At 45.4% G+C, this 142,850-nt stretch overlaps 6 protein-coding genes and 1 pseudogene across 11 annotated transcripts; 5 read left to right on the top strand and 2 right to left on the bottom strand.

Annotated features, from left to right (window-relative positions):
• Positions 1-26,401: 26,401 nt before the first annotated feature.
• On the top strand, positions 26,402-30,186 carry LOC606450 (thioredoxin h1 protein). The gene is given in 3 exon segments (NM_001112318.1): positions 26,402-26,530; positions 29,673-29,795; positions 29,890-30,186. Coding segments are annotated over 3 exon segments (387 nt in total). The 3' UTR covers positions 30,025-30,186.
• Positions 30,187-55,942: 25,756 nt separating this feature from the next.
• LOC100381713 (uncharacterized) lies at positions 55,943-70,393 on the top strand. 2 transcript variants are annotated; one of them, XM_008649807.3, is made up of 13 exons: positions 55,943-56,332; positions 56,915-57,132; positions 60,232-60,343; positions 61,719-61,807; positions 61,891-61,959; positions 62,052-62,181; positions 62,534-62,692; positions 62,806-63,169; positions 63,752-63,861; positions 65,021-65,177; positions 65,778-65,971; positions 66,125-66,245; positions 68,125-70,393. In XM_008649807.3, the coding sequence occupies exons 2-13, from the start codon at positions 56,955-56,957 to the stop codon at positions 70,213-70,215; spliced, it is 3,774 nt and encodes a 1,257-aa protein (XP_008648029.1). In that variant the 5' UTR covers positions 55,943-56,332; positions 56,915-56,954; the 3' UTR covers positions 70,216-70,393. The 2 variants fall into 2 exon arrangements, with proteins under 2 accessions (XP_008648029.1, XP_008648028.1); XM_008649806.4 differs by having other exon boundaries at positions 55,998-56,332; positions 66,050-66,245.
• Positions 70,394-72,108: 1,715 nt separating this feature from the next.
• Positions 72,109-77,435, top strand: LOC100304390 (uncharacterized). Of its 5 annotated transcripts, XM_035959653.1 has the most exons (9): positions 72,109-72,729; positions 72,888-73,017; positions 73,381-73,604; positions 73,714-73,775; positions 75,112-75,333; positions 75,617-75,746; positions 76,042-76,367; positions 76,539-76,680; positions 76,892-77,435. In XM_035959653.1, the coding sequence occupies exons 3-9, from the start codon at positions 73,500-73,502 to the stop codon at positions 77,141-77,143; spliced, it is 1,239 nt and encodes a 412-aa protein (XP_035815546.1). In that variant the 5' UTR covers positions 72,109-72,729; positions 72,888-73,017; positions 73,381-73,499; the 3' UTR covers positions 77,144-77,435. The 5 variants fall into 5 exon arrangements, with proteins under 5 accessions (XP_035815546.1, XP_008648000.1, XP_023156069.1 ...); XM_008649778.4 differs by lacking the exon at positions 72,888-73,017; XM_023300301.2 differs by lacking the exon at positions 72,888-73,017 and having other exon boundaries at positions 73,385-73,604.
• Positions 77,436-80,089: 2,654 nt separating this feature from the next.
• Positions 80,090-85,097, top strand: LOC100272681 (NADH dehydrogenase [ubiquinone] flavoprotein 2 mitochondrial). The gene is made up of 10 exons (NM_001147137.1): positions 80,090-80,346; positions 80,437-80,517; positions 80,612-80,677; positions 81,246-81,362; positions 83,598-83,675; positions 83,780-83,885; positions 84,026-84,072; positions 84,300-84,377; positions 84,596-84,661; positions 84,777-85,097. Exons 1-10 carry the CDS (start codon positions 80,119-80,121, stop codon positions 84,882-84,884), a joined length of 975 nt encoding a protein of 324 aa, NP_001140609.1. The 5' UTR covers positions 80,090-80,118; the 3' UTR covers positions 84,885-85,097.
• An 821-nt stretch (positions 85,098-85,918) lies between these two features.
• LOC103630575 (uncharacterized) lies at positions 85,919-86,828 on the top strand (annotated as a pseudogene).
• Positions 86,829-102,161: 15,333 nt separating this feature from the next.
• LOC100284420 (uncharacterized) lies at positions 102,162-105,397 on the bottom strand. The gene is made up of 6 exons (NM_001157315.2): positions 105,165-105,397; positions 104,984-105,058; positions 103,376-103,553; positions 103,192-103,287; positions 103,050-103,113; positions 102,162-102,920 (listed from the first exon to the last, which is right to left on the bottom strand). The coding sequence occupies exons 1-6, from the start codon at positions 105,323-105,325 to the stop codon at positions 102,415-102,417; spliced, it is 1,080 nt and encodes a 359-aa protein (NP_001150787.1). The 5' UTR covers positions 105,326-105,397; the 3' UTR covers positions 102,162-102,414.
• Positions 105,398-107,436: 2,039 nt separating this feature from the next.
• Positions 107,437-111,778, bottom strand: LOC103630576 (signal recognition particle 54 kDa protein 2). Its single transcript, XM_008651622.3, has 9 exons — positions 111,339-111,778; positions 111,125-111,224; positions 109,439-109,592; positions 109,211-109,361; positions 108,970-109,118; positions 108,501-108,601; positions 108,263-108,420; positions 108,065-108,179; positions 107,437-107,980 (listed from the first exon to the last, which is right to left on the bottom strand). Exons 1-9 carry the CDS (start codon positions 111,567-111,569, stop codon positions 107,691-107,693), a joined length of 1,449 nt encoding a protein of 482 aa, XP_008649844.1. The 5' UTR covers positions 111,570-111,778; the 3' UTR covers positions 107,437-107,690.
• Positions 111,779-142,850: the final 31,072 nt, after the last annotated feature.

Raw genomic sequence — 142,850 nt, forward strand, 5'->3', positions numbered from 1 at the left:
ACAGACAGGGGTCCCTGCTTCAGAGCCAGAAACTCCTCCTTCTTCACGATCATCAGTCCCTCCGGCACATGGTACCTGCGGAAACTCTCGCTGAATTCTTCCCAGGTGATGGCTTTGGGGTCAGCATGTGTGGCGAGGTAGGACTCCCACCAGGACTGGGCTGCTCCCCTCAGCTGGCGGGGACCATACAGAACCTTCTCCCTGTCGTCACATTGGGCGGTGCGCAGTTCCCTTTCCACCGCGCGCAGCCAGTCTTCTGCATCCATGGGGTCAGCAGAATGGGCGAAGGTAGGAGGGTGCCCTCTCATGAACTCACCACGCTTATCCCGTGGCATCTGGGGCATCTGCACTTGCAATTGGGGTTGGGGTTGCTGTTGAGCCTGCTGCATGGCTGCCAGAGTCTGCCCAATGGCCTGCACTGCCTGAGTCTGCATCAAGAACATCTGCTCCACTGACATCGGGGGTGGTGGGGGAGGCTGCCTCTGTTGTTCCTCCTGCTGGTCATGCTGCTCTTGCTGAGCACGCCTGTTGCATCGGCGCCTGTTGTCAGACATCTGTGGAATACATTCATACATCAGCATTGATCTTACAACCCTTCAGCATAAGAAAAGAGAATACAGAATTCTTCATGACACCGAGTGAACAAAGAGCTTCACTGATCCTCATTATGATTCAACACAGCTTCTCAGATAAGAAGGAAGGTAGAAGTAAATGGTTTCCCAACTAAGCAACTGACTTCATTAACATTACTAGCTAGGCCAAACTGCAGGGGAAACCCACAGGTTGGCAACAGTCATTACAAAGATTCGAATCCAGCACAAGTTCATCATAACAAGCATGAAAGCAACTGATAAGCAAACTAAACTAAATGGAAGCAACTGATAAGCAAACTAAACTGACTACCTAAGACTGAGACATCTGACTTAAGAATTATTACAAACTCCGACGCTAACGATCTAAGGATCCAGATCTATCCTGGTCTTACAGGCAGGGGAACCATAAGTGTGGTGACCACGTGGCGGCGAGCGGTATGGGTGCTGAGTCCCAACAGGAGCGGGGGAACCACCCTCCTGGTGATGGCGCTCTGCCAGCTCAGCACGCAACTCCGCAATCTCCGTTCGAGCCCTGCTTAGCTTGTCCAGAGAGTGATCCAGCTCAGTGTTAAGCACTGCGACTAGGTTGACTGTGCTGCTCAACCTAGGGTTAGCCTCACCAACAGGTGAGACAACCACACTCTCTGTGCTGCCAGTAGGGCGGCGGGGGTAGTACCGAAGGTTAAGACCGTCGGCCACCCCACCGAACAAAGAACAGTACTGGGAGAGTGCACGCCGTGCTGCATCCTGCATAGCCGCCTCTGCAGTGTCCCTCTCGGAGATGGAGTAGTGCTCCGAAACGGCCTCTGCTCCCCAGAGATCATCCTCCGGACGGCGAACTAGGCAGGTAGCCTCCCAGCGGTCCGGGTACCTCCCGCGACTGTGCTGGTAGACTACACAATGATACTCGATCAACCAGGTGTGCCGGTCGAAAGCCTGGCGCAGCAAGGTGTCGAGTGCGTCGTGGAAGTGACAACCGCGAGCGGCATCACGGGTGATGGGTCGGGCGACCCATCCTTCCGCCTCCTACGGCTCAGAGGACTTCGTGCTGTGGTCTGAGTCGTCGTCGTCGGGGTCTCCTCCAGGACCTCCTCCAGTAGCTCCTCCAACAACCGGGACGTCCCGCGGTGGTGCAGGGGGCGCCTCCAGCTGGGCAACAAAGGAACGGGGCCTCACGGACTCCACCTCTTGCTGGGGTGGGGAGGAAGAGCCCTGCTGCTCTCTGTGCTGGCGCCGGCGTTCCTGCTCCTCACGCAGGCGGTGGTGTAGTCTCTCCAGGTGACTCGACTGACCGGACACGGTGCGGCGCAGAGGACGCTCCGCAAGTCGAGACGGCAGGAAAGGAATCACCGACTTACGTGCAGTGTGTCTAAGACGAGCCATCTACAAAAGACACCGTAAGCATAAGAGTAAGAGCAGGACTAATATGACAAGTGAGTAAACCATAGACATAATAAGATAAAGTTTTTAACAAGGTATAATATAGTATATATATATATGTAGTAAAACATAGGGTTGGTCGAGGTGACCGACTTTTGAAGTAACATCAGAGGTCAAGGTGAGAGGGAAGGTCAATAGTCCTTAGTACGACCAGTGCTACTCTAGGTCAGCGGTCCTACAGTCAGCACGGCTTTGATACCACTTATGTCACACCCGGTTTTGGAAGGCAAACCGAATGCGAACTATGTACGTGCCAGGATCAGAACTCACGTACACATCGATTACATAAATGAACATCATCGCACAAATGCTCGAATAATAACATAAAAGAGTATTAACTTATTACATCACAGAGTCATAGACATCCACATAGTCATCAACTTAACAGTTAAATCAAAGTGCTAGCGAAACGCAGTAAAGATAAGGCCTTCACAGGCAGCTGACTGGGGGTTGCCGCCAACCCACACCTAAAACTCGTCGTAGTCTTGGAACTCCTGGAAGTCTCCTTCCACGGCTTCGCCTTCTCCTGAGCAGTGGTTACAATGCGGACAACCTGGTGTTTTGTGGTAAAGCAAGGATGAGTACACATCAACGTACTCAGCAAATGTCCCGTTTGGCTGAAGTGGACTAGCTTTATGTGGGTTTAGGCTCAAGCAGTTGCTTTTAGTTGGTCAGGTATTTATCATTAGTAGAAACCAGATTTTAGCATTAACCAACCCGTAAACCATTTCCTCATCGAGGAACATCATCATCATAGTCGAACCAAAACCATAACATAATCCTTGTATCTCGAACCATCTGTATCCCTAATCAAAGAGGATCCCAAGGCTGCTCTTAACCATGAGCACGGCTGATATATCAGTTTCACTACCCTCTGCAGAGGTTGCACACTTTACCCATGAGTCATGATTCCCTTTCTACCCGGGGAGAGCTAATCCCCATTGACCACTACCTAGGTGATCCGGCAGGGCATCACTACGTAGCTTTTACAAAGATTCCCTAGAGATCATAGCTGCCCGTTAGGTTTCTCCAGTTTGATAAACACAGTACCCCTCCCCGCAGGAGAGTGACTAACAAAGAGCAAAACGAAAGAACCTCGGCACTCAGCCTCGGCAGAGCAAGCACTGTGCCTGGACCCCATTGACGGCACGGCGGCTAAGCAACTACACCTCTAGTTCATCTAATTAATCAGCTAAGGGCATCCCATTTCACCCTCATGGTTGCACTGTTATCCCGGGTGGTCTCTCAACGAACAGGTCCTTACGGAGAGATACTCAGGGAACAGCCTGAGCCCCCTAGAGTATCACAAGATCATCAACATCATCAGGATAACAGTATCATAAATAGTCACATCATGTTCATTGATTAAGTTAAGGCAATAGTAGAATGCTAACCATAACAGCCCATAAGGTCATCAAGGATAAAGTAAAGTGTAGAGCTAGTCAATCCTTAAGTTTCAAGTAAGTAATGCGGGGTAGTAAGTTATGAATGAATAGGACATAATGGGTCAGAGGACAGTTGCCTTCACCAAACTGCTGATCAGGGACTTCCTCTGCAACTTCCTCAGGAAACACAGACTGCTCGTTGTCTACGTAAAGTAATCATTCACACTATGCACTTGGGAAAATAACAAACAAAAGCAATATACCAAACATATGCGGCAGAGAGATCACAAGTTCATAATAGAAAAGGGATAGACACTCTGGTGTTCCCTAGGTCTAAGGTAGAGGACTATACAAAGTGATTCATTATCCACTAATCAGGTTTAAGTCAGTGGTGGGATTAAATCATTACATGGTTTTAAGTTCCTGAACTTGGGTGTTTAAGTCCATAAACTTAGGTGCTCCAACTTTTATTAAAGTCTACCATCTCCTAATTATCTCAAATAGGGTTTCAATAACCTTAATCCTATCCTAATGATCAACTATTAATTGGGACATGGAAACAGCAGGGAAACATTGTTTAAATAGATAGACAAAAATACTATGAGCATTTTGCAATTTGAAGCACCTAATTTGGAGTTCATATGACAAAGTTATGAATTTTACAAGATTAGGGGTTAAAAATCTACCCTAAATACTTATTTTGAATTAAATAAAAGGTCCGAGGACCTAACTGTGAGAATCCAGGGACGGCGGGTTAAATTTCAGAAAACTGGGGGTCTCTTTAAGAAAACGCGCGGGCGAAGGGGTATCGGGCTCCTACGGTCGTTGGATCTCGGATCAACGCCCGAGATTAGATCCGCGGGCGGGCGCGCGAGCGCGCGGCAGCCTGAGCGGCTGACAGGCGGGGCCAGGCGGGCAGCGCGGGCGCGGGCGGGCTGACATGCGGGGCCAGGCGGGCAGCGCGGGCGCGGGCGGGCTGACAGGCGGGGCCAGGCGGGCAGCGCGGGCGCAGGCGGGGCCAGGCGGGCAGCGCGGGCGAGGGCGGGCTGACAGGCGGGGCCAGGTGGGCAGAGTGGGCGCGGGGTGTGGGGGAAGCGGCCCTGGGCCGTTGGATCTCCGGTAGGCGGCCAGGATTGGGCTCGGGCTATTTAAATCAGGGCCGCCCGATCTGGGATGGACGGCGGGGATCGGGTGGCCGGCCTCTGTCCCCTTCTCCAGCCAGCAGAGACGGCGGCGGCCGCACCCGCGGCGGAGAAGCTCGTCGGAGACGAGGGCGCGGGGGCTCTGCGGGTCCTTAGGGCGACGTGAGCGGCCGGGAAGGTTGGGGAGGGCGCGGGGAATCGTCCGGTGGGGACTGGGTCGGGGCAGGGGCACCGGAGGGGGGCGGTCCACGGCAAAGCGGCTCGGCGGCGGCGTTAATCAACTCCAACGAGGAATTAAGCGCAGCAGAGAGCAATAGAGAGGAAGGGAGAGGGCAGGGGAGGTTCCTTACCTCAAGGCGGACTCCGGGGACTCCTCGGTGGCGGCAATGGCGCGACGACGGCCCGGGTCGGCGGTGGCGAACCTCCACGGCTGCACGGAGGACGGTGGGTGAGCGCGGGCAAAGAGAAATAGGGAGGGGGAGGGGAAATTGGGGCGCGTCCCAGGTTGCGGACGTCGAGGCGAAGCTCACCGTGGCAGAGAGCACGGCGGAGCTCCAACGGCGACGGGGAAACGGGCTCGGGCGGCGATGGTTAGGGGCGGCGGCGCTCTGGCGTGCGCGCAGCGAGGGGGAGGTGAGAGAGGGGTCTGTTGGTGCGCAAATGAGGGAGGGGGAGAGGGCGAGTGCGGTTCTGGGCTCAAGTGGCCGGGGGCGGGGCGGTTGCGAGCTCCACGCGCGACGTGGGCGCGGAGTCCGCGGCAGCGCGCAACTCGGGCGGCGGTTACGCGGGGAAGACGGGGCTGACAGCCCCGGCCCGCGAGCAGAGAGAGAAAGGAAAGCGGGTGCGGGCGTGGGGAAGGCGGCCGCTGTCACACCCGGTTTTAGAAGGCAAACCGAATGCGAACTATGTACGTGCCAGGATCAGAACTCACGTACACAGCGATTACATAAATGAACATCATCACACAATGCTCGAATAATAACATAAAAGAGTGCTTATTACATCATAGAGTCATAGACGTCCACATAGTCATCAACTTAACAGATAAATCAAAGTGCTAAACGAAACGCAGTAAAGATAAGGCCTTCACAGGCAGCTGACTGGGGGTTGCCGCCAACCCACACCTAGAATTCATCGTAGTCTTGGAACTCCTGGAAGTCTCCTTCCACGGCTTCGCCTTCTCCTGAGCAGTGGTTACAATGCGGACAACCTGGTGTTTTGTGGTAAAGCAAGGATGAGTACACATCAACGTACTCAGCAAATGTCCCGTTTGGCTGAGGTGGACTAGCTTTATGTGGGGTTAGGCTCCAGCAGTTGCTTTTAGTTGGTCAAGTATTTATCATTAGTAGAAGCCAGATTTTAGCATTAACCAATCCGTAAACCATCTCCTCATCGAGGAACATCATCATCATAGTCGAACCAAAACCATATCATAACCATTGTATCTCGAACCATCTGTATCTCTAATCAAAGAGGATCCCAAGGCTGCTCTTAACCGTGAGCACGGCTGATATACCAGTTTCACTACCCTCTGCAGAGGTTGCACACTTTACCCATGAGTCATGATTCCCTTTCTACCCGGGGAGAGCTAATCCCCATTGACCACTACCTAGGTGGTCCGGCAGGGCATCACTACGTAGCTTTTACAAAGATTCCCTAGAGATCGTAGCTGCCCGTTAGGTTTCTCCAGTTTGATAAACACAGTACCCCTCCCCGCAGGAGAGTGACTAACAAAGAGCAAAACGAAAGAACCTCGGCACTCAGCCTCGGCAGAGCAAGCACTGTGCCTGGACCCCATTGACGGCACGACGGCTAAGCAGCTACACCCCTAGTTCATCTAATTAATCAGCTAAGGGCATCCCATTTCACCCTCATGGTTGCACTGTTATCCCGGGTGGTCTCTCAACGAACCAGTCCTTACGGAGAGGTACTCAGGAAACAGCCTGAGCCCCCTAGAGTATCACAAGATCATCAACATCAACAGGATAACAGTATCATAAATAGCCACATCATGTTCATTGATTATGTTAAAGCAATAGCAAAGTGCTAACCATAATAGCCCATAAGGTCATCAAGGACAAAGTAAAGTGCGAAGCTAGTCAATCCTTAGGTTTCAAGTAAGTAATGCGAGGTAGTAAATTATAAATGAATAGGACATAATGGGACAGAGGACACTTGCCTTCACCAAACTGCTGCTCAGGGACTTCCTCTGCAACTGCCTCGGGAAACACAGACTGCTCGTTGTCTACGCAAAGCAATCATTCACACTATGCACTTGGGAAAATAACAAACAAAAACAATATACCAAACATATGCAGCAGAGAGGGGTCACAAGTTCATAACAGAAAAGGGATAGGCACTCTAGTGTTCCCTAGGTCTGGGGTAGAGGACTACACAAGGTGATTCACTATCTACTAATCAGGTCTAAGTCAATGGTGGGATTAAATAATTATCTGGTTTAAGTTCCTAAGCTTAAGTGTTTAAGTCCATAAACTTAAGTAATCCAACTTTTATTAAAGTCTACTCATTTCCAATTATCTTAAATAAGGTTTCAATGGTCTTAATCCTATCCTAGTGATTAGCTATTAATTAGCACATGGAAACAGCAGGGAAACATTGCATAAACAGATGGATAATAATATTATGAACATTTTGCAATTTGAAGCACCTAATTTGGAGTTCATATGACAAAGTTATGAATTTTACAAGTTTAGGGGTTAACATTATACCCTAAGGACTTATTTTGAATTAAATAGAAGGGCCAGGGACTTAACTGCGAGAAACCAGGGACGGCGGGCGCAATTTCCAGAAAACAGGGGGGCTCTTTAAGAAAATGTGCGGGCGAAGGGGTATCGGGCGTCTACAGCCGTTGGATCTCAGATCGACGGCTAGGATTAGATCCTGCGGGCGGGCGGCGGCGTGAGCGGCTGACAGGCGGGGCCGGGCGGACAGCGCGGGCGCGGGGCTGACAGGCGGGGCCGGGCGGACAGCGCGGGCGCGGGCGACTGGCAGGCGGGACCGGGCGGGCAGCGCGCGCGGGCGGACTGACAAGTGGGGCCTAGCGGGCAGAGAGATGGGGCGAGGGGGTAGTGGGTCTGGGCCGCTGGATCGCTGGCGGACGGCCAGGATTAGGTCCGGGCGAGTTGAATCAGGGCCGCCCGATCTGGGTTGAACGGCGGAGATCGGATGGGCGGCCTGGGTCTTCCCTACGGCTAGCTGGGGCGGCGGCGCTCGTCCCCGCGGCGGAGGGCTCGCCGGAGACGAGGGGCACGGACGACTGGCGGGGCTCTGGGGCAATCCGAGTGGTCGGGGAGGTCGGGGAGGGCACGGGGACTCCATTGGTGGGGTCTGGGTCGGGGCAGAGGCACCGGAGGGGGGCGGTTCACGGCGGGGCGGCTCGTCGGCGGGGTTACTCTACTCCGGCGAGCAATCAAACGCAACAGAGAGTAAAACAAAGGGCGATAGGGGCGGGAGAGGTCCCTTACCTCAAGGCGGGCTCCGGGGACTCCTCGGCGGCGACAGAGACGCGACGGGGACCCGGGTCGACGGTGGCGGCTGCACGGCGGACGACGGGTGAGCGCGGGCAGAGAGAAATAGGGAGGGGGAGAGGGAATTGGGGCGCGTTCCGGGTTGCGGACGTCGGGGCGGAGCTCACCGGGGCTAAGGGCGCGGCGGAGCTCCAACGGCGACGAGGAACCGAGCTCGGGACGGCGGGGTTATGGCGGCGGCGCTCTGCGTGCGCGCAGCGAGGGGGAAAGAGGGTCTACTGGGGCGCAAATGGGGGGAGAGGGTGAGGGCGAGTGGGGCTCGGGGCACAAGTGGCCGAGGGCGAGGTGGGGCGAGTCCCACGCGCGACGTGGGCGCGGGGAAGGGGGCGCGAGCAGCTCGGCGGCGGTTACGCGGGGACGACGGGGCTGACAAGCCGGGCCCGCAACGCAGAGAGAGAGAAGAAAGCGGGTGCGGGCGCGAGAGAAGCGGGGCTGACGGGTTGGGCCCACGGGCAGAGAGAGAGAGCGAGGGAGCGGGCGCGCGCGGGGAAGCGGCAGCGCCGACAGGCCGGGCCCGCTGCGCAGAGAGAGAAGGGGGGGAGGCGCGCGCGCGGGAATGGGCCGGCTGGGCCGAAAGGCCGAGGGGCGGCTGGGTTGGGCCTCTTTGCCTTTTTCTTTTATTCTGAATTGTTTTTCCCTTTTCTTTTTACTTATCCTATTTGATTCAAATTCAAATGAGCCCCAAATCCAAATTAGACTTTTTGAGAATTATGCACCAACAAAAGTGAAATCTAGGGTTCAACATGATGCAACAATTCATACTCCCTTAGGGTTTAACATAATAGACTATAATTACAAGTAAAATAAGCACTTAGCTCCTATAGAAATGAGAGAGAAAAGAATTAGGAAGGATGAGAAAAGGAAGTAACACCTGAATTTGTGAATATGAGCAAAGAAATTTTATACCCCCAAATTCAGGGTGTTACAAACCTATCCCCCTTAAAAGAATCTCGCCCCCGAGATTCAGGGTTGGTCAGCAAAGAGTTCAGGGTATTTGGCTTTCAGATCATCTTCTCGTTCCCAGGTTGCTTCATCCTCCGAGTGGCGACCCCATCTGACTTTGCACATTCTGATGGTGTTCCTCCGGGTGACTCTGTCTGCAAACTCCACGCTTGGCTTGAATCTGATATGGGCCGACGTACCGGGGTGCTAGCTTGCCTTTGACTCCGAACCTTCTGACTCCCCTGATAGGTGACACCTTCAGATAAACGTAGTCTCCCACTTCAAAACTCAGTTCTCTTCTCCTTCGGTCCGCATAGCTTCGCTGCCTTGACTGGGCTGTCTTCAGGTTCTCCCGAACCATTTTGATATTCTCTTCGGCTTCAAGCAAGACGTCGGGGCCAAACACCTGTCTCTCTCCAGGCTGGTCCCAGTGCAGTGGAGTCCTACAACTCCGTCCGTAGAGTGCCTGAAACGGTGACATCTTCAAGCTGGCCTGGTAACTATTGTTGTAGGAGAATTCTGCATAAGGTAACCTTTTGTCCCATCCTGACTTGTCTTGCAACGCACAGGCTCTCAACATATCTTCTAGGATCTGGTTAGTTCTTTCAGTCTGGCCGTCTGTCTGCGGGTGATAAGCTGAGCTGAAGTTCAAATGTGTGCCCAAAGCTTCTTGTAACTGCTGCCAAAAATGAGATGTGAACTGCGTTCCTCGATCTGACACTATCTTCTTCGGCACACCATGAAGGCAGACTATTCGTGACATGTATAACTCAGCTAACGTTGCTCCGGTGTATGTCGTCTTCACAGGTATGAAGTGGGCCACCTTTGTTAAGCGGTCCACAACCACCCAGATGGAATCGTAGCCGGCCCGGGTACGAGGTAGGCCAACTATGAAATCCATCCCGATCTCATCCCACTTCCACTGAGGAATCCGCAATGGCTGCAACAATCCGGCGGGCCTCTGATGCTCTGCTTTGGTTCTCTGACAGCTATCACAGATGGCGACATATTCTGCGATCTCTCTTTTCATGCCATACCACCAAAACCTTCTTTTTAAATCCTGGTACATCTTCTCACTTCCCGGGTGTATGGAGTAGGCTGTCTCATGAGCTTCCTTGAGGATCAATTCCCGAATAGGTTTGAGGTCGGGAACACACAATCGGTCCTTGAACCAGATTACTCCTTCTTCATCCTCTCGAAAGTCTTTGCCTCTTCCTTCTAGGATCAGCTGCCGGATCTTGTTGATGTTTTCATCCTCCTTCTGCCCTTCTTTGATCTCCCGCTCTAGGGTGGGCTCTAATTCCACTGTCACTCCTTGCGTACTATTCAGGAAACCGAGGCTCAGTCTGTCAAACTCCTTGGCTAACTCATACGGCATTGGGTGCGAGGCCAACATATTGACTTGACTTTTCCTGCTCAGAGCATCTGCAACAACATTGGCTTTGCCCGGATGGTAATGTATCTCCAACTCGTAGTCTTTGATCAGTTCCAACCATCTTCGCTGTCTCATGTTTAACTCTGACTGGGTGAATATGTACTTCAGACTCTTATGATCTGTGTAGATGTCGCACTTCTGCCCATACAGGTAATGTCTCCAGGTCTTCAAAGCATGAACCACTGCTGCCAATTCCAGATCATGTGTGGGGTAATTCTTCTCATGGATCTTCAGCTGTCGAGATGAGTATGCTACAACTCTCCCTTCTTGCATCAGTACACATCCCAATCCGGTGTACGAAGCGTCGCAATACACTGAGAATGACTTGTGAACATCAGGCAGGACTAACACAGGAGCTGTAGTCAATCTATTCTTCAGTTCTTCAAATGCTTCCTGACACTTTTGGGTCCACTTAAACTCAACCTTCTTCGCTAGCAACGTTGTCATTGGTCTAGCAATCTTCGAGAAACCTTCAATGAAACGCCTATAATACCCAGCCATTCCAATGAAGCTCTTGATCCCACGAACATCTTTCGGTGCTTTCCAGTTCAGGATATCTGCTACTTTCTTTGGATCCACTGCTAACCCATCTTGGTTTATGATGTGACCCAGAAATAAGACTTCATGAATCCAGAACTCGCATTTGCCCAGTTTGGCATACAACTGATGCTCTCGAAGTCTTTGCAATACCATTTTCAAATGCTCTACATGATCTTCCTCACTTTGAGAGTATATGAGAATGTCATCGATGAACACTACCACAAACTTGTCTAGATAATCCATGAACACACTGTTCATCAGGTACATAAAGAAGGCGGGTGCATTTGTCAAACCAAAGGACATAACTGTGAACTCATATAACCCGTACTTGGTGATGAATGTTGTCTTCGGTACGTCCGAGGGTCGGATTCTGAGTTGATGGTAACCTGATCTCAGATCTATCTTCGAGAATACGCTGGCACCTCTGAGCTGGTCGAACAAATCTTCTATCCTTGGCAGGGGGTACTTGTTCTTAATAGTGACTTCATTCAGGGCTCTGTAGTCTATGCACATCCTTTTGGTACCATCCTTCTTCTCTACAAACAACACTGGAGCGGCCCAAGGCGAGGTGCTTGGCCTGATGTAACCCTTCTCTAGCATCTCATCTATCTGCTTCTTGAGTTCCACCAATTCTGGTCCAGACACTCGATAGGCTCTCTTTGAAATGGGGGCGGTACCAGGGATAAGCTCTATGGCAAATTCGACTTTCCTTTCGGGTGGCATGCCCGTTAGCTCCTCGGGGAACACATCCGGAAAGTCCGACACAACCTTGATAGTCTCGAGCGGGTTGGGCTCCTTACTATCAACTGAAATCTGATGACAGACTCCTTCTTCTGACTTAGGCATCCTTAGCTCGGCCACTACCTCTTCTCCTGACGGGGATTTCAATGTTATGGTCCTCTTGTCACAACTAACATTTGCTTCATACTTCATCAACCAGTTCATCCCTAGAATGACATCTATCCCAGGGGTGCCTATTACTATTAAGTCACTGGGGAATCCTATCCCCCTTATTTCCACCATTATGTTTGAACATATTTTATCTGTTTGCACCTTGCCACCAACCGAATTAATCCTCATGGGTGGCATCATTGCCTCTACTGAGATGTTATGCAATTCTACCCATGTTGCAGTGACAAAAGAATGAGTTGCACTAGTATCAAATAGCACTTTCGCGGGATGAGATTCGACTGAGAACATACCTACTGCCACATCTGGTGCATCCTGGATTGCTTCGGCCTCCAAGTGGTTCACCTTTCCACGGTTGTACGCTTGGTTACGATTGCCTGCTGCCGGCTGCAGTACACCTTGCCTTGCTGGAGCATTGGGGTTGGTCTGCTGCTGAGCCGTCTTCTTTGGGCACTGCATCGCCCAGTGGCCTTGATCTCCACAGTGGAAACATCCTCTGCCTCCTCCTTGTGCTGGGGCTGCTTGGTTGCTCTGATTCGCTGCTGGGGCAGGAAGGCGAGGTGCCTGGTTGTTCTGCTTCTGATACTGATTACCTCCCTGCTGGCTGTGCTGACGATACTGCTGCTGCTGCTGCGGGTACTGCCTCTGAAACTGCTGCTGATGCGGACGCTGATTCTGATTCTGATATCCCTGTGGGTAACCAGGTCTGCCTTGCTGAGATGAACTGCCTGAGAAACGCGGACGGCAGATCCCTCCGGACTGGGGTCCACTCATCTTTCGCTTTCGATCTTCCATATCCTTACGCTTCTTCTCAGTCATAACTGCCCTATCGATCAGGTGCTGGAAGGTGGGGAAGGTGTGATTCATCAGCTGGTAATGCAGGGGATCCACCAAACCTCTCATGAACCTGTACTGCCTCTTGGCATCAGTGTTGACATCCTCGGGTGCATAACGAGACAGCTGCAGAAACTTGTCTCTGTACTCACTAACAAACAGGGGTCCCTGCTTCAGAGCCAGAAACTCCTCCTTCTTCACGATCATCAGTCCCTCTGGCACATGGTACCGACGGAAACTCTCGCTGAACTCTTCCCAGGTGATGGCTTCGGGGTCAGCATGGGTGGCGAGGTAGGACTCCCACCAGGACTGGGCTGCTCCCCTCAGCTGGCGGGGACCATACAGAACCTTCTCCCTGTCGTCGCATTGGGCGGTGCGCAGCTCCCTCTCCACTGCGCGCAGCCAGTCTTCTGCATCCATGGGGTCAGCAGAATGGGCGAAGGTAGGAGGGTGCCCTCTCATGAACTCACCACGCTTATCTCGTGGCATCTGGGGCATCTGCACTTGCAATTGGGGTTGGGGTTGCTGTTGAGCCTGCTGCATGGCTGCCAGAGTCTGCCCGATGGCCTGCACTGCCTGGGTCTGCATCAAGAACATCTGCTCCACTGACATCGGGGGTGGCGGGGGAGGCTGCCTCTGATTTTCCTCCTGTTGGTCATGCTGCTCCAGCTGAGCACGCCTGTTGCATCGGCGCCTGTTGTCAGACATCTGTGGAAGACATTCATACATCAGCATTGATCTTACAACCCTTCAGCATAAGAAAAGAGAATACAGAATTCTTCATGACACTGAGTGAACAAAAGAGCTTCACTGATCCTCATTATGATTCAACACAGCTTCTCAGATAAGAAAGGAAAGTAAGAGTAAATGGCTTCCCAACTAAACAACTGACTTCATTAATATTACTAGCTAAGCCAAACTGCAGGGGAAACCCACATGTTGGCTACAGTCATTACAAAGATCCAAATCCAACACAGGTTCATCATAACAAGCATGCAAACAACTGATAAGCAAACTAAACTAAATGGAAGCAACTGATAAGCAAACTAAACTGACTACCTAAGACTGAGACATCTGACTTAAGAATTATTACAACCTTCGACGCTAACGACCTAAGGATCCAAATCTATCCTGGTCTTACAGACAGGGGAACCATAAGTGTGGTGACCACGTGGCGGTGAGCGGTATGGGTGCTGAGTCCCAACAGGAGCGGGAGAACCACCCTCCTGGTGATGGCGCTCTGCCAACTCAGCACGCAACTCCGCTATCTCCGTTCGAGCCCTGCTTAGCTCATCCAGAGAGTGATCCAGCTCCGTGTTAAGCACTGCGACTAGGTTGACTGTGCTGCTCAACCTAGGGTTAGCCTCACCAACAGGTGAAACAACCACACTCTCTGTGCTGCCAGTAGGGCGGCGGGGGTAGTACCGAAGGTTAAGACCGTCGGCCACGCCACCGAACAAAGAACAGTACTGAGAGAGTGCACGTCGTGCTGCATCCTGCATAGCCGCCTCTGCAGTGTCCCTCTCGGAGATGGAATAGTGCTCCGAAACGGCCTCCGCACCCCGGAGGTCATCCTCCGGACGGCGAACTAGGCAGGTAGCCTCCCAGCGGTCCGGGTACCTCCCGCGACTGTGCTGGTAGACCACACAACGATACTCGATCGACCAGGTGTGCCGGTCGAAAGCCTGGCGCAGCAAGGTGTCGAGTGCGTCGTGGAAGTGACAACCGCGAGCGGCGTCACGGGTGATGGGTCGGGCGACCCATCCTTCCGCCTCCTGCGGCTCAGAAGACTCCGTGCTGTGGTCTGAGTCGTTGTCGTCGGGGTCTCCTCCAGTAGCTCCTCCAACAGCCGGGACGTCCCGCGGTGGAACAAGGGGCGCCTCCAGCTGGGCAACAGAGGAACGGGGCCTCACGGTCTCCACCTCCTGCTGGGGTGAGGAGGAAGAGCCCTGCTGCTCTCCGTGCTGGCGCCGGCGTTCCTGCTCCTCACGCAGGCGGTGGTGCAGTCTCTCCAGGTGACTCGACTGTCCGGACACGGTGCGGTGCAGAGGACGCTCCGCAAGTCGAGACGGCAGGAAAGGAATCACCGACTTACGTGCAGTGTGTCTAAGACGAGCCATCTACAAAAGACACCGTAAGCATAAGAGTAAGAGCAGAACTAATATGACAAGTGAATAAACCAAAGACAGAATAAGATAAAAATTTTAACAAGGTATAGTATAGATAGATAGTAAAACATAGGGTTGGTCGAGGTGACCGACTTTTTGAAGTAACATCAGATGTCAAGGTGAGGGGAAGGGTCAATAGTCCTTAGTACGACCAGTGCTACTCTAGGTCAGCGGTCCTACAGTCAGCATGGGCTTTGATACCACTTATGTCACACCCGGTTTTAGAAGGCAAACCGAATGCGAACTATGTACGTGCCAGGATCAGAACTCACGTACACAGCGATTACATAAATGAACATCATCACACAATGCTCGAATAATAACATAAAAGAGTGCTTATTACATCATAGAGTCATAGACGTCCACATAGTCATCAACTTAACAGATAAATCAAAGTGCTAAACGAAACGCAGTAAAGATAAGGCCTTCACAGGCAGCTGACTGGGGGTTGCCGCCAACCCACACCTAGAATTCATCGTAGTCTTGGAACTCCTGGAAGTCTCCTTCCACGGCTTCGCCTTCTCCTGAGCAGTGGTTACAATGCGGACAACCTGGTGTTTTGTGGTAAAGCAAGGATGAGTACACATCAACGTACTCAGCAAATGTCCCGTTTGGCTGAGGTGGACTAGCTTTATGTGGGGTTAGGCTCCAGCAGTTGCTTTTAGTTGGTCAAGTATTTATCATTAGTAGAAGCCAGATTTTAGCATTAACCAATCCGTAAACCATCTCCTCATCGAGGAACATCATCATCATAGTCGAACCAAAACCATATCATAACCATTGTATCTCGAACCATCTGTATCTCTAATCAAAGAGGATCCCAAGGCTGCTCTTAACCGTGAGCACGGCTGATATACCAGTTTCACTACCCTCTGCAGAGGTTGCACACTTTACCCATGAGTCATGATTCCCTTTCTACCCGGGGAGAGCTAATCCCCATTGACCACTACCTAGGTGGTCCGGCAGGGCATCACTACGTAGCTTTTATAAAGATTCCCTAGAGATCGTAGCTGCCCGTTAGGTTTCTCCAGTTTGATAAACACAGTACCCCTCCCCGCAGGAGAGTGACTAACAAAGAGCAAAACGAAAGAACCTCGGCACTCAGCCTCGGCAGAGCAAGCACTGTGCCTGGACCCCATTGACGGCACGACGGCTAAGCAGCTACACCCCTAGTTCATCTAATTAATCAGCTAAGGGCATCCCATTTCACCCTCATGGTTGCACTGTTATCCCGGGTGGTCTCTCAACGAACCAGTCCTTACGGAGAGGTACTCAGGAAACAGCCTGAGCCCCCTAGAGTATCACAAGATCATCAACATCAACAGGATAACAGTATCATAAATAGCCACATCATGTTCATTGATTATGTTAAAGCAATAGCAAAGTGCTAACCATAATAGCCCATAAGGTCATCAAGGACAAAGTAAAGTGCGAAGCTAGTCAATCCTTAGGTTTCAAGTAAGTAATGCGGGGTAGTAAATTATAAATGAATAGGACATAATGGGACAGAGGACACTTGCCTTCACCAAACTGCTGCTCAGGGACTTCCTCTGCAACTGCCTCGGGAAACACAGACTGCTCGTTGTCTACGCAAAGCAATCATTCACACTATGCACTTGGGAAAATAACAAACAAAAACAATATACCAAACATATGCAGCAGAGAGGGGTCACAAGTTCATAACAGAAAAGGGATAGGCACTCTAGTGTTCCCTAGGTCTGGGGTAGAGGACTACACAAGGTGATTCACTATCTACTAATCAGGTCTAAGTCAATGGTGGGATTAAATAATTATCTGGTTTAAGTTCCTAAACTTAAGTGTTTAAGTCCATAAACTTAAGTAATCCAACTTTTATTAAAGTCTACTCATTTCCAATTATCTTAAATAAGGTTTCAATGGTCTTAATCCTATCCTAGTGATTAGCTATTAATTAGCACATGGAAACAGCAGGGAAACATTGCATAAACAGATAGATAATAATATTATGAACATTTTGCAATTTGAAGCACCTAATTTGGAGTTCATATGACAAAGTTATGAATTTTACAAGTTTAGGGGTTAAAATTATACCCTAAGGACTTATTTTGAATTAAATAGAAGGGCCAGGGACTTAACTGCGAGAAACCAGGGACGGCGGGCGCAATTTCCAGAAAACAGGGGGCTCTTTAAGAAAATGTGCGGGCGAAGGGGTATCGGGCGTCTACAGCCGTTGGATCTCAGATCGACGGCTAGGATTAGATCCTGCGGGCGGGCGCGCGGCGGCGTGAGCGGCTGACAGGCGGGGCCGGGCGGACAGCGCGGGCGCGGGGCTGACAGGCGGGGCCGGGCGGACAGCGCGGGCGCGGGCGACTGGCAGGCGGGACCGGGCGGGCAGCGCGCGCGGGCGAACTGACAAGTGGGGCCTAGCGGGCAGAGAGATGGGGCGAGGGGGTAGTGGGTCTGGGCCGCTGGATCGCTGGCGGACGGCCAGGATTAGGTCCGGGCGAGTTGAATCAGGGCCGCCCGATCTGGGTTGAACGGCGGAGATCGGATGGGCGGCCTGGGTCTTCCCTACGGCTAGCTGGGGCGGCGGCGCTCGTCCCCGCGGCGGAGGGCTCGCCGGAGACGAGGGGCACGGACGACTGGCGGGGCTCTGGGGCAATCCGAGTGGTCGGGGAGGTCGGGGAGGGCACGGGGACTCCATTGGTGGGGTCTGGGTCGGGGCAGAGGCACCGGAGGGGGGCGGTTCACGGCGGGGCGGCTCGTCGGCGGGGTTACTCTACTCCGGCGAGCAATCAAACGCAACAGAGAGTAAAACAAAGGGCGATAGGGGCGGGAGAGGTCCCTTACCTCAAGGCGGGCTCCGGGGACTCCTCGGCGGCGACAGAGACGCGACGGGGACCCGGGTCGACGGTGGCGGCTGCACGGCGGACGACGGGTGAGCGCGGGCAGAGAGAAATAGGGAGGGGGAGAGGGAATTGGGGCGCGTTCCGGGTTGCGGACGTCGGGGCGGAGCTCACCGGGGCTAAGGGCGCGGCGGAGCTCCAACGGCGACGAGGAACCGAGCTCGGGACGGCGGGGTTATGGCGGCGGCGCTCTGCGTGCGCGCAGCGAGGGGGAAAGAGGGTCTACTAGGGCGCAAATGGGGGGAGAGGGTGAGGGCGAGTGGGGCTCGGGGCACAAGTGGCCGAGGCCGAGGTGGGGCGAGTCCCACGCGCGACGTGGGCGCGGGGAAGGCGGGCGCGAGCAGCTCGGCGGCGGTTACGCGGGGACGACGGGGCTGACAAGCCGGGCCCGCAACGCAGAGAGAGAGAAGAAAGCGGGTGCGGGCGCGAGAGAAGCGGGGCTGACGGGTTGGGCCCACGGGCAGAGAGAGAGCGAGGGAGCGGGCGCGCGCGGGGAAGCGGCAGCGCCGACAGGCCGGGCCCGCTGCGCAGAGAGAGAAGGGGGGGGGAGGCGCGCGCGCGGGAATGGGCCGGCTGGGCCGAAAGGCCGAGGGGGCGGCTGGGTTGGGCCTCTTTGCCTTTTTCTTTTATTCTGAATTGTTTTTCCCTTTTCTTTTTACTTATCCTATTTGATTCAAATTCAAATGAGCCCCAAATCCAAATTAGACTTTTTGAGAATTATGCACCAACAAAAGTGAAATCTAGGGTTCAACATGATGCAACAATTCATACTCCCTTAGGGTTTAACATAATAGACTATAATTACAAGTAAAATAAGCACTTAGCTCCTATAGAAATGAGAGAGAAAAGAATTAGGAAGGATGAGAAAAGGAAGTAACACCTGAATTTGTGAATATGAGCAAAGAAATTTTATACCCCCAAATTCAGGGTGTTACAGCCGCGCTGACGGGCGGGCCCGCCAGGGCAGAGAGAGCGGGGGGGGAAGAGGCGCGCGCGCGGGATGGGCCTAGCTGGGCCGAAAGACTGAGGGGGGCGGGGGAGTGGGCTTCTTTCCTTTTTCTTTTATTCTGGAATTTGTTTTCCCTTTTCTTTTTATTTTCTCTATTTGATTCAAATCCAAATAAGCCACAAATTCAAATTAGACTTTCCAAGAATTATGCACCAAACAAAAGTGAAATCTAGGGTTCAACATGATGCAACAATTCATACTCCCTTGGAGTTTGAGCTAATAGACTATAATTACAAATAAAATAACCACTTTTCTCCTATAGAAATGAGAAAGAGAAGATTGGGGAAGGATGAGAAAAGGGAAGTAACACCTGAATTTGTGAATATGAGCAAAGAAATTTTATACCCCCAAATTCAGGGTGTTACAGGGTCTTGCGACCCAACTTACTCACCAGGTCACGGCAGGTGGTGCCGGCAAGGAACGCGCCGATGACATCCGAGTCGGTGATGTTGGGCAGCTCGGTGCGCTGCTTCGAGAATCGCCGGATGTAGTCCCGGAGTGACTCTCCCGGCTGTTGCCGGCAGCTCCGGAGGTCCCAGGAATTCCCGGGGCGCACGTACGTGCCCTGGAAATTGCCGGCGAAGGCTTGGACCAAGTCATCCCAGTTGGAGATCTGCCCCGGAGGCAGGTGCTCCAACCAGGCGCGAGCAGTGTCGGAGAGGAACAGGGGGAGGTTGCGGATGATGAGGTTGTCGTCGTTCGTTCCACCCAGTTGGCAGGCCAGGCGGTAGTCTGCGAGCCACAGTTCCGGTCTCGTTTCCCCCGAGTACTTTGTGATAGTAGTCGGGGGTCGGAACCGGGTCGGGAACGGCGCCCGTCGGATGGCCCGACTGAAGGCCTGCGGACCGGGTGGTTCGGGCGAGGGACTCCGATCCTCCCCGCTGTCATAGCGTCCCCCACGCCTGGGGTGGTAGCCTCGGTGCACCCTCTCATCGAGGTGGGCCCGACGGTCGCGACGATGGTGCTCGTTGCCGAGGTGGCCCGGGGCCGCAGGCGCGGTGTTGCGCGTGCGCCCGGTGTAGATCGAGGCTTCCCGCATGAATCGGGAAGTCGCGGCGTGAGGTTCTGAGGGGTATCCCTGCCTTCGGGAGGCAGAGCTCTCGGCCCGTCGGACCGCAGCGCCTTCCAGGAGATTCTTGAGCTCTCCCTGGATTCGCCGACCCTCGGTGGTTGATGGCTCCGGCATCGCGCGGAGGAGCATCGCTGCGGCTGCCAGGTTCTGACCGACCCCACTGGATGCGGGTGGCGGTCTGACCCTGACGTCGTTGGCGACGCGGTGCTGGAAACCCTGGGGCAGGTGGCGTATTTCTCCGGCCGAGGGTTGGCCCGCCCATACCTGCCCGATGTCCCGGCGGATCGTCTCAAGCGCTCCTGCTCCCTCGTCGAGCCTGGCCTGCGCCCCGCGGACTTGCTCGAGCTGTGGGTCGTGACCCCCCGCCGGAACGGGGACCACAGCTAGCTCCCGCGGGATGTCGGCGCGAGGCACCGGCCTAGGAAGATCACCGTCCTCCGGCATGCCAAGATGGTTGCCTTCGGAGGGATCCCCTAGCTTGACGTGGAAACATTCGCGGCTTGGGCCGCAGTCCTCGTCGTCAAGGCTGCGGCTACCGTCGGAACAGTCGGAGAGGCAGTAGTCACATGCGGTCATGAAGTCCCGCATGGCACTGGGGTTGCCAAATCTAGAGAAATCCCAACAGATGCTGGGATCGTCATCTTCCTCGGACCCAGAGGGCCCGTAGGTCGAGATGTTCGTCAATCGGTCCCAAGGCGACCGCATACGAAACCCCAGTGGGGTGGCACTCGCCTCAACGAGAGCGCCCGCCAAAGCAAGGTCGTTAGGCGGGTTGAGGCCGAGTCGAAATGACGTAAGATGGGAATCAGTCAGTACCTTTTGGTCGACGAGGAGCGACATAGTCACGTCGGGGACTGGTTGCACCGTCGTCTCAGGTACGAGGGCGACGTCCTGCAAGCTTTCCGCGAGCGCGCTGGCGTCGTCTTCTTGCTCGGGATCGGTGTGTCGCGGGGGGACGGCGCTTGCCTTCGTCTCGAACGCGAGGTCGACGCCCGGCGTGCCTTCCGTTGGGGCGCTGGGGACGTCGATTCGCTCGACGGCCGACGAAGCGCGGCCTCCTGCTTGGCCTTGGTTGCCCCGCCTCCTCCTCCGTTGGCGGGGGAGAGGACGGGGCGAGCTCGAATGTTGTTCTTCCACCATGCGGGGAAGATGTCGTCGATTCCGCCGCCGGCGGGCGGGTTGTCGGCCGCCATTGTCGTTGTCGCGCGGCGGTGGAAGGAGTATCATGTCGTAGCTGCCGTCGAAGGACATGAACTCAAGACTCCCGAAACGGAGCACCGTCCCGGGCCGGAGAGGTTGCTGGAGACTGCCCATCTGGAGCTTGACGGGAAGTTGTTCGTCAGCACGCAGCAGGCCCCTACCTGGCGCGCCAACTGTCGGCGTTTCGAGACCGGGGGTCCCTAAGACGACGAGTGAGTGTGCCGCGTGCCCCAGCCCAGATGGGTCGAGCGCGTGGGCGAGCGCGAAGGGGGGAAAGCGAGGCGGCCGGAGACGGGCGTGAGAGAGGTGGAAATCCCGCGGCCTTCGTGTTCGTCCCGCGCCCAGGTCGGGTGCGCTTGCAGTAGGGGGTTACAAGCGTCCACGCGGGTGAGGGAAGCGAGCAGCCCCAAGAGAGCGCCTGTCCCGCCCTCGTCCCCGCGCGGCCAACCTTCTCTAAGAAGGCCCTGGTCCTTCCTTTTATAGGCGTAAGGAGAGGATCCAGGTGTACAATGGGGTTGTAGCAGAGTGCTACGTGTCTAGCGGAGGGAGAGCTAGCGCCCTAAGTACATGCCAATGTGGCAGCCGGAGAGATCTTGGCACCCTGCTGGCGTGATGTCGTGGCTGTCGGAGGAGCAACGGAGCCTGGCGGTGAGACAGCTGTCGGAGCGGTTGAGTCCTTGCTGACGTCCCCCTGCTTCCGTAAGGGAGCTGAGAGCCGCCGTCGTCACAGGGCTAGCGGGGCGCCATCATTGCCTATCTGGCGGAGCTAGCCAGATGGGACACCGGTCTTGTTTTCTGCGGCCCGAGTCGGCTCGGGGTAGGGTGATGATGGCTCTTCCTGTTGACGTGGCGGGCCTGTGCCCTAGGTCGGGCGACGTGGAGGCTCCTCCGAAGCCGAGGTCGAGTCTGTCTTCCATGGCCGAGGCCGAGCCCAAGCCCCTGGGTCGGGCAAGGCGGAGGTTGTTCAGCAGAGGCCAGGGCGGAGTCCGAGCCCTGGGGTCGGGCGAAGCGGAGTTCGTCGTCTTCTGGGGCTGAGCCCGAGTCCGAGCCCTGGGTCGGGCGGAGCGGAGTTCGCCGTCTTCCGGGGCCTAGCCCGAGTCCGAGCCCTGGGTCGGGCGGAGCAGAGTTCGCCGTCTTCTGGGGCTTAGCCCGAGTCCGAGCCCTGGGTCGGGCGGAGCGGAGTTCATCGTCTTCTGGGGCTGAGCCCGAGTCCGAGCCCTGGGTCGGGCGGAGCGGAGTTCGCCGTCTTCCGGGGCGTAGCCCGAGTCCGAGCCCTGGGTCGGGCGGAGCGGAGTTCGCCGTCTTTCGGGGCCTAGCCCGAGTCCGAGCCCTGGGTCGGGCGGAGCGGAGTTCGCCGTCATCCGGGGCTTAGCCTGAGTCCGAGCCCTGGGTCGGGCGGAGCGGAGTTCGCCGTCTTCCGGGGCTTAGCCCGAGTCCGAGCCCTGGGTCGGGCGGAGCGGAGTTCGCCGTCTTCCGTGGCCTAGCCCGAGTCCGAGCCCTGGGTCGGGCGGAGCGGAGTTCGTCGTCTTCCGGGGCTTAGCCCGAGTCCGAGCCCTGGGTCGGGCGGAGCAGAGTTCGCCGTCTTCCGGGGCTTAGCCCGAGTCCGAGCCCTAGGTCGGGCGGAGCGGAGTTTCCTATGGCGCCTTCGGCAAGGCCTGACTGCCTGTCAGTCTCACTCTGTCAAGTGGCACTGCAGTCGGAGTGGCGCAGGCGGCGCTGTCCTTCTGTCAGACCGGTCAGTGGAGCGGCGAAGTGACGGCGGTCACTTCGGCTCTGCCGGGGGGCACGCGTCAGGATAAAGGTGTCAGGCCACCTTTGCGTTAAATGCTCCTGCGACTCGGTCAGTCGGTGCGGCGATTTAGTCAGGGTTGCTTCTCAGCGAAGGCAAGGCCTCGGGCGAGCCGGAGATATGTCCGCCGTTAAAGGGGGCCTCGGGCGAGACGGAAATCCCTCGGGGTCGGCTGCCCTTGTCCGAGGCTAGGCTCGGGCGAGGCATGATCGAGTCGCTCGTATGGACTGATCCCTGACTTAATCGCACCCATCAGGCCTCTGCAGCTTTATGCTGATGGGGGTTACCAGCTGAGAATTAGGCGTCTTGAGGGTACCCCTAATTATGGTCCCCGACAAACGCGAGGTCGACGCCCGACGCGCCCCCCGTTGGAGCGCTGGGGACGTCGACTCGCTCGACAGCCGATGAGGCGCAGCCTCCCGCTTGGCCTTGGTTGCCCCGCCTCCTCCTCCTTTGGCGGGGAGAGGACGAGACGAGCTCGAATGTTGTTCTTCCACCATGCGGGGGAGACGTCGTCGATTCCGCCGCCGGCGGGCGGGCTGTCGGCCGCCATCGTCGTTGTCGCACGGCGGTGGAAGGAGTATCATGTCGTAGCTGCCGTCGAAGGACATGAACTCAAGACTCCCGAAACGGAGCACCGTCCCGGGTCGGAGAGGTTGCTGGAGACTGCCCATCTGGAGCTTGACGGGAAGCTGTTCGTCAACACGCAGCAGGCCCCTACCTGGCGCGCCAACTGTCAGCGTTTCGAGACCGGGGGGTCCCTAAGCCGACGAGTGAATGTCGCCACGTGCCCCAGCCCAGATGGGTCGACGCGAGGCCGAGCGCGAAGGGGGGAAGTGAGGCGGCCGGAGATGGGCGTGAGAGAGGTGGAAATCCCGCGGCCTTCGTGTTCGTCTCGCGCCCAGGTCGGGTGCGCTTGCAGTAGGGGGTTACAAGCGTCCACGCGGGAGAGGGAAGCGAGCGGCCCCAAGAGAGCGCCTGTCCCGTCCTCGTCCCCGCGCGGCCAACCCTCTCTAAGAGGGCCCTGGTCCTTCCTTTTATAGGCGTAAGGAGAGGATCCAGGTGTACAATGGGGGTGTAGCAGAGTGCTACGTGTCTAGCGGGGGAGAGCTAGCGCCCTAAGTACATGCCGACGTGGCATTCGGAGAGATCTTGGCACCCAGCTGGTGTGATGTCGTGGCCGTCGGAGGAGCGACAGAGTCTGGCGGAGGGACAGCTGTCGGAGCGGTTGAGTCCTTGCTGACGTCCTCCTGTTTCCGTAAGAGAGCTGAGAGCCGCCGTCGTCACAGAGCATGCGGGGCGCCATCATTGCCTATCTGGCGGAGCTAGCCAGATGGGACTCCGGTCTTGTTCTCTGCGGCCCGAGTCAGCTCGGGGTAGGGTGATGATGGCGCTTCCTGTTGACGTGGCTGGCCTGCGCCCTAGGTTGGGCGACGTGGAGGCTCCTCCGAAGTCGAGGTCGAGTCTGTCTTCCGTGGCCGAGGCCGAGTCCGAGCCCCTGAGTCGGGCGAGGCGGAGGTCGTTCGGCAGAGGTCAGGGCGGAGTCCGAGCCCTGGGGTCGGGCGAAGCGGAGTTCGTCGTCTTCTGGGGCTGAGCCCGAGTCTGAGCCCTGGGGTCGGGCGGAGCGGAGTTCGTCGTCTTCCGGGACTTAGCCCGAGTCCGAGCCCTGGGTCGGGCGGAGCGGAGTTCGCCGTCTTCCGGGACTTAGCCCGAGTCCGAGGCCTGGGTCGGGCGGAGCGGAGTTCGCCGTCTTCCGGGACTTAGCCCGAGTCCGAGCCCTAGGTCGGGCGGAGCGGAGTTCGCCGTCTTCCGGGACTTAGCCCGAGTCCGAGCCCTGGGTCGGGCGGAGCGGAGTTCGCCGTCTTCCGGGACTTAGCCCGAGTCCGAGCCCTGGGTCGGGCGGAGCGGAGCTTCCTATGGTGCCTTTGGCAGGGCCTGACTGCCTGTCAGTCTCACTCTGTCAAGTGGCACTGCAGTCGGAGTGGCGCAGGCGGCGCTGTCCTTTTGACAGGCCGGTCAGTGGAGCGGCGAAGTGACGACGGTCACTTCGGCTCTGTCGGGGGGGCGTGCGTCAGGATAAAGGTGTCAGGCCACCTTTGCGTTAAATGCTCCTGCGATTCGGTCGGTCGGTGTGGCGATTTAGTCAGGGTTGCTTCTTAGCGAAGGCAGGGCCTCGGGCGAGCCGGAGATGTGTCCGCCGTTGGAGGGGGGCCTCGGGCGAGACGGAAATCCTCCGGGGTCGGCTGCCCCTGTCCGAGGCTAGGCTCGGGCGAGGCATGATCGAGTCGCTCGAATGGACTGATCCCTGACTTAATCGCACCCATCAGGCCTTTGCAGCTTCATGCTGATGGAGGTTACCAGCTGAGAATTATGAGTCTTGAGGATACCCCTAATTATGGTCCCTGACACACATAATTACGTAAGATAGAGAAAAACAAAAGTAAAAAAAAGCTTAACAAATTGGAAAAACATATAAGTATGCTGGAGAAAAATAAAAGCAAAAAATTGTTGCAAATCATAAACCATGCACTCTCCTGTCCCTCCAAGGATTGTTTGACAGAAGGGAATTGAAACAACTAATTTTTTTACTATTTAGTTTTAAATAGTAAGAAGAGTTTAGCCTCTTCAATTCACTACTCTTAAACATGTCCTAAGCGTCGTTCTAATTTAATTTTTAAACTTTGGCTATATATAAGAAATTATTAATATTTATAATACTATTTTTAACAAATTTATTTAGAGATCTAAATATCGCTAAATATTTTCCAGAATCCAATCGCATTTAGAAATAGGGAAATTTAGATCCATACCATTAAAAGATCACCACTTTGGATCCATACCATTACTATCTCACTTACATGTGGGTCCACATGAGTCAATGACACGTGGGGTCCATGGTATATATCTAAAGTTTGGATCTTTTAATGGTATAGATCCAATTGTTCCTTAGAAATATTTGATTTTTTCCGGCTAAAGTTCACTCCGTCATTCAGAGGCACGTGCGTGTGAGTCTAATGGGCCGGACGAGCCAGGGACCGGAGTTAAAAGATATGGGGCAGTTTGGTCTTCTCCTTTGTTTTTAGTGATTTTGTTTTTAAAATTTTATTTGATACCCATCCGACGGACATCAAATTCAGCAGCAAACGAAAATCATTTTTTTAATATAAAATTACAATTAGGCTACTGAATAGGGGACGATAAATATTTTTTATTTTATTATTTTGAGCATGAGACTATGGGAACAGGGCCGTTGCCAGTTGGGCAGGTTCAGACTCGCTGCGCCGGAGCCCCTGATCGTAATTTTCCGTGGGCGCTAGGGCATATTCGTAATGTGGTCCCATGGGATAAATTCGATTCCCCTCGAACGGCAAATATCTACCGGAGCGCGTCTCGGGGAGGAGAGAGAAAGTCAGATCCGTGTTCCGTGTCCGCGTCCAGTGTGTCCGCTACTCCGCTCCCCCTCAGTCCTCAGTTCCTCACCTAGCGGTAGCGTGCGCGCGGGAGACGTAGATGGCGGCTTCGGAGGCGGCAGCGGCGGCGGCAACACCGGTGACGCCGACAGAGGGGACGGTGATCGCGATCCACAGCCTGGAGGAGTGGAGCATCCAGATCGAGGAGGCCAACAGCGCCAAGAAGCTGGTTTGTTTCTCTGTCCTTGTATTGGCAACGTATCTGGTGCTCAAAGGGTACGGTGCTCACGTGCGAGAAATTTGGAGAGATCAGTCCATGCCTACGCTCATCTTAGAATCTGCCGGATAGATGGTGTGTTGGTTTGCCTGTATGGATTGTATTGGTCTGTGCCGATTTGTAGAATTTCGAACCGTTTGGTATGATTGATATTACCTGGTATATAATATGTTTTCGTTTGCACTTTGGAATACTTGTGGGCTTGACGCTGAGTGCCTTGAGTCTGTTTTTAATCAAGTCGAATTGGGATTTCCGGTTAGTTGGCATGATTTGGGAAATGGGAAGCGCCCCCTTTTGTTGGTGCGTTAGGGAATTTTTATAATTATTGAAAGGGTTTATGTTTATCTCGAGACTTCAGAATTCTGCCGGTAGGTGAAATATGATCACAACTGATATCTAGGAGTTTAGCAGCAGATTTGAAAAATGTAACATCCTTTGTGGAATCCAGTCGTGATAAAATGTGTGTAGCGCTGCATTGAAGGTTGGTCACAGGGGGTGTTTGGTTCCACCCAACTAAAGTTTACCTGTCAAATCAAATGTTTGAATGATAATTATGGGAATACAGTATTAAATATAGTATAATTACAAAACTAATTACACATATGAAGATTAAAAGGCGAGACAAACTTACTAAACCTAATTATGTCTATTTTTAATACTCATAATTGATATTTAAACATTTGATGTGATACAAACTAAACTTGGGAACCAAACACCCCTTCAGTTTCAGCCTAGTGATTCGTTCTTTTTAACTAAAAATCATTTGTTTTATTGGGAAACATGCTCGTGCGTTGCAATAGAACCCAATATATATTAGAACAGATTCGGACTCTACAGACGCGAGTTCTTTTTTAGCTTGTATATTCATGAGTCCTAATCATATATACGAGATACATAAGGCGTGACCCGGTATGTCTTGGAATCGGACTCCTTATCAATTGATACGAGTTGTTTTAGCCTTAATGAGTACATGTCACATACGAGATATACTAAATGCAGTTTGAGAAGTAAAAAAACAAGACAGTTGAAACTCTCCACTGTCCGGTAGCTAGGAGGAGGTGGAAAAGCAAGGATAAAAAATGTTAGTTCTTTAACATCATGTGTGGCGCAGTGGTGAGAAGCCTTTCTAGTTTCCACTGAGCCAAAGGTCCTAGGTTCGGTGCAATCTCTGTAAAAGTGGAGACATAAGACATGTCTCGGTTATTTCTTCTCTAAATCTTACTTCTGTTTAAGCCGCTAGCATTAGATCTGTTTTATATATTAAAAAGGACAGGAAACAAACGCCTTGATATTTATTATGCTCCAAATTAATTTAGTCTAGAGCTTCTCTTTAATTTAATTCGGAGCCTCGCTTCTACGAGCAACAATATTGGGCCTCAGAGAGGGGTGCATGTTAGTAGAATAGGTTGTGGAGCGTATTGTAACGACTTCTTCTAAGATTTATTTACTGTTCTCGTCTTACATTTCAATTTGTCTTAGATAGAATTGCATTTTGTACCATGATTGCACGTGTGTTGCTCCAACTCATATGGACTGTAAAAAAGCTTTATCCAATGATCACATTATGTGTTCCAATTTATCTTGTGACCGCACTTCGGCAAACAAAAACATAAAAGAAACACTGCATGCTATAGTTCAAATGGGTATACAAATATGAAACATAACCCATTAGTCTTCAACTCTTTACCGTGTGTGCACATAATAAAATTTATAAAAATGGCATTCAGCGGTTGATGGCTGGCCTATTTGCGTGCTGTACTGGTGGTTACTCCTTACCCTCCATGTGCGTGGGGCACATTGGGAGTGTTTGGCTTCTGGCTACATTGGCAGTATTTTAATATTTTGTTAAAGTGCATCCGGACACTCCCATTGACTGCTAGTGCTAGCCCTTCACGTTTTGTCCATAGTCACAAAGTTTCCGGGTCGATAGGGTCGAGGAACGGGTTCAAGGAACGTGGTACGCTACTTATGAGAGGTTTTTACACGGTGGGAACGAAAATGACCCTGCGTACCTGGGTCGGGGACGACGTTTCCGGGTCGAGGGTCGCTACCACTATACCCGTTTCTTGTGACTATGGTTTTGGCCTTTCGGAATTCGGACTATATATGTAAAGGAAAAAGGGACAGTACACAGTAGGTAGCAACACATCATCTCTGTTTCAAACTCCTCATACGTTAGTAGAGAGGCAGAGTTAGACACGCAAGATTGTAGCGACAGACGGAAAAATGTGTGGAAAGAGATTTTACTCCTTTAATATTACATATAGTGTAATGTAGTATGGTTGATTTGCCGGTGGCATATCTCCTTTTGCAACTGCTGCAGCTTTATTATGTGTAGTGTGCCTATCCTAAGTCCCAACACCCTTGGGATCGGAAGTCTTTGTTGGGTTGCTCTAGAAGTTCAGATTGGTATTTTTAGAGCAGGCCTAATCATAGAGCCAAATGTTTGGCCACAAGTCAAATTATAAGCCTAGCTATGCAATAGCTGCTTCTTTTTATCTACAAAAGTTTTTTTATTATTATGTGATACTTTTTTTAACCATTTCCACATTCTATTCCATATTCATTCTCACATACACTTGCTATTTAGGCCAACTACTACGTAGGCTCCTGTGCCAGCTTGTTGCTTGCATGAGAGCCAAGCTCTCCTTTCTATCCTCCCTTCTCTTCTCTACATCAGCAAAAATACCGATTAGTTTGGCTATAAAACAATTATTTTACCTGCTCTTTAATTTTCTAATGTGCAGAGAATACTTTTGTTGTCACCTATTTTGATGAATGGATGCTCCTATGGCATATCATCCCCTGTTTTTGTAATGCCAAAATACTGTTCCAGTTGAATTGTCTACACTCGTTAATATTGAGTGCAAAGGGGCATCACTACGATTTGTATGCTAAAACCAAGCATGTTAACTAGACCGTAAACGGTGATATTGTTTGAGTTGGTGTGCTGTTGAGGATTTTGTTGTTTTTGTAATTTTGATGTGACAAAATCATCACGATTTATAATGCATGATCAGATAGGCTTATTTTTCAACGCATTTCACATGTTTCTGCTCTACGCGAGCTTATATACTTTTCGGTGTAATAATAGGTGGTGATTGACTTCACTGCAACATGGTGTCCTCCGTGCCGCGCCATGGCTCCAATTTTTGCTGATATGGCCAAGAAGTCCCCAAATGTTGTTTTCCTGAAAGTTGATGTGGATGAAATGAAGGTCGTCGAACTTTCTAACTCTCTTTGCAGATTGTCATGATATATTATACTTGTTAATTGCATTGTCTGTGTTCTGATATCTATTTTCTGAGCAGACCATTGCTGAGCAATTCAGCGTAGAGGCCATGCCAACATTCCTGTTCATGAGGGAGGGCGACGTCAAGGACAGGGTCGTTGGCGCAGCAAAGGAAGAGCTAGCAAGGAAGCTTGAACTACACATGGCCTCGTAGATCAGTGATGCCGTAATGTAGTATTCGCCTAAATAAGAGGACGCCTCGCCTCAACTCTGAGAAAACTAGTGCTTCTGTGATGGTAATTCGTATGAGAGAGTGCCCCCTTTGGTGGTACTTCTTCGTATGTAGTATTAACTCCTGTCTTAATATGTTGCCCTGCTTGTGCTTTTCATACCATGTTTGCTCTTTCAGCTGAGGTGTTATACGGTAAATCGGAGTCAATATCTTTGAAATTGATTAACTGTAGTCACCTAGCTTTTTTCCCTAACAGCCAGCTTGTTTAGCCGCGATGCGTGGGTTATTTCGGACAGCCATGTCTTCTCAGGCCAGTATGCTTTCTCTTCCTGAACACTCAAGTTTCCAGAATTACGGTCTTGTCTGGTATTGAGAACCGATATTTGCATGTTCATTTCCAAATCAATGTTGAATGGGACATTTTTTTCTCATCTGGTATTCTGGTGGCATTTTTGCAAGAAATGCTACTGTTAATTTCAATTCCGTTATTTGTACCCCTATAAAAACCACAACTTCAAACATTGCTAGAGTCATCCAACCAAATGTCCATCACAATCTACAGTTCTTCTAAATGAACCAAACAAACTACGCTTAGATTCATCTCAAATCGATCATACTTTTGAAATCAAGAAATGAGATCAGTTTAAACTTCTCCTTTCTCTTATCTAACGACCAATCTTATTTGAATCATTCTACCTCATCATTAATCATCAACCATGTATATCTATATTTATATCACTATAAATCTTTATAAAACCCACCACTTCAAACATTGCTAGAGCCACCCAACCAAATATCCATCACAGTTTACACCTCTACTAAATGCACCAAATAAACTGCACCTAGATTCATCTCACCTCTCATTTCTCTTACTCAAATCTAAAAATCAATCTTAATTGGATCATTCAACCTCATCATCAATCATCAATCACAAAAAAACAAAAATGTCACGCTATCGCCGACTCCTCATCTCCCCTTCCCATTCAAATCTGGCAACGGACGATGGCGAGGGTGGCGTCGATGTAGACCTCCTTGACCGGCTCACCCTCGAGGGAGCGGCGCACCATCCAGGCTAACACCAGGCAGAGGATCAATGAGACCACAACGATGTCAGCCATGGTGAGCAGCACCCACAATGAGACGATGGGCGAGTCGAAGCCGGAGAGGGTGATGGCGACCACAGAAGGATCCAGGCAGCGACGTCGTTGACCATCGCGGCGGACACGACCATTTGGTTGAGGTCCGTGGTCAGGAGCTTAAACTCGGTGAGGATGTGGGCTAGGACTAGGAACACGGTGATGGAAACCAAAACACGAACGACGTGTCGATGCCGATCGCGAACGACACGTTGATGTTGGCCAACTCGAACGCCGCGAGAGGGTCTTCTTGCCGGTGCGACGGATGTCGGAGATGTGTAGCTCGAGGCCGATGTTGGTCAGCCTGTCCAACACTGTCATGATTTGAGTTGGGGAACATGGCGTGCTGGAACATGTGGCTCCACTTGTCACACTTGGTTTTATAAAGTAAATTGAATGCGAATCATGTACATAGTGATTATATAAACGATTCATCATTGTATAGTGCTCGAATAATATAATAACATAAAGAGTATTTAAGCTTATTATAGACTGATGTCGAAGACATTCATGTAGCCATAGATTACGACATAGCTAATTAAAAAGGACTTCCACAGACCACAGGCATCTGACTAGGGATAACGCTAGCCTAATTACCGTTTGTTGCTGGGTTTTCCTTCACGCCCCGTTTGGATCACTGGAATTGAATTCCATTCTAATAATAGTAATTTAGGCATATATCAATTAAGCTAATTCACTTTTATACAAAATATATTTGTATACTATTATTAGTAAGATGTCTTAGATATTTATGTGCTACATTTTTATTATAGAGGAGTAGAACGAAGAGTGTCATGTAAGTTACAGATTAGAAACAAATTCTAATCATGTATAAAATCATTTCCTATCTCCCACCTTATGAATTTGAGATAGGCTTATATCTGAACTTTGGAAAGTGGTGGAATGCCAAATTCCAAACTAAATAAGTTACTTTATTGAGTGAATTCCAATTCCTTTAAAATGAAGGGATCCAAACGCCCCGTCAAATGAAAGTGGATACCCGAATGTGAGTGCATATCTGAATTGTTAAAATAAACTTACTATTTTAAAATAGGTGTGTATGAATTTTGATGTTGATCTTTTCTTACATTACAATATTATAAATAGGACTACAAATAAAAATAAAAATTTGCATAAAATTTTTATGCATTATTTGCCCTTTACAACAAAAAAAATGAAAAAGTGTATGAATCCGTACCTATACCAATTTTACATCTATCATTTGAGAATATATATGACAAATTTGAAATTTATTGTTTATGAATAGTTACAAATTTAATGCTAAAAGCAACAATATGAATTTGTATATAAGATTTTATCTCTTATTTATTCACAATAAAGAAAAATGCTAAAATTTGATATCCAAATGAGTATCTATTTTCATCCCTAATCAATGTGTTGGCTTTCCATAATCTGCTCCTGCTGCTTCAAGAGCCTCTCCTGGTCGGTGGATCTAGTCAGGTGAGCTCGCTATGGCGCTATGTATGGTGCAAAGCAGCCTGCTGATGCTCGTTAAGCGCGCTCATCCTCACCGCCCTGGTGCTCTACGACTCCGCGAACCGCCGGAGCGCCATGTGGATGGCCTACTCCATGTCCTACGTGGTGGTCTTCTACGCCGTGGGCATCATCCAGGACGTGCCCTTCCGCGGTGAGACGTTCGTGCTCTGGATGGCCGCGCTGCTCCTCATCCAGGCTAGTGCGTACTCGGCGCCCGTGCACAGCAGCCGCGGCGTGGACCAGCGGAAGCTGTTGCTGCTGCCTCGTGCTCAAGACGGTGGCCAAGATCGCCACCGGCCGCAACGCCAGCTACCAGGACGCTATCTGGGCGTTCGATCTGGGCACTCAACGTGCTCAAGGCGGTGTGGCCAGGATCGCCGAGATGATCGAGGCCACCGGCCACCCACCCCGACCTGTCCGTCAGGGTGGTCGCGGAGTACATGGCCGACGGCGACCAGCAGTCGCTGACCCCGCCACCATGCAAGGGTACACGTACATCTTCGTTCCATTCCATGGCGAGGAGGCGATGGAGCCAGTCATCCACAGCAGCGACCACCGCTCGGGGAAAACATGCTCTCGCAGTCGCACAGCGCCGCCAAATCGGTCGTCACGATCGACCAAGTTTACCAGTGGATCGACCAGCAGCCGGACAGAGATGTCGACAGGACATGGGCTTCTACCTCGCGTTCGCGCTGTTCAAGGTGCTGAAGCGCCGGTTCTACGGGTACGTCCCGGCGGAGGCCCGGCTCGGATAAGCAGCACATCCTCGTCCTGAATGGGCTCATCCACATGGGCACCATCGTCCATCGGCCCTGCCACTGCCTTCCTGAGATATTTTATTAAAAATCTAATGTGGGTACGGTTTTACTCTTCGCGCGTAATGCTCTCTCAACTACTACCATATGGATCCCACAGCACTCGCGCAGCTACTACGCATCTACGCATTTCTAGCATCCAACCCCATATGTACCTTAATGTTTAGAAATAAATAATAATTATATAAAAAATAGTGCAGAACGATCACTCGAACACACGTCTCCTGCTCCAGAAATTTAAGACTAATAATTATATTTGAATAAATATCTGAATACATATTTATATGATATATAAAAATTGTAGCAAAGCATGGGAAACTGGCTAGTATTTACTTACGAGTGCCCCGAGATAAAAAGGACTCCGAGGCTTTCCGGGTATAATGAGCCTAAGGTCTTGGTATCTTGGGGCACCATAGGTCTCGGGCTTGGAGTGCCCTAGAGTTTGGTGAACTTTGGCTCCCCTTACGATTTCTTATGATATTTTGTTGTGTAGTGAGGCTATCTTCAACCATTTCCCTCCCAAATCCTTGTATCCGTACCTTCTATTCATATTTAAATACCTCATCTTCAACCATTCTCTCCTTATTTTTCTTCTCTCCAACCATCCACTCTATTTAGCTTCCCTTGACTCTTTAACTGGGTTATTTGACTTTTATATATCAGTTTTTGGAGTTTTAAAAAATACTATCATATTTATAGTACCATAATACACATTGTTATACATTAGTTATACTAAAAAGAGATTAATTCCATAGTTAAAGCACTTATTAACGAAATGAGGGAGCTTAGATCTCTCCGGGGCGCAGCGTGCTCACCCCATGGAGGGCGCGCGAGGGCACCCCATTCGTACACCGGTCGGTGTGCCCTTGGAGAGAGCCTGATGTCAAGTTAACCAGCATCAAGCCCCTCCTTTAGCCGGTATCAGGGGAAGTCCTCAGGGGCTCAGGGCATAAGGCCATGAGAGTGGTGATCCTAGTTGATGGTTCACGCGGTTGCTTTCCATACCGGGATTGTTAAACATGTCTTGATGGCAGCCAGAGTATGAAGCTTCTTAGGCACCGACAACGACTGAACGACTTGTATCAATTCTTGAGACACATGCATAGTAGTAATTAAATAAATATTTTTCTAAATTTATACATGCATGTGTATGTTTAAGCAAACTTCTCAACAGAAGTACCACTAGATAAGTCTATATTGTATATTAACTCACTTGGAAAAAGTATTACATGTGAAGATGATATTTTTACCTGATCAAGGATAACATCAATAGCTTTATTTGACCTTTATTTAGGGGGTGTTTGGTTAGAGAGACTAAAGATTAGTCTCTAGTTTTTAGTCTCATTTAGTCCATTTTTTGTCAAACACTAGGACTAAAATATGGACTAAAATGATTTAGTCTTTAGTCCTTCACATATGTGCTAAAAGAGACTAAACCATATTAATTCCACATTTATCCCTCATTTAGTTCAATTGTACTAATAGCAGGAGAATGTTAAAGGACATTTTAGTCTTCTTATGAGTCATTTAGTATATTCTTACTATTTTTAGCCCCTAGAACCAAACATGTTATGGACTAAACTTTAGTCCCCTAACTAAACTTTAGTCTCTAGACAAGAAACCAAACACGGCCTTAATTAGGTTAAAAGAAAAAATACATATAAAGAAAAATCAAATAAAAATTATAACTTTATCGTGGTTACAGTACATCTGGTCTGTTTGTGTAGCTTATAACTGGGTGTAGCTAAAATAAATTAAAACTAGAAGCTAAAAAAATATTTTAAAGTTGTTTCTTTTTGTAGCCCTTATTGTATGTAGTAAAACATATTTTAGTTGAATCATACTAATTTAGAGTCTTTGGTTGGGCTTTTAAATATGTTTATTTTTTAAAGGTTAAAAGCCAATCAAAGATCTAAAAAGACATATAGTTGTTTTAGACCAAAAGCTAATATTGCTCTAGTACAAAACTGGAAGTAACTCATTACAAGTTTTACATGTGAAGGTGAGCAACTTTAAAAACTACCCACCTGCCTCTAGTGCCACTAGTTATGAAGATATCGATTCATTTTTTTTTCTTTCTCGTCTTTTACATTTTATTGTACGTGAGATGATGAGCTATTTCTCGTATCGTACGACGTCTCTGACCAGTGGGTTGCTCCTTCCTCTCTCTCGCCCGGCTCCGACGACATTTCCTTCTATAGTTTTTCGAGGCAAGTCCATTTCCTTAGACATAGCGATAACTTTGGCCACCGCGTAGGATCTCGACTGCCAGCACATGTTTACCTCTGTGAGCAAGTATGACCTCGATCGCCATGCGAGAAAGCGTGATCTCGACCAGAGATCTTTAGATAAAGAAGATGAGGTTGATGGCTAGACACCGTTTGTTAATGAGAGAAGCTGCTAATAGTTTTTTTAGAAGCCACATATGTTAAATCAAACGACTTTCTACTTTCGCACTATAATCTATACCGCTTTTCTACATACCATGTCTATCAAAATTCATGGCCCAACCAAATAAACCTTAATTTAAAATTTATCTCTCTGTGTACAGCTTCGAAGGAAAGGCGCTTCCATATAAGCTGTATCAAATTTGCTATTTATGCTGTTATGCATGCCAGACCGATCCTTGCTTCAACAAACTTAGAGAAGAGATAGCGTTGAAGCTGATTTGGTTTGGATGCGTGTGTTTAGACACGCTGCCTGCATCACAGCCAATGTAAGATTGATAGCTTGAGATAAGAAATGGGGAAGCTTAGATCTCCTCGGGGCACAGGCCTGCCCCGTGGAGGGCGCATGGGGAGGGGGTCGGTGTGCCCTTGGAGAGAGCCTGATGTCAAGTTAACCGACATCAAGTCCCTCCTTTAATCGGTATCAGGGGAAGTCCTTTGGGCATAAGGCCATGAGAGTGGTGATCTGAAAGTCGCCTAGAGGGGGGGGGGTGAATAGGGCGAAACTGAAATTCTCAAAAATAATCACAACTACAAGCCGGGTTAGCGTTAGAAATATAATCAAGTCCACAAGAGAGGGCACAAAACAAATCGCAAGCGAATAGTGAAGTGAGACACGCGGATTTGTTTTACCGAGGTTCGGTTCTCTCAAACCTACTCCCCGTTGAGGAGGCCACAAAGGCCGGGTCTCTTTCAACCCTTCCCTCTCTCAAACGATCCCTCGGACCGAGTGAGCTTCTCTTCTCAAATCAAAGCCGGGAATAAAATTTCCCCGCAAGGGCCACCACACAATTGGTGCCTCTTGCCTTGATTACAATTGAGTGTTGATCACAAGAGCAAGTGAGAAAGAAAAGAAGCAATCCAAGTGCAAGAGCTCAAAAGAACACGGCAAATCTCTCTCGCTAATCACTAAAGCCTTTTGTGGAATTGGAGAGGATTTGATCTCTTTGGTGTGTCTAAAATTGAATGCCTAGCTCTTGTAAGTGGTTGAGAAGTGGAAAACTTGGATGCAATGAATGTGGGGGTGGTTGGGGTATTTATAGCCCCAACCACCAAACTTGACCGTTGGTGGAGGCTGTCTGTTCGATGGCGCACCGGACAGTCCGGTGCACACCGGACATGTCCGGTGCCCCCGCCACGTCATCACTACCGTTGGATTCTGACCGTTGGAGCTCCTGACTTGTGGGCCCGCCTGGATGTCACCGGACATCTCCTGTTTATTGTCCGGTGCGCCAGTATGGGCGCGCCTGCCTTCTGCGCGCGCTGCGCGCACATTAAATGCATCGCAGGTAGCCGTTGGCGCCGAAATAGCCGTTGCTCCGCTGGTACACCGGATAGTCCGGTGCACACCAGACATGTCCGGTGAATTATAGCGGAGCGGCTGCTGCGCGTTCCCGACGCTGGCGAGTTCCGGAGGCCGCGCTTCCTTGGAGCACCGGACAGTCCGGTGAATTATAGCGCGCCGGCCTAAGAAATTCCCGAAGGTAGTGAGTTCGAGTTGGAGTCCTCTGGTGCACCGGACACTGTCCGGTGGTGCACCGGACAGTCCGGTGCCCCCAGACCAGAGGTGCCTTCGGTTGACTCTTTGCTCCTTTGTTGAATCCAAAACTTGATCTTTTTATCGGCTGAGTGTGAACCTTTTACACCTGTATAATCTATACACTTGAGCAAACTAGTTAGTCCAATTATTTGTGTTGGGCAATTCAACCACCAAAATTAATTAGGGACTAGGTGTAAGCCTAATTCCCTTTCAATCTCCCCCTTTTTGGTGATTGATGCCAACACAAACCAAAGCAAATATAGAAGTGCATAACTGAACTAGTTTGCATAATGTAAGTGTAAATGTTGCTTGGAATTGAGCCAATCAAAATACTTACAAGATATGCATGGATCGTTTCTTTCTTATTTAACATTTTGGACCACGCTTGCACCACATGTTTTGTTTTTGCAAACTCTTCTGTAAATCTTTTTCAAAGTTCTTTTGCAAATAGTCAAAGGCAAATGAATAAGATTTTGAGAAGCATTTTCAAGATTTGAAATTTTCTCCCCCTGTTTCAAATGCTTTTCCTTTGACTAAACAAAACTCCCCCTAAATGAGATCCTCCTCTTAGTGTTCAAGAGGGTTTTGATATATCCTTTTTGAAATACTACTTTCTCCCCCTTTTGAACACAATAGGATACTAATTGATAATATTCTTGGAAACACGAAGTTTTTGAAATTGGTGGTGGTGCGGTCCTTTTGCTTTGGGCCCTTACTTTCTCCCCCTTTGGCATGAATCGCCAAAAACGGAAGCATTAGAGCCCTCGAAGTGCTATCATCCCCTTTGGTTATAAATAAATGAGTTAAGATTATACCAAAGACGACGTCCTTTTGCTCTCTCCCTCAAAGATGGAGAGTCTCTTGGAGCGACGGCGAAGGATGAGTTACGGAGTGGAAGCCTTTGTCTTCGCCGAAGACTCCAATTCCCTTTCAATACACCTATGACTTGGTTTGAAATAGACTTGAAAAACATATTAGTCATAGCATATGAAAGAGACATGATCAAAGGTATATAGAAGAGCAATGTGTGCAATTTAACAAAAGAAGTTCCTAGAATCAAGAATATTGAGCTCATGCCTAAGTTTGTTAAAAGATTGTTCATCAAGAGGCTTGGTAAAGATATCAGCTAATTGATCTTTAGTATTAATGTATGAAATCTCGATATCTCCCTTTTGTTGGTGATCCCTAAGAAAATGATACCGAATGGCTATGTGTTTAGTGCGACTATGCTCGACGGGATTATCCGCCATCTTGATTGCACTCTCATTATCACATAGCAAAGGGACTTTGGTTAATTTGTAACCGTAGTCCTGCAGGGTTTGCCTCATCCAAAGCAATTGCGCGCAACAATGTCCTGCGGCAATGTACTCGGCTTCGGCGGTGGAAAGAGCGACTGAATTTTGCTTCTTTGAAGCCCAAGACACCAAGGATCTTCCCAAGAACTGGCAAGTCCCCGATGTGCTCTTCCTATTGATTTTACACCCCGCCCAATCGGCATCCGAATATCCAATTAAATCAAATGTGGATCCCCTAGGATACCAAAGCCCAAACTTAGGAGTATAAGCCAAATATCTCAAGATTCGTTTTACGGTCGTAAGGTGAGCTTCCTTAGGGTCGGCTTGGAATCTTGCACACATGCATACGGAAAGCATAATGTCCGGTCGAGATGCACATAAATATAGCAAAGATGAGAGCACCTAGAGGGGGGGTGAATAGGTGATCCTGTGAAACTTAAACTTATAGCCACAAAAACTTGTTAAGTGTTAGCACAATAATCGCCAAGTGGCTAGAGAGAAGGTCTTGCACAATACGATAATCACAAAGAATTCAACACAGAGAAGACACAGTGATTTATCCCGTGGTTCGGCCAAGTACAAAACTTGCCTACTCCACGTTGTGGCGTCCCAACGGACGAGAGTTGCACTCAACTCCTCTCAAGTGATCCAATGATCAACTTGAATACCACAGTGTTATGCTTTTCTTTTCTTATCCCGTTCGCGAGGAATCTCCACAACTTGGAGCCTCTCGCCCTTACACTTTTGATGTTCACAAAGAATCACGGAGTAAGGAAGGGAAGCAACACACACAAATCCACAGCAAAATGTGCACACACACGGCCAAGAATCAAGCTCAAAAGACTATCTCAAAGTTCTCACTAGAATGGAGCTCGAATCACTGAGAATGACAAACAAATGCACAAAGACTGAGTGTGGATGATCAAGAATGCTCTAAGGTTGCTTGGTCTTCTCCTCCATGCGCCTAGGGGTCCCTTTTATAGCCCCAAGGCAGCTAGGAGCCGTTGAGAGCAATTCTGGAAGGCTGATCTTGCCTTCTGTCATCGGGCGCACCGGACAGTCCGGTGCACACCGGACACTGTCCGGTGCCCGATTTCCTTCCTTAAATAGCGAAGCCGACCGTTGGCAGACTTGGAGCCGTTGGCGCACCGGACATGTCCGGTGCGCCCTTCTAGCCGTTGGCTTGCCCACGTGTCGCGCGCAGATTCCGCGGCCGACCGTTGGCCCGGCCGACCGTTGGCTCACCGGACAGTCCGGTGCACACCGGACAGTCCGGTGAATTTTAGCCGTACGTCGCCGGTGAATTCCCGAGAGCGGCCAGTTCGCTCGAGCCAGCCTGGCGCACCGGACACTGTCTGGTGCACCACCGGACAGTCCGGTGCCCCAGACCGAAACAACCTCTTGGCTGTACACAGCCAACTCTTCTCTTTTCTTCTTCTTTCTGTTTCTGATACTTAGACAAGTATATTAGTACACAAAACCAATGTACTAAGACTTAGAAACATACCTTTGCTCTTGATTTGCACTTTGTCCATCCATGGGCATAGATTCACATTTAAGCACTTGTGTTGGCACTCAATCACCAAAATACTTAGAAATGGCCCAAGGGCACATTTCCCTTTCAATCTCCCCCTTTTTGGTGATTTATGCCAACACAACATAAAGCAACTAGAACAAGTGCAATATCACTTCAAATAAAATCTCAAATTTATTTTGATTCAATTTGGCATATATGGATCATCCTTTGCCACCACTTGGTTTGTTTTTGCAAATCAAACTCAAAATCCTATCTCTAAGTCAAATCCACTTGTAGAGACATAAAGAGAGGTTTTCCAAAGAAAATTGATTCAAGATTCCAAAAACTCCCCCTTTTTCCCATAATCAACACTTCTCCCTACAAGAGGCCAACTTTTGACAAAAGAGACAATGCAAGAGTTTTGACAAACCAAAAGCTCTATTCTACTATTTTCAAAGTTTCTCAAGTGGTAGCTGATCCATTTATTGCTTTGGCCTTTATTTTCTCCCCCTTTGGCATCAAGCACCAAAACGGGATCAATCTTGGCCCTTTAACCCCATTGCCTCACCAAAATCTTCAATTAAGAGCAAATAGGCAATAAGAGTTTAAAGATGAACTTGGAATAAGTTACCCTCTCATCGGAGTGCAGTGGAAGTCTTTCACGGTCCAAGTCCACTTTTCCCTTTCAAACCTTCTTTGAGACTAAAACAATCAAACTCAAACAAACGGTTAGTCTCAAAGGGTCAAGTTGTAACACATCTCCCCCTAAAGATGTGCATTACTGGCACAAGGACTTGTGAGGTCCGGGAAGTGCTTGTACAACTTGAGCACCATAATAAGCAACACAATGCAGAATGAACATGATTAAGGGCATAAACACATGTATGCTATATTTCAATCCAAGTTCCGCGAATCTAAGATATTGAGCTCACTACGCAGCCTGCAAAAGGTCTTCTCATCTAGAGGCTTGGTAAAGATATCGGCTAGCTGGTTCTCGGTGCTAACATGAAACACTTCGATATCCCCCTTTTGCTGGTGGTCTCTCAAAAAGTGATGCCGGATGTCAATGTGCTTTGTGCGGCTGTGTTCAACAGGATTTTCCGCCATGCGGATAGCACTCTCATTGTCACATAGGAGTGGGACTTTGCTCAGATTGTAGCCAAAGTCCCAAAGGGTTTGCCTCATCCAAAGTAGCTGCGCGCAACACTGTCCTGCGGCAACATACTCGGCCTCAGCGGTGGATAGGGCAACGGAGGTTTGTTTCTTAGAGTTCCACGACACCAGGGACCTTCCTAAGAATTGGCACGTCCCTGATGTACTCTTCCTATCGACCTTACATCCAGCATAGTCGGAATCTGAGTATCCAACCAAGTCAAAGGTAGACCCCTTTGGATACCAGAGCCCGAAGCAGGGCGTAGCAACCAAATATCTAAGAATTCGCTTCACGGCCACTAAGTGACACTCCTTAGGATCGGATTGAAATCTAGCACACATGCATACGCTAAGCATAATATCCGGTCTACTAGCACATAAATAAAGTAAAGACCCTATCATTGACCGGTATGCTTTTTGATCAACGGACTTACCTCCTTTGTTGAGGTCGGTGTGTCCGTCGGTCCCCATCGGAGTCTTTGCGGGCTTGGCGTCCTTCATCCCAAACCGCTTTAGCAGATCTTGCGTGTACTTCGTTTGGGAGATGAAGGTGCCTTCCTTGAGTTGCTTCACTTGGAACCCAAGGAAGTAGTTCAACTCGCCCATCATCGACATCTCGAATTTCTGCGTCATCACCCTGCTAAACTCTTCACAAGACTTTTGGTTAGTAGAACCAAATATTATGTCATCGACATAAATTTGGCACACAAACAAATCACCATCACATGTCTTAGTAAAAAGAGTTGGATCGGCTTTCCCAACCTTGAAAGCATTAACAATTAGAAAGTCTCTAAGGCATTCATACCATGCTCTTGGGGCTTGCTTAAGTCCATAGAGCGCCTTAGAGAGCTTACACACGTGGTCGGGGTACCGTTCATCCTCGAAGCCAGTGGGTTGCTCCACGTACACCTCCTCCTTGATTGGCCCGTTGAGGAAAGCGCTCTTCACATCCATTTGGAACAACCTGAAAGAATAGTGAGCGGCATATGCTAGCAAGATACGAATTGATTCTAGCCTAGCCACAGGAGCAAACGTCTCCTCAAAGTCCAAACCTGCGACTTGGGCATAACCTTTTGCCACAAGTCGAGCCTTGTTCCTCGTCACCACCCCGTGCTCGTCCTGTTTGTTGCGTAATACCCACTTGGTTCCCACAACGTTTTGCTTGGGACGAGGCACCAGTGTCCAAACTTCATTGCGCTTGAAGTTGTTGAGTTCCTCCTGCATGGCTAACACCCAGTCCGGATCTAGCAAGGCCTCTTCTACCCTGAAAGGCTCAATAGAGGAGACAAAGGAGTAATGCTCACAAAAATTAACTAATCGAGATCGAGTAGTTACTCCCTTGCTAATATCACCCAGAATTTGGTCGACGGGATGATCCCTTTGAATCATCGCTCGAACTTGGGTTGGAGGTGCCGGTTGTGCTTCTTCCTCCATCACATGATCATCTTGTGCTCCTCCTTGATCACACTCCTCTTGATGAACCTGTTCATCGTTTTGAGTTGGGGAATGCATCATTGTTGAGGAAGAAGGTTGATCTTGCTCCAATTGTTCCTGTGGTCGCACATCACCAATCGCCATGGTGCGCATAGCGGCCGTTGGAACGTCTTCTTCATCTACATCATCAAGATCAACAACTTGCTCTCTTGGAGAGCCATTAGTCTCATCAAATACAACGTCGCTAGAGACTTCAACCAAACTCGATGATTTGTTGAAGACTCTATACGCCTTTGTATTTGAGTCATAACCTAACAAAAACCCTTCTATAGCTTTGAGAGCAAACTTAGAATTTCTACCCTTCTTTACTAGAATGTAGCACTTGCTCCCAAATACACGAAAGTAAGATACATTGGGTTTGTTACCGGTTAGTAGCTCATACGAAGTCTTCTTGAGGAGGCGATGAAGGTAGACCCTGTTGATGGCGTGGCATGCCGTGTTCACAGCTTCCGACCAAAAACGTAAGGGGTCTTGAATTCTCCAAGCATCATCCTCGCCATATCGATTAGCGTCCTGTTCTTCCTCTCTACCACACCATTTTGCTGTGGTGTGTAGGGAGCGGAGAACTCGTGCTTGATCCCTTCCTCCTCAAGAAACTCCTCCACTTGAAGGTTCTTAAACTCGGACCCGTTGTCGCTCCTTATCTTCTTCACCTTGAGCTCAAACTCATTTTGAGCTCTCCTGAGGAAGCGTTTGAGGGTCCCTTGGGTTTCAGACCTATCCTGCAAAAAGAACACCCAAGTGAAGCGGGAAAAGTCATCAACAATAACTAAACCATACTTACTTCCTCCTATGCTCAGATAGGCGACGGGTCCGAAGAGGTCCATATGCAGCAGCTCCAGGGGTCTTGAAGTGGTCATCACATTCTTGCTGTGATGCGCTCCTCCCACCTGTTTACCTGCTTGACAAGCTGCACAAGGTCTATCTTTTTCGAATTGTACGTTAGTCAAACCTATCACGTGTTCTCCCTTTAGAAGCTTGTGGAGGTTCTTCATCCCCACATGTGCTAAGCGGCGATGCCACAGCCAGCCCATGCTAGTCTTAGCAATTAAGCATGCATCTAGACCGGCCTCCTCTTTTGCAAAATCAACTAAATAAAGTTTGCCGTCTAATACACCCTTAAAAGCTAGTGAACCATCACTTCTTCTAAAGACAGACACATCTACATTTGTAAATAGACAATTATATCCCATATTGCATAATTGACTAACAGATAACAAATTATATCCAAGAGACTCAACTAAAAACACATTAGAGATAGAGTGCTCATTAGATATTGCAATTTTACCTAACCCTTTTACCTTGCCTTGATTCCCATCACCGAATATAATTGAATCTTGGGAATCCTTATTCTTGACGTAGGAGGTGAACATCTTCTTCTCCCCCGTCATATGGTTTGTGCATCCGCTGTCAATAATCCAGCTTGAACCCCGGGATGCATAAACCTGCAAGGCAAATTTAGGCTTGGGTCTTAGGTACCCAACTCATGTTGGGTCCTACAAGGTTAGTGCAAATATCCTTAGGGACCCAAATGCAAGTTTTGTCTCCCTTGCATTTTGCCCCTAACTTCCTAGCAACTATTTTCCTATCCTTTCTACAAATAGCAAAGGAAGCATTTAAAGCACGATAAATTGTAGAAGGTTCATTCATTACTTTCCTAGGAGCATGAATAATATTCTTTCTAGGCATATGATGAATAGCACTTCTCCTAGACATATTTCTACCATGCATATAGGACGAACTAGAAGCAAACATGGCATGAGAATCATCATAAGTATTATAACTCCTATAAGCATTTCTAGTTTGTCTTCTATCATGATACATAAAAGCATGGTTCTTTTTAGCACTACTAGCCATAGGAGCCTTCCCTTTCTCCTTGGCGGAGATAGGAGCCTTATGGCTTGTCAAGTCCTTGGCTTCCCTCTTGTAGCCAAGTCCATCCTTAATTGAGGGGTGTCTACCAATTGTGTAGGCATCCCTTGCAAATTTTAGCTTATCAAAATTACTCTTGCTAGTCTTAAGTTGAGCATTAAGACTAGCCAATTCATCATTAAGTTTGGAAATTGAGACTAGGTGTTCACTACAAGCATCAATGTCAAAATCTTTACACCTATTACAAGTTTCAACAATTTCTACACAAGATGTTGATTTACTAGCTATTTCTAACTTAGCATTCAAATCATCATTAACACTTTTTAATTTAGAGATGGATTCATGACAAGTAGATAATTCACTAGAGAGCATTTCATTCCTCTTAATTTCTAGAGCAAGAGATTTCTGAGCTTCTACAAATTTATCATGCTCTTCATACAACAAATCCTCTTGCTTTTCTAGAAGTATATTCCTATCATTCAAGGCATCAATTAATTCATTAATTTTGTCTACCTTGGTTCTATCTAATCCCTTGAATAAGCATGAGTAATCTATCTCATCATCATCACTAGACTCATCCTCACTTGAAGAAGCATAAGTACTAGTATTATGAGTGCTTACTTTCTTCTCCATTGCCATGAGGCAAGTGTGACGTTCGTTGGGGAAGAGGGATGACTTGTCGAAGGCAGTGGCGGCGAGTCCTTCATTGTCGGAGTCGGACGAAGAGCAGTCTGAATCCCACTCCTTGCCAAGATGAGCCTCGCCCTTTGCCTTCTTATAGTTCTTCCTCTTGTTCCCTTGATCCTGATCACTATCATTGTCGGGACAGTTAGCAATAAAATGACCAAGCTTACCGCATTTGAAGCATGAGCGCTTCCCCTTGGCTTTGGTCTTGCTTGGCTGTCCCTTGCGACCTTTAAGCACCGTCTTGAATCTTTTGATGATGAGAGCCATCTCTTCGTCATTAAGTCCGGCCGCCTCAATCTGTGCCACCTTGCTAGGTAGCGCCTCCTTGCTTCGTGTTGCCTTGAGAGCAAGGGGTTGCGGCTCGTTGATCGGACCATTCAAGGCGTCGTCCACGTATCTTGCCTCCTTGATCATCATTCGCCCGCTAACGAATTTCCCAAGAACTTCTTCGGGCGACATCTTGGTGTACCTGGGATTTTCACGAATATTGTTCACCAAATGAGGATCAAGAACGGTAAATGACCTTAGCATTAGGCGGACGACGTCGTGGTCCGTCCATCGCGTGCTTCCGTAGCTCCTTATTTTGTTGATAAGGGTCTTGAGCCGGTTGTATGTTTGAGTTGGCTCCTCGCCCCTTATCATTGCGAACCGTCCAAGCTCGCCCTCCACCAACTCCATCTTGGTGAGTAAGGTGACATCATTCCCCTCATGAGAGATCTTGAGGGTGTCCCAGATCTGTTTGGCATTGTCCAAGCCGCTCACCTTATGGTACTCGTCCCTGCACAAAGAGGCTAGCAACATAGTAGTAGCTTGTGCATTTTTATGAATCTGTTCATTAATAAACATGGGACTATCCGTACTATCAAAGTGCATTCCACTTTCTACAATCTCCCATATGCTAGGATGGAGAGAGAACAAGTGACTACGCATTTTGTGACTCCAAAATCCGTAGTCCTCTCCATCAAAATGAGGAGGTTTACCAAGTGGAATAGATAATAAATGAGCATTAGTACTTTGAGGAATACGAGAGTAATCAAAAGAAAAGTTCGAATTGACCGGTTTCTTTCTCTCGTATTCGTTGTGGTCGTCGTCCTTTTGGGAGGAAGTAGACTCATCGTTGTCGTAGTAGACGATCTCCTTGATGCGTCTTGTCTTCTTCTTCTTCCCATCTTTGCGTCTGTGGCCCGAGCCCGAGTCGTTGGACTTGTCATCCCTTGGCTCGTTGACGAAGGACTCCTTCTCCTTGTCATTGATCACGATTCCCTTCCCTTTAGGATCCATCTCTTCGGGCGATTAGTCCCTTTGTGAAGAGAATGTCTCTGATACCAATTGAGAGCACCTAGAGGGGGGGTGAATAGGTGATCCTGTGAAACTTAAACTTATAGCCACAAAAACTTGTTAAGTGTTAGCACAATAATCGCCAAGTGGCTAGAGAGAAGGTCTTGCACAATACGATAATCACAAAGAATTCAACACAGAGAAGACACAGTGATTTATCCCGTGGTTCGGCCAAGTACAAAACTTGCCTACTCCACGTTGTGGCGTCCCAACGGACGAGAGTTGCACTCAACTCCTCTCAAGTGATCCAATGATCAACTTGAATACCACAGTGTTATGCTTTTCTTTTCTTATCCCGTTCGCGAGGAATCTCCACAACTTGGAGCCTCTCGCCCTTACACTTTTGATGTTCACAAAGAATCACGGAGTAAGGAAGGGAAGCAACACACACAAATCCACAGCAAAATGAGCACACACACTACCAAGAATCGAGCTCAAAAGACTATCTCAAAGTTCTCACTAGAACGGAGCTCGAATCACTGAGAATGACAAACGAATGCGCAAAGACTGAGTGTGGATGATCAAGAATGCTCTAAGGTTGCTTGGTCTTCTCCTCCATGCGCCTAGGGGTCCCTTTTATAGCCCCAAGGCAGCTAGGAGCCGTTGAGAGCAATTCTGGAAGGCTGATCTTGCCTTCTGTCATCGGGCGCACCGGACAGTCCGGTGCACACCGGACACTGTCCGGTGCCCGATTTCCTTCCTTAAATAGCGAAGCCGACCGTTGGCAGACTTGGAGCCGTTGGCGCACCGGACATGTCCGGGGCACACCGGACAGTCCGGTGCCCCCTTCTAGCCGTTGGCTTGGCCACGTGTCGCGCGCAGATTCCGTGGCCGACCGTTGGCCCGGCCGACCGTTGGCTCACAGGACAGTCCGGTGCACACCGGACAGTCCGGTGAATTTTAGCCGTACGTCGCCGGTGAATTCCCGAGAGCGGCCAGTTCGCTCGAGCCAGCCTGGCGCACCGGACAGTCCGGTGCCCCAGACCGAAACAGCCTCTTGGCTGTACACAGCCAACTCTTCTCTTTTCTTCTTCTTTCTGTTTCTGATACTTAGACAAGTATATTAGTACACAAAACCAATGTACTAAGACTTAGAAACATACCTTTGCTCTTGATTTGCACTTTGTCCATCCATGGGCATAGATTCACATTTAAGCACTTGTGTTGGCACTCAATCACCAAAATACTTAGAAATGGCCCAAGGGCACATTTCCCTTTCAAAAGAACCTATCATCGACCGGTATACCTTTTGATCCACGGACTTACCTCCCGTGTCGAGGTCGAGATGCCCATTGATTCCCATGGGTGTCTTGATGGGCTTGGCATCTTTCATCCCAAACTTGTTTAGAATGTCTTGAGTGTACTTCGTTTGGCTAATGAAGGTGCCCTCTTGGAGTTGTTTCACTTGGAATCCTAAGAAATACTTCAACTCCCCCATCATAGACATCTCGAATTTCTGTGTCATAATCCTACTAAACTCTTCACATGTAGACTCGTTAGTAGACCCAAATATAATATCATCAACATAAATTTGGCATACAAACAAGTCATTTTCAAGAGTTTTAGTAAAGAGTGTAGGATCGGCCTTTCCGACTTTGAAGCCATTAGCAATAAGAAAATTTCTAAGGCATTCATACCATGCTCTTGGAGCTTGCTTGAGCCCATAAAGCGCCTTAGAGAGCTTATAGACATGGTTAGGATACTCACTGTCTTCGAAGCCGGGAGGTTGCTCAACATAGACCTCTTCCTTGATTGGTCCATTGAGGAAGGCACTTTTCACGTCCATTTGATAAAGCTTAAAGCCATGGTAAGTAGCATAGGCTAATAATATGCGAATTGACTCAAGCCTAGCTACGGGTGCATAGGTTTCACCGAAATCCAAACCTTCGACTTGGGAGTATCCCTTGGCCACAAGTCGAGCTTTGTTCCTTGTCACCATACCATGCTCATCTTGCTTGTTGCGGAAGACCCATTTGGTTCCTACAACATTTTGATTAGGACGCGGAACCAACTGCCATACCTTATTCCTAGTGAAGTTGTTGAGCTCCTCTTGCATTGCCACCACCCAATCCGAATCTTGTAGTGCTTCCTCTACCCTGTGTGGCTCAATAGAGGAAACAAAAGAGTAATGTTCACAAAAATGTGCAATACGAGATCTAGTAGTTACCCCCTTATGAATGTCGCCGAGGATGGTGTCGACGGGGTGATCTCGTTGGATTGCTTGGTGGACTCTTGGGTGTGGCGGCCTTTGCTCTTCATCCTCCTTGTCTTGATCATTTGCATCTCCCCCTTGATCATTGCCGTCATTTTGAGGTGGCTCATTTGCTTGATCTTGCCCTTCATCAACTTGAGCCTCGTCCTCATTTTGGGTTGGTGGAGATGCTTGCGTGGAGGAGGATGGTTGATCTTGTGCATGTGGAGGCTCTTCGGATTCCTTAGGACACACATCCCCAATGGACATGTTCCTTAGCGCTATGCATGGAGTATGTTCTTCACCTATCTCATCAAGATCAACTTGCTCTACTTGCGAGCCATTAGTCTCATCAAACACAACGTCACAAGAAACTTCAACTAGTCCTGAGGACTTGTTAAAGACTCTATATGCCCTTGTGTTTGAGTCATATCCTAGTAAAAAGCCTTCTACCGTTTTAGGAGCAAATTTAGATTTTCTACCTCTCTTAACAAGAATAAAGCATTTGCTACCAAAAACTCTAAAATATGAAATATTGGGCTTTTTACCGGTTAAGAGTTCATATGATGTCTTCTTGAGGATTCGGTGTAGATACAACCGGTTGATGGCGTAGCAAGCGGTGTTGACCGCCTCGGCCCAAAACCGATCCGAAGTCTTGTACTCATCAAGCATGGTTCTTGCCATGTCCAATAGAGTTCGATTCTTCCTCTCCACCACACCATTTTGTTGTGGCGTATAGGGAGAGGAGAACTCATGCTTGATGCCCTCCTCCTCAAGGAAGCCTTCAATTTGAGAGTTCTTGAACTCCGTCCCATTGTCGCTTCTAATTTTATTGATCCTTAAGCCGAACTCATTTTGAGCCCGTCTCAAGAATCCTTTTAAGGTCTCTTGGGTTTGAGATTTTTCCTGCAAAAAGAATACCCAAGTGAAGCGAGAATAATCATCCACAATAACTAGACAGTACTTACTCCCGCCGATGCTTATGTAAGCGATCGGGCCGAATAGGTCCATATGTAGGAGCTCCAGTGGCCTGTCACTAGTCATGATGTTCTTGTGCGGATGATGAGTGCCAACTTGCTTCCCGGCTTGGCATGCGCTACAAATCCTGTCTTTCTCAAAATGAACATTGGTTAGTCCTAAAATGTGTTCCCCCTTTAGAAGCTTATGAAGATTCTTCATTCCAACATGGGCTAGTCGGCGGTGCCAGAGCCAACCCAAGTTAGTCTTAGCAACCAAGCAAGTGTCGAGTTTAGCTCTATCAAAATCTACCAAGTACAGCTGACCCTCTAACACTCCCTTAAATGCTATTGAATCATCATTTCTTCTAAAGACAGTAACACCTACATCAGTAAATAGACAGTTGTAGCCCATTTGACATAATTGAGAAACGGAAAGCAAATTGTAATCTAATGAATCAACAAGAAAAACATTGGAAATGGAATGGTCAGGTGAAATAGCAATTTTACCCAAACCTTTGACCAAACCTTGATTTCCATCCCCGAATGTGATCGCTCTTTGGGGATCTTGGTTTTTCTCATATGAGGAGAACATCCTTTTCTCCCCTGTCATGTGGTTTGTGCACCCGCTGTCGAGTATCCAACTTGAGCCCCCGGATGCATAAACCTACAAAACAATTTTAGTTCTTGACTTTAGGTACCCAAACGGTTTTGGGTCCTTTGGCATTAGAAACAAGAACTTTGGGTACCCAAACACAAGTCTTAGAGCCCTTGTGTTTGCCCCCAACAAACTTGGCAACTACCTTGCCGGATTTGTTAGTAAGCACATATGAAGCATCAAAAGTTTTAAATGAAATAGCATGATCATTTGATGCATTAGGAGTTTTCTTCTTAGGCAACTTAGCACGGGTTGGTTGCCTAGAGCTAGATGTCTCACCCTTATATATAAAAGCATGATTAGGACCAGAGTGAGACTTCCTAGAGTGAATTCTCCTAATTTTGCTCTCGGGATAACCGGCAGGGTACAAAATGTAACCCTCGTTATCCTGAGGCATGGGAGCCTTGCCCTTAACAAAGTTAGACAAATTTTTAGGAGGGGCATTAAGTTTGACATTGTCTCCCCTTTGGAAGCCAATGCCATCCTTGATGCCCGGACGTCTCCCATTATAGAGCATACTCCTAGCAAATTTAAACTTTTCATTTTCCAAGTTATGCTCGACAATTTTAGCATCTAGTTTTGCCATATGATCATTTTGTTGTTTAATTAAAGACATGTGATCATAAATAGCATTAACATCAATATCTCTACATCTAGTACAAATAGAAACATGCTCAACATTAGATGTAGAGGGTTTGCAAGATTTTAGTTCAACAACCTTAGCATGCAACAAATAATTTTTAGTTCTAAGGTCGGAAATAGTAGCTTTGCAAATATCAAAATCTTTAGCCTTAGCAATCAAATTATCATTTTCTACTCTAAGGCTAGCAAGAGAATCATTCAATTCCTTAATCTTAGTAAGCAAATCATCATTATTATTTCTAAGATCGGGAATTGAATCAATACAAACATGAGAATCAACCTTAGCAATTAATCTAGCATTTTCATTTCTAAGGTTGTTAATGGTCTCATGGCAAGTGCTTAGCTCACTAGACAATTTTTCACATTTTTCTACCTCTAGAGCATAAGCATTTTTAACCTTAACATGCTTTTTATTTTCCTTGATTAGGAAGTCCTCTTGGGAGTCCAAGAGGTCATCCTTTTCATGGATGGCACTAATTAGCTCATTTAGTTTTTCCTTTTGTTCCATGTTAAGGTTGGCAAAAAGAACGCGCAAGTTATCCTCCTCATTGCTAGCATCATCCTCATCACTAGAGGTTTCATATTTAGTGGAGGATCTTGATTTTACCTTATTCCTTTTGTCGTCCTTTGTCATGAGACACTTGTGGCCGACGTTTGGGAAGAGGAGTCCCTTGGTGACGGCGATGTTGGCGGCGTCCTCGTCGGAGGAGGAGTCGGTGGAGCTCTCGTCGGAGTCCCATTCGCGGCACACGTGGGCATCACCGCCCCTCTTCTTGTGGTACCTCTTCTTTTCTTTCCTCTTTCCTTTCTTGTCGTTATCCCTGTCACTGTCACTTGATAATGGACATTTAGCGATAAAGTGACCGGGCTTACCACACTTGTAGCAAACCTTCTTGGAACGGGATTTGTAATCCTTCCCCTTTCGTTGCTTGAGGATTTGGCGAAAGCTTTTGATGATTAAAGCCATCTCCTCATTATCGAGCTTGGAGGCATCAATTGGTTGTCTACTCGGTGTAGACTCCTCCTTCTCCTCTGTCGCCTTAAATGCCACCGGTTGTGGTTCGGACGTGGAGGGTTCATCAAGCTCGTTGATCTTCTTGGAGCCCTTGATCATACATTCAAAGCTCACAAAATTCCCGATAACTTCCTCGGGGGTCATTTGAGTATATCTAGGATTACCACGAATTAATTGAACTTGAGTGGGGTTAAGGAAAATGAGTGATCTAAGAATAACCTTAACCACCTCGTGGTCATCCCACTTCTTGCTCCCGAGGTTGCGCACTTGGTTCACCAAAGTCTTGAGCCGGTTGTACATGTCTTGTGGCTCTTCCCCTTGGCGAAGTCGAAAGCGACCGAGCTCCCCCTCGATCGTTTCCCGCTTGGTGATCTTTGTTAGTTCATCACCCTCGTGCGCGGTCTTGAGGAGGTCCCAAATTTCCTTTGCATTCTTCAACCCTTGCACCTTGTTGTATTCCTCTCTATTTAGAGAGGCCAAGAGTATGGTTGTGGCTTGGGAGTTGAAGTGCTCGATTTGGGCCACTTCGTCCTCATCATAATCCTCATCCCCTACGGATGGTACCTGTGCTCCAAACTCAACAACATTCCATATTCTTTTGTGGAGTGAGGTTAGATGAAATTTCATTAAATCACTCCACCTAGCATGATCTTCACCGTCAAAGGTTGGCGGTTTGCCTAATGGAACGGAAAATAATGGAGTATGTCTGGATGTACGAGGATAGTGTAAGGGGATCTTACTAAACTTCTTATGCTCTTGGCGTTTAGAAGTTACGGAGGGCGCATCGGAGCCGGAGGTCGATGTTGATGAAGTGTCGGTCTCGTAGTAGACCACTTTCCTCATCCTCTTGTGCTTGTCCCCACTCCGATGCGGCTTGTGGGAGGAAGATCTCTCCTTCTTCTCTTTGTGGTGAGAAGAAGATTTCTTCTCCTTCCCTTTGTTGGAGGAGCTCTTCTTCTTCTCCTTCCTCTTGGTGTGGGACTCTTCCGATGAAGTGCTCCCGTGGCTTGTAGTGGGCTTTTCGCCGGTCTCCATCTCCTTCTTGGCGTGATCTCCCGACATCACTTCGAGCGGTTAGGCTCTAATGAAGCACCGGGCTCTGATACCAATTGAAAGTCGCCTAGAGGGAGGGTGAATAGGGCGAAACTGAAATTCTCAAAAATAATCACAACTACAAGCCGGGTTAGCATTAGAAATATAATCAAGTCCACAAGAGAGGGCACAAAACAAATCACAAGCGAATAGTGAAGTGAGACACGCGGATTTGTTTTACCGAGGTTCGGTTCTCTCAAACCTACTCCCCGTTGAGGAGGCCACAAAGGCCGGGTCTCTTTCAACCCTTCCCTCTCTCAAACGATCCCTCGGACCGAGTGAGCTTCTCTTCTCAAATCAAAGCCGGGAATAAAATTTTCCCGCAAGGGCCACCACACAATTGGTGCCTCTTGCCTTGATTACAATTGAGTGTTGATCACAAGAGCAAGTGAGAAAGAAAAGAAGCAATCCAAGTGCAAGAGCTCAAAAGAACACGACAAATCTCTCTCGCTAATCACTAAAGCCTTTTGTGGAATTGGAGAGGATTTGATCTCTTTGGTGTGTCTAGAATTGAATGCCTAGCTCTTGTAAGTGGTTGAGAAGTGGAAAACTTAGATGCAATGAATGTGGGGGTGGTTGGGGTATTTATAGCCCCAACCACCAAACTTGACCGTTGGTGGAGGCTGTCTGTTCGATGGCGCACCGGACATGTCCGGTGCCCCCGCCACGTCATCACTGCCGTTGGATTCTGACCGTTGGAGCTCCTGACTTGTGGGCCCGCCTGGATGTCCGGTTACCGGACATCTCCTGTTTATTGTCCGGTGCGCCAGTATGGGCGCGCCTGCCTTCTGCGCGCGCTGCGCGCGCATTAAATGCATCGCAGGTAGCCGTTGGCGCCGAAATAGCCGTTGCTCCGCTGGTACAGCGGACAGTCCGGTGCACACCGGACATGTCCGGTGAATTATAGCGGAGCGGCTGCTGCGCGTTCCCGAGGCTGGCGAGTTCCGGAGGCCGCGCTTCCTTGGAGCACCGGACACTGTCCGGTGTACACCGGACAGTCCGGTGAATTATAGCGCGCCGGCCTAAGAAATTCCCGAAGGTAGTGAGTTCGAGTTGGAGTCCTCTGGTGCACCGGACACTGTCCGGTGGTGCACTGGACAGTCCGGTGTACACCGGACAGTCCGGTGTACACCGGACAGTCCGGTGCCCCCAGACCAGAGGTGCCTTCGGTTGACTCTTTGCTCCTTTGTTGAATCCAAAACTTGATCTTTTTATCGGCTGAGTGTGAATCTTTTACACCTGTATAATCTATACACTTGAGCAAACTAGTTAGTCCAATTATTTGTGCTGGGCAATTCAACCACCAAAATTAATTAGGGACTAGGTGTAAGCCTAATTCCCTTTCATGATCTCAGTGGATGGTTCGCGCAGTTGCTTTCTATACCGGGATTGTTAAACATGTCTTGATGGCTGCCAGAGTATGAAGCTTCTTAGGCGCCGCCAACGACTGAACGACTTGTATCAATTATCGAGACACATGCATAGTAGTAATTAAATAAGTGTTTTTTTCTAAATTTATGCATGCATGTGTATGTTTAGGCAAACTTCTCAATAGAAGTACCACTAGATAAGTCTATATTGTATATTAACTCACTTGGATTAAGTATTACATGTGAAGATGATATTTTTTTACTTGATCAATGATAACATCAATAGCTTTACTTGACCTTTATTTAATTAGATTAAAAGACAAAAATACATATAAAGAAAAATCAAATAAAAATTAGAACTTTATCGTGGTTACCGTACATCTGGTCTGTTTGATGTAGCTTATGACTGGGTGTAGCTAAAATGGATTAAAACTTTTAAGTTGTTTCTTTTTGTAGCCCTTTTTTGTATGTAGTAAAACATATTTTAGTTGAATCATACTAGTTTAGAGCCTTTGGTTGGGCTTTTAAATATGTTTATTTTTAAAAGGTTTAAAAGCTAATCAAAGATCTAAAAAGACAGTTGTTTTAGACCAGAAGCTAATATTGCTCTAGTACAAAACTGGAAGTAACTCATTGCAAGTTTTACATGTGAAGGTGAGCAACTTAAAAAACTACCTATCTGCCACTAGTTATGAAGATATTGATTCATTTTTCCTTTCTCGTCTTTTACATTTTATTGTATGTGAGACGATGAGCTCTTTCTTGTATCGTACGATGTCTCTGGTCGGTGGTGTTGCTCCTTCGTCTCTCTTGCCCAGCTACCTTTCCTTCTACAGTTTTTCGAGACAAGTCCATTTCCTCAGACATAGCGCTGACCTTGGCCATCGCGTAGGATCTTGACTGCCATGCGGGCGAGCATATGTTCACTTTTGCGAGTAAGTACGATCGCCATGCGAGAAAGCATGATCTCGACCAGAGATCTTTAGATAAAGAAGATGAGGTTGATGGCTAGACACCATTTGTTAATGAGAGAAGCTGATAATAGTTTTTTTTGAGATGCCACATATGTTAAATCAAACGACTTTCTACTTTCGCACTATAATCTATACCGCTTTTCTATATACCATATCTATCAAAATTCATGGTCCAACCAAATAAACCTTAATTTAAAATTTTATCTCTCTGCGTACAGCTTCGAAGGAAAGGTGCTTCCATATAAGCTGTATCAAATTTGCTATTTATGCTGTTATGCATGCCAGGCCGATCCTTGCTTCAACAAACTTAGAGAAGAGATAGCGTTGAAGCTGATTTGGTTTGGATGCGTGTGTTTAGGCACGCTGCCTGCATCATCACAGCCAAACCACGGCATCCACCATTCCAGCTCCAGGCCAGGAGAAAACGTTCCGGGACTGGGACTGCGTTCACCTTGCTTTTTCTTCCCACGCTCACCCCGCACCGCGTGCCCTCTCTGGCTCTCTCCCTCTCGTGGGGACGACTGGGCGACCGCCGCCGCCGCCGCCTTACGCCAGGTGCCCAGGTCTTAGTCGGCCCCTTCGCCGGCGACGAGGACCTACCAGGTATGTCCACCCCTTCTCCGCCTCCTGCTGCGTGAAGCCGACCGCCCAAACCCTAACGTAAACTATCTGGCTATCTGTATTCGGATCTGATCTAATTACAAGTATTTACTTGATAAAAAACAAGTGTATATATATGTAGGGTTATACCTACTAACTTCGATTTTTTGTAAAAAAAATCGGGTGACATGTGTACACTCCTGTTCTTTGCTGGGTCCGTTCCTGTCTGAATTCTGTAATTCAGTTGCGGAGTCTGTATTGTTTTTGACTGATCACTGGTCACAAAATCCCCAGTTTGTGGGGGAGTAGAAACCTGGGAAGCATGAGTCTATAAAAAAACTCGGCCTGCGGGGTTAAGACAGCCCCCGAGTATATACACTCCCCGAAGCTCTGTCCCACGCATACACAGCGGCACCTTAGCCCAATAAAGGCACCTAAAACTATTTGGCACGAGCGCTAAATTTCCAGGTGCCTAATAAAGGCACTTCCTGAATTGCTGGTGCTGATTTTCCACCAGGCCATCGTATCCTTTTCATCCATTCACATGTTACTTTGGTATGTGAACTGATTTTGTTCTGCGTACAGCTGTGAATAAGGTTGTCTGGAACGGCCGTGGGCTCTGCGGATGGCAGGTTCTGTGGTAACGGATGATTCAGCTGCTAGCACAACTGGAATGAGGGATGATGAAAACAGTCTCTCTGGCGAGTCCTTCTCTGAGTGGAGGTCCTGTGATAGGGCAGACAGCGATACCCCTTCAACATCCCCACCCTTCTGGGATAGCGATGGTGATGATGATGATCCTGGTGCGTGAATACACTTGATCTAATGCTTGTTACTTTGGTGTGGTGAATGATTTTGTTCTGTATGGCCATAATTTCGTTGATCTACCCATGACTAACATAGTTGATTATTAAGCTTGTTCCCGAAGTCTTGACATCTTACCAAAGCTCTGGTTGAGAAGTTTTTAGCCATAAGGCTAGTGTGCATTTTGTCCAGTCATCTATGACTGAATGCTAGCTGAAGGCCCATGTGTTTGGCTGGATTTGTCCGTCAGTTACATAAAAAGTAGTCCAACCATGCTGTGCTCACACACAAGAAGGCTGTCAATTTAAGAAATAAAGAACAGACCATGCTTAATGTTGCTAAATGGACTGGTATCACTTAGCCTTGATCAATATTTTTAGATAGTGTTCTAGAAGGTAGAATATGCTGCCATCTAGGCATTTACTGCTACCGTGCTGCCACATAATTTGAGCGCAATCGACAGTCTGGGCAGTTTGATTGACTGGGTGGTCCAAGTTGGTGACTAATTGGGCTAGGCAGAGTGTGGCATCTGCCAGCTGGTGTGAAGGAGGATGAGAAGGTGCAGGTGGAGACGTGGAAGAAGGGGGATGGTGGTGATGGTCAGTTAGCCATGGTTATAAAAAACAAATTAAACTTACATTTACTCTCGATTAAACCTGAAATGGACCCCTAGAGTCATGTTTAGGGCCTAGGCGCCCAATAAAACTCTCGACACGTCTAGGCGGTGCACGTAGGCGTGTGGTTGTACTTAAGTGGCACAAAAAACACAAAAAAAAAACAGCGGCCTGGCTGGCTTGGTAGGCTAGCTGTGACCACGTCAGCTGGTGGGCAGGAGAAAAGCACGTGGAAGAGCCAGTGAAAAGGAAACATGATGCATGGGGGTCAAAATTGCAGGCCCCCCTGCCATTTCTTTGTAAGTTTGCAAGAATTGGAATCAAAATTGCCTAAATGTGTTACAGTTTCTTTTTGATTCCGAAGTTGGACATCTGATATGAACCATATGTGTTACCAGGAAAAAAAATTAAAATAAATAAAAAACACAAACATTTAATCGTGTATAATCTATGTTTAGTCCATCTAGGTGCTATGGAGTGGTCTAGTGCTTAGCGTCTTTTGGAACCTTTAGCAGCAGATTCCGTGGAACAGAGGTGGCGGCTGCTTCTTGAAAACCTTCACACCGTTGATTTCTACCGGTCGTGAACTGGTGAGGCGGAAAATGGGAGGTGGACAAGGAGGTTGTCGTGGTGATGGCAGCTGCTAAAGAGTGGAGGATGGAAGAAAGGTCTTTTTGGTTATTCTGGGCATCTTGCTCAGTATGGGTCTATTTTTCAAAACTGCAAACATATTTTAATTTCTTTGTGTTGTGCAAGGTCCGAGAAAAATAACCATTGTTGGCCCTGGGAGAGTAGCAGTCGGTCTATTAGGAATATAAGAGCACATCATTACCAGAAATGAAATTTAGTGTTTCTCCAGTTATGTAACGTCAAACAAAGGTACTTGTTCTAGCATTGGGGGCATACCAATTGGTCCTTTATGCTGTGGCATTGCACCTGAGGTGACGATGTTTCAGGCACCACAACGAATGGTGCTTATCACTGACTCTCACATTTGCTATCTAAAGAACTCGGCCAGTAGGGGAAAGACCACCCCCACGGTATTATATTAAGAAGAAGCTCAATCGGAGGCCCAACCCGAGAAAGGTCACCCCCCCCCCCCCCCCCCCCCCCCCCCCCCGTGCAGCATGAGGGTCCGCCCCCTATAGGCCGGATCTTAACTCGTGCTTTGAGCCCTCCCAGCCCCTACACAAGGATCTGCTCCCCATAGGTCAGTCCATCTCATGTGTACACAACCAGGTAACCGGCGAGTGACCTTTTTTAACCTCAGTCTGAAATCCGCTCCCGCTGGGATTCGAACTCAGGACCTAAGGAGTGCTACTCAGTTCATCTAACCAACTCAGCTAGAGGCCCTTTCGCCACACATTTGCTATCTAATTCTGACTGATAGTATACCTGTATGATGCTTCAATTTATCTTAATACCTTTCTCTTGAAAAAACATAGATAATGATCAAGTCCAAAAGTCGGATAGGTCTTGTCTCTTGATCAGATTCAGATTGCATGCACATTAGAGTTTGAAATAAATCATGAGTTTTCTTTTTTGCCACAAATTATCCTATGAATAAAGGAGCATCCACATGACCTTGATTACTGCCACTCTGTCTTACCTTTTATAAACGTTAATAATTATGCTACTTATGTAGACTTCTGTTTGCGGAGTACTAAACTGCAATAGGACTTCCCAAAAGGCCATGTTTTTCCCCTCAATCACACAGGAGAGCTGCATATATCATTATGTTAAGAAGGGGTTTAAAACTCGTACAACACCAGGCCAACCAACTTCATAACACTTACACTAGCATGCCTATTACAGGGATCAAAACATGACTTCGACCTAGGAGAGAACTAGCCAGCATCTGGCACAAATGCAGCGAGATAAGAAATATTACGAACTCGGCCAGACCCCCACAATGCAGTTCTTCTCTACCGATTGACAAAACTCCAGCTAGGTTAAGAAGAATGCAATAAAACACAGAGGCTGCAATTGTTCCAAATCCACCAAGCACCCAAAATGATAGAATTGAGCCCTTTTTTGACCTGATGATCAGCAACTGTCTAATTTGTTCTAGCCCACCAATCATCAAAAGAAAGGTCATCGGGTTGTGGAGTTTTAGGTCCTGCAGTCTAACCTTTTGTAATAGGCTGAACCGCACTTGGTGAGCGAAACCACAGGATTTGAACAGATGATCAATTCAACTGTCTCCTGAGCCTGGTGACCTGGTCACAAAGGCGACAACACGTGTGTGGTAGTAGTCCCTGATGTTGGCTGTCCAGCACCTACTAATTGTTCATGATGATCATGTCCTAATTAATTTTAGTCTCTATTTGCTGTCACTGCAAGGATACATCTAGGTCCTTCCCCTGATCCAAATCTTTAACAGTTTATTGCTCATAATTATTTTAAAAGATAACATGTTGTGTCCTAAGTTCTAAAGTTTTGTTTTGCCCTCTTCATAGCTCATTTGTTAAATTACCATAATAGGCCCAAAGCCTTCAGAATTGTTTGGACATCACACTTGGAGGATTGAAAACTTCTCAAAGGAGAAGAAAAGAGAAATGAAAAGTGAGCCATTTGAAGCTGGTGGTTACAAATGGTAAAGTTCTTGCTGGCACTTATTTGGAAAACATAGTCTTCATGCTTCTATTTTCTGCCTTCTCTCCATAAACTTAAGCATTGCTCTCAGTATCTAACCTAGCTTCAAATCGGGTACTTGAGTAATACCACTCCTTGTAGATGCTATGATGAACTAACTGCTTTTTCATTTGGACTTCGTTAGATATGGCACCATTCATGATTGCTAGTGTTTGACAGTTTGCCTTGTATCTTGTCGCCAATCAATTAATGGATGGCATTGCTTCAAGGGTGCGTGTATTTCCTGTATGCACTTGTTGAGCCCAAATTGTGTCCATTTTTTCCCATGTTGGTACCTAACCACCTATGGGTTCTAAACATGCAATTTTTCTCAGTATCATTTCTTTTGTTGCCCACCACTCTTATACAACCCTAGACATGCTATTTTTATCAGTATCATTTCTTTTGTTGCACTCCACTCTTATACAATTACAGCCCTAAAGCCTATCATTATGTTGTCAACGTGTGCTGATATATTTACTCGTGCCCAAAGAGCACCAACTTTTGTGACACTGTATGTAAATACTACATCCGTTCTTGAATATTTGTCGCCTGCTAGCTCATTTTTGAACTAAAACACGACAAATAAAAAAGAACGGAGGGAGTAGCATTTATATCTTACTGATAATGATTACTTTTCTCCGGTGTATTGATTGAAAATGTTGGCAACTAACTTGGGGATTGGAACATGCTAAACACATTTCCCCCTTATGTGCCTTTTGCCCATTTGCATAACAGGTTGACAATGTGTGTTTCTTTTTGTCAAATGGTCTGTTGGTGGTTGCGGGGAGTTAGAAGCAAGGGATTGGAGTAAATAATCCTGACATAGCAATGGTCTGTTTTATACCTTATTAGAGCGTCTCCAACAGCATGATCTATAAAAATGCCCTATAATTTGAAATATAATTTATAGAATTTAGGACATCAACAAAATATTCTGCTCCAACAGTAAAGCCCCAAATCTAGATTATAGGGCAGCTCACTACAGTGTAGTATATTTGAGGCACTTGAGTTGGTGCTCTATATTTTTTGACCAAATTTTATAAAATAAGGCACTGTTGGAGTGATTTTTTTTTTCTACGTAGAGCCCTATATTTTAATTTGAGGCACCAGTTTGAGGCATTGTTGGAGATGCTCTTAGTGTTAACATATCACATTGCATTCAACATATATGATATACCCCCATGGTTTGGTTTCTGTCTCCGTGGAAAGCTGTTGGCATCAGAAAGCTATATAGTTGGCCTAGTATCTTTTACTCCTGTGTCATTTTCTGGTGTACATATTCTGTATGCTAACATGCTGACTCCTTGGTTATTTTTCCCAAATTTATTACGCAGGTATATTCTTGTATACCCTCAAGGATGTGATGTCTCTAATCATCTTTCATTATTCCTTTGCGTTGCTAATCATGACAAACTTCTCCCAGGTTTGTTGCTGTATCTGCTGCAATCTTTTACATGCCAGTGCGGTTCTGAGATTACCTTTCTGATCTTAGTCTGACTATTTCAGGATGGAGTCATTTTGCACAGTTCACTATAGCTGTAGCCAATATAGATCCTAAAAAGATGAAGTACTCAGGTGAGCTGAACTTGGTTTGTTTTCTTCTTGGAAGGTGCCCACAATAGTTAACTTGACATTATCTTCAGGCATTAATTAAGTAAGCTTTGTAGATACTTTGCATAGGTTTTGGAAGAAGGAACATGATTGGGGATGGAAAAAGTTTATGGAGCTGTCAAAGATTCAGGATGGTTTTCTTGTTGACGATGTTCTTGAAATCATAGCTCAAGTTCAGGTCATCAGGTAGCTAATCAGTTTCTGCTCTGATTGATAGTGCTTCTGATTCACAGGTTCATGGGAATTGGGACTTCTACAAATAGACTGCCAATATACATTGAAATTGCGTTGCTCCCAGCAAATCCTTTCCGGATTCTGCCGCGACCATTTCCGTGAAAGGCATAATGTCACATTTGCTCCGGTTTATAATTCCTTCATTAACCTGTACAAAGGAGCAAACCATTGTTGTACTCATCTAATTTTATATTTCTGTATATGGGACAATTTGCTCGTTTATGTTTGTTTGCTATATTAGCAACCTATTCTTGTAACATGCTGACATCAGACTGCTTACTGCTATATCTTTTTGACATTAAAGGGAGAAAGTGGATAGACCTTTTCGTTGCCTTGATCGTCCTTATCGGAGAGAATTAATCCGCATCTATATGACAAATGTGGAACAAATCTACCGACGTTTCGTTGAGGAGCGAAGAAGTAAATTAAGCAAGCTCATTGAGGACAAAATGAAATGGTCCAGGTTAGACAGTTAGTTTTCCTAGATTAATCTGTCATAATAAATTGGTCAGTGTCGCTAGCTGTTGTTTTAAAATTATATTCTTTCTGCCATTGAAATGTTGGTTGGTCTTGCAGTTTCCGTGCTTTCTGGTCAGCAATTGACCCAAACACCAGGCATCACATGTCCAGGGAAAAGACTGAGACTATATTGAAAATTTTAGTGAAGCAATTCTTTGTAGAGAAAGAAGTTACTTCCACATTAGTGATGGACTCTTTGTATACAAGTCTGAAGGCACTTGAATACCGGATGAAGAGCAAGAAATGCAAAACAAAATTAGCAGATTTGGAAGAACTACCTGCGCCTATGGTCCATGTTGACATGGACATGTTTGTTTTGGCTGATGATGTTATAGCTTTGCTTGAGAGGGCAGCCTTAGAACCCTTGCCTTGTCAACCTGTAGCCCCCAAGGATGACAAAACTTCCCAAAGCCGCATGAAGGTAGGGATAATACAATTTGATATGTTATATCTTGGTTTTATTTCCAAGTTTTGCGTATCTTAGTAGGTGTCTGTTTTCATGGCCCTAGAACCTCGATCAATTATATTAGGACAACTTTGTTGCTAGTTTCTCATGCCTACGTGCAGGTAATCCTTTTGAACTTGTCTGGATTGGTTTGGTTTCAGACAGCTGTTTAATGAACAAGTTATTATCTGTGTTTACTATTACTCTCATCACATACACAAATACCTTCTCATCACATACACAAATACCTTACATGTTATTGCTCATAGGCTTGTGCCTTGTTGAAAGAGATGTGTTCCATTTCCAGCCAGAACAGCCTAGCATATGGCATTTGCTGAGATATTTTCTGTTGATACAAACAAATATTTGGGCATGCAATTAGTATGTTCTCCTAAACTATCTTGGTAGGTTGGTCTACAGTTAGTTTGTTTTCATCGCATTGTATTGACTACCTGCTATGTTTCTGTATGAGCGCATAGCTTTACATGATCTGTTATATTTTGAGAAGTGAAATAACTGTTGCATATAATCATTTTTTTGTTACACCCGTCATCGTAGGATGGAAGTTCTGGCGAGGTTTACAAAGTTTCTATGGAGCGTGAGGAAAGACGCCTAACTGAGCTTGCTCAGAAGATACTAGAGACATTTGTGCTATCTCATATATTTAGGTAACAATTGATGTATCGATTTTGATATCTGTGATTACTTAAATTGGATTGATTCTCTTGGTAATGTAGGAACTGATTGGTCCTGAGTTCCTGACTTTACTGCCTTAAAACCAGACATAGCAAACTTAAATGATGGTTCGATCTGAATGTTCAGCAAAACTAAGGCCCCCTTTTGGAATGCAGGAATTTTTCCTGTTTCCTATGTTTTTCCTGCGAAAATGGACTGATTCCTGTGAAACTCCTGTAGGATTCCTCTGAAATTCCTGTATTCCAAAGGGGGCCTAATGGGTAATGCCTTAGGCTGGATTGTAGTCGTTCCGTGTTCCGTGACCCAAAATCAATGTGGGTTGCTGCCCTGTTGCCACATGCAACGAGATGTATCAAAGAAAAAAATGGGGAGAGGGAGGGGGGTATGGAGGATGATGATGTTGCTTATATGTGAGAGACACTCAGCATCGAAGAGGGGCATCGGTCACGGGTGGTGTATAGCATTAGCACCACACCGGGGACAGTAGCAGTTACATCTGACACAGTGGTCAGTTGCATATCCATATTGTATACCGCATCGAGCCAGGCTGAATGGGACACCACACACAGCCCGGTTTACCTTTTCCTGTTCTTTTGTATTTTAATTATTTTGTGTTGATATTCTGTAACTATTCATACGCAGCATATCATATCTCATCGAACCGGGTCATGAACCTAGATTAGTTGGGATCATTCAATCCAATCTAACCCCTTCGACTTGTTTTTCTAGATATCTGTGTGGCTGTGCCCCACGTCCCTGTCCCCGATCCGTGACCCAGTCAGCCCAAATTTTGTGGTGACTACTAGTTGGATACAGTTGCGGAAGTACTAATACGATAAATCTTATATAAAGCCTCTCTCATGTTAGCTACTTACGACCATTTGCAAAAAAAATATGTCTGATACATCATGTTCACCAACTATATTTTGTGACTGCACATGCCGAATATCAAACTCAGAAGAGGCTAAGAGACATTTTCTGGTTATTTTTATACACTAGAAAAAGGAAGGCCTATTTTATAGTAGTTAGGTTTGAATTTCAAAAATAAAACCTGGCTAGTGGAATATATTTAAATCTCTGGCCAGCTGTCCTCTAATGGTGGTATAAGCTGATGTTTCTTTTGCTTCTTAGCGGAATTGAAGTTGCATACCAAGAAGCTGTTGCTTTGAAAAGGCAAGAAGAGCTTATTCGTGAAGAGGAGGAGGAGGCTGGACTTCTTGAACATCAGATGAAGGGGAAGCGTGGTGGTGGTGCAAATGAAAAGGACAAGCGTGCCAAGAAAAAGCAGGTGCTAGTTCCTTACATGCATTAGTTTTGTTCTCAGTTTCTTATCTTGAACCATATTATGTTAAAGTTTATCAACAGGACATTTAGAAATGGCTCAATAGCCATCGGTCTCTGGAATAGTTCTCACTTAAGAGTTAAGAATATTTGCGAGTTACAATCTATAGTTCTTCTCTGTGTCTCTTATCGATTTGATTGGACTTGGTATAATGATGCGTGACTTGAAAAAAATGAGTTACGGCTGAGGTTTTGCAATTTCAGCAAGGTTGGTTTCCCATCTTGTTATTGAAGAAAACTTCTTCAAGATTTCCTGTTCTTTACCCTTAGTTCTAGTTAACTTGATGTCTCTATGGCTCTTAGGCTATCTCCAGCAGCTCTCCTATAGTCCTATCCCACCTTCTATTCTATTCTATATTTCAAACTCCACTCTGCAAACAATGCTGACTACAGTGCAAACCAATGTTTTACACGGCCATATACACGATCTGCTGGACACAGCCTTATATTGTCCTCTTCATCATAAACTTGATTTCTTTTTCGGACCAAGCAAAAGAAACACAGCCTTATATTGTCCTCTTCATCATAAACTTGATTTCTTTTTCAGACCAAGCAAAAGAAGAACAACCGTAAGGCTAAAGACAAGGAAAGAGATGTGAAATGTGAGGTTAAAATTCTGGAAAGGCTTCATGATGAAACTGTTATTGATAACAGTGATGGCTTACCAGCTAAGGTGGAAGTGATAGCCAAGGTTGATGCCTTGGAAGAAGGTTCTTCAGATGGGTCAGACATGCCAAATAGGTTAGTGAACACTTGAAAACAAGTTGTGCATCACTTTCTTGTAAGATTGGCATTTGCTCTAGCTAGATTTATGTGCAGAGGAAAAAATCAGTGTAACAAGGGCTTAAGCATTAGTCTTGCCAAAGAAGGTGATGGTCTTCCCTCCACCTCTAGTGTTACAGGTGGTTCAGGCCGCAATAGTTCTGGCTGCTGCACAGCTCCAAAACTGGATCAGGATACTGTTCTGCTTACCTTGAGAGATAAACTTCGTAAGCTAGGGCAGCGTCTGCAAGAGGTGAATTTAGTTATTTCAAAAAAGTTGTTTTTGTTTTTATCATGAAATTTATAGTTTGGCTACTACATTTTCTGCCTACGAACAACTGAAGGATCTGAATTATGATTGTTGGTTTTGTATGTGATGCATATCTTAAACATGCCCTCAGATTCTAAATAAGTCCTTTTATGTTTGTTGGAAGTCACTATTTCTTATCTTTGACTATCAGTAGCTAAAAGTTCATATAGATTACCATGGTTAATGCTGCTAGATTCATCATGAAAGATGCTTCAACACTATTTAACTCTTTCTATATGAAACAATATGTTCTTTATGGTGTCATCAGTCAGAGTGCCGTATTAAGACCATATCAAAACTCTAATGAACCTATATTTGGAATCAAAGGGAGTGACAATTATACTTGCCACCCATGTTGCCTCGTGGTAGAGGACATATGATGCTGTGATCACTGGTTCAAGACCTTTATCTTTCAAATTTTCTCAAATGCAAAGGAAAGTCGTGTATCTACCTTTCAATCATTGATACATAGTTCCTTCTGTGTATCATTATGTTTTTAAGAAATTGACCTAACTCATTTGTTGGGAGGTCTGGATGTACATTCTCAACACCCAGGTTTGAGTCCTCTTTGACTCGAATTTAGGTGCTTATTTCTTCTTATTCAACATGCCACCTAGTTCCTTCTAAAAAAACTCGACCTGAGGGTAATACAGCCCCGCAGGCATTATATTAAGAGAAGTCCTTCTCACACAGATCGAGAAAACCTCCAAGTCCCTGTCCCACCCATACATAGAGGCATCGTAGCCCATGTGAGAAAGACCACGACCAGGGCCGGGACCTTAATCTTGTGCTTTGGCGTAGGACATACGAGGGGATTTTTTAAACCCCAGCCTGAAGTTCGCTCCCACGGGGAGTTGAACTCAGAACCTGAGTGCTACTTAGACCACCTAACCAACTCAGCTAGAGTCCATTTCGTCACCTAGTTCCTTCTAGGCGATAAAGTTTTCTTTTCATCATATTTGAATGGTGAATAATATTATCTTTTGATTGATTCATGAACCGGAGATAATCACAATATCTTGATACATAGTTCCTTCTGTGTATCATTATGTTTTTAAGAAATTGACCTAACTCATTTGTTGGGAGGTCTGGATGTACATTCTCAACACCCAGGTTTGAGTCCTCTTTGACTCGAATTTAGGTGCTTATTTCTTCTTATTCAACATGTCACCTAGTTTCTTCTAAAAAAACTCGACCTGAGGGTAATACAGCCCCGCAGGCATTATATTAAGAGAAGTCCTTCTCACACAGATCGAGAAAACCTCCAAGTCCCTGTCCCACCCATACATAGAGGCATCGTAGCCCATGTGAGAAAGACCACGACCAGGGCCAGGACCTTAATCTTGTGCTTTGGCGTAGGACATACGAGGGTTTTTTTTAAACCCCAGCCTGAAGTTCGCTCCCACGGGGAGTTGAACTCAGAACCTGAGTGCTACTTAGACCACCTAACCAACTCAGCTAGAGTCCATTTCGTCACCTAGTTCCTTCTAGGCGATAAAGTTTTCTTTTCATCATATTTGAATGGTGAATAATATTATCTTTTGATTGATTCATGAACCGGAGATAATCACAATATCTTGATGCAAAACCTGACAAATTTTTTCCTTACATTTTTGTGCTGTACTGTTTGGTGACTGGCTATATCAATGGATTGGTATGATAATGCAACCCCTTTTTCCCTGTGAAACACATGTACCAGTCACTCGATTGGATGTGTTGACTGGTTCTTATTTTCCAGCTTACATAAGGAATGCTCAGATTCTTAGTTAATGTCAACCGATTCATTTCTGTAACTATGTTCTGTTTTGCATTTTTTTTCCAGAAAAACATTGAGGGGCAGAAACTTCTCAAAGCTCATTTTGAAGCTAGGGACACAAAAGTGAAGGTAGAAGAATCTTCTGACTCATCTAATTCTTTGGATAGGCCACCTGATGTTCCAGAGAGCTCGATGCATTCTTCAGAAGATACAGTTGATCTTAAAGTTAATGGAACACCAAATAAGGATGCCTCTGTGGTCAACCCTGTCCTGGAGGAATCTGTTTCAGGCATACCAGTCACTGCAAAGAATGAATCCTTGCCTTCTGCCAGAACAAAAGAAGGCCCAGTTTCAAACAAAGATAACGCATCAAGTTTGAAAATGAAAACCATGGCATCTTGCTTGAAATTGCATCCAGCTGATGTGGATAAAGATGCCCCTTTTCCTTCTAAATCACCACGAATCAATAGGGCTGCTCCAGTTCCCTCGAAGTTACCTTCGGCTGATAAAGCTACTCCAGTTCTTCCAAAATCATCTCTGTCAGTAAACAAAGCAGCTCTGGTCCGTCCCAAATCTCCAGCAGTTGACAAAGCAACTCCAGTTTGTCCTGAATCTCCAGCAGTTGACAAAGTAACTCCAGTTCGTCCCAGATCTCCAGCAGTTGACAAAGCAACTCCAGTTCGTTCTCAATCTCCAGCAGTTGACAAAGCTACTCATGTTTGCCCTCAATCTCCATCAGTTGACAAGGCAACTCCATCCATTGACAAAGCAACTCCAGTTCGCCCAAAATCTCCAGCCATAGATAAAGTAACTCCAATTCCTCCCAAATCTCCACCAGTTGACAAAGCCTCTCCAGCACCACCAAAATCACTATCAGGTGCTAAAGATGTGCCTGTTCCTTCAAGGTCGCTGCAAATTGATAGGTTCATTCCAGCCCCCCCAAGATTATCGCAAGTTGATAAAGCTGCTCTGCCTTCTTCAGAACAGCCACATATATCTCCAGCTACTAATTCTGAAGCCCAAGGGGCAACTACTTCTAGGAAGGTCACAGCCAGCTCAGTTTTGGAGGTTGCTGCAGCATCGAGGCCTTCAAGTGCTCCTGTGTTACCCACACCAAGATCAACTGCACCAGTTGCTTCACATATTCAAACTTCCACGTTGCTTTCCCGCTCGATGAGTGAGGCAGCTGGGAGAAGGTCAGTAAATGATCCTTCCTTTTCTGCCCCATCTTATACTCCCCAGACCTACCGAAATGCAATAATTGGTAAGACTGGTCTGGCTACTACCTCTGCAAACCTTGCATATCAGTCCTATTCTCTGGGTCAAGATACTGCTCCTTCACAGCCTCTATCAGCATATGCATCAAGCACAGCAGTCATGATGCCTCCTGCTGGAAGATCTGATCAATCATCAGCTAGGCATGGATTCAAGTCTGGGTCTGGTAAGCTAGAAGCACATGACAGCTGGCAGCAGTGGAAAGGTGATAATAATGTTGATATGCATCTCTGGAGGGATCACACTACCTATCAACAAATGACCAGGGGTCAAGCGTATGACCAATCTCGGAGGGACGATACTTATCAGCAAACATGCAGCAGAGGAACAGAAAAGTTCAGCAGGCACGCAGGACTGCAAGCTAGGCAGTTCCAAACCGAGACACCCGCCAGCCATGTCTGGCACCAACAACAGGGGCAAGTGGCAGAAGAGTTTCCACACCTTGACATCATAAACGATTTGCTTGAGGAGGACCAGATCAACGGCAGTATACCAGAGTCATTTCATCAAGATTACAATGTGTTTGGCCTGCCATTTTCACCAAGAGGAAACGTGTCAGATATGGGAATGGCTTCTGTTAGAAGTCCTGCTCGGTTCAATTCAACCAAGTATGAGTATGACGGTGGATTCTCGGGGGCTTATGACATAAATGCGGTCAATGGGTTGAGGGAACGGCAGTTTCCCTCGTTGGATAGTTACTCTAATGGCCTGTCTGACGTGAGTGCATCAAAGCCTTGGCTGAATGGCTCTCCCAGTCCATCGGTGATGAGCCTTGGGGTTAACACAAATGGATACCACCCCCAGGTTGCGGACTACCCCAGTCTGGGAAATGGGGTGAACGGAGTCTCCTTGTGGCGCCGCCATGCTAACGGGCGCTGGTAATGCGAGGTGCCTGTATACAATCATACAGATGGAATAATGTTTGTTGTAACAAATGGTTTCGGGCCTGAGCTGATGTGCCATGTAATTAAAAGTTTTAAGTTTTAAAAGGGAAAGAAAGCGATACATGCTGCAAAATCTGCCCCGTGATTTGGTTAATTTGATTGCTTTTCTGGTTAAACTCTGTTCTATAACGTTTTTAAATTTCAAAGCTAAATTTAGCGGTGGCCGGTGGGAGAAAGGAACCATATGAGGGGTACTTTAGAAACTCAAATCCTTTTAGGACTCGAGGGGATTCAGGTGGCTCCCTTCAATTCCAAGAAGATTTGAGTTTTTAAACTAGCCTTTAAAATTTTATAGCGATGGTGCAAAATAAGTGCAAGTAAAGTATTTAAAAATCATGGTTTTTAAATACTATAGTTAAATATCATGACGCAGCTATGATATCTTTTTACATCACTCAAGCGATATTTGTTTGGAGTCAATCTCAAATCATAATACTTGTTTGGTTCTTCTTTTGAACCAAATTCAATACCAAAAATCTAGAATCTTCAAATAGATATAACAGATTTATGAAAATATATAGATTCCTACTGTTTAGTTCAAAATAATCTTTTATCTTAGATTCATATCATTCATGTTACGGACTATCACGTTTCTATAGAATCTATATTTATTTTAACTAAACATATTTAAGTTTTTTTCACGATAGCTCTCTCCCAGCTAGGATCAGATTTTTAGAAATCTACAACTAAATCAGACAAACAATTAGTATATATGTATTAGGGCATGTATAATGATATTTAATATAGAGACTCTTAAGGTGTTTAAAAAGGTATTTAATAAAACGTGGAGCCGTCTCTCCGTGAAGAGACGTCTCTGGCTCGTAACCTAAGTAGCAGCAGACGGCTCACTTTCCACTATACGAATTCGTCGTTTATTCTATCGATCTGATGTTGTACAAGCGCATTTACTTCTACATTTATTAATAGACTACATTTATAGACATTCCATTGTATAATAGAGTCTCTTAGTTGTCTCTTATGCTTGAGAACTGTTTTGGTGTCTCTCCATTATACATGCATAGAATCTAGTTATAGAATAAAACTTTAGATTGGAGTGTAGTTTTAACGTGATAACTACTAAACTATGGTATTCAAAATAAAGATTTTTACAAGGTAGTCAAACATCTCTCGACAAAATATACTGTAGTATTTTTCAATGCTACGATTTTATCTCAGAACTTTGCCTTCAAACACCTCTAACCTTTTCCATTTATGCCGTTTCCAGCAGCCACAGTTGGATTAAAACCGCAGCGAACATGGTGTTCGTTTGGTTTTTAATCTATATCGTCTTCTACTATTTGTACATTGTTTTGTCTCTATAAATTACAGTTATAACAGTTTGAAGAGCTGGTTTCAATCCGAAGCGAATAGCCCCAACTTTCTATTTTAAATTTCACTCTATAAATATTACAATCTATATTGTCACGATATTCACTAAATAAAGTTTAAAAGGAGTAATAGTATTTGGATGGATAGATGAGGAAGGATGAAGAGGGATGGAGTGAGATCATTCTAACTTGACCTATGTTTGATTTAGAGATCTAGAGTCAGGGTTAAGAATATTCTTCAAAAATAGTGAATGGAGCCATTCCTCAAAAAATAAGGGATAAGATCAACCCAGGGTTGATCACATTCCATCCCTCGTTGACACCGAACCAAACACATAAATCTGACCGGCGCGGTGGTCAGCACTCAACATTAGATCTCCCTCGTTGACACCGAACCAAACACATAAATCTGACCGGCGCGGTGGTCAGCACTCAGCATTAGATATCGTGGGGCACCTCGATCCAAAGATAAGCCTGGACGGTACGGAATGGCACGTCAGGGCGGGACCGCCACGGCGCCACCGCTTGAATTGAAATCGTCCAGCTGCTAGCTCGAGCGGATAGCAGTATAGCACCACGCCGTTGACCCTTGGCGCTTTGCGAGCTGCTGCTACCGCCAGTCCGTCAGCCACCCACCGCGCGTGATCAGATTGGAGGCAGCGAGAGCGAGTCCACGACCACGAGCGAACCGAGTTGTCCGCGCCCGGCGCCTCGTCATCTCCCACCTCCTCTGCGGCTCTGCCTCAGGTCGGGTCCCGGAGCGTTTCTCGCCTACTTCGCCTTGCCCCCTCCCCACGTCGCGGAACGATCGGTGCGACGGTGCCCCGGCCGAACCCATTCTGCCTGGCACCTGCGGGGTATGATCCTGGGCGGCCTGTGCCCCGCCCCCGCATCACCTTGCCTGGCGTCGCGCTCGACCGCGCGGCCTCCTCAGCCCTGAACACCGCCCGCCCGCCTGCCGGGTGTGAGAGGATAGGATCATAGGAGGAGTAAGGAGCGGGGCGGCGGCGGCGACGGCATGAGGGCCGAGGCGACGGGCTCCGCGGCGAAGCTGCTGGCGCCGCGGATGGTGGTGTCCGCCTCCAGCCGCGTCCAGGAGCTGGAGAGGTTCTCGCATTACGTCGGTACGCTCCCCCAAATCTGCTCATGCTTCCTTTCTAGTATTGTTCATGTAGTGATGGACTGATGGTAGCATCGGGTTCTGTGGATTGGCTCTGCTATTCGAATTTCAAGTGGTAAAAATTTGATTTGAGTTCCGTCCTTGATAACGCTTGCGTTTCAGCTTTGGTTCATGCGCCGACGCACGCTTTTCGGATGTGAATTCCATATTTCCGTCCATGGTGTACTCCCGTACAGTCCTATCAACTAGTGAACAGTGGTGCAATGCAAGTGCAAGCGTGGAAGTAACTGGGGTAACTCCTTGGGGTTCGCATGTCTGTTTGATTTTTTTACTTGGCCCAGCCCAAGGTATATGGATACGGCTCTGAATACCAATGCACAAGCATCTTGACTAACGTAAATTATTAGCTTCCGTGGAGAGATTTGCGTAGAACCAACTTGCTTATACATGGTTCTGTCGCTTTCACATCGCACTCAAGATCTAGATTCCACATGCGACATATTCTTTCTGATTGACTGGCTGTGGTTGTTTCGCACCTTGGCTATACCCCGATTTTGTGCTCCTGGGACCTGCACTGTTTCTGTTTACTTTCCCCCACTCTTGCCATGTCTGCTCTGCATCGATGAGAAAATTCTGGTTCTGCTTTCCTTTTCAGCTAGGCAGATCGGCTTTGACGATGTGAAGGAATGCCCTCACCTGTGCACGCTAGCTTACGATTATCTCAGGAAGAACAAGGGTTACGAAGAGAACATTTTTGCGTTCTTTCAGAATAGCATGGATCCCGAGCCCCTGATTGTGAAGTTTATCGAGGAGCTTGACAAATGCATAGTTGGCTACTTCTCCTTCCATTGGAAATATGCCACTTACATAATTACCCAGGTAAATGGGGTCCAGCGACTTTTGAAGTTTACCTCCTGTTGGCTCCTAGTCCTAGTAAAACTCTCCTTACACTACATTTTGTATCTTGATATAGTACTGATATCGACAGGTTCTCACGGTAGAAGGTGCGACTAAAAGAAAGTTCAAGAATTTTGTGTTAGAGGCCACCAGGTGATTACTCATCCTTATGCAAAGTATCTGGCTGCCAAGTGGCTGATGTTGTGCTGCTTATGCTCATTCGTTCTATTCATTTTAAGTGTCCAAATTGCCATTCATTACTTTTAGTATATAAGCGCTTTCTGTTAGGTAGTAGTTAAACCATGTGATCTCTTGGCAGGAGTGTCATCAATGTAAATATATTGATTACTTTATGTCTTGAGAATCTCTCCTTTGTTCTTAAATTCGTTCCTTGATGTACTAGTTGCTTGCATCTTAATTTTTTACTCGGTTTGACATGCTTGTTATCCCTCATCTACTCTGTTGACTTCAAATTTCCAAATGCCACTTGATCACTTTTATAAGTAGTTTGTACTTCAACCTTACGTAGTATTAGTTAAACCATGTGATTTCTTGATTGGAATGCCATTAATGAAAATATATTGTTACCATATGTTTTGAGAACCTCTGTTTATTGTTAATGCTAGATCATGTTTCTTGATGTGTTGGTTGATTGAATCTTAACTATTTATTCTGCTGACTTGTATATTATCTCTCATCTGACCAAATAGTAAATTACTACGCTAACATGGCGCTAGACATCTTCAGATTGCAAAATGGACACTTCAGCAGGAACATCTTCTGAAGTCTTATAGGCATTGCTATAGCAAAGTCAGGTCACCAGTGTGCAGCGAAATCTTAAGGCACAATAGTAGTGGGAAGAGAGGCAGGAGAAATCTGAAGTTGACACAGGAAAACACAGTAAAAGGAGGCTTGAAATGACATAATATACCTAAAGATTTAGCCTTAAATAAGAGTTCAAGGAAAACATTTATTCACATGTCTGAACCTTGACCCGTGGCTTCCGTTAGGTTTTAACTCTAACTTATCTCAACATGTTTGGGACTATTGTTCTTGTCGTCTGTCACTAAACATAAAAGCAATACATCGGCATTTGAAGTAGCATTATTGATTTTAAAGATAATGTATTTTCCCCCTAAACTTAATCATGCTAATTTATATAAGATTGAAATTGAGTTCAGGCATCAGATCTCCCACCAAAAAAATATAAGAGTCTAGTAAAAGAAACAAGGCTACAGGAAATATGTGCTCAGTGTGTTCATTTGCTGTTGTGTTTAAGTTGTGTGGTAGTGGAATTCACAAACGAGGCAATTCAAATTGTATAAAACTATAAATACATATGATTTGGTTCGTCGATGGTTCCTAATTCCTATTATAAAAGGCGTGCCTAATAATCTAATCTAGCACATTCCTGTTTGAACGACACAAGCGAACGACTGTTGTTCCTCCACCCAAAAAAATGATTGTGTCCGATTTCCACGGTAAATAGGGAACAGAGATTCGAGAGAGTGACAAGAAACTTGAAGGTTACAAGGATTTTCTCCACACTGGTGGAGGAACTGAAGGCCATAGGACTATCTAGCCGTGATGATTCTCCACGGAATGATGTGATGGTTCCAGTAGCACACTGCAACCGCAGCCCAGTTTTACTCCTGATGGGTGGTGGGATGGGAGCTGGCAAGAGCACTGTACTTAAAGATATCCTTAAGGAGTAAGTATATTATTCCTACTATTTAAATTATGTTTGTTTTCCATTTAAATTATGCTGATCGTCTTACATTTCTAGTTTCATCGAAAATGGAAAAATATGTTGATTTGGTTTTCGAATCTTCATGTTTCTTCGCATTGAAATGTAGGGAAAATGAATGTTGTTAGAATGAATTGAGAAGGAAAAAAACAACAATCCTGAAGACAGAGCACATCTTATACAATACTATCAGTATCTGGATATAGGTACATGTTGATCATCTTGGTATACATTTCTTGATTCACAGAGCATTTTGGTCTGGAGCAGCAGCGAATTCAGTGATCGTGGAGGCAGATGCATTCAAGGAAACTGATGTAATCTACCGAGCCATTAGCTCTAGAGGCCACCACAATGACATGCTGCAGACTGCAGAGCTGGTAATGCTTCTTTTTTTTTTTGCCATATTGCTGTCAGAAAGACAATATAGGTCACTAGCTAACTAGTCAAAATGCATAATGTTACAACATTCAAATTGTATGGCTTAGACTTTCAAAGAAACCCCAAGCTTGTGTGCGCATTGCAGCCATACTGGAAATCAGAAACAAGTAACACTAGTCCAAAACACGACTAGTTTCCGCATTAACATGCACCATGATCTCGCACCTTTACATATTGCAGATGTTTACGGCCTTTAAAATTAGACTTCAATGACGACCCGCCATCACGATGCAGGTGCACCAGTCATCCTTGGACGCAGCCTCGTCGCTCCTCGTCACTGCACTCAACGAAGGCCGGGACGTGATCATGGATGGCACTCTGTCCTGGGAGCCGTTCGTGCAGCAGACGATAGCCATGGCCAGGGCCGTGCACCGGCAGCGGTACCGCATGGGATGCGGCTACAAGCTCACAGACGATGGGACAATAACCGAGGAGTACTGGGAGCCGGTTGAGGACTCTAACACTGACGAGGAAAACGAAGTACCGGCAAGGAAGCCCTACCGGATCGAGCTCGTTGGTGTGGTCTGTGACGCATATCTAGCGGTTGTCAGGGGAATCAGGTGCGGATCGTAGCTTAATCCATACCAAAATCAGCCACTGCCACTAACATTCTACCCATCCAGACATTGCCATACATTGAGCTCTGGTTCTCACATTGGAACTGTCATATGTTGGGAAATGGTGCCTAATACATGCATTCGTGCACTACTGAAAGCTTTACAAATTTGCAGGAGAGCTGTAGTCACTGGGAGAGCAGTGAGGGTGAAGTCGCAGCTGCAGTCTCACAAGCGATTTGCTACGGCTTTCAACAGCTACTGCAGCCTCGTCGACAACGCCAGGCTCTACAGCACCAACACCTTGGGTGTTCCTAAGGTGAGCCAGCTTAACCTGGTGAACTAAGCATGACAAAACGGAACCATTTCAGGACGCATGAATTTCAGAACGATCTCTACAGACATCTTGCACGGGGTAGTTAAATTCCTGCGGCATGTCGTTCTTGTCTTCCAACTTCCAAGCATGGCCGCCAACTTCCTTCCACTGCTATTATCATGTTTGGTGAGAGCCGATCGATCCCGTGTTGCAGCTGATAGGATGGAAGGATGGCGAGAGCAGCTTACTGGTGGATCCCGAAGAAATCGGCTGCTTGGACAGGCTACGAAGCTTGAACGAGGAGGCCGACTGCGTCCATGAGCTATACGCCGACGGCCAACCGACAGGAGGCTCGTCGTCAGCGTGGCAGGACCTGCTGGTCATGTCGCCGTCCAGGGTGTCGGCGCAGCGGGAGCTCAAGGCTGCCATCGAGAGGAACGAGGGGCGCTTCGTCAAACCGGCATAGCCGTGTAGCTGCTACGTTCGTTCGTTAGTTCGGTTCCAACTTCCAAAGGAATCGTTCCCTAGCCGGATTGTTGATCAGCTGGAACGATTTCTGAATAGATTCCTTCGTAACCGAACATGCCCTTATCAGGCGCATCATCCAAAAACGGGGAAAGATGAAGCTAATGTGATGCTTTGATTGTGGAGGTGGCCTATCTTCTTCTTTTGTTTCCAAACATACGAATTTCGCAATGCATTTTGTATGATGCGATCCAAAACGCTTTGCACCGCAAATTTATTGCTTGAGAAAACTAGTTTGTTAGCATGAAGTATCAGTGCAAGCATCGGATTGCGGCTTGTCGTAAAAGAACTAATTAATAAGGGTGGTGTTATATAGTATATCAGCCGATGCATATAAGATACGACCAAGTATCAGTCAGATGACCCGTTGCACGTTCTGGACTTTGGGATCTGCTACATGTCTAACAATTGTCAAGACGTACATTAGTCATGCCTTAGTTTTTTAGGCAGTCAGGACATATATATACAACTACGAAACACCAGTTCGGTTTTCTAAATATAAGTGACGACTAAAAGATTGTATGGTACAACCTAATACCTTAGATCATCAATGCAGATAAAAGACAAGGTATATGAAAACTCTTGTATTTTTTTTATTTAGTCTCTTAAAGACCACTCAAAAGACATCATATTAAATGAGTTATACATGTCCTTATGTAGTCCATTTATTCGTTGCCATTTCTATGATGTGCTCCACAGTTGGGACGAACAACGTGGTACTATACTTTTACAAGTTTTTTATACTATGGAAACACAATTGTTCCTAGAACGAGGAAGCTGACCACGTTCTATGTTCCTAGCTGTTAACAATGTGCCGTACTTTTTTTAGCATCGTATCTTAAATACAGTACAAAACTTGTGTTCTTGTCATATTTGTAGCTTTAGTTTCTTTTTCACCGTACCTTCTATGTCAGCTATAATTTATGTGAGATTTTGGTGGAACGAAGTTAGATATGACCGAAACAAGTTTTGTCTCAACATGTCCGTCATCCAGCCAGTAATTATGTTATAAGTGCATCAATCTTATTTATGGGTCGGGGCGAATGGATGACATGCATATAAAGAGCTTTTTGTAGGAGTTACATTTACATACAACAGTGAAAAGCGTAAATAAAATGTAAGACCCCTCAATTCTAACTTTGTGAAAGATACAACATTGCGATTCAATTTAAGAAGAGAGTTTAATTCTAATTTATATTTATTTAATCGTCTTCTCTTAAATGTTGGATACCGTGTTATCAAGATGGATTGAAAAAAATATTAATTGCAGGTGTCAACTATCGTAAAAAAATTACACATCAACTTCTAACGCTCTTAAAACTACTCCAAAAATCCCTTGAAATCCTCTATAAAGAGAGTTTGCTCGTTACTTTATTTATCTTTTTCCCTAATCTCTCGGAAGTTCTGAACATCACCTCAAATTTCTAGCCATGGATCCCTCGTTAGCTGAAGTATTTATTTCTATTTTCTTTCTTGCATTTCTATTTTTCTTTGTAATTTCAATTTACTCAACCACTTTGAGAAAAAAGCAAGCATAGATCCCTCTCACTCTTGCGTAGATTCCTATCTTGTGAGTGAGGTTGGAGTAAGCTCTCTGTTGGATGTTGACTTCGAAGAATAAGATTAACCTCTTGAGCATTTATGGCATTCACCAACGATTTGTTTTTCATTATATTACTCTTGGGTTCTTTGAACCCTAACTGACTAGGTGTTTCATGGTTACACCCTTGATTCATGCTTGTAAAGCTCTCTCTTTCACTCCTCACTCTTGCGTAGATCTCTATCTTGTGAGTGAGATTGGAGTACGCTCTTCGTTGGATGTTGACTTCAAAGAGTAAGATTCATATCTTGAGCATTTGTGGCATCCACGATGTTAATGTTTCCAGTAATGTTTACTCGAATAGAGCTTAATTTCGACCCCAACCTTTTCATTCGAGACTATGAGACACACCAAACAAGTGTGCACCTGAAACCCATGAGGCCATGACTGAACAGAGATGGATGAAGACTTTACTTTGTGGATTTGCGGGAAGACCGAATGTGCGAAGGTGAGAATAGGGTGTGGTAATGGATCATGATCCAAATGTTTCTTCACATTCTGTTTAAGCACTTATTATTAATTGATAAGACTGAATCGGATCCGATTATTAAATTTTATAATGTAAAATTTAGAGTCTATTACCACCCTTATGTGAGAGTGATGCAGCGTCTTTGGTGTAAGAAATGAATTAGTCTGTCATCTTCTCACTTCTCATCCTTACGTTTGATTTTGTAAAATAGAATGAGTTGATATATATTAGTACTGCTTTGAAAAATAAAGTCATTCTACCATTTTTTTTAAAAAAATCATGATATATTAACATATTTAGAATGGAGTAATTCCTCGGACCAAATATTATGGGCCTGTTTGGTTTGTGGCTAAATGTGCCACACATTGCCTAAGGTTAGTCGTTTGAATTGAATAACTAACCTTAGGCAGAAAAGTTAGGCAAATTGTGGCAACTGAGGTAGTGAACCAAACAGGCCCTATATTACCTGGTTTGGATGCATAGGGATTGGATCCCATCCAAACATGCCATAAGGATTCGCTAATCAAAAGATCGATAAAATGAAATATAGATATATTCATAGCTAAACTAGAATGGCTCTTGTTAGGTAGAACCACATGGTTCCACAAATTTTTGCAGTTCCGGCTCCTCAACTAAATGGGGCTCTATCACTTACCAGAAAATAATTCCTTCTTTAAAAAAGTGTTCACGACTCCTCTGGCTCTACGCAGAAGTTGCTGCTCATGCTCAAACAAGAGCCGTATCGGGCCCTAACAGTCTACAACGTCCAGAGACTTTAAGCCCAATTTCAAACTGGTGCCAGACAATCAGATCTGGCCCATTAGGCCTGTAGGCTCGTGTCTCAGCGATGCGGAGAAAGCGGAAGACAGGTCGCTTGTTCTACTTCTACCTGGCCTCGCAGGCTTCGCAAGGCGGCCACACGCCGATACCTCCTCCTTCACCCGCTCCGTCGTCCCCCACAGCCGGCCACGCCACCATGCTGCCACCGGCCGCGCGCCTTGCGGCCCGCCGCCTCCTCGGCCTCGCCTCCGCATCTGCGTCGGAAGCCGCCGGCCGCCGGGTAGCTTCCTCTCCGGTTAGTCCTAATCTTCTCTGCCCAATCCCTACTCCCACCATTTTCTCCAAACTAATCGTCTGATCTCCTCCGGGGAATATTTCCCTCCAGATCGCTTCCGCAGGCTACTCCGCCGCCGCGTCCAGGGGCTCCGTCTCCAGCACCAGGCCCTTCTCCACGGCTCTTAACTACGTAAGCACTCCTCGGATCCGTTCCCCTGCGTTTGCCTGATCTGGTTGGTGGTTGATAGTTTCAGATGAGTTGGCATTTTCTGTTGTTGTTGCAGCACCTTGATTCCCCGGAGAACAAGCCGGACATGAAATGGGAGTTCTCACAGGCGAATATGAAGAAGGTACCATGTTACTGACTACCCTTGCATTTGCTTGTGATTCGCCTATACCTCTACTCAATAGGCTAAGTTGGTTAGGTTTGCATTGGTTATGTCAGATGCTGTTCATTCCTGTGCTTGGATCCTCGTTGTCTCAGATATGGTAGTGAAGATATTGTTCCCAGTGGGACGGTGATGTTACTGGATTGTTTGAATCACTTGGATGATGTAGTTTTAAGTTTTAACTGATTATTGGTTTATGAATTATGAGAGGGAGATATCCTTGCAATGTACACCTACTATTCCAAATTATAAGACTTTTTGTTTTTTCCAGACATGTAGCTTTTGCTATGCACTTAGATACACACTATGTCTGAATACATAGTAAAATCAATGTATCTAGAAAAGCCAAAACACCTTATAATTTGAAACAGAGGGAACAACACTTCACCAGTGGGCATATGTAATATGTCAATGGGTTTAATGCTATACCTTATTGGCCTAATGATGGGCTTGGTGAATGCAACTAATATTTGCAGTATGGACCTTGTTAGCAGTGCACTTCAAATTATATGTTTCAATGTTGGTTCAGGTCAATGAGATTCTGTCTCACTATCCAAGCAACTACAAGCAATCTGGTATTATTCCGCTGCTTGATCTTGCACAGCAGCAGCATGGTGGATGGGTGCCAGTTGCAGCAATGGATGCTGTAAGTTCTACTATGTGAAAACTATACAATTATCTGCATCTAATATGTTTTGTTATGTTCTATTTGACAAAAAACATGGACCTGTAGCTATGCATTCATTCACTGTAGCACTTACAGAGTTACATTTCAGTTGTAATATATAGCAGAAACTCCTTGATTGGCCCTTGCTTCGTGTTGCAGCTTGTCGTTTATCCTTTCCAGGATAATCTTCGCTGTATCCAATTCTTCAGGATTTTTACATTTTTGCCTATTGAACTTTGTCTAGGTGCACAGGGAAATAACATGCACATACTAGGCGACAGGTTTATGCAATGTCTTGTGCAGTGTCAATTATCTTTAACTCTGACAAATATCTTACCAAGAGTTACCTTAGCTCTTGTATAACAACAATAACAACAAAGCCTTTTACTCCCAAGCAAGTTAGGGTATGCTAGAGTTAAAAATCCAACAGAACCCATAAGTCAAGGTTCAGGGACATGGATAGCTGTTTCCCATGCACTCATATTCAAGGCTAAATCTTTGGGTATATTCTATCCTTCTAAGTCTCCTTTTACTGCCTCTTCCCATGTCAATTTCGGTCTTCCTCTTTATATCTTCCCATTGCTATCGCGCCTTAGGATCCCACTATGCACGGGTGTCTCTAGAGGTCTCTATTGGACTTGTTCAAACCATCTCAACCTTAGCTCTTACTAGCATATAGTTCATGCTAACGCTACAATTTCAGGGAGGGGTCGACGGTGGCGGCAGTGCGAGTGAGGGAGAGGGGGCGGCGGGGTCGTGTGGGGAGGCTGGGGGCGGCGGGGGGAGGGGGAGGGATCATAGTCACAAAGTTCCTGGATCGATAGGGTCGAGGTCTCGAGGAACGTGGTACATTACTTGTGGGAGATATTTACATGGTGGGAACGAAAATGACCCTGCGTATCCGGGTCGGGGATGACATTTTCGGGTCGAGGGTCGCTACCACTGTACCCATTTCTTGTGACTATGGGAGGGTGAGGGATGATCCAAATAATATTGTCCATTGGATTTGAGTAAGGGAGAGGGAATTATCTAGCGATCTGAACCGTTGGTTTGATGTTGTGTTAAGTCTGAGTGCAATTTGTTTGGTGGATTTAGTATAGGTTATGGGTTGGGGGGGTTGATTTGGTTGGGTGGGTTTTGCGAAGTTTAAACTGATGGATTATATAGTGGTATAGATACAAAAATAAAACCAAACGCTGACTTAATCTAGGTGCCTTTAGCCTGTTGTTGATCATCCAGCACTTACAATGTGCATTTGCTTTCTTTTACGAGTAGAACAATGTTTGTTGGGTTTCTCTAACGTTCAAATCTAATGTCTACTTAAGACAGGGGAGAACTGAGTCACATCTTGTATAGTAGTAGAGCACACGACCATGGTTTTTAAAGCGGTAAGGCGGTCCAAGGCGTTGGACCACCGCCTGGACGCCTAGGCGGCGCCTAGGCGACGCCTAGGCGAGGTAGGCGGGCAAGGCGCCTAGGCGACGCCTTAAGAACAGAGCACACGACATTTCTATGTAACACCATTTGATAAATACAATATTATCCTGGCCTTGCTTGTGCAGAAAAAAAATGCTACCAGGAAACAAGATGCCTTTTTTAGGCAACAGGAGGGGTTTCCCTGGCCTTTACTGATTAATTTATAGCACAAGTGATCAAGAGACAAAAAACGAAATAAAGAAAAACAAAAGAATTGCACAAAGCTCTGTAGCTATACCTCTGAGGGATGTAGCTCTGCCTTGAATTGAAGAATATTTTGTTGTATTCCTGGACAAATACTCCAGCACATAAAAATTATAATTTTGCATGAGCCAGCTGTTTTTTTGAAACCTTCCAGTTCCTGAAATGGATTGTGTTGTGGGCTTGTGGCTGAATTTGCAAGTGCTGGTAGATGTTTTTTGTATATTGTGTAGTGTTGGAAAATGGGGGTTAATTAACAATGACCAATAAAAACAAGCATATTTGCCGCAACGGAAGTTGACATCTCTTATCTTTTGTGCAGCTTAAGCTACAGAAATTCTGAAATATTCATATATAATTATGTTTATAGCATATGAATAGTTGAAAGTATTGAAAAGTGGTTATGTTACACACTTATCAGATGTATGTTATGATAGATTGCGTTATTATCTGTTTACAAACTGTTGTCACCATGTTTGGAAAACTTAATTTTCCTTCGTTTTTCTGTACTTCTGACAATGTTATCTCTGTATTCAGATTGCTAAAATCGTCGAAGTTGCACCAATCAGGGTTTATGAAGTTGCAACCTTTTATACCATGTTTAACAGGACTAAGGTATCTTGATGTGTTACTGTCTTTCATTTTTATTGTTGCCCCCCAGGCCCCCACTAGCACCTTTGTTATGCTTTTGACCTTTTCATTTTTGTATCATTTATTAGGTTGGTAAATACCACCTTCTGGTGTGTGGAACTACACCTTGTATGATTCGTGGTTCACGTGAAATCGAAGAGACGTTGTTGGAGCACCTTGGAGTTAAACGAAATGGTTTGTATTACTATTCATGGTACTTTATCCTTTTAACTAAGCATTCTATTTTCTGGTTGCTTACCACCGACAAAGTCCTCTGAGCCTGAGCTTCTCTTTCTTTCTCTGCAATATCATTGACATTTTTGTTGCCTTCGCAGAGGTGACCAGTGATGGTTTATTTTCTGTTGGAGAAATGGAGTGCATGGTAATTTGATCTACATATTTATGAGATGCTATCGCAGATGCCTTCAAATTGTGCTTTTTAGTTGTGGATTAAATGTTTAGCAGCAGTAGGTCTATAGTGTCATCAATGAATAGTTTTAATACTTCAGCTATTTCTACTATTTCTTATGTAGAAACCAGTTTTATTTTATTTGTTTTATTTTGAGGAACTAGAATGCACCTTTTTAATCACGTCTCCTGCATTTGCAGGGTTGCTGTGTGAATGCTCCTATGATTGCTGTGGCTGACTACTCGAAAGGCTCAGAGGGTTACACATATAACTACTATGTAAGTTTGCTTGGATGAATAGGCATTTCCTGCTATCATTATTTGTTCCCCTATTAGTCTATTATATATATGATCTTAAATCCTATTTCCATGCAACAGAAGTACTCAAGGCATAAAAACATACACGGCATGACAAAGAATGTTTATTGCTAAGATGACAACAAAATATATCTGCGCCATAAATCATAGCTTCTCTTTTTTTTTGCCTCCTTTTGCAGGAGGACCTCACTCCAAAACGAGTTGTTGAGATTGTTGAGATGCTTAGAAGAGGTGAAACACCCCCTGTAAGTACCAGCTAACTTAACTGGATATTTTTAACGTGCTTTTAGTTGGTTTGAAACTACAATTATTTTGCTCAATGGTGATTGTACTGTTTTGGTTACCAAATTAATCTCGCAGCGAGGTACACAGCACCCAGAGCGAAAAAACTGTGGCCCTGCCGGGGGGAACACCACCTTGCACGGAGAGCCGAAACCTCCTCCATGCAGGGATCTGGATGCCTGCTAGGTTTGCTTCGGAGCATTACGAGCACGCGCATAACTTGGCTCGTACTGTAAGGTGTGCAAACTGCACACAGCGGAGGCTGTGTTATTTGTATTCTGAAGCTTTCTTGTGTTTCGTCAAGAAAGCTTCTCTAACTTTTATCCTGCACTATCAGATAAACGGTAAATTGATAGAGAATAAGATGTTTTCGAGCTCATGTTTAGTGGCAAACGCTTTATATTTTTGGCAAGCTGTGAAGGAGCTGAACCAGTGACAACTCGAAGAATTCATTTTGTTGTATTAAGTCTTCTTGTTAGCCCATTAAACGATGAGATCGTATACTTGAAATTCTCGAATTTTACAAATCAACATTGGATTCTCTGCAATGACAGATGGTTGTTATCGTATCTATCATTCTCAATTTATGGAACGACCGTCAAATCTCTATCTCAACTATATTAAGGCCCTGTTTGGAGCTTCACTTCAAGAATTTCAGTTTCCTTCCCTCCATCCAACAAATAGGTTCAAGCTCTAGCTTTAAAAAGTTATTAAAACTAGAGGTTAACTTCATGAAATTTTAGAAGCTTCTCTAATAGTGCTTCAAAAATAATATTTTCATACCTTTCATGAAGTTGCAGACAAATTACCCACTGCCACTAGTTATACGACGTAACGGTTCACATTACTTCTAGTTAAAAGACGCGAGTGATTCGTGCCCTCCCCGCGCTCCACGGAGTCTCCACAAACGCGCACACGACGCGTGGCCCACGTCTCGGACCCGAAATCACAATTCAACGAAGCAGGACCGTGCGTGAGCTCACGTCCGTGCCTTCCTCTCTACCTCTCTGACCCACCACCGACCACTCACCGACGAGGCGGAGCTCCTGGCGCTCCCACCGTCCCTCGCGAGCCTCACCGCCTCACTTCAAGAAATCCTCCTCCCAACCACCGCCAGTACCTCCAGCTCTCATGTCGGCTCCCCACCTCCGCCTACACCGCCGCTGGCGTAGGCGACGTCGAGCGACGAAACCCTAACGTCCAGCCCGTTCTTCGACCCGATGTGGATGCACCCGTGTCGCCACCGCTGCAGCCGAGCGACACCCTCGACGACGACAAGGACGACGAGGACTACGAGTTCGACCCGCTGTTCTCGGAGACCACCGGCGGCGCGAGGTCTTCGGCTGGCGGCTCGCGTGGCGCGTGCAGGGGCTCGGCGCGAGGCGGCTCGGCTTCCTGCTCGGGCGTCGAGCGCGCGCGGCGCGGCGCTGGGTGCGCGCGGGCGGGGCCTGGCGCGCAGGGCGCCTGGAGCGTCGGGTCGTCGAGCGGTCGGCGTCGAGCGCGCACGGCAGGGCGGGTCGGGGCTTCACTCGGGCGCAGTCCTAGCGTAGCTTGGGCGAGTGGCTCGATGGGCAGGGGCACGGTCCTTGGCGGCTTCGCGCGGTGAAGAGAGCAGAGAGAGGAGAGAGGAAGGTGGGAGAGAGGGAGGAGCAGAGGAGAGAGGGAAAAGAGGGAGCAGGCGGCGGCTGGGAGGATGGCAGGGGCGGCGGCTACAGGGAAAATGGCGGCTAGGGTTAGGATGTTGGGCCTAATGGGCCTTAGGTTAGTTAGTTTTTTTATTTTTTTTTCTTTTCAAATTTTGAAATACATATTAAATAACCAGACAGTCACTCATGTCCTTAGGATATTAACGGTATACATCAACAATTCATTCTATTTTAATTGCTTGCAAAACTTTTTTGGCCCTTCAAATGAGTTCCAGGCATCAAGAGGTCAAGATTCCAGGAGGCCTAAAATATGTAAACTTGCTGTTCTATAAACACATGTTCTCCAGATTTTATGTTTTCTTTGAGCAATGTACACTTTGTTATGCCACTATTTATTTCCTACTATTTTTATGTGTGGCACCAAAATTGTAGTACCCTTCTCTACAAAACCTGATTGCTATGTACTGTTACTACTCTTCCTTACCTTATCTCAAGTTTTGTGTATCTGTTACTACTTTATGGTTGCTTTCTTTTGAACTTCATATTAAACCTTGATTAGTCAGTCCATGGCTACTCTTGTTTCTGGGTTTTAAAGAGATGCCAATATTGTTCGCACAACCCAGGTGTGCAAGATAGCCACTTGATATATTCAGCAACCAGCACATGGGATTCTCCTCCACTGCATTTCATACGCATTGGTTGATAGATTAGTTATGATAATCACCCAGTCAACAAAAAGCTTGAAAGTCGCCTAGAGGGGGGGTGGATAGGCGAAACCTGAAAATTAAAACTTTATCCCCCAACTAGATCCTTTGATTAGTGGTTAGAACAAGATGAACAATTATCGGAGTATAAAAACTAAGTTCTTGCTAGTAAAGAGTATAGCTTTCAAATAATGCAGAAGTGATAAACCAATACAACTAATAAGTCTATGATAATAAAGCAAGAAAGCTTAGATGAAAAGAGCACCAACTCAAGTTCTTTCTTGCAACGTGTTGCTTCACTAAATGGGAATTTAACTTGAAGCAACACCAAATGCTATTAGCAAATAAAGATGCAAGAAAAACTTGGAGCAAGGGAAAGCAAACAAATCACAAGCAATAAACACAATGGACACGGGTGATTTGTTTTACCGAGGTTCGGCCCTCGAAGGCCTAGTCCCCGTTGAGGAGTCCACTTAAGGACGGGTCTTTTTCAACCCTTTCCCTCTCTCCCGATCACACAAGGATCGGCGAGCTCTTCTTCTTTTCAAGGATCACTCTCGATCCCACAAGGACCACCACAATCTTTGGTGTCTCTTGCTAGCTTTTACAAGCCTCCAAAACTTTGGAGGAAGTTCAATGGGAGTCAAAACTCCACGCGCAAATGAACACAAAGATGAAGCACACACTATCTCTCGATGAATCTCACAAGGCACTAGTGCTAAACTCAAATGAGTAGCTCTCTTTTGCTTGCTCTCTCTTTTGTGGCACTTGTGTTGGTTGTAGTGGTCTAAATCTTGTGTATAGGATGGATCAATGAATATATGTGGTTGGGAGGGCTTGAGTATGTCAACTAGATGACTTGGAATGTTGCTTGGACTCCCACACCTTGAAGTGGCCGGTTGGAGTGGTATTTATAGCCCTCAACCACCCATATAGCCGTTGGGGCGCATCTGCCAGGAATTGCACTGGCGGACGGTCCGCGGCTAGGGCCCGGACGGTCCGCGACCCTCCAACGGTCGATTCTGACATCTTCAACGGATACTTCTGTCAGATCAACGGCTAGATCAACGGCTATCTGCCTCGGTGACACCACGCGGACGGTCCGCCCTTGGTCCCGGACGGTCCGCGCCAGCTCTATAATTCCTTTTGCTCAACTTGTCACCTTCGGGCTGAACCAGGTCTTCACATGCGGACTGTCCGCGAATTATAGCCGGACGGTCCGCACGTTGTAGCTGGACGGTCCGCGGTTTAGTCGGACTATCCCTGATTTGTAGTTCCTGGTCGAAGTCAACTCGGTGTCGCGGACGGTCCGCCGCAAGGGCCCGGACGGTCCGCGTGTGGTCTCAGACGGTGCTTGCTCTTCCATCGGACGGTCCGCAGCACAGACTTGGATTTTTGCATTGGTTCTGGCCGAGTGACATCCTCGTGTCGCGGACGGTCCGCCGCAAGGGCCCGGACGGTCCGCGCTTGGCCTGTTTTTCCAAAAAGCTTCTCCTGTCCGGAATAATCTACGGTATTCCGGACAGTCGAATTAGTATAGTTGTAGATGAACCTTTGGCACCTGTAGAGCATATAATCTAGAGCAAACTAGTTAGTTCAATTATTTGTGTTGAGCAAATCAACCACCAAAATTATTTAGGAAAAGGTTTGAGCCTATTTCCCTTTCAATCTCCCCCTTTTTGGTGATTGATGCCAACACAAACCAAAGCAAATATAAGTGCAGAATTGAACTAGTTTGCATAAGGTAAGTGCAAAGGTTACTTGGAATTAGACCAATTTACATTTAATGTTTTAGACCATGCTTGCACCAATTGTTTTGTTTTTGCAAACTCTTTTGGAAATTCTTTTCAAAGTGTTTTGCAAAATAGTCAAAGGATAAATAAATAAGGTTTTGAGAAGCATTTTTAAGATTTGAAATTTTCTCCCCCTGTTTCAAATGCTTTTCCTTTGACTAAACAAAACTCCCCCTCAAATGAAATCCTCCTCTTAGTGTTCAAGAGGGTTTTAAGATATCAATTCTGAAAATACTACTTTCTCCCCCTTTTGAACATAATAAGATACCAATTTGAAATTTACCAATTGAAAATCATTAGTTTTACCAATTTGAAATTAGGAGGTGGTGGTGCGGTCATTTTGCTTTGGGCTTATTTCTCCCCCTTTTTGGCATAAATCGCCAAAAACGGAATCATTAGAGCCCTTGAAGTGCTATCTTCCCCTTTGGGCATAAATAAATGAGTTAAGATTATACCAAAGACGAAGTCCGTTCTTTTAGCTTTTGGGGTCTTACTCTCTCCAAAGACGAAGCCCTTTTCTTTGATGCTCATTTCTCCCCCAAGGAATAGAGAGTTGCTTGGAGTGATGGCGAAGTATGATATACGGAGTGGAAGCCTTTGTTTTCGCCGAAGACTCCATTTCCCTTTCAATCTACGACTTAGCATAGTAATATACTTGGAAACATATTAGTCGTAGTCATGGTACGGGAATAATAGGATATATGCATTTGTACCAAAATGAAAGAGACATGATCAAGAGATATGTCAATTAAGCATGATCATAGTTCTATACAACATAGATTGCTCCCCCTAAATATGTGCATGGAGAGAACACATAGTTTGGCCTAACATGCCAGTTGCACATAATTAGGTTAATGAGAACATATCTGAATCATATAGAATGTGTAGTGCATTGTGTCATAGGATAAGTGTGATGCTCATGATAGTTTATGCACTACAGAAAGCATGTTACAAATATTTTAAGCATTTTCCTTGAAGGATTTCAAAGAGACTTAAGGACCATCCACCTTTGGAACAAAGGTAGCTTATCCTCGTTACAGGGTTAAGCTTTAAGCTCTCTGACAATAGAATCACTTCATCTAGTTTTAGCAAAGATGCAATAATGCATGAGTGAAATTTTAAGAGGTTAAACTAGGTATGAAGCAGGGATAAATGCAAAGGACATGCTTTCTCTTCCTTTTATACAAGATATGCAAAGAGTGTATATAAGAGGAAGATTTAGGTACAAGTTTAGATGAAAGGAAGTGGTTTTACCCTTTTGTACCTTCTCATAGAGACGCTCTCTTCATTGTGCTTTGTCCTTAGTCTTAGTTGCTTTAAGACCTATACTCAATGACAATATATGGAAATACTTTGCACAAGAGAGAGTTCTACAACTAGTGATCTTTTTCAAGTTATTGTTAGCATATATCAAATGGATCACAAGTTGCATAAATGAATCATGAATTCTCCTTTTTCCTTAGTGTATATCAAGATAGATGTCAGTTAATATTACAATTGAAATCAAATTCAAATTTCATAAGGCACTAAGGAGCATAAGTGATAATTGAAGTTGTTCAATGATCAATCAATATGAGATCAAGAAGACAACAAAGGCATTAAATTTTCAATCAAGCTTAAAAATAGGAGAATCCAATAAGCATGCTACTTTAGAAATGAAAGCAACAATCCTTGATAAAAGCGACTTTATTTTAACAGGTTGGATTGATGTGTAGTAGCATACTATATGAGAAACATTATTCTCATGCAAGAGACTATATGAAATTACTAAGATAAAGCAATAGTCTCAACATAATCAAAATATAATAATGGACTCCCCCTAAAGATATGCATCAAGTAATTTTAAAGAAATGATTTCGATGCATTTACTTTAAAGAACATAAAGGGAGAAGCATTATACATTTTGATCAAGGCTCACAAATTTAGCAACAGACAACTTAAGCCTTGTAGTCTCATAATGAAAAAGAATTTAGAATGCTTACAACCACACCATTGATTATTGCGAAGACCTTATTGTCCAAGTAGGTGTTGTTGTCCTTGATGTTCTTCCTTTTTCATTTGGGTGTCCTCCCTTTGTAGTCGTCTCTTATTCCTCCCAAACTCATTGAAAATACTCAAGAGAGATGTTAATGACGCAAGGGAGTATATGGCGAGGGATGATTTCTTTAGATAACTAACATGCATAATTCATCATCCACAAGTCACACAGACAAGAAGTAAAATCCTTAGCATTAGTGCATATCATAGGAAAAGAGGAACATGCACTATTTAACCATTTGATCAATCATAGGAATTTACTTCTTCATATTGAGTTTATTAATCGTTACTTTAAAAACAAGTCAATATGAGAACAAATATAGCAAAGGCATGAATTAGATTCTAATGGATAAGTGCATTTATGAGAATGTGATTGAGTGCTCATCAAGACAAATTTAGTCCTCCAAAGAATCTATTCTTCAAGAATGATAATTTAGAGTGAATAACCATTGAAGGGAACTATATTAAAGAGATGAGTTCCCATACCTTTGCTTTTACCTTTCTTCTTTTGGGTGAAGATCAACCCATGGGGCTTGTGTACTTTCCCTTCTATGCATATTTATAAGCTCAAGAGATACGTTAGTAACACAAGCACTAGTTTCCATTTAGTAATCATTTTGACAAAGAATGAAAAGTGAATTACTATTGGCATGGAAACTTTATAATATGAACTAGATTATTCCATGAAGTATGCCTAGTTTTAACTCATAAAACAAGCATGGTTAAATTCTTGAGACTTAAGGGAATAAATCTAATTCATAACATGGAGAGCGATAAATGTAGAAGAATCATATCCAATTTAAGCAATAAAACATACAACATACATTATTGGATTGATTTTCCTTGTCAAGATAAATTACGCATCTCCAACTAGAAACATATTCTCTACTAGTGAGACTACATGAGTTACTTAGATAAAAGCATTAGACTCACTATTCTAGACATAAAGAAAGATTCCCTTTTTATGAGTGTCTTTAGGATTTGAATTCTTTGCATGACACCTTATTCTTTTAAGAATATGGAATCTTCTTCTATATCTAGATCATGGCAATAATAGGATAATTAAAGTAAAACATGCCATGGGAACTTGCAACAATTTTAAAGCATGTATATTGCCATAGTATAGGAATGAAGAATATGCAATCTACCATATGAGAGGAATTTCTTCAAAGAATGGTGACATAATTTTAAAAAACATCTTCAGTGCTTCTTTTTCCTATGTGACTACACAAGACACATAAGAAAAGATAATTTAAGATACTTTCACTTAAAGCATAAGTGTTACCATCCTTTGACTTTCCTCCATGTTGTAGGCCTTGAGTTTCCGCACATGATGATTCTTTATTTCCTACAACATTAATATCTTCCCGAGATGATATGGGTTTTGAATATGAATTGAAGTAACCTTGGGTCAATCTTGACTATGTAGATCGTTTGAAGATTGATAGCTTGAGTTGATAAGAATTGAATTAACTCCCTCAAGCACCCCAAGGCTCATACCATCTCCTTCTCCTACAAATCTTGTCAAGCACACTTTGGTACCCATCGCTTGATGGGTCCGTTAAGGTTAGTAAACAAAGATCTAGGAACCCAAGTGTCCTTTGTGCTAGCGCTTGGTAAACTTGTTACCTTTCTAGCACAAGTTGCAATCTTGGTTTGCCTAGTTATATATGAATCAAATGACAAGTTAGGAGTGAGATTTTTACCAATGGGGCAATCTTTGCATTGATGTCCCTTTCTTCGGCATGTGTAGCATAGGCGTTTTTCAAGTTTTGAAGTTTTCTTCTTTCCTTGCTTGTTCCCTGCTACATGGTTAGTAAAAACTTTCTTTTCTAACCCTATGCCTTTTTGTTTTAAATGGGGACAAGATCTAAGCAAGTGTCCCTTCTTAGAGCATTTAAAACAAAGTCTATCATCCTTGTTAATAATCAAGCCATTTTTGATGTAGGGACATGACCTAATCAAGTGCCCCTCTTTAAAGCATTCACTACACCTTTTAATGTGACGTGTGGCTTGATCATTACCTTGGATGTTACCTTTTGTGGAGGCGTGGTTGAGGCTTTTGGAGGAGGTGTTGAATTCCATCTTTTGTTTCCTCCTCATGGCAATCCTCAAATCCTTGACATTTTCTTCAAGGGATGTAGTGCATGCCACGGTTGTTCCCGTCTCAAGCTTCTTCACCATGTGATCACGGTTATCTTGAGAAGGTTGGGCAATGCATTTCCCTTTAAGTTGTGTCAAGCTCTTCTTTAGCCTCTCATTTTCTTCTTTGAGCTTTTGATATGAATCATCATTTGTTCCTGTAGATTCTAGCTCAAAAGAAGATTTGCTTGTCGACGAACAACAAGCATTAGCACATGGTAATATAGTATCAATTTGAATACATGTGCATGAGTGAGGTTGTTGGGATTTTAAATTTTCTATCACAACCTCATGAGCAATGTTTAATATGATATGATCATCTATAAGATTTTCATGAGAACATAGAAGCATATCATATTTATTTTGAAAAGCTAGATTTTCAACTTTTAGCTTTTCTATTTGGTCCTTAAGCAAGGTATTCCTATTTACTAATTGAGCGATACAATGTAAAGCGTTATCTTGCTCAATTGAAATAGTTTCATACCTTTGGACCAAATCAACATGAGAGCACTTTAGCTCCTCATGTTCTTTAGTCAACTCGTCAAAGTGTTGCATCTTTATGGAGAGAATATCTTCTAGCCTTTGACGAGCTTCGCTTTGTTCTCTCGCTCTTTCTAGAAGTTTGAGCATGACCGCCTTATCTTCTTGGCTTAGGCGAGCGTAGAGATGCACAAAGCTTCTTTCTTCCTCCTCATCCTCGTTTGTGCTTCCGCTATCATTTTCATTAGCTACACAACACATGTGGGAATCGAAATGGGAAGACAAACCTTTTGGAGAGGTGGATTCATCGTTTGGTCTCCATCGTTCATTTTCTTCTTCTCCCTTGCAAGGGTTAGTATCACAAATACCAAAGGAAGTAGAAGCACAAAATGAACTATCATTTTTGGACTTATTAGACTTGCTTTTAATTCTAGTCCAAATATCATGCGCATCGGGAATATGTTCATAATGATTCATTATGAGGGCATGATAATCTTCCTTGCTAAGAGAATTAACCAAGATGTCAAAAGCTAGATAGTTTAAGCGAATACATCTTTGGTCTTCATCGGAAACATTTTCCCTATCATAGTTAGGAGGGATAATACTCTTGTCTAAAATTTGTTCTAATTGTGGATCTACGGTTCTAAAGGCATTTATAACTCTAGTAGACCATGAATCATAATTAGAACAATCGGAAAGTAATATTTCAAGAGTTACCTCCGTGTTTTCCTTGGAAGATGTCTTCTTGTTCTTTTGGGATCTTTTACGAGCCATCACTTCGAGTTGTTAGACTCAAGATGAAGTGCCTAGCTCTGATACCAATTGAAAGTCGCCTAGAGGGGGGGTGGATAGGCGAAACCTGAAAATTAAAACTTTATCCCCCAACTAGATCCTTTGATTAGTGGTTAGAACAAGATGAACAATTATCGGAGTATAAAAACTAAGTTCTTGCTAGTAAAGAGTATAGCTTTCAAATAATGCAGAAGTGATAAACCAATACAACTAATAAGTCTATGATAATAAAGCAAGAAAGCTTAGATGAAAAGAGCACCAACTCAAGTTCTTTCTTGCAACGTGTTGCTTCACTAAATGGGAATTTAACTTGAAGCAACACCAAATGCTATTAGCAAATAAAGATGCAAGAAAAACTTGGAGCAAGGGAAAGCAAACAAATCACAAGCAATAAACACAATGGACACGGGTGATTTGTTTTACCGAGGTTCGGCCCTCGAAGGCCTAGTCCCCGTTGAGGAGTCCACTTAAGGACGGGTCTTTTTCAACCCTTTCCCTCTCTCCCGATCACACAAGGATCGGCGAGCTCTTCTTCTTTTCAAGGATCACTCTCGATCCCACAAGGACCACCACAATCTTTGGTGTCTCTTGCTAGCTTTTACAAGCCTCCAAAACTTTGGAGGAAGTTCAATGGGAGTCAAAACTCCACGCGCAAATGAACACAAAGATGAAGCACACACTATCTCTCGATGAATCTCACAAGGCACTAGTGCTAAACTCAAATGAGTAGCTCTCTTTTGCTTGCTCTCTCTTTTGTGGCACTTGTGTTGGTTGTAGTGGTCTAAATCTTGTGTATAGGATGGATCAATGAATATATGTGGTTGGGAGGGCTTGAGTATGTCAACTAGATGACTTGGAATGTTGCTTGGACTCCCACACCTTGAAGTGGCCGGTTGGAGTGGTATTTATAGCCCTCAACCACCCATATAGCCGTTGGGGCGCATCTGCCAGGAATTGCACTGGCGGACGGTCCGCGGCTAGGGCCCGGACGGTCCGCGACCCTCCAACGGTCGATTCTGACATCTTCAACGGATACTTCTGTCAGATCAACGGCTAGATCAACGGCTATCTGCCTCGGTGACACCACGCGGACGGTCCGCCCTTGGTCCCGGACGGTCCGCGCCAGCTCTATAATTCCTTTTGCTCAACTTGTCACCTTCGGGCTGAACCAGGTCTTCACATGCGGACTGTCCGCGAATTATAGCCGGACGGTCCGCACGTTGTAGCTGGACGGTCCGCGGTTTAGTCGGACTATCCCTGATTTGTAGTTCCTGGTCGAAGTCAACTCGGTGTCGCGGACGGTCCGCCGCAAGGGCCCGGACGGTCCGCGTGTGGTCTCAGACGGTGCTTGCTCTTCCATCGGACGGTCCGCAGCACAGACTTGGATTTTTGCATTGGTTCTGGCCGAGTGACATCCTCGTGTCGCGGACGGTCCGCCGCAAGGGCCCGGACGGTCCGCGCTTGGCCTGTTTTTCCAAAAAGCTTCTCCTGTCCGGAATAATCTACGGTATTCCGGACAGTCGAATTAGTATAGTTGTAGATGAACCTTTGGCACCTGTAGAGCATATAATCTAGAGCAAACTAGTTAGTTCAATTATTTGTGTTGAGCAAATCAACCACCAAAATTATTTAGGAAAAGGTTTGAGCCTATTTCCCTTTCAAAGCTTAACAATGTAGCATCGGTCAACACTGTCACTTTACGTCCAGCTCAATCGGTCAACAGTTATAAGCGTGACTCTATAGTTATAAACTCGTGCCTATTAAGCATTGAACAATTTACCCATACTTGTTTCCTATTCTTTGGTCGTGATAATGTTTGCAACCATGAATAGTACAAATTGCTTTTCCAGGTGTGTGGACAGACATGTGTATTCCTCCTATGACGAATAATTCAGGCTCCATGAAGGTAAGCCTGTCTTAATGGGCTTGATTGTTGAACCTGACTTAGTACTTTTATCCATGTCACGGCGTTGAACCAGACAGTCACTCATGTCCTTAGGATATTAACGGTATACATCAACAATTCATTCTATTTTAATTGCTTGCAAAACTTTTTTGGCCCTTCAGATGAGTTCCAGGCATCAAGAGGTCAAGATTCCAGGAGGCCTAAAATAGGTAAACTTGTTGTTCTATAAACACCTGTTCTCCAGATTTTATGTTTTCTTTGAGCAATGTAGGCTTTGTTATGCCACTATTTATTTCCTACTATTTTTATGTGTGGCACCAAAATTGTAGTACCCTTCTCTACAAAACCTGATTGCTATGTACTGTTACTACTCTTCCTTACCTTATCTCAAGATCCATGTATTGTACCACAAAATTCACACCCACCGGTGGAAGAGGTCTCTTATGGTGCTTCAGCTCCACATGCTCTTCAGTTCCCTCGAGTAAAAGAGGTTATGGTCAATGGCGTTCATGTGAAAGATGAAATACTGCGAGACTTGCATGGTATACCAGCCTCCTTGGTGCTCACACTGCTCCAAATGTGATAACTGTGTGGAGCGCTTTGATCATCACTGCCCTTGGGTTGGGTAATGTAATGGAGAGCTTAGTAATGTTGATTTCTTTATTTTCTCAGAGGAAACAAGTTATGGATTTTTTTTAGAATACAACCTGGTAGCTGTTCCTACAAAACAGTCTAGGCTTATCTGCATTTGTCTTCCTTTGCATCAAAATTACAGGTACTTCCATTATAAAAATAACAGCGTGGACTGTGGGTATTAACTGGTAATTTAAATTGTATGAACTATTTAATAATTAGAAAGCTATATCTATCTACGGAGAGCAAATTAAATTGTTAGCTGATATGGGAATTCCAGCCAAAGAAACTAGGTAGTGACTTAATGTAGTACCACATTGTCCAAATGGTCTTGCATACTGCTTTTGTTATCGCTAAGTTGTATGTAATTTCTTGTTATATTTCCAGGTGTTGGACATGTCATCACATGTGGAGATCTATACGTTGTAGCTTCTTGACATTCATTCTGAAGACTAGCCGTCTATGATATGGACTATGGAGATGGATGTTATTGACCTGTGTTTACATCCTAATGATTGCTGACTGTGTGTGTTGCAGATTTCTTTTTTAGAACACATTGATGCAGCACCATGTTGCTCTTCCACCAGGTTCTATGAGGAAAATAAGTTACATTGCACCAACTGGTCAGTACAACCTTCAGGTTAGTTGATGTTATGCCTTATAGGAAGCCTTATTGATGTGGTGTCTTCTACCTCTGAGCTTTAATCTCAATCCTTGCTATTGCTTTTTTATGCAGGACACAGTGCTAGAATTGGAATTTCAGGGCATAAAAAGAATTTTACCATGCTTTAGGTGAAAACAAGGTTCTTCTCATGCAGAAGATCAAATTTCGTAAGGATTAAAACATCCGCTTTATGTGTTTAATTCATTTCCTTGCAGACATGGCATACATAAAAGTTCACTTGTTACTATGTTGCCCTCTGGGGATGATAGGTATACATGATTTAATCAGCCAATGCTAATCTAACTACTGAAAATAGAGGTTCACTTGTTACTCTGTTGCCCTCTGGGGATGATAGGTCCATAAAAGTTCCGGCTTTAAGGGATCTATCAGATTCTCATTTAAATGGAAGATCTGTTAAATCATATCGGTTGATGATAACTGCCATTCTTGCGGATGTAGAGGTAGCCCTTTTATTGTGCACTAAACTATGTATTCTTTTACCTGCATGTGCTTTCTCATTATGCAAGTGGCGGTCAACTCTTTGATCACAGCTTGACCTTTTCATTTGTGTTATGACTTATGACATTCTCAAATGATCTTGCATTTAAAGCCCACACCAGAAAATGCTAAGTGGTGGTGACAGCTAAGTGGCTGATTATTGACTGTGAACTGACCTAACAGACTCCAAAAATACCTCAATGGGGGGGTCAGCAGCTTAGCTATTGGCGACCTATTGTTAGTGTCCTATACTATCTTTCCGGATCACAAATGGGAATTAGAATATTTACATTCTAGCACAGTTGGGAGGGATTACCTACATGTCATTTCATTAAGGAAGGAGAAACCGAGCACTGATCTCTTTCATTGTTAATACTATTTAATCTATGCAACAGCAACAATTATGTTTTTACCAATGATATAATCAGGTGTGTACCATTCCTTTTGGACACAGCCAAAGTGCGGCTGTAGCTGCAAAGGAAGGCGCCACTACTGCCGCCACCCATGGACATCTTACCATTAATTGCAGATATGAAAAAGTCTTTTGTTCTTTATTGGGTTCATGTTTGCTGGTCTCAGCTCTTTAGGTTTTGTAAGTAATGATAACACATGTAGAACTAAAAATTCTCAACCTATTGTCCTATTGTACTTAACCTTCTGATGTTTGTTCATTTCTTCTCGCTGTAGCATGATGTTTGTTCCTTTCTTCTCACTGTAGGCCGCTACTCGGTTTTTAAGCAAGAAGACTGGTTGGTCCTTCCCTAGCATTATGTCTATCGTAGTGGCAGTTGGTAAATATGGATAAGGAAATATATCCTAGGCTCAATCATGATGTTGACCATAGATTTTGTGGCGGTTGCTATTTTTTTCACATGCAAGCTTCCAGCCTTATCTCTTTTTTCTTGGCATCTAGCACCAAATAAACAACTCATGTGTTGGCTTTTGTTTCTCTTCAACATACTGTATTATGCCTATAACTTTTTTATGATCTTCAAATTTGTGTGTTTAGTTAGTGATTCGATCATACACTATTTAATTTAAAAATAATATACAATACAATTGCTTATTCATTTTTTTTTTGTGTTGGATTGTACTGGATAGGGCGCCCGAATGGGCGCCGCCTGATCTAGTATCTCTACCATGTCTTCCCGTTTGGCTTCCTGGATTCTTTCCGATAGCCGTGCGTGTGTTTCTCAATAACCGAAGCATGTTCATCCAATAGTATAATACATATACGTGTGTTTATATCCCATCGTAATGAGGGAATAATATAATATATACAAATAACATGACAGATATACCTGTTTGTTTTGATGGTATATCAAAAGCTCGTGTTCCAGTAGCCCACGAACCAAGAGCCCATCATAGTCCACTAAGTATCAAAGGTAATGAAAGAAACTCGCACAAATTTATTGTATTATAGAAGCCGGAGTTTTTATGCAAGCCAAATAGTCTTTGAATCCACCTCAACAAATTTATTGAAGCTGTTTTATGTTAAACTAAAAAACCGAAATTGAAATTCTTAAAGTAAAACTCTACCAAATAAGCCCTAAGCACTAGTTTATATGGTTCTACGGTTTTCAGTGTTATTGTGCTCTCTTATATTCAAATAATAAAAATGCTAAATAAGGATTAAAACTATGGTTGTTGACTTTAAATCCATATACACATCCACTCAATCAACAAAACACACATGTATTTTTATTTTATATTATATATTTAAACATAAATGAAAAACTGTAGTAATGTTTAGAAACTTTGCTAGTCTCACAAAATGGAGCACATTGATATATCGAAAAATTATACATCGATTGTACTGTTTTGGGAATTTTCTATATTTCTCTAGATATTTTTCTATTTCCTGGAGCTTTTGGAGCTCTAAATATTTTAAGGATAGAGAGATTTTGGTGAGCTCTAAATATTTAATTTAGGCCTGCCATATTTCAACATACATTTTTCAGGATTTTTTAAAAGCTTAGAGTTTTTTATGGTTTAAGTGTTATTAGAATATTTAACTAAGAAACCCCCTTTTAAAATCACTCCAAACTAATGTATGGTAATTTGAATGGCTTTGAAAGTAATACGACTTTAATTTAGGAAGTATAAGATACTTTCTTTTTTCCCAAAATATACATACACTGTACCACTAACACTTATGCAAAAGGCGGCATCTAACGGCACCCGAATGTACCACCTCCTTCATTTTCCCCTCTCCCTTACCCTATTTGGAATAGCTCCAGCTCCAGAAAATTTGGTGGAGTTGGTGGAGCAGATCATTAGGTGTTCCAAAAAATCGTGGAGCTAGAGTTGTAAACTTCTAGAAGACATTTAAATAAGTTATTTTATTTATTATTTAGATTAAAAATATTTTAAAACTATTTAAATTGATATTATAAACTACAACTCTATACTGGAGCTGGAAATTGGAGCCATCCCAAACACCCCCTTAGAGTGAGAGAAGAACGTCACCCTCTCAAGAGGAGCTCTAATCTTCTCCATCGCTAATTAGTGATTATCTATGTGGAATTAATCTATTTTAAATTTAATTAACTGATAATGATATGTATTACGGTACTATAAATATTACATAATTTTTTAAAACTCTAAAATTGATATATAAAAGTCAAATAGGTCAATTAAAGTATAAAAGAGGAGTTGAATAGAGAGAATGATAGGAGAGAGGCGAAACAGGGAGAAATGAAAGAGGGAGAGATAGTTAAAAGTGAATAGAGTACGAATTGAGTGGATTAGAGGGGGAATTGTTGGAATCACCCTAAACCACACGACCTAAACACATCTATGCCTAAACCTCACGACCTAAACACATCTATGAGGCTATTTCAACACCCTTACTCTTCTCGTCTCATGTAGTCTATCGTGCAAAACGATCTCCTGCAGTATATCGTGCAAAACGATATTTTGTACGGCCATATGCACTATCTGCTAGCTACAAAATCGAGTCGATGTCCGACGCGGAGGTCGGTGGCGGTGACACTGAGCGAGAGATGGTGAGGCTATCTGCAACCGTTACCCCTAAATTTTCCCCCCTATATCACTTTTCCCCCTATTTTCCCCCCTATTTTTTCATCTCCCGCAGCGGTTCCCCCCAAATACTCCCCCTATACCCCACTTCAACTATAAAATATCATTTTCTATATCAACTATCAATTTTTTATCTACTAACAATTAATCGTGGCCCCACAGCACAGTGTTGTAGGGGATAAACAGTGATCCCCTGGATTGAGGGGGAGAGAGAGGAGGACCGCGCGGTAGAGGGCTCTGCAGGGGGCAGCGCTGCGCGCGTGGAGGGCCCCCTGCAGACGCTATGCAAGGGGAGAGGAGCTGCTGGCGGCAACCGCTGCAGCCAGCCTGAGAACGGGGGTTCACATAAGAGCATCCAGGAATGGGAGTTGAAAGGAGGAAGAGTGGACACTGTATGAAAATCGGTTCCTCTGCAGTCGATTGTAGAGATCATTGTGACTGTATGTGGGCCGTGGCAACCGTCAGATCCATATGGCTGCCTTTGCAGGATCTTAGGACATGTTTGTTTACCCCCATGGATTATATAATCTGGATTATTTTTGGAGGATTATATAATCTGGATTATATAATCTCGGTAGTTCTGTTTGTTTACCCAGATTATTTGAGTTGTTAATAGGATTCTTTTGTATGAGAAAGACAAGAATGCCCTCTATATTTATACTAGGTTGAAACTCATATATGAAAAAAATCAATTGACATTGACAAATATTGCATTAGCAATATTATCACGAAAGGCATTCATGTCACCTTCTTCATCCCCAAATTGACTAGTACTAGGCGTAAAAACGATTCGGTGGATTATAATGGCAATGGTGGGTAATTTCTAGGAAACTTGAAAGGGTAGTGGGGAAGTGGGAAAAAATAATCTGAAATAAGCACCTCCTCACTTGCTTATGGATTATCATAATCCAAGGGGTTAGATTATATAATCTAGGCAAATAAGCTGGACTGTTTGTTTGCCTCTTAGGATTATTTAATCCAGATTATATAATCTGGGGGTAAACAAACAGACCCTTAATCCTCCTGTATGCTATTCGTGGCTGCGCCGACTTCCTGTACAGCATTTGTTCTGACTCTAATCTCTGATACAGGGCGCGTGGTACGACTGTACGAGAGATAGACCATTGGAAATGTACATGACAGTCTGGCAACCATAGCCGGGAAACAATGTATAATCTCATTTTATTATAGCCGATACCAGGCTCGAAAACGGCTCTCTCTACAAAGACAATACATAACCGTAATCCAGAAATACACCTCAGTATACAGGGCGAAAAAAGAACCTAGAATCCTGTGCACGCCCACCCCACGACCAGAAGAACATGCACAATCTAAAAGATTGTACTCCACTCGGAAGAACGGCACAGCACAAGGAAAATTTAAGCCAGGTGCTGAATCTTGCGCTTCAGCCACATGGCGCGCACGTCGCCGCTGAGGGAGACGAAAATTTCCCGGTTGCCCGGCTGCAGGAAGACGTCGGGGGCAACCGATTTCTCCACCTGCGACAGCTCCGCCATGCCGTTCAGGATCTGGACGCATTTCGATATGCTGTAGCTGTCCTCGTGCTTGGGTACCTGCCAGTAGTCATGGTTCGAGTTCTTGTAGTTCGCGGAGTCGTCCATGGCTCGGTCGCTGCTGTTCCTCTTGTTGGAACAGTGCCACGAGCGGGGCAGCGCCTGCCACTGGGATATCGCGTGTGGGAAAACGTGCGCGTCTCTGCTTGACGCCCTGAGATGAGGTGGGGTTTGGTGGAAGGAAGACTCCTTCGAGATAGGTGATTGCAGACGAGGCGAGCGCTCCACAACGAAGTCATGTTCGCCCTCGCTGTGATCCAAATCAGCACCAGTGTATAAATACCGCTTACTGTCGTCAGCCATTATGCCTTCTGCAGTAGGGAAACCATCATTAGTTAGTACATAATAATAGCATCACTGGTACATACTATGGCCATGTACTGATATATAAAGGAGTACTTGAATAGCTAGAACAGTCTACAAAAGTATTCGGTAGGTACCATTTTTCCCAAAAGGGTTCTGGCAATCGTCACAGCGGCAAAACAAGGAACATCCAGTCCCATCCTGTCAATAACACTGAGTTTCATAATCTTGTCTCACCTATTTAGCAAAGAACTTGAGAAGAAAAAAAAAAGACGAAACCTGGTAGCAATCACAGTATTTCTTTAGGCAACTTGACTTCTTGCAGTTGCAACCTCTCTTTGGTGGAGTTGAAGAAGAAGAATGGTGAGCATCTTCCTATAGGTGACAGAATGTTGAAATTTTAATTAAGCCTAACAGAAAATTTAAACAGTGTGACATCATTTAACTGAGTTAGGATAACCACCATTGGTTCGGTATTCGCCTCAGGTCTCCTATTGATTTTCATTGACATACGCTTCTGTCTCGAAAGTAACACCTTGCGAGTAGTATGAACTGTTTCTGCAAAAGCTTCTTTGTTGAAACATGGTTGGCAGCCACACTTATCAGAGCAATAACCACCTCCAGAAAAACATGGGCAATAGCTGCAAATTCAAAAGGTGATAATGTTTTTATGAGATTCACAAAGCATTCTTACACCTCCTACACCCTTATTATAGTCAGGGATCTGGCAAGTCATGGCGAAGACACGTGAGAAGGTGCAAATAAAAATGATAAATAATAACTAACATCACAGGAAAAAAAATGAATGCATCCCACATGGCAACAAAATAGGAATTTGAGATGCCAGCAATGAAAATGAACCAAAAGACCTTTAGATATTTCCATAGCTGCTAAGGCCTTCAACATAGTCAAGGGTTCAGCGGCCATCAAACAATGACCAACTCCACCAGTCAACCACCAAGTCTGGAAAGCAGCTCAAGAGGGGCAACTGTGCTCTGGGGAGTGGCGGTGAGGGCAAAATTGTGTGGCGGCAGCAGTGTTTATATCTGCAAAGGAAATCGCTAGGATCTAATCCTAACCCAGCCCAAGACCAGGATGAACTGATCTAGGGCTCCTCGACATGGTGGCTGCAAGGGCTTCGGTCCAGCCGAAGATCCAATACCTACTCATGTGACACCCAACTCCTACAGCCCCATATCTACAAAGCAACATACCATCGTGCCATTCACCCTAGGTCGACTGGGCTCCTAGGCGTTGACAAGGTAACATACTGAATTGCTGATTATGAGTTCCATACAGTTCACAGTTTCATCAATAGCATAGATTGGCACATAAAACCCATAGTACTATAGTAGAGGCATATGTCTGTGACCAAAGTTCTTTTTTCTTCCAATCATTTAGCTAAAGAATGAAAAAAACTGAGATATAACTAACATGAAATGAGTTTGACAAACACTGGCTCATCGGGCACCAGAGAAACAACACCTAAATTTCCAATCATTTAGCCTAACATCATTTTGATCTACGTAGTTTGCTCCATACAGCAGTAGAATAAGAAAATGCTGACTCCATCTTATGAGGAAATTAGTAAGTATGACTTCCACATTAGCTCTAGTTGGTTGATCATGCAGGTATGTGTTGTCCTACCTTGAGCTCTATGGGTCAGACTTCAGAGTGAACTAGAGGCAACCTGAAGTAATGGAATAATGTGCAACAGCGTAAGCAGTTGCTAAAAAATGCGTTTTGGAAATTTCACAAATACCTGAAATTTACGTAGCCTACGAGAGAAAGATGCAGAAAGAACAGCAAAATAAGATAATTATACAGCAATTACGACCGAAATCCTGAATTAAACCACTGATTATAAGGAACTAAACCAGTGAAAATCAGCAACAACCCCCTTCCTCTGTATAGCCAAAATGGATGCAAAGCGCACATCATCCAGCATTTCGTTCCCCCGCTCTATTAATTAGACGCATAAGGATATTAATCGCGAAAGGAAAAAACTGACTCCGCCCTGAGACTAGCCAACAGAACCAAAACGAAACGGTCGGAACAGTAGGTTCCTTACAGCTTCAAGCATCTGGACTTTTTGCAGGCGCAATGCTTGCACCCGTTGCCGTCCGCAGCCTCCTCCACCCTCGGCCTGCTCGAACACAAAGCACCACAAATCAGACCAGTCAACGGCCCCAAGACACGCCCAGATTGAGAAACCCAAGTCCTCCCCAGGCCCGGGGCCGCCGAACCCTCACCGTTTGGGGTCCGGAGCTATTGCGAGCTGGTTCATACTGGACGGCTCCAGCTCGGTCCCTCCGAAGGCATGCGTTGGCAAGTCCCCGGGCTCCAGAGTGGCTGGGGGTGGCGCCGCCGGCGCCGGAGACGGTGGCTTCATGGAGATCGGGGTGGCCTCCATGGGATGGGACTATGGGAGTACGAGGGGTGCGCTCACGCAACGGGTCCGTGTGAACTGGGAAGAGGCGGCTCCCCTCTTTTATTAGATTGTGAGATGGGCCCAGCCTTAGGGCATCACAGTGGGTGCCGTGTTATTGAGCGTGTCTAAAGAAGAAAATATATATGTTGCAGTTTGGTGCAGATGTACACAAGAGATATTCTCGCGTAAAAAAAACTCACACTATATATCGTGTTTTAGAGCTAATTTGGGAGTACATTTTTCTAAAGGATTTTTATTTTTTTTCTTACGGGGCGTTTGAATCCATTCATTTTTTAAGGAATTGGAATTTACTTACTAAAGTAACATATTTAGCTTTAAATTTGGTATTACACCACTTTCCAATGTTCAGATATAAACATATCTCAAATTTATGAGATGCAGGATGAGAAATAATTTTATATATCATTAGAATTTGTTTCTACTATATGACTTATAGAACACTCTTAACACATAAATATTTCTGACATCTTGTTAATAATAGTATATAAATATATTTTGAATAAAACTAAATTAGTTTAATTGATATGTGTCTAAATTATTTTTATTAGAATGGAATTCAATTCTAATGATTTAAATGGGGAGTTAGAAAAATAAAAATCCTTTAAAAAATAGAGCTCTCAAACTAGCACTTAGTTATGTTTTATATTTAAAGTACTGTGTAGCCATGTCCTGTCCGTCCTTGTGGCCTTGTGGGTTTTCCTTTTCGGTTTTGATGTTTGTTAATTCGAAGTTTTTTGGGGGGACGGATTTGATTTGCGCAAACACTATACTACGTGACGGTCGCGAACTCACACGACTATAGTTGGCTAGGGTTTACTGCCTTCATCGAACTTTAGAACCCTAGCAACAGGCTGCCGGAGTGGCGGTGATAGTTAGCCGTGGGTGGGATGGGGCGGCATTGCGGAGCGCCGCCAACAATGGTGGTGGCATGGTGGAAGCATCAGTTTAGACGGAGGGAGTTTTTTTTTTTTGCTATTATAAACCTCATTTCGAACTATTTCAACGAAATAGTCGCTATAATTTAGAATTTGATAAAATAGTCCTTTGTACCGTGTCATACCGTTAGAATAAAATCATTAGCCAATTTAAATCAATTTCTTTATTTTTTTCTGCCATGTAAACTGACCAGTTTACTTCTGCTCTGTTTTCGAATGATTTAGGTCCCGTTTGGTTCCATTAGTCTTAGGACTAAAGTTTAGTTAATGGACTAAATTTTAGTCCCTACCCTGTTTAGTTGTAGGAACTAAATAGATTCTAAATACATTAAATACAACACATAAAGACCAAAATACCTATTTTTGTTTGACACCAGTTTTCTAGTAAGGGTAATTGGAGTAAATATTGTCCTTTAGTCTCTTTTAGCACCATGTGAGGGACTAGAGACTAAAACCAATTAGTCCTTCTGTTTGGCAAAATAGAAACTAATTGAGACTAAAACCAGGGACTAAACTAACCAAACGGGGCCTTAAACGCGTCGATCTTTTTCCATGCAGATTCGGAGAACGAACATCTTTCTGCGGACATGACGGCTGATTCATTTCTAGCTGCTACTTAGATTTACAGTCAACAGTGCGCCAACTGCTAGTGCGTGGGTTGATCCTGCCCTGACCTTTGATTGTCTCCTTTTTTTATGTGATCTAGGAATTTATAGATGTAGAATCTGTTTGAATAAATATCCTATTTAAACAAAATCTATCTATGTAATATATAGAAACCATGACAATACATAGTCAACTAGTATATAATTATATATTTGAATATGTACTCTAGTGATTACCACCATAAAATATGTGCTGTACTTTATAATAGCTTTAGATACATCTGTCACTGCATGCGTTGCTACGTGCCTACGTCTTGCCTAGTGTCGCTGGCTCGGTTGCGTCATAGACACGCCTGGCAGGTGCAGTTCACACAAAACAACTCTAAAAGCTGAGAAAACGGATTCTCCTCAAACGGCGCTAAAAAACCGAGGAAACGGGTCCTCCTCAAAATGTGGCTCCTTTAGCTCTAAAGTCGTTTCTACAATTCTACGGCTTTAGCAGAGCAACTGGTGCAATACTAAAGTTTCCCATCTGAACAGTCACAAACATAGTTTCTGGCATCCAGCAATTTTCAGGAAGACTCCTCTATCAAGATTCAAGAATAGTGTAGAGAATGATCAGATTCCAACTTGTTAAAATTATATACAGTACAAGCACGCCTGGCAAACTAATAGTAACTTGACGCGAGAAGCTCAAAAGCAGCCTTGACCCAACTCGTCCCACCAAGTAGTACTCACAGCCTACCTATACCTAACGGTTGCTATCCACGACTTGAATGGTTTATCTCATCTACTTCGATCGCGCCCGCCCATTTGTTTGATCATATTCTGCAGCCCAGCGATGCCACCAAGCTGAGTCAGCATATTGGGAGGAATCGCATCGCTTATGCGCCTAATGTCGCGGTTCATATCCGATCTCCTGTTGTTGTTCAACACTGGCAATTTCTTCCACACCTTGGCAATTCGCTTGTACTCGTCCAGCATGTGCACCACTTCCTCCACGCGCCTGCCGGATCCCCGAGCGATCCGGTTGATTCGTGACTGGTTCATCAGCTTTGGGTCCGTCCCGTCAAGCTCTAGGAAGACAAATGAGTTCCAGAGTGCCTGTCCAGACCGTGGTTACCTAACCTAAGAGAAAGTGTTGCATTGCACAAGCTCACCTGCATCGGTCATGGAGTCCATCATTGTCATGTACCGCTTAATCTTCGCTTGGCCTTCCTTCTCATTTCCCTTTTCAATAAACTGGCCGCTAAATCCAGGTATCATAGAGACGAGCTGCCAGATAGTTTCATATCTTCCTATGTTGGAGAGTTTCATCGAATTTTAATCACACTTATAGAAATAAAACGATTGCTAACCTGTCCAAGAGGACCTATTCTCTGGAGGTTCTGGAACATCTCATATAGAAGCCTGAGTGTGAAGGTTCCTTCACCCAACTTATCCATGATCTGCATTTGCTGATTATCAGGCATAAATTCCTGGATCTTGTTCACCAAGCCAGACAAGTCACCCATACCTGACAAGTACACTGAAGTCAGGTAAACAGTAGTAAACTGGAAAGAAGAATCACAGGTATATTGAACATATTTTGCTGACCCAAGAGACGGCTAACGAATGGATTCACTTCGAAAACCTCAAAGTCTGGAATATGTTCTCCAGTTCCAATAAATATCACAGGGCTTTTTGTAGCTGCAACCCTGAAAACAAAGAAACAAAGATGTAAACAGAAGGTCTTCAGAATCTTCACCTATTCACTCGAATACAAGAACATTACTTCATTTTAAGAGAGTAAACAAGGATGATTTTTTAAGTGGCCATATATTACATTACATGCGTAATAGTTTGAAGTTTGACATGTCTCACACAAACAACATTTATTCTCATTTCCTTTTGGATTTAATATGTCCTGTCTGATTTTACTTGCGTGGAATTTAATATATATATATATAGAGAGAGAGAGAGCTTCTGAGTGTGCAGCCCATTCTAAACAATTACCATTTACAATCAATATGACGTGTAAAATAGCATTATGTGGATTATGCAAGAGATAAAAAGTGATACTTACGCGCTAAGTGCACCGCCACCTTTCGCATGACCATCCATTTTTGTAACAATCACAGCACCAACCGAAGCACTCTGTTTAAATGCTTGTGCCTGATCAAATGCAGCTTGACCAATACTACCATCCATAACGAATATCACCAGGTCTGGTTTCTGAGTAGAAAAAACAAAAAAAGGTAGGTTAAATTCTCATTAGCAGTGCAAGGCTAGATTGAATATGTCGGAGATTAAGAAAGTGGGAGTACTGTAGCTTCTGAAACTTGGCGCATTTCTTCGAAGAGGGCAGCTTCTTGCTTGTGGCGTCCACTTGTATCAACAATAATGAGATCATACTTTTCTTTCATGAACATGTCCACACCCTCAACAGCAATTTTCACAGGATCTGATTCGGTGTAACTGCAAGAAAAAAATATTTCATCTCTACCAATTTTGGATGTAGATTTCTAACCAAGAAAACTTTTAGATAAGCACACCTTCCGTAGAATGGTATCTTGGCTTTTGTTGCATTCTGTTTCAGTTGATCAAAAGCACCGGCTCTGAATGTATCAGCACAAACAAGTGCAGGATTAAATCCCTTCCGTCGATGATAATCTGCGTACTTGGTGCAGGTAGTAGTTTTCCCAGAACCTACAATGATGAAATGTTACTCAGTGAAATCACTTCTACGTTTCACCTTAAGAAAAGAACATGAAAACAATGATGAGCAGAAAAAAGGTCTTGGAAATAGGAAAATAAGAAAGCAAATGTCATGTGACAATTCACATGTCACAAGTCGAAACCAGTAAACAGAAAATACAACAAGAGAGCCAATATAATGACCACCTTACAAAATGTTGAAAACTAGTTTTACAAATGCCTGAGCAAGTTTGACGCAAAATAAATAAATCAACATATTAAAAATCAAAGTGATAATTCCTATTGGTGTAACATAGCACTAGTTATGAAATTGACCATGAACTTGCTGACGGATACAGACTGCATGGCTAGGAGAAGTTATTGTGGTTAACTCATATGACCAACAGGACTATCGAAGACAATAATAAGAAAAAAAAACCGGTCCAAATCAGGGCCATTCATACTTTTCCAACCCCTATATAGTATAGACCTTCATAAATTCTTGTGAACATGGTCCAAAACCTTTGAAATAACAGAAACACTTGAATTATTATACATCTAATCATCAGTGATAAATACGACAACGACTGTTATGCAAGCAGTCCTTCTGTGCAAGCGTGCAAGCAACCATCTGATCCATTAGATTACGATCAAATCACAGATACAAACACGGTTTGTCAGGGTTTTTTATAAAGATTATTGATCTGGTGGTGGAAGGGTTTAAGTGTTAAATGTGACATACGGTTGGATCACGATCTAATGGATCAAATGGTTTGCTTGCACGTTTGCACAGAAGGACTGCTTGCATAGCAATCGTTGTCGACAAATACAATCAACAAAAACATGAAAAGGAAATAACTACGTAGCACTTTGTTGCTTATCATTTATCAAACAAACACCATGTATTATTTTATCTAAGGTGTGAGGAAATAAACACTGAACGCAGACAGGCATCTTCTACGTTAAGTGCATTCATACTTTTCCAATCCTATATAGTATATAGCTTCATAAATTCTTGTGAACACGGTCCAGAACCATTGAAATAACAGCCTCAAACATTTGAATTATTGTCATCAGTGACAAAAATACATCCAATTAAAACATGAAAAGGAAATAACTACATAGCACTTTGTTGCTTATTATCGTTTATCAAACAAACACCTTGCATTATTTTATCCCAGGTGTGAGGAAATAAACAGAACGCAGACAGCCAAGTGCATTCATACTTTTCCAACCCCTATGTAGTATATAGCTTCATAAATTCTTGTGAACACGGTCCAAAACCTTTGAAACAAAGGCTTCAAACATATAATCATCAGTGACAAATATGCCCAATTTAAACATGAAAAAGAAATAACTACATAATTTGTTGCTAATGATTTATCAAACAAACACCTTCTATTGTTTCATCTCAGGTGTGTGGAAATAAACACTGAACGAAGACATGCATCTTCTACTGTGTGTATGGTACTTTGCACAAGCAATTCGACATTATATGTAAGAATAAGATGTAACGAACAATTAGGCAGATGAACGATACTGACCCTGCAAGCCGACGAACATGACCACATTGGGCTTCCCTTTGCTGGGGGTGAAGGATGGCTTCCCGGGATCCAGCATCCTGCGCAACTCATCGACAACGGCCTGCAGACACGCAACAGAGAAATCAGCCCTCCGTCCGCCGGCCGCCGCCCGCTCCGTAGGTTCGGAATTAGGGCCTGCGACTGCGACTGCGGTTGCTTCTCGCGACGTGCGTACCTGCTGTATGATGCGGCGCTTGTTGGTGCCGGCGGCGAGCGCGTCGAGATTGACAATGCGATTGATGTTGGCCTTGACGTCGCGGACCGTGTCGAAGCGGACGTCGGCCTGCAGGAGCGCGCGGCAGATCTCGTTGAGGCAGTCTGCTAGCACCTTCTCGTCCACCACGGTGGCGTTGCTCATCCGCGCCAGTGCGCGGGCGATGCTCCCGCCCAGCTCCGCGAGCACCATCTCGGCCGGTCGGTCGGATAATCGGGCGCCCCGCGCCGCGAGACCTCCCTCCTCTTCGGCAGGAAGCGAGAAGCACGGTGGACGGATGGGTCACGGAGACGAGACGGTTGATCACCGACGCGGAGTCGGAGGGGCGGCGGCGCGGCGCGGCGCAGTGGCTCTTTTCGCGGGCGCTTTGAGGCTGCCAGCGCAACGACCGGGTTGGGGCCGTTATCAAGGCCTTTTGTGCCATTATATAAGGTTGTATTTGTCACGTGTTATTAATTCAAACTTTTTTTATCTTTCGTGCGGTTTCAGTTAGATTTGGTTTTAACAATATCTGTATAAAAAATCCAAAATTCCTTTAAGCTGAATGTGTCTTTTTTTAGCGATTTAATGATCTTGACTTAAAACTAGAAAGTTTAGATCTCGTCAAAAAAATATAACGTTCTCATATCAAGAGTATCTTCATTTGACTCCATAAAAAAAATAAAAAATGCATAAAATATTTTTATAGAGTCCAATAAATATATGTTTTTTGTTGTAGATTTTTTATTTGATACTGTTAAAACACTTAAAAATAATGATACGTTTGACTTGAGAGTATTTTAGACTTTTCTTACTGCAGTTTGACACCCTTAAATAAAAATCTGACGGAAGTGGCGTGAGGAAAAAAGGTCAGGCCAGATATCAATCTCTATCTCCGGCCATGCGCGCAGCCTAGTGGGACCTGGTGGGGCTCGGGCTCGGCGGCATGGTGGGCGCCGGCGTGTTCGTGACCACGGGCTGCGTCGCCCGCCTCTACGCGGGGCCCAGCCTCGTCGTGTCCTACGCCATTGCCGGCCTCTGCGCGCTGCTCTCCACCTTCTACGTATGACTCCATAGACATGGGCGACGGCGAGCTGATGGTCCTCGACAGCCGCGACGTGCTCCCTTGCTTCCTCATCATCTACAAGGTCTAGCCACCGCCGAGCCGACTCGGGACCTGGCTGGAGCACTGACCAACCGCCGTGACCGCTAACCGCCATCGTTACTGTCCACGCTAATCGCTAGGCATCTCTAGCATTGTTTTGGGACCCTGCTTTTCAGCAGTGTCAGCCTGTCAGGTGTGGATGAGCCACAGGAAATAGAGCCCGACGGAGGGCTGATTTCTCTGTTGTGTGTCTGCAGGCCGTTGTCGATGAGTTGCGCAGGATGCTGGATCCTGGGAAGCCATCCTTCACCCCAGCAAAGGGAAGCCCAATGTGGTCATGTTCGTCGGCTTGCAGGGTCAGTATCGTTCATCTGCCTAATTGTTCGTTACATCTTATTCTTACATATAATGTTGAATTGCTTGTCTCCATTGATTGTGCAAAGTACCATACACACAGTAGAAGATGCATGTCTTCGTTCAGTGTTTATTTCCACACACCTGGAATGAAACAATAGAAGGTGTTTGTTTGATAAATCATTAGCAACAAATTATGTAGTTATTTCTTTTTCATGTTTAAATTGGGCGTATTTGTCACTAATGATTACTCCCTCCGTTTCTTTTTATTTGTCGCTGGATAGTACAAAATTACACTATCCAGCGACAAATAAAAAGAAACGGAGGGAGTATATGTTTGAGGCCTTTATTTCAAAGGTTTGGGGCTGCCTATTTTTTCGGGGTGTTTGAATCTCGAAATGGTACAGAGAAGCATTCTCTTTTGCTTTCGGCTGTCCATTCAAACAGCTTGTCTCTTCCAATCGTGTCGCTGTGCCATCCAATGTACCTTGGTCTTCTTTGCTTCTGCTCTGGTGCAATTTGCAGAGGACGGCAGAAGACCGAAAGCATTCGATCGCCCGGACGGCTCCCAACGAGATTCACGGCTTCTCAATTCTCATCGCCGTCCCTGTTTAAAGTGCTTTTGGCGCTGCGCCCGTGTTCTCTTCTTCCTCCCGACGTCGTCGCTCGTCTGTTTGCTCCCGTCGATCAATCTCTTCGTCTGTTTCCTTCCGTCGACCAAGGATCATGATTTTTTTCCAGCGCCAATAGGTTTCTGTGACACACAATTTGGCTGTATGTGTTGGCAACATCTTGGGGAGCCAGGCAATCGAAGATGTTGGCCGTTGCCGGAGCCGGGCTCGTGTTGCATTTGTACTAGAACGAACCTTAAAGTATGTGTTGGTATGTAAAGCTAGATATTATAACATCAGTGCAAGTGTGTAAAGCTAAATATTAAATGTTCTCCCCTGGTTTATGAATATATTAACTCGAACAAAGAATTCTATTGTTGTCAAATGCCATTTTTTACATGTATGCAAGGAGCAGTTGCTAGAATATTATAATTGGTAATTGGTATATAAACATCAGTTCCCATTGTTTACCACATATCTTTTTCTAAACGTCATTTCTATTTATTGTGGGGGATTTGTTACAGAAATCATCCTCTCAGGCGGGATTTCGGTGCCAAAGATCATATCGGTGGTGGAGGGGGCCGTCGGCCTCGGCGACCATAGCCGGGCAGTGAAGGACTCCTAGCTCACGCTTCTTCCAACTCGTCCTGACAGTTGAGGCTTCATTCTGTTCATCATAATCTTAGGTTGCCCTTCGAGGTTCTGAATGTTCTAGATTGTAGGTTTTAGGCAACGTTCTCCAGTTTTCATCGGTCATAGGAAAATATATTTTGGTATCTAGCAAACTTGTGCTGTATAAATTCTTTCATGCGATTTCTGCGAGTTTTGGTATGGACTGACATAGCATTGTTTCGATAGGTAAACAGACTAAGTATACATTTATACTCACAACAATAGATAATGTTTAATCACGGATTTTGTCGTCACTATTGTACTCACGCCGCCCGTCGTCAGGGCCCTAAATCCATTGAAGGGTCGTAATTTGTGTTCTGTGGTATCGCACGAACACGTTCCTAGTAAGACATTAATCATTTAATTAATTTTTTAGTGACATAAATAATTATAAATTTCTTGTAATCACTACCGGAATCAACCTCTTCGCCGAGTGCCGCAAGCACTCGGCGAAGCCTTAAAAACACTCGGCAAAGGCTTTGCCGAGTGTAACACTCGGCAAAGAAGGCTCGGCAAACAGTACATCGGCAAAGACTTCTTTGCCGAGTACTTTTTTTCGGGCACTCGGCAACGATCTTTGCCGAGTGTCAGGGAGCACTCGGCAAAGAAAAGCGACCGTTACGGCGCCGGTTGACGGAGACGGCGGCTTTGCCGAGTGTCAACGGTGACACTCGGCAACGAAGATATCTTTGCCGAGTGTCCTCCTGGCAGCACTCGGCAAAGCCGCCTTCTTTGCCGAGTGCCACTTGGGACACTCGGCAAAGAGCCCGCCAGGGAGGGTCCCCATGTCAGGCTCTTTGCCGAGTGTACCAATTGGCACTCGGCAAAGACGACCTCTTTGCCGAGTGCCAGCGCATAACACTCGGCAAAGAACCTAAGCCGGTGCCCAGGTCTGTGCTCTTTGCCGAGTGTTATGACCCTGACACTCGGCAAAGCGCCTCTTTGCCGAGTGTTACACTCGGCAAAGTGACCAGTATGTACCTTTTTTATTTGTTTTTTGTTTTCCATCCACACAAACAGAAGATATCACATATATATCACATATATACATCACAGATATCATCACAGACATAAATAGCCAACACAAACATAAAAACGTGACCACAAACATAAATATCCATCACAAACATAAGTGTTCAACACAAACATAAGTCTCAAACGTCGCAAGCTCTCACATAAGTATCAAACAGAAACATAAGTATTATACATAAGTTGTGAAGTCTAAAACAACGACTCATGGAGGTGGGCGGTTTGGCCGGGGTTGCGTTGGGCTGAACCCTTCCGGAGGGTTGTTGGATGCCGCCCCAGATTGGCCCTGCACAAAGAAGAGATAGCATGTGTTATACCAGATGCATTACAAACATCTAACTACAATTTTGGTACTCACAGGAGTGTGGAAGAGAGTAGGGTCAACTGGGGGGAACAATGGAGGCGCCAAGGCTCTGCATGTACTGGAACATCTCCGCCATCCTCTGATCAGCCGCCGCCCGCTCCGCCATTATCCTCGCCTCCATCTCTTCTAGTTGGGTCTGTAATATTACAAGCCAACGTTATAGTAACTCAAAGACTAGGTATATAACTAAAGGAAGGACGAGTTACAGAAGCACTAACCTCGAGTTGTGAAATGCGATGCTGTGAGCTGTCGTGCCGAGGTCGAATGGCTGGGCTCGAGCCAGTGCTCCTTGCTCTCACCTGAGACAGAGTGGGAGTGGAGGACGAGTCGATTGCCCCGTCGGCAATCCAGTACCGCCCATGTCTCTTGCCTCCTTCGACCCTCATGAGCACATCGGGGTCGATAGGCTCGGTGCTCGGATCATAGTCTGGGCCATGGACCTCCTGCGCCATGGCGGTGTAGTCATGGAGGCGGCTGTAGACGGCGGGGTTGGTGTAGGCCTCGGGCCCGTCATCCGGGTTGTAGGTGACGTCGGACGTCGCCTTACCCTTATGGGCCATAGCATAGGCCGAGAAGGTGGAACAAGGCCTGCCACCATGTGACGCCGACTGCAACGAAAACCAACGAGATAGTTAGAAATAATATCTAACTTAGTGCTATATATCGAAATAAAAAGGTGGCGTACCCATGCTTCGGCATATTGGCCCAGGCTCCGGCTGCCTTGGTGGTGCGAGGGCCCTTGCATCTGCAAACGCCGTTCCCGGCTAGCTGTGTGCACCTCGTCCCACTCAGCCGAACACCACCTATCCACCATCTGCTCCCAGCAGAGAGGATGTGCGGCGCACCAATGTGGAATCACCTGCAAAGTAAACACATAAAGTGCATATCAGAAGATAAAATAAAATTCATGCATGGAGTACTGGTACCAAACATGCATGACTTTACCTGCAGGTACTGCTCCCTGGTCAACGACATGGTTCGGGCTTGAGGTTTGGTCACCTTCTCCCCAAGGATGGAGCCGTGGTAGGTGATGATGGCCTGGATGCGGGCCTCATAGTGCATGTCCACGACGAGCTTCTTACAGCACGTGGTGGCCACCACATCCGCCCTAGCCTCGTATCCAGCATCGCATCTGAAGAAATCCTGCATACAAAAACGATGTATCCATACATTATTTCAAGAATTTGCAACGAATGCGACATATTTTATATTATACTAAGACTTACCCACAGCTCTTGCTTCACCCGCTCCGCCTTGTTATTGAATTCCCTGCCGTCCCGGTCTACTACATCGGGGGCGACGGCGTAGTGGTCGAAGGTGAAGGCTGGGCCCGTCACTCCGGCGTACTCCACAAGTCCAGGGAAGTGTTCCCTGCACAGCAGGCCGAGGATGTTGTTGGGGGGGCGACGATGACCCCCAGCATAATCCAAAACCGTCCAAGACCTGTCCAAGTGATAAATAAAAAGTATTAGTTTATATTATGATTTTGAACACATAATATGAACAAGAATGAAGAACATAAAGTTGCATACCTCTCCCCTTCCGGCCGAATCAACGGCCGTCTGTCCCGAAGTATGGGACGCGGCGGGAGACTCGCGGGGCCTCGCAGGTAGATGCTCCTCGAACTAGAGCCGCCTGAACCTGAGGCGTCCTGCTGCTGGTCGTCGTCGTCCTGCTGGTCGTCGTCGTCCTGAGGCGCCGGCTGCTGCTGCGCTGCCTGCTCTGCCTCGTGCTGCTGCGCTGCCTGCTCTGCATCGTCCGCCGTCCTACTCCTCCTCCCCCTCCTCCTCCTCAGGAAACCGCCCACCATATTTGTCCAACAACCTGCAATTAAGAGTAAACAAATAAGCACATATAAAAAGATGTATTTACAAACAGGTGCGAAATAAAAAGTCATATAGCATTACATCGATTAAAAATAATCTTCATATGTGTCGGGGTTAGCCGGATCAAAACTCTCATCATCACTATCAAGCATTTCAATCTCAACACCATCGGAAGACGCAACCTCATCATTGCCTTCAAGGATTACTAAGTCATTATCATTTTGCACCTCATCATCCTCCTCATCAACAACCATTTCAATATCTACGTCCATTCCGATAGCTTCTGTTAAGTCTATCTCAAATCGCCCTTCTAGCCCATCTTCTTGGAAGAACTCTCCATCATATGTGTCCGGGTCTAAGTTGTAATCTTCATCGTTAGGAACAGGTAACCTCCCATGCGGCGATACCTTATACACAACATCCCAACCCTTAAGATGTTCTTTCGTTTGACATGCATATGGGAGATAATACACTTGTGTGGCCTGTTGGGCCACGATATAGACATCGTCTCCTGCTAAGGTGGAATCTTGTCGAATTTCGACTATCCCAAGATTAGAATGTGTCCGTCTCGTCACTTGAGGGTCAAACCAATGACATTTGAATATCACTGGAGTAAGAGGTTTGGAACCATAAAAATTGAGCTCATATATTTCTTCAATTCGTCCAAAATAATCGACATTGTCAAGCCCCGGCGTAAAGACTCCAGAACACGTTGTTTTCCGATTGGGCCGACTTTGGTCGTAGTGTGTTGTGCGAAAACGGTATCCATTGACGTCATACCCAGAATATTTCTTGACCCTATAAGCAAAGCCGTTGGCTACTTGTCTCAACTCGGCACTCATAGACGGATCTCTTTGGCCCTGCAAGTATTCGCAAGTTAAAAGATGCTAAATTGAGTTCAAAGACGTATCTCTTTTACAAACTAAGCACGTACCTTACGTTTGAACCAGGAAATGAAATCGGGCAACCCATTTCGCGCACCCTTTCTAAGAAGAGCGTCATATTCCTGTGGAGTGGGGTCCCTTGATCGACGCCAGAATTCATGAAGAAATTGTTCCATGTATGGCGTCACCTCTTCAAGGTTGGTCAATACGTATAGCATGATATGTCGCCACTCGTCATGATTCAGGGTCTTGGTGGTCGAGCCACTTGCGCTTCCGAGTTGGCCTCGAAATATGCTAAGGTTCGATTCATTGTCGCCATCATTGTAACGAGGGGGTGGATTATGCACGCTCGGCAGTTTGTCACCATAATAAGTTGTTGTGAAGTTTGAGACCTCCTCTAGAATGTATGCCTCTGCAATGGAAGCCTCGATTTTGCATTTATTTCTACATTTCTTTCGAATAGTCTTTAGACATCTCTCGATTGGATAGCACCAACGTCCCTGCACGGGGCCCCCCATTCGTGCCTCATAGGGGAGATGAAGAATCAAATGCTGCATTGGATTGAAAAAGCCGGGTGGAAATATCTTCTCAAGCTTACACAGTAACACGGGGGCCAATCTTTCCAAGTCTGCAACAACGGTCCGAGACAACTCTTTTGCACAAAGCTGACGGAAGAAATAGCTCAACTCTGAAAGCGCTAGCCAGACATGCTCAGGGACATAGCCTCGAACCATCGCAGGAAGAATCCGTTCAATCCATATGTGGAAGTCATGACTCTTCATCCCTAAGACTCGCATAGTAGATAAGTTCACCCCCCTACTCAGGTTAGATGCATAACCATCAGGGAACATCAACATCTTGATCCACTGAAGTACTTCCTTCCTCTGGGCCCTGCTTAGGGCGAAATCGGCCTTAGGCCTTCTCCATGTCTTTCCGCCACTTGGCGGCTTCATCTCTAGTTTTGGTCTATCACATAACGCTGCCAGATCCACTCTTGCCTTCACATTATCCTTTGACTTATCAGGAATGTCCATAATTGTTGCCCACAGTGCCTCGGCAACATTCTTTTCAGTGTGCATCACGTCAATGTTGTGTGGAAGGAGCAGGTCGTCATAATAGGGGAGCCGAGTCAAGCCAGACTTATGTGTCCACATATGCTGCTCACCATATCCCACAAAACCACCTTCTCTATTGGCCACGAGCCCATCTATCTGTTGACGAATTTCGGCACCAGTCATCGCTGCAGGTGGGCGGTCTGTAACTATGACACCTTTCGTAAAGTTCTTGATGTCTAGGCGGAATGGATGGTCAGCAGGAAGAAATTGTCGATGTTTATCGAAGGACGAATATTTGCCACCCTTTTTCAACCAAATGAACCTGAGAGCTTCCTTGCAAACTGGGCATGGGAACTTACCGTGAACACACCAGGCACAAAATAGCCCATAGGCCGGTAAGTCATGCATGGAGTACTGGTACCAAACATGCATTCTGAAGTTTGTCTTGGTAGCTCGGTCAAACGTCCATACCCCTTCCTCCCAGGCACGTACCAATTCATCGATCAAAGGCTCCATGTACACGCCCATTTTGTTCCCCGGGTGTCCGGGAATTATCAACGACACGAATATATTCTGCCTTTGAAAGCACACACCAGGGGGGAGATTGATTGGGATAACAAACACGGGCCAACATGTGTACGGGGCAGCGCTCATTCCATAGGGATTGAACCCATCTGTGGCCAACGCAACACGTACATTACGAGCCTCTTCGGCTTTCTCACGGTGAATGTCATCAAAGTGTTTCCATGCTTCACCATCTGATGCGTGCACCATCTTGTCAGGATTGTATCGTTTTCCATTTTTGTGCCAAGTCATCTGTTTCGCGGATTCCTCTGTCATGTACAGACGCTGGATCCTCGGTACGAACGGAAGGTGTCGTAGGATTGTCAAGGGGATGTCGAGCTGCCTCTTTTGTCCATCACCAGAGTCTACCTCCATAAACCTAGACGAATTACACTTGGGACAGTACTTTGCCTCCGCGTATTCTTTCCTAAATAGCACGCAGCCCTTCGGACAAGCATGAATCTGCTCATACGTCATCTTGAGTGCACGAAGTAGTTTCTGTGCCTCGTACATGCTCTTTGGCAGAACGTGATCATCCGGAAGCAGACTCCCAATAACCGTCAACAAGTCATCGAATGCGTCTCTACTCATGCTGTACTGCGACTTGAACGCCATTACACGCCCAATGGCATCCAGTTGAGAAACCTTTGTCTGGCCGTGAAGGGGCTTCTGTGCCGCGTCGAACATGTCGTAGAACGCTTTTGCAGTCGGCTCTGGCTCTTCATCCATACATCCTCCCGTGTACTGTGCCTCCTGATAGTCGTTCAACATATCCGCTACCCCCGCATCCGCGTCATAATCCTCGACACGTTGTCTCAGCACCTCCTCTCTCGTACGATGCGCTTCACCATGAAATATCCACCGAGTATAGCCCGGTGTAAATCCATTCTTCCAAATATGTTCTACCATGGTCTTCTTTGGTTTTCTTTTCCGGTTGTCACATTTGCTGCACGGGCATGGGACTAGACTAGCTCCTTTAGCAGCTTCGCCATATGCCCGTTCCACGAAATCATCGGTCTTTCTAATCCATTCAGTGGTGACATCGTTCCTTCCTCTACGGCCCGTGTACATCCACTCACGGTCCTCCATCCTATAACATATTTAACCAAAGCCTATCAACAAAAAAATCCGGCAGCACCTCCCCTGCACGGGGAGGTTTTCAAAGCCTGTAAATATAAGTAGCAGCACGATGGCTGACATCCACACATATACATATCCACACATATACATTAATGCCTAAATAACCACATAAATAATTAGAAGACTTACCTAATGCATGCAAAGTGAGGACTAAAAACCTAACTCTATTTCACAATACACAATCACACACAAAAAACCTAATTCTATTTCACAATACACAATCACAATACACAATACACAACCACACATATACATTTATTTGACAATATTTAGCAACTAAAATGTGAAAATTAGTTTATACCTATTTGCTCGGCGTGGACGGTGCATGACGGCGAACGGGCGTGACGGCGTGGAGGTCGTGAGCGGTCGACGGCGTGGAGGTCGTCGGCGCGGGGTCGTCAGCGGTCGTGGGCGGCGCGCGGGCGCGCGGGCGAGCGGCGAGCGGGCGGCGTGGGCGGCGCGCGGGCGCACGGCGAGCGCGAGCGGCGTGGGCGGCGCGCGGCGAGCGGCGGGCGCGCGGGCAGCGAGCGGCGGGCGCGCGGGCGGCGAGGGTGGGGGCGGGGGCGGCGAGCGGCGGGCGTCGGCGGCGTGCAGCGGGGGTCGGCGGCGAGCGGCGGGGGCGACGAGCGGCGGGGGTCGGCGGCGTGCAGCGGGGGCGGCGAGCGGCGGGGGTCGGCAGCGAGTGAGCGTGAGTGAGTGAGAGAGAGAAGAAGGAGAAGCCGTCGGATTGGCTAAGTTTATCTTCTTTGCCGAGTGCCCGCGATGCGGCACTCGGCAAAGATTTTTTTTTTATTTTTAAAATATGGTTTGCCGAGTGCCAGATCGGCGGCACTCGGCAAAGGCGCCTTCTTTGCCGAGTGCCATCCAGGGGCACTCGGCAAAGACTGCTTTTCACTTCTTTGCCGAGTGCCACCCCGGGACACTCGGCAAAGCCTATTTTGCCGAGTGTCAACCACACGACACTCGGCAAAGTACATTTGTATTTTTTTTGTTTTCAGCACCAAACTTTTTGTGGTATGTTTCTAAACTATATAGACCTACATGTATCATTTTGGGACAATTATAACAGTGTTTGCAATATCTAGTAGATTTAGTTCGTTTATTTGAATTTCTTCGGAAAATTCAAATTTGAACTGCAGGTCACTCGAAACTTGGAAAACCGTGCATGAAAAAATGATATTCATGGTACTTAGCATAAGTTACGACCGATTTCAGAAGCGTACCGGAAACTTCGAGCAACATGCTCACTAAACATGGTCGTGAACTTGGCATCCACATGTTTAAAAATTGTATAAAACACAAACAAAGTCAGAAAATCATGAAACCTGTCCCCGTGTCATGATATCATATGTATAGACTGTGATAAAAATTTTAGAGTATTTGGAGAAAGTTGTGAGACACTATGTGTAGAAACCTAAGAGGACTACACATGAAATCATAGAGTTTCAATGTGGATCTCTTAGGTTTCTACACATAGTGTCTCACAACTTTCTCCAAATACTCTAAAATTTTTATCACAGTCTATACATATGATATCATGACACGGGGACAGGTTTCATGATTTTCTGACTTTGTTTGTGTTTTATACAATTTTTAAACATGTGAATGCCAAGTTCACGGCCATGTTTAGTGAGCATGTTGCTCGAAGTTTCCGGTACGCTTCTGAAATCGGTCGTAACTTATGCTAAGTACCATGAATATCATTTTTTCATGCACGGTTTTCCAAGTTTCGAGTGACCTGCAGTTCAAATTTGAATTTTCCGAAGAAATTCAAATAAACGAACTAAATATACTAACGATTGAATCTCTGTTATAATTGTCCACAAATGATACATGTAGGTCTACATAGTGTAGGAACATACCACAAAAAGTTGGAGAGACAAAATCAAAAAAATAAAAATATACTTTGCCGAGTGTCTAGAGATGACACTCGGCAAAGAGTTCTTTGCCGAGTGCTAGATGTGGGACACTCGGCAAAGAAGCCTCTTTGCCGAGTGCCAGCCGTTGGCTCTCGGCAAAGACTGATGGCCGTCAGCTCTGTGACGGCCGCTGACGGCCCTTTGCCGAGAGCCCCGTTTGCCGAGTGCATGACACTCGGCAAACTTGTCTTTGCCGAGTGTCTACCTGTGCCGAGTGTTTAGCACTCGGTAAAGGGGCTCTTTGCCGAGAGCCTAACTTTACCGAGTGCGGCACTCGGCAAAGCCTTCTTTGCCGAGTGCCCGACAAAAGTCACTCGGCAAAGAATACAACACTCGGCAAAGCCTCGGATTCCGGTAGTGAATAGCACCTAATAAAAAGACTATAGACTGCATAAAAAGTTCAAAATGTGGTTTGCGGCTTTGCGCTTTACCAGCTGCGGCTTCATCTGCACCATGTATACGTCCTATCTTTGCGACCGAGACGAGAAGGACTCGATATTTAGTTTGAGAAATTAGTTAGTTTATCATTTTTTCACTATTTTTTTTTGTTCGGTTTGTTAAATAGAATGAGTAACACCTTCTTATTTCTCATAGTTAGTTAGTATTAGTACGAGAAGTGAGATCATTCTAATAAATTTTAGAAATAAACACATAATGTATGACCTCATTTTAAATGAAGCAAACACCTCGTAATGTCCAGTCAGGACGAAGAAACGAGTCAGTTAGTCAGGGTTAGAGATGGCAATGGGGACATGATACCCGATTTCCCGTGGGGAATTCCTCCTGATATCATCTACGTTCGTACCACTCCTCGTGGAGTAGATCCCGCATCCAACCAACCTTTTTTTACCAAGGAACGGGAGAATTCCCACTACCGCAGGCAGGCCAGCCGGGCCGTGAGCGCGGTGGGAACGGGCTTCCCAAAAAGCGAGCCCCGACCCGGGTCAGCATAGAATGGGGGGGGGGGGGGGCTAATGTTGTGTTGGCCGGGTTGCGGGCGGATAAAAGCGGACGTGGGGACTCGGGTCGGGGCACAACGTAACTAAAATAAGAGAGCCATTCCATAGGGATGGAAAAAAACTTTCCCCCGCGAGGATATAAATGGGAAAATTTATCCCTCGATGGGTAAATGGGGATGGGGACATTCCTGCATTCTCCATCCCCATTCCTCGCGAGAACCCATTAAATATGCATGTGACTATGTTTTTTGTACTAGTTAACGATAAAAAATAAATAATTATCTTATCAAGAGACCACTAGGTACAAATGTGTTCATTTTTATGTATGCATAATATTTTTTACATATGACAATGTGTATAAGTGAAAATGTTTAACATTAATAATAAATAACATATGTCTTAATTATGATTTAAATGGGGATTGAGATCCCCATTGAAGGTTTATCCCCGCGGAGAACGGGAATGAAGAAGAAATGTTCTCTTCCATGTTTGTGAGAATCCACGCGGAAAAAAAATCGTCACAGGAACAGGGATGGAAAGTTATTCCCTCGGCGGAGAATTACCCGTTGCCCTAGTCAGGGTCCCCAGTCCCGGCCTCCAGGGCGATCGGCATTTGGGTCCGTATCTCCAACGATAACGAAACAAGAAATAGCAAAAAGAAAACGTGTTTTTTTTTTCACTTTTATCTGTTCACGTAGATCAGTTCCACATGATCTCAGGACTCCACGAGGCGTGCTAGCGAAGAGGTGTTTAAATGCAATATAGCTAATAATTAATAGCTAAAATTAGTTGAGACACCTAAACACTCTAGCTAATAGTTTAGATATTAGTTATTTTTAGTAAATTAGTTAATAGTTAGATAACTATTTATTAGCTAGCTAATTTCACTAACAATTTTTAGTTAACTAACTATTAGTTTTAATGCATTCAAACACTCGTAATTAATTAGTAATCGGAAGTACTATTGTTTTCATTGTTATCTTAAATATATTATACTACATGAATAGGTGTATTAAACAGACATAGAGAGAAAAAAAGAACTATTGTGCAATGAAGCTTCTTGTATAATTGTCGTGCAACCAGACTACAAAGTCATATAATTTTTAAAATATATATATATATATATATATATATATATACTTTATTATATACTTTACTAATACATTAAATTTCAACTTCTAATTCATCCCATGTTAACAAGATATAGGGAGATATAAAGTTCTATAATGATAGAATCTTCTCTTTTTATATATATTTACATGGAATGAATTAGAACTTGAGATTTGATATATTGGTGATGAAAGCATCTAGGCCCCTGGTTGGTTTTAGTGATTAATGACAACGTAATATTATATGTGACTAACGTGTGTTTTGCAGAGACAAACGGTAAGTTAGGTCGCATGACAGGTAGAAGTACTACAACGGTGAAAACAATCCCAGAGATAAGAACTCGAAGCGACGGCTAAAACGACGAAACAAAAGGTGAAGGTCTACGGAGTCCGAGTGTCAAGGAGATGTGGACACTCGCACTTTAGTTAGGCTTTTTATTCTCTTTTAGCCGTACTATAAAGAGGGGTTGTCGATGAGTAGTTTGACCAAGAGAGTTCTAGTGTAGTGTTGGTGCACAATCACACTCATATACAGTGCTAGGTGTCACTCTAGAACTCACACACAAGTTAGAACGAAAACCGATTTGAAAATCAGCTGAAAAACAAGACTTAGAGTTTCTGGCTTTGGGGCACCGGACTGTCCGGTGTGCACCGGACTGTCCGGTGCACCCTCTGCCAGGTGGGCCAGGCTGGTCCACGGCAGGGACTCTCCCAGTCGCAGAAACCCGAGAGCGCAGCCTTTGGAAATGAATTTTAGCGGTGCACCGGACACCGCACCGGACTGTCCGGTGTGCACCGGACAGTGAACTGTTCACTGTCCGGTGCGCCATGAGTCCAACGGCTAGCTGTCAGAACTAGCCGTTGGAAGTGACCGTTGGCGCACCGGTGGCGCACCGTTGGCGCACCGGTGGCGCACCGGACTGTCCGGTGCGCCATCGCGCAGCAAGTTTCCTGTAACGGCTAGTTGGTGGGTGAGGGCTATTTATACCCCTTCCACCCACCATATTCAATGTCTTGCACTCCACATTTATTCCAGCACCTTGGTAGAGTATTGCAAGCACCAAAAGCCTTGTGAGGAGATTAGAGAATCATAATCCACGCTTGTTCCTCATTAGCGCTAGTGAGAGCCACCTAGAGCACACACCACTTGCATTAGGCTTCTCTTGGTCAAGCGAAAGTCTATGGCTTGTTACTCTTGGTGATCGGCATCACCTAGACGGCTTGGTGGCGTTGGGAGCTCGGTGATCACCGTGAAGATCTTGTTGGTGACCCGACTCAAGTTTGTAAGCGGTCTCGAGGGATCCACCGCGCCAGAGTGGCAAAGGATCATCTCGTAGTGAGCACTTGGTTCTTGCGAGGACCAAGGGGGAGCGATACCCTTGCGCGGGTGCTCCAACGAGGACTAGTGGAGAGTGCCGACTCTTCGATACCTCGGGAAAAATTGGAGGAGTCTTCTAAACTTTGCTTTACATTCCGCACTTAATTCAAGCTATTTACTTTGTGTATTTGTTTAGCAAGTATTTGAAGCATTGTCTTAGCCTTGTTACATTTCTAGTATTATTTTCTTAGTGCTAGTTATTGGGGTGAAGTTGGGCTCTTGTTTAGCTCTTGCTTAGGTTTTAATTAGTGTTGATTTTTAGAAAAGCCCAATTCACCCCCCCTCTTGGGCATCGTGATCCTTTCAATTGGTATCAGAGCCTAGTTGCTCATAGATTAGCTTAACCGCTAGAGTTACGATGTCCGGTGGGGATGGACCTCCTCCCGTTTTTGATGGTGACGATTTTCCTTATTGGAAAATTCGTATGGAAGCATACTTAGAGGCTATAGACATTGGTGTCTATAAAGCCGCCACACAAGGGTTTCCCCAACCTAGAGATCCCACAAATCTTGTAGGTGATGAGTTCAATTATGAGAAATGGAATGCGAAGGCCAAAAACACCCTTTTTAGAGGCCTTTGCAAAGATGTGTTCAATAGAGTTCGGAATCATAAAAATGCTCATGATTTGTGGATAGATATTTGTGCTCTACACGAAGGAACTAGAAGTGAACGTGAGGAAAGATATCACATAGCTATGCGAAAGTTAAATTCTTTTGAAATGCTTACAAATGAAAATGCAAACGCTATGTACTCACGACTCAATATTCTTGTAGAGGAAGTCAATGGATTGGGGCTTACTCAAATCTCACAACCGGATGTTGTGAGGAAGATTCTCAGTGTCCTCCCAATAGACAAATATGGACACATTTTCACTGTGCTACATCAAATGGATCTTTCAGTTACAACACCTACACAAATTTTGGGAAAGATCAATGCTCATGAGATGTACATGCACATCAACAAAGAAGAATCATCCTCCAAAAGAAAGGATTTGGCTCTCAAAGCAAATCATGAAAGAAAGGGAAAAGCGAAAATGCAAGTTGAGGAAGAATCCTCAAGTGATGATGACCTTGATGCAAACATTGCCTTGATGGTAAGGAAGACCACCAAGATGTTGAAGAAGCTAAATAGAGAAGGCATCAAATTTGATTCAAGAAAGAAGAAGTTCTTTTCCAACAAAAGAAAGCCCATTTCTGAGATGGACTGCTACAACTGTGGTGAGCTTGGTCATCTTGCTCATCAATGCAACAAGCCCAAGAAGAACAAGTTCAAGGGCAAGAAAGAAGATGACAGCGATGATGAAAAGAAAGAAAAGAAATTCTTCAAAAGAAGGGATGGGAAGCAAAAGAGGTTCCACAAAAAGAAGAATGGAAAGGCTTATATTGTTGGCGACTGGCTCACCGACGTCGAATCATCAAGTGGATCTTCTTCAAGTGAAGAAGAGGATGATGAAAAAGTTGCGGCCATCGCCGGGGACTTCTCTTCACCACCACCATCGCCATCATCCACCTCTCACCTGTGCCTTATGGCTAGGGGTGAACGAAAGGTGAACTACAAGACCGGTGGGAGCCATTGGGTTATTGACAGTGGATGCACACAACATATGACAGGCAACCCACGGATGTTCACCTCATTAGATGAGAATGTTGATGGTCAAGATAAAATCACATTTGGAGACAACTCAAAAGGAAAAGTACAAGGACTTGGCAAGGTGGCAATCTCAAATGATTTATCAATATCAAATGTTCTCTTAGTTGCACCTTTGAGCTTCAATTTATTATCAGTGGGACAACTCTGTGATCTTGGACTTCAATGCTTATTCACTCCATCAGAGGTTATTGTAACAAAAATGGATGATGAATCAATGGTATTCAAGGGTTTTAGATACAACAACCTCTACTTAGTGGATTTCACTTCAGAAGATGCAGACTTAAGAACTTGTCTCTTCACCAAAGCTTCTCTTGGATGGCTTTGGCATAGGAGGCTTGCACATGTTGGAATGAGCACACTCAAGAAGGTATTAAAGAAAGATATGATTAGAGGATTAAAGGATGTGGTGTTTGAAAAAGACAAGCCATGCAGTGCATGTCAAGCTGGAAAGCAAGTTGCTAATACACATCCTACTAAAGCTTTCATGTCAACATCAAGGCCATTGGAACTACTTCATATGGATTTATTTGGACCTACAAATTATGTCAGTGCCGGTGGCAACCTCTACTGTCTAGTGATTGTTGATGACTTCTCAAGATACACTTGGGTGTTCTTTCTCCATGACAAATCTGAAGTTGCATCTATATTCAAGAAGTTTGCCAAGAAAGCTCAAAATGAATTTGATTGCAAGATTAAGAAGATTAGAAGTGACAATGGCAAAGAATTTGACAACACCAACATTCATGAGTACTGTGATGAAATTGGGATCAAGCATGAAGTTTCTGCCACATATACACCTCAACAAAATGGAGTTGTTGAAAGGAAAAATAGGACCTTGATCACTCTTGCAAGAACAATGATTGATGAGTATAACACACCGGAGAGGTTTTGGGCCGAAGCTGTCAACACTGCTTGCTATGCATCAAACAGGCTATTTCCTCACCGGCTACTTGCGAAGACTCCTTATGAACTGCTAAATGGGAAAAAGCCAGACGTCTCTTTCTTCCGGGTGTTTGGGTGCAAATGCTACATCTACAAAAAACGCCATCATCTAGGGAAGTTTCAAAGACGTTGTGATATTGGTTTTCTTTTGGGTTATTCATTAAAGTCCAAAGCATATCGAGTATTCAACCATGCCACTGGCGTGGTAGAAGAAACATATGATGTGGAATTTGATGAGACTAATGGCTCCCAAGGAGCACTTGAAAATCTTGATGATGTAGGTGATGAGCCACTTAGGGAAGCAATGAAGAACATGCCTATTGGAGCTATCAAACCAAAAGAAGATGAAGAAGAGGTGCAAATCATTGACAGGCCTTCTTCATCAAATGTACCACAAGATGATGAAAAAGATGAGAGGCATGCAAATGAAGATACATTTGTCTCTCATGATCAAGCAAGGGTACAAGCCGAAGATGTTGATGCTCCAGGATCTTCTTCCCAAGTGGTTGACAGGAGAAACTCATCACTACTTCAAGCTCATCCTCAAAACCAAATCATCGGGAGTCCTTCACAAGGGGTTATTACTCGATCACATAGACATGCTAATTTTATTGAACATCACTCTTTTGTTTCTTGTGTTGAGCCTACTTGTATAGATGAGGCACTACAGGATCCGGACTGGGTGAATGCCATGCATGAAGAACTTAACAACTTCACCCGTAACGAAGTTTGGACCCTGGAGAAGCCCCCACAAGATGCAAGAATCATTGGAACAAAGTGGGTGTTCAGAAACAAACAAGATGATCAAGGTGTGATTGTTAGAAACAAGGCAAGACTTGTCGCAAAGGGATTCTCTCAAGTTGAAGGCTTAGATTTTGGAGAGACTTTTGCACCGGTTGCTCGACTGGAAGCCATCCGTATCCTACTTGCATATGCATCATGCTATGATATAAAACTTTATCAAATGGATGTAAAAAGTGCATTTTTAAATGGCTTCATAAATGAACTTGTATATGTTGAGCAACCGCCTGGATTTGAAGACCCTAGATATCCTAACCATGCTTACAGGTTGTCCAAGGCGCTTTATGGGCTAAAGCAAGCTCCAAGGGCTTGGTACGAGCGTCTTCGCGACTTCCTCATCGAAAAGGGCTTCAAAATCGGGACCGTCGACACAACTCTCTTCACAAAGAAACATAACGATGATATTTTCATTTGTCAAGTATATGTTGATGATATAATCTTTGGCTCGACAAATGACTGTCATTGCAAGGAATTTGGTGAGTTGATGTCGAAGGAGTTCGAGATGTCAATGATTGGTGAGCTAACATACTTCCTCGGCTTTCAAGTCAAGCAAATGAAAGATGGTAACTTTCTCTCACAAGAGAAGTATACCAAAGACTTGTTGAAAAGATTCAACATGGAGAAGTGCAAACCAATCAAGACCCCCATGCCTACAAATGGACATCTCGACTTAGATGAGGGAGGTAACCCGGTTAATCAAACTCTCTACCGTTCTATGATTGGTAGTTTATTATACCTTACCGCATCTAGGCCCGATATTATGTTTAGTGTCTGCATGTGTGCTAGATTTCAATCTAATCCTAAGAAAGCTCATCTTCGCGCTGTTAAGAGAATTCTTAGGTATCTCAAGCACACCACAAGTGTTGGTCTGTGGTATCCCAAAGGAGCTACTTTTGATTTAATTGGCTATTCCGATTCGGATTATGCCGGTTGCAAAATTGATAGGAAAAATACTTCTGGGGGATGCCATCTGCTTGGTAGATCACTAGTTTCATGGACATCCAAAAAGCAAAATAGTGTTGCCTTGTCAACTGCCGAAGCGGAATACATTGCCGCAGGTGCTTGTTGCACACAGATTTTATATATGAAACAAACCCTTCTAGACTATGGCGTAGTTCTAGAAAAAGTACCTTTGTTGTGTGATAATGAGAGTGCTGTTAAAATTGCTAACAATCCTGTACAACACTCTCGCACCAAGCACATTGATATCCGTCATCACTTCCTTAGAGATCATGTTGCTAAAGGAGATATTGTTTTAGAAGGAGTGAGGTCGGAAGATCAATTAGCGGATATTTTCACTAAGCCACTTGATAAGACCCGCTTTTGCATGTTGAGAAATGAACTAAATATTCTTGATCTCAGAAATTTTATGTGAAATGTCAAATGGTGTTGTCACTTGCATTGCATATTTAAATTCCGTGTATTGCATCTAGGGCTTGTCTAACCTAGTTGAGATAACCGCCAATAAAGCGAGTGAAAAAGCTTAACTCGGGTCAAACTTGACAAGTCTTAGTTTTTAAGCTTTTAAGCACTTAAATTCTTACTTTCATGCAATTATTGGTTCTTGAAATATGCATGAGGTACTGCACTTAGGGGGAGTATTCAAAACTCAAATCACTCTTGAAAACCCCTAGTGCAAGCCCAAACGCAAATTTCACCATTTGCCTATTTTCTCTAAAAATTATCTAGCCTATGGCAAAATATTTTGAAAAGTATATGAGGATGCCAATACCTGTCCCAACAAGTGTTATTTTGTGTGATTATAAGTTGGGATTTGGTTTGGTTAAGAGTTAGATAGAAAAATTCAAAATTCTCCAAACTCTCCTCTGTCTGGGCTCACCGGACAGTCCGGTGTGCACCGGACACTGCACTGTGCAATGTCCGGTGCACCGGCAGCCGCGCGCAAAATTCCTTTTTCCTGTGCGTTGTCCGGTGGTTCACCGGACAGCTACTGTGCGCTGTCCGGTGTGCACCGGACAGCCACTGTAGACTGTCCGGTGTGCCCATCTCGCGTTTTAAAAAACAGCCTCCAGCCCGAGCCAGGCCAGAGGCCCCTTTCCTTCTCCCAGCACCCGCGCTCTCTGTCCAGGGGCGATTTCCCCCCCGCCGGTGAGCTTCACCGGCGGCGACCGTCCCTGCTGGACTCCGGCGACCTCGACCGCACTCTTCCCCTCCGTGAGCAGCTCTCCCCTTCCCCCTTTCTCACTGCTCTCTGTTTTCAAAGCCTCTGTGCCACCAAATTCACCACCTTCCTGTGCAAATTCAAATCTGTGAAATCCCATACTTCCAACTGGTGAAATGTGTTTCTTGGTCTCTATTACATATCCCTGCAGGTCCTTGGCTCCTTCGGGAGGGCATTCCCACCTCAAATAGCCATTTCCCTAAAACCCTAGATCCCCGCACACCACGTGTTCGGTGAAATGCCCAAACCAGCCAAACTTGCTCCAATTGAACCCAAATTTTTCAGGCACCTTCACCACACTTCCAGTAACCTACTTGCCAAATTTCACGCCAATCCGAGATCCCAGGCTTAAATTTCACCAAAATTCCCGTTTTGCGCGATCGTTTCCGAGCCGAGTGCCCCAAACCCTATTTCTTCGCCTAAATTCAAACCAAGCACACACTTCACTCATATTGACCTATATAAACCTATTCGTGAAGTATCGGCTCAATCCCATATCGTTTTGTGCCTCAATTTGAATTCCAATCATCCTATGTCTCTATTTGTCCGTCAAACGTCGTTTTCACGGCTTTTGACTTATCGATCGTCCCGTCTCGTGCCATATCTCCTTGTGTATGTATTTATTCACATTTCATATGCTTATGACTATGTGACTAATACGTGCTCACCTCTTCTGTCATTTCAGTGACCTTGTGTGACCGTGTGCCGTCTCCCGTCCTGCCTGGATTGTCACCTCTCGTGTGACCTTTCCAGGTAGACATCACACTCTTTGCTAAATCTATCAGTCACTATTTGCTATGTGCTTAGTCTCTCTATCTCATTTGCAGACTTTAGTTCAGGATGCCACGCACGAAGAATGCGTCGGCATCAGGGGGTGGCGATGACGAGGACCCTCGTCGCCCCTTCAGGCAGGTGAAGGGGAAGACTGTCTTTTTGGAGCAGCAGGAAGGCCGCAAGAAGCGGCGTTCGGACAGAGAGGCTCGTGCAGCAGCAGCAGCTGCAGCAGCCGCTGCACAGGCAGCACTTGGAGATCAGCCAGATGTTCCATCAGATCAGATTGCTTTCCGTGCTCGTCGTCTCGCCTCCCGGTCCCGCTCCTCCACTCACACCTCCGCTTCCACTCCGCCACCCACTCTGCCTGCTCCAGTCACTCCTATTGCTCCATCCACCTCCACCGCCATACCCACTACCAGCACCACGCCAACTTCCACTGCTTCCCCTGCCCCTGCTCCCGCTTCAGCTCCACCTGTCCCTCCACCTCGCTTCCGGGAGCGCGATGAGACTGAGGTCCGTCCTCTGGCTTCGGATCCTCGTCTATTTGATCTACTGCGTGCTACTGCAGCCCGGGTACGTCGGTTCAGGTACGTACCCGTGGAGTCTTGGCTGCCAGCTCAGAGAGACCCAGCAGCAGGAGTTCTTTTTAGCACGCGGATTCAGGAGTCATTCTTCAGGGCTCAGTTGTCTGCTCAGATTGCGCTGCGTGTGCACCGCCTATTGGATCTTCCAGCCTTCTTGCTAGCAGCCGGTGCTGAGTCTGAGGGACATCTCACCTATTTGCCAGGGCTTCTGTCCTTTCTGACTATCAGCGGCAGATATGTTGAGGAGTGGGTCCGCGTCTTCTATGCCTCTGTTTGGATTGACCCGGATCATCATTGGATGAGGTTCCGCTTTGAGCGCGAGGATGTCACGATCACTGCCGATCAGATCCGACAGCTATTTGGCTTCCCTGAGTCGACGACTCGCCTGCACAGTCTCTGCTATGGCACTTCAGATCCTCCACGTCGCCCTCACGGCGGTGTGGCTCCAGGGACAGCTCACGTCGCGGCTCTGTTCCGCCCGCCTTTCACAGATGGGTCGCGACGTTCTCCAGCAGATTTCACCACAGCAGCGAAGTACTTATATGAGCTCGTCAGACGGACACTCCTGCCTAGGATGGGATACAGGGAGGCTACCACTCATATTCAGCTTTGGCTCCTTGGTGCCCTGGTATCCCACTCTCAGTTTGATGTTGTGGACTTCCTGATCTGTGAGATCGAGGACACTGTTCTGGATGGGATTCGTGCTCGGCGGCAGCTACCCTATGCTCACTACTTATGCCACATATTTGCGCAGCTGATCCAGCCACCTCGTTTTCAGAGCACCCTTGAGGCCTCACGCCTTGTGTTTGGATCCTACCGTCCTGCTCCAGAGATTCCAGTGCCAGCTTATGCTCCTGTGTTTGACACTCAGGCCGAGGATGCCGCACTTCGACAGTTTGACACCCAGGGTGCAGCAGATGATGATGATGATGATGATGATTTTGGGATTCCTCCTCCGCCTCCGCCTCCTATGCCTCCACGCTCTCATGATCATGAGGCTGGGAGCTCTAGTGCTGCCCCTGCTACCCCTCAGGCTATGGACCCTGCTCTAGCTTCGATTCTTCAGACTCTCACTCAGCAGCAGGCTCAGCTGGCAGCCGAGCAGGCCCGTATGTCCGAGAGGATGCTCTCAATGTTTCAGACTATGCAGGACAGGCAAGATTCACTTCAGCAACAGCTGATTCAGGATAGGGCAGAGAATAGGGCATTCATGGCCCTCATGCTTCAGCATTCTGGTATCTCAGTACCTCCAGTTCAGTCAGCTCCGCCTTCTTCGCTTCACGCTCCAGTGGTGCCTTCGATCTTGTCTGCACCCCCTGTTGTCACCTCTCCGCTCCGGCCGGTCACCTTGGCGTTCACTTCTCCGGTTCTCAGCTCTATCTGCCCGCAGCCGCCAGTGCCACCAGCATCTGCTGTTACCACTACCGCTGTGGCAGTATCTGTGACCGCTTCTGTTCCGGTAGCTCCTGCAGCGCTGCCTGCGTCCGAGTCAGTACCAGCTCCAGCTTCTACCGCAGATCCTGGATCCGAGACTGACTCTGACCCTCCGTCCGCGTTCGCTCTGCTACCTCGACCTCGACCGGATACGCCCCCGCCGCCTCCTCCTGCATCAGATGTTTAGGTCCCTTTTGGTGTTTGACGCCAAAGGGGGAGAGATATGAGTTGTGAGAGTTAGGGGGAGTTAGAGAGTTAGTAGAGAGTCAGTGTCCTTTTGATGTAATATTTGTGCCTGCTACTCTCTGTACTAGCTTTATGTTTTTGGCTCACAAACTCGTCATATACTCTCGTTGCTTTTTGGTTGACTGTGTGTATTACGTTTTCACCTTATATCATATCACCAGTCTTCTAGCTCTTGTTTCATTAATTTACTTTCTCTTTTATATGAACAAGAATCTTATGATGTGTATGCGCTCACTCTTATTATTATGGTACACATTCTTTCTGTCAAAGATTACTGAGTATAACTAACCATTCTTTCTATTGACAGAATCTTCAAAACAAACTACTCTCACAAAACTTGTAGGGTTGTCATCAATCACCAAAAAGGGGGAGATTGAAAGCATCTAGGCCCCTGGTTGGTTTTAGTGATTAATGACAACGTAATATTATATGTGACTAACGTGTGTTTTGCAGAGACAAATGGTAAGTTAGGTCGCATGACAGGTAGAAGTACTACAACGGTGAAAACAATCCCAGAGATAAGAACTCGAAGCGACGGCTAAAACGACGAAACAAAAGGTGAAGGTCTACGGAGTCCGAGTGTCAAGGAGATGTGGACACTCGCACTTTAGTTAGGCTTTTTATTCTCTTTTAGCCGTACTATAAAGAGGGGTTGTCGATGAGTAGTTTGACCAAGAGAGTTCTAGTGTAGTGTTGGTGCACAATCACACTCATATACAGTGCTAGGTGTCACTCTAGAACTCACACACAAGTTAGAACGAAAACCGATTTGAAAATCAGCTGAAAAACAAGACTTAGAGTTTCTGGCTTTGGGGCACCGGACTGTCCGGTGTGCACCGGACTGTCCGGTGCACCCTCTGCCAGGTGGGCCAGGCTGGTCCACGGCAGGGACTCTCCCAGTCGCAGAAACCCGAGAGCGCAGCCTTTGGAAATGAATTTTAGCGGCGCACCGGACACCGCACCGGACTGTCCGGTGTGCACCGGACAGTGAACTGTTCACTGTCCGGTGCGCCATGAGTCCAACGGCTAGCTGTCAGAACTAGCCGTTGGAAGTGACCGTTGGCGCACCGGTGGCGCACCGGACTGTCCGGTGCGCCATCGCGCAGCAAGTTTCCTGTAACGGCTAGTTGGTGGGTGAGGGCTATTTATACCCCTTCCACCCACCATATTCAATGTCTTGCACTCCACATTTATTCCAGCACCTTGGTAGAGTATTGCAAGCACCAAAAGCCTTGTGAGGAGATTAGAGAATCATAATCCACGCTTGTTCCTCATTAGCGCTAGTGAGAGCCACCTAGAGCACACACCACTTGCATTAGGCTTCTCTTGGTCAAGCGAAAGTCTATGGCTTGTTACTCTTGGTGATCGGCATCACCTAGACGGCTTGGTGGCGTTGGGAGCTCGGTGATCACCGTGAAGATCTTGTTGGTGACCCGACTCAAGTTTGTAAGCGGTCTCGAGGGATCCACCGCGCCGGAGTGGCAAAGGATCATCTCGTAGTGAGCACTTGGTTCTTGCGAGGACCAAGGGGGAGCGATACCTGAAAGTCGCCTAGAGGGGGGTGAATAGGGCGAAACTGAAATTTACAAATATAAACACAACTACAAGCCGGGTTAGCGTTAGTAATAAGGAAACAAGTCCGCGAGAAAGGGTGCAAAACAAATCCCAAGCGAATAAGCAAGTGAGACACGGAGATTTGTTTTACCGAGGTTCGGTTCTTGCAAACCTACTCCCCGTTGAGGAGGCCACAAAGGCCGGGTCTCTTTCAACCCTTCCCTCTCTCAAACGATCCACGGATCGAGTGAGCTTTCTTTTCTCAATCACTTGGAACACAAAGTTCCCACAAGGACCACCACAAGATTGGTGTCTCTTGCCTCAATTACAAGTGAGTTTGATCGTAATGAAAGAATCAAGAAAGCACGATTAAAAAGCCAAGCAACAAGAGCGACAAATGACACACGGATCACTTTCTCTCTCAAGCCACTAATCACTAATGATCTCTTTTCTCAATTGTGAAACTTGGAGAGATGGAGGCTTTGAATGTGTCTTGGAATGGATTGCTAGCTCTTGTATTGAATGTTGAAGGTTGGAATGCTTGGATGTATTGAATGGAGGTGGTTGGGGTGGTATTTATAGCCTCCAACCACTTCCTAGCCGTTGCACCTTTCTGCTGAGCGCGGACGGTCCGCGAGTCAGGTCCGGACGGTCCGCCCCTGTTGATCAACGGCTGAAAACGCAACGGTCAGCAGTAACGGCTATATCAACGGCTATATTGCATTTAATGCGACGTCAGATGTCAGACAGAGCCAGTCGCGGACGGTCCGGTCGTGCACCCCGGACGGTCCGCGAGGCCCTCTATAATTCATTTCTCCGAACCCGTCACCTTCGGGTTTTTCGGTTTCTTACCGACCGGACGGTCCGCGCCGGAGGCCGGACGGTCCGCGCGAGAGCTCGGACGGTCTTTGCTTTTCCTCCGGACAGTCTGTAGTGGAAACTTGTGTTTTTGCATTGGTTCTGTCCGAGGGGTATTCCGATGTCGCGGACGGTCCGCCGCAAGGGCCCGGACGGTCCGCGCTTGGCCTGTTTTTCCAAAAAGCTTCTCCTGTCCGGAATAATCTATGGTATTCCGGACAGTCGATTTAGTATAGTTGTATATGAACCTTTGGCACCTGTAGAACATATAATCTAGAGCAAACTAGTTAGTCCAATTGTTTGTGTCGGGCGATTCAACCACCAAAACTATTTAGGAACTAGGTGTAAGCCTAATTCCCTTTCAATCTCCCCCTTTTTGGTGATTGATGCCAACACAAACCAAAGCAAATATAAAAGTGCATAATTGAACTAGTTTGCATAATGTAAGTGCAAAGGTTGCTTCAAGTTTGAGCCAATGTAAATACTTACAAGATATGTATGAGATGTTTCTTTCTTATATAACATTTTGGACCACGCTTGCACCACATGTTTTGTTTTTGCAAACTATTTTGTAAATCCTTTTCAAAGATCTTTTGCAAATAGTCAAAGATAAATGAATAAGATTTTGTAAAGCATATTTGAAATTTTCTCCCCCTGTTTCAAATGCTTTTCCTTTGACTTAAACAAAACTCCCCCTAAATAGGATCCTCCTCTTAGTGTTCAAGAGGGTTTTGATATATCATTTTTTGAAATACTACTTTCTCCCCCTTTTTGAACATAATAGGAAAACCAATTGATAATATTCAACACTAAGTTTTTGAAATTGGTGATGGTGCGGTCCTTTTGCTTTGGGCTCTTTCTTTCTCCCCCTTTGGCATGAATCGCCAAAAATGGAATCATTAGAGCCCTCTTCTTTGATGCTCAGGCTTTTCCCCCCAAGAATGGAGAGTTGCTTGGAGTGACAGCGAAGGATGAGTTACGGAGTGGAAGCCTTTGTCTTCGCCGAATACTCCAATTCCCTTTCAATACACCTATGACTTGGTTTGAAATAGACTTGAAAACACATTAGTCATAGCATATGAAGGAGATATGATCAAAGGTATATAGAAGAGCAATGTGTGCAATTTTAACAAAAGAAGTTCCTAGAATCAAGAATATTGAGCTCATGCCTAAGTTTGTTAAAAGATTGTTCATCAAGAGGCTTGGTAAAGATATCGGCTAATTGATCTTTAGTATTAATGTAAGAAATTTCGATATCTCCTTTTTGTTGGTGATCCCTAAGAAAATGATACCGAATGGCTATGTGCTTAGTGCGGCCATGCTCGACGGGATTGTCAGCCATTTTGATTGCACTCTCATTGTCACATAGCAAAGGGACTTTGGTTAATTTGTAACCGTAGTCCCGCAGGGTTTGCCTCATCCAAAGCAATTGCGCGCAACAATGGCCTGCGGCAATGTACTCGGCTTCGGCGGTGGAAAGAGCGACAGAATTTTGCTTCTTTGAAGCCCAAGACACCAAGGATCTTCCCAAGAACTGGCAAGTCCCCGATGTGCTCTTCCTATTGATTTTGCACCCCGCCCAATCGGCATCCGAATAACCAATCAAATCAAATGTGGATCCCCTAGGATACCAAAGCCCAAACTTAGGAGTATAAGCCAAATATCTCAAGATTCGTTTTACGACCGTAAGGTGAGCTTCCTTAGGGTCGGCTTGGAATCTTGCACACATGCATACGGAAAGCATAATATCCGGTCGAGATGCACAAAGATAAAGTAATGACCCTATCATCGACCGGTATACCTTTTGATCCACGGACTTACCTCCCGTGTCGAGGTCGAGATGCCCATTGGTTCCCATGGGTGTCTTGATGGGTTTGGCATCCTTCATCCCAAACTTGTTTAGGATATCTTGAGTGTACTTTGTTTGGCTAATGAAGGTGCCCTCTTGGAGTTGCTTCACTTGGAATCCTAGAAAATACTTCAACTCCCCCATCATAGACATCTCGAATTTCTGTGTCATAATCCTACTAAATTCCTCACAAGTAGATTCGTTAGTAGACCCAAATATGATATCATCAACATAAATTTGGCATACAAACAAATCATTTTCAAGAGTTTTAGTGAATAGAGTAGGATCGGCTTTACCGACTTTGAAGCCATTAGCAATAAGGAAATCTCTAAGGCATTCATACCATGCTCTTGGGGCTTGCTTGAGCCCATAAAGCGCCTTAGAGAGCTTATAGACATGATTAGGATACTCACTGTCTTCAAAGCCGGGAGGTTGCTCAACATAGACCTCTTCCTTGATTGGTCCATTGAGGAAGGCACTTTTCACGTCCATTTGATAAAGCTTAAAGCCATGGTAAGTAGCATAGGCTAATAATATGCGAATTGACTCAAGCCTAGCTACGGGTGCATAGGTTTCACCGAAATCCAAACCTTCGACTTGAGAGTACCCCTTGGCCACAAGTCGAGCTTTGTTCCTTGTCACCACACCATGCTCATCTTGCTTGTTGCGGAAGACCCATTTGGTTCCTACAACATTTTGGTTAGGACGTGGAACTAAATTCCATACCTCATTTCTAGTGAAGTTGTTGAGCTCCTCTTGCATCGCCACCACCCAATCCGAATCTTGAAGTGCTTCCTCTACCCTGTGTGGCTCAATAGAGGAAACAAAAGAGTAATGTTCACAAAAATGTGCAACACGAGATCTAGTAGTTACCCCCTTATGAATGTCACCGAGGATAGTGTCGACGGGGTGATCTCGTTGAATTGCTTGGTGGACTCTTGGGTGTGGCGGCCTTTATTCTTGCTCATCCTCCTTTTCTTGATCATTTGCATCTCCCCCTTGATCATTGCCGTCATCTTGGGGTGGCTCATTTGCTTGATCTTCTACTTCATCAACTTGAGCCTCATCTTCATTTTGAGTTGGTGGAGATGCTTGCGTGGAGGAGGATGGTTGATCTTGTGCATTTGGAGGCTCCTTGGATTCCTTAGGACACACATCCCCAATGGACATGTTCCTTAGCGCGATGCACGGAGCCTCTTCATCACCTATCTCATCAAGATCAACTTGCTCTACTTGAGAGCCGTTAGTTTCATCAAACACAACGTCACATGAGACCTCAACTAGTCCAGTGGACTTGTTAAAGACCCTATATGCCCTTGTGTTTGAGTCATAACCAAGTAAAAAGCCTTCTACAGTTTTAGGGGCAAATTTAGATTTTCTACCTCTTTTAACAAGAATAAAGCATTTGCTACCAAAAACTCTAAAATATGAAATGTTGGGCTTTTTACCGGTTAGGAGTTCATATGATGTCTTCTTGAGGATTCGGTGTAGATACAACCGGTTGATGGCGTAGCAAGCGGTGTTGACCGCCTCGGCCCAAAACCGATCCGAAGTCTTGTACTCATCAAGCATGGTTCTTGCCATGTCCAATAGAGTTCGATTCTTCCTCTCCACTACACCATTTTGTTGTGGCGTGTAGGGAGAAGAGAACTCATGCTTGATACCCTCCTCCTCAAGGAAGCCTTCAATTTGAGAGTTCTTGAACTCCGTCCCGTTATCGCTTCTAATTTTCTTGATCCTTAAGCCGAACTCATTTTGAGCCCGTCTCAAGAATCCCTTTAAGGTCTCTTGGGTTTGAGATTTTTCCTGCAAAAAGAATACCCAAGTGAAGCGAGAATAATCATCCACAATAACTAGACAGTACTTACTCCCGCCGATGCTTATGTAAGCGATCGGGCCGAATAGATCCATGTGTAGGAGCTCCAGTGGCCTGTCGGTCGTCATTATGTTCTTATGCGGATGATGGGCACCAACTTGCTTCCCTGCTTGGCATGCGCTACAAATCCTGTCTTTCTCAAAATGAACATTTGTTAATCCTAAAATGTGTTCTCCCTTTAGAAGCTTGTGAAGATTCTTCATCCCAACATGGGCTAGTCGGCGGTGCCAGAGCCAACCCATGTTAGTCTTAGCAATTAAGCATGTGTCGAGTTCAGCTCTTTCAAAATCTACTAAGTATAGCTGACCCTCTAACACACCCTTAAATGCTATTGAATCATCACTTCTTCTAAAGACAGTGACACCTACATCAGTAAATAGACAGTTGTAGCCCATTTGACATAATTGAGATACAGAAAGCAAATTGTAATCTAAAGAATCTACAAGAAAAACATTGGAAATAGAATGGTCAGGAGATATAGCTATTTTACCAAGACCTTTGACCAAACCTTGATTTCCATCCCCGAATGTGATCGCTCTTTGGGGATCTTGGTTTTTCTCGTATGAGGAGAACATCTTTTTCTCCCCAGTCATGTGGTTTGTGCACCCGCTGTCGAGTATCCAACTTGAGCCCCCGGATGCATAAACCTACAAAACAAGTTTAGTTCTTGACTTTAGGTACCCAAATGGTTTTGGGTCCTTTGGCATTAGAAACAAGAACTTTGGGTACCCAAACACAAGTCTTTGACCCCTTGTGCTTGCCCCCAACATATTTGGCAACTACTTTGCCGGATTTGTTAGTCAAAACATAAGATGCATCAAAAGTTTTAAATGAAATGTTATGATCATTTGATGCACTAGGAGTTTTCTTTCTAGGCAACTTAGCATGGGTTGGTCGCCTAGAGCTAGATGTCTCACCCTTATACATGAAAGCATGATTAGGGCCAGAGTGAGACTTCCTAGAATGAATTTTCCTAATTTTGCTCTCGGGATAACCGGCAGGGTATAAAATGTAACCCTCGTTATCCTGAGGCATGGGAGCCTTGCCCTTAACAAAGTTGGACAATCTTTTAGGAGGGGCACTAATTTTGACATTGTCTCCCCTTTGGAAGCCAATGTCATCCATGATGCCAGGGCGTCTCCCACTATAGAGCATACTTCTAGCAAATTTAAATTTTTCATTTTCTAAGTTATGCTCGGCAATTTTAGCATCTAATTTTGCTATATGATCATTTTGTTGTTTAATCAAGGACATGTGATCATGAATAGCATTAATATCAACATCTCTACATCTAGTACAAATGGAAATATGCTCAATGGTAGATGTAGAGGGTTTGCAAGATTTTAGTTCAACAATCTTAGCATGAAGAATATCATTTTTATCTCTAAGATCGGAAATTGTAACCTTGCAAACATCAAAATCTTTAGCCTTAGCAAGCAAGTTTTCATTTTCATTTCTAAGGCTAGCAAGAGAAATGTTTAATTCTTCAATCCTAGCAAGCAAATCATCATTATTATCTCTAGGATTGGGAATTGAAACATTACAAACATGTGAATCAACCTTAGCATTTAAACTAGCATTTTCATGTTTAAGGTTGTCAATCATCTCATGGCAAGTGCTTAGCTCACTAGATAACTTTTCACATTTTTCAATTTCAAGAGCATAAGCTTTTTTAACCTTAACATGTTTCTTGTTTTCTTTAATTAGACAATCCTCTTGGGAATCTAAAAGGTCATCCTTTTCATGAATAGCACTGACTAATTCATTTAATTTTT

The sequence above is a fragment of the Zea mays genome, chromosome 6 (genome assembly GCF_902167145.1).
Source record: "Zea mays cultivar B73 chromosome 6, Zm-B73-REFERENCE-NAM-5.0, whole genome shotgun sequence".
In the NCBI taxonomy this organism is placed as follows: Eukaryota; Viridiplantae; Streptophyta; class Magnoliopsida; order Poales; family Poaceae; genus Zea; species Zea mays.

What these genes read in the sequence shown, in the direction of transcription:
- LOC100381713 (XM_008649806.4), top strand. Translation starts at nt 56,955, where the DNA reads ATGGCAGGTTCTGTGGTAACGGATGATTCAGCTGCTAGCACAACTGGA. An exon ending in GAAGCTGGTGGTTACAAATG is followed by an intron (nt 60,344 to 61,718) that starts GTAAAGTTCTTG and finishes TTTATTACGCAG; the next exon opens with GTATATTCTTGTATACCCTC. An exon ending in AGCGTGCCAAGAAAAAGCAG is followed by an intron (nt 65,178 to 65,777) that starts GTGCTAGTTCCT and finishes TTTCTTTTTCAG; the next exon opens with ACCAAGCAAAAGAAGAACAA.
- LOC100304390 (XM_035959652.1), top strand. Translation starts at nt 73,173, where the DNA reads ATGGTTCTGTCGCTTTCACATCGCACTCAAGATCTAGATTCCACATGC. An exon ending in TGCTGCAGACTGCAGAGCTG is followed by an intron (nt 75,747 to 76,041) that starts GTAATGCTTCTT and finishes ATCACGATGCAG; the next exon opens with GTGCACCAGTCATCCTTGGA. An exon ending in ACACCTTGGGTGTTCCTAAG is followed by an intron (nt 76,681 to 76,891) that starts GTGAGCCAGCTT and finishes CCCGTGTTGCAG; the next exon opens with CTGATAGGATGGAAGGATGG.
- LOC103630576 (XM_008651622.3), bottom strand. Translation starts at nt 111,569, where the DNA reads ATGGTGCTCGCGGAGCTGGGCGGGAGCATCGCCCGCGCACTGGCGCGG. An exon ending in CATGTTCGTCGGCTTGCAGG is followed by an intron (nt 109,593 to 111,124) that starts GTCAGTATCGTT and finishes TCATCATTGTAG; the next exon opens with GTTCTGGGAAAACTACTACC. An exon ending in GGTGGCGGTGCACTTAGCGC is followed by an intron (nt 108,602 to 108,969) that starts GTAAGTATCACT and finishes CTTTGTTTTCAG; the next exon opens with GGTTGCAGCTACAAAAAGCC.
- LOC100272681 (NM_001147137.1), top strand. Translation starts at nt 80,119, where the DNA reads ATGCGGAGAAAGCGGAAGACAGGTCGCTTGTTCTACTTCTACCTGGCC. An exon ending in CCATGTTTAACAGGACTAAG is followed by an intron (nt 83,676 to 83,779) that starts GTATCTTGATGT and finishes ATCATTTATTAG; the next exon opens with GTTGGTAAATACCACCTTCT. An exon ending in GAAGAGGTGAAACACCCCCT is followed by an intron (nt 84,662 to 84,776) that starts GTAAGTACCAGC and finishes TTAATCTCGCAG; the next exon opens with CGAGGTACACAGCACCCAGA.
- LOC100284420 (NM_001157315.2), bottom strand. Translation starts at nt 105,325, where the DNA reads ATGGAGGCCACCCCGATCTCCATGAAGCCACCGTCTCCGGCGCCGGCG. An exon ending in AGGCGAATACCGAACCAATG is followed by an intron (nt 103,288 to 103,375) that starts GTGGTTATCCTA and finishes TGTCACCTATAG; the next exon opens with GAAGATGCTCACCATTCTTC. An exon ending in AATACTGTGATTGCTACCAG is followed by an intron (nt 103,114 to 103,191) that starts GTTTCGTCTTTT and finishes TGTTATTGACAG; the next exon opens with GATGGGACTGGATGTTCCTT.